Source organism: Corvus moneduloides, chromosome 3 (assembly GCF_009650955.1).
Source record: "Corvus moneduloides isolate bCorMon1 chromosome 3, bCorMon1.pri, whole genome shotgun sequence".
NCBI classification, from domain to species: domain Eukaryota; kingdom Metazoa; phylum Chordata; class Aves; order Passeriformes; family Corvidae; genus Corvus; species Corvus moneduloides.
This window is the reverse complement of record NC_045478.1, coordinates 55223001-55353860: the sequence shown is the minus strand read 5'-3', so window position 1 is coordinate 55353860 and position 130860 is coordinate 55223001. Positions and strand designations below refer to the sequence as shown.

General features: G+C 40.8%; 1 protein-coding gene and 1 long non-coding RNA gene across 2 annotated transcripts in view; one reads left to right on the top strand and one right to left on the bottom strand.

Moving 5' to 3' along the window:
• Positions 1-26712: 26712 nt before the first annotated feature.
• RNF217 (ring finger protein 217) lies at positions 26713-93513 on the bottom strand. Its single transcript, XM_032101602.1, has 6 exons — positions 92778-93513; positions 60478-60711; positions 53642-53806; positions 47442-47643; positions 38284-38355; positions 26713-36188 (listed from the first exon to the last, which is right to left on the bottom strand). Exons 1-6 carry the CDS (start codon positions 93414-93416, stop codon positions 36115-36117), a joined length of 1386 nt encoding a protein of 461 aa, XP_031957493.1. The 5' UTR covers positions 93417-93513; the 3' UTR covers positions 26713-36114.
• Positions 93514-129959: 36446 nt separating this feature from the next.
• LOC116441828 overlaps positions 129960-130860 on the top strand; it is a 3659-nt gene continuing 2758 nt past the window's right edge. Inside the window, exon 1 of the long non-coding RNA XR_004239253.1 lies at positions 129960-130452. This is a non-coding gene — a long non-coding RNA (uncharacterized LOC116441828). The remainder of the gene's footprint in view (positions 130453-130860) is intronic.

Genomic DNA, 130860 nt, shown 5'->3' with positions numbered 1-130860 from the left:
CACGGTTCACACTGCAGCACAGATTTACTCTAGGTTTGCTCATGCCAGCGTAACTTCCACACTTTGTTACCAGTTCACATTAACTTCACTCATGGATGGGTCCAGAATACTTGTTTTAGCAAGGCTGCCTTCTCCATGGCTCATTATCCGTGTATTTATCAGTCGGACACTGTATCTAATTTGAGTATATGATACCACTGAATGATACAGGACACACTGAGGATGCATAGCTTCTCAAGGCCTGTACTACTAAAAATAACAAAGCAAGACAGTAAAGGCAGATGAAATGCGTATTGAGCATTTGTTTGTAAATTATACAAATGGGTATTGATTGAAGCAAAATATCCAAAAGAAAATGATTATGTGGTTTGCGCAAAGAAAAAAGAATATTTATAGCTAGAAAACAAGAGGTTTTTTTTTACTTTAAAATTTTGTAGCAAAGCATCAGAATTACTTATTTCTCAACTTTGCTTTTACAAAAAAATAGAAAACTAAGGCCACAGCAGCTTTAATTTGTATATATATAATGAGGTTTTGCTTTAACACACACGTTTGTGGGTTTGAATTTGAATTACTGTAAGGTGTGAATTATCATTATTTTTTCCTAGGCAAACCTCTCTTCATTGTGATTTGACATCTCCTTGAGCTGGAATTTACCACTGACAAAAGCAGAACAGAGGTTGTCAGAAGCATAAATTCCTGCACTCATGTAATTTCAAATGCAGAGACATCCTACTGTGACAAGATTTGAGCTCAGAAATGCTATCAACTTTTTACATGAAAAAACCACAAAGCTAAGTCCAGCCACAAATGCATGAAACAGCTGAGAAATTTCTCTCACCATGTGAAACTATCAGTATAATTAGAAAATGTACTTTTCTGCAAATATAGGCAGGGCTTTCTAAAGCAGCCTAAGCAATTCCTATGAAGCGTGATGAAAACTCAGCACCTAATCTACTTACAAGAGTATGACAATATTAACAACACTGTCTATATACAAGCCTAATTAAAAATCTTAAAGCAGCACGTGCTGTTCAAATTACTGAACAACAGGAATTTTTACCAGATGTTTACATGCTGAGTTTGATTTATTCTTTATATTTAGATGCATTACTTCTTTTTCCACACCAGGAATGCCCTCTACTGTAAAGAAAATCCAGCCAGTGTTTTACCTAACAAGTACTGGCAAGCAACAAAACTAGTTCTACATTTAAGAGAGCCCTAAATAGGAAAACAAAGATATGAGCCTTGAGTTCCACAGTAACATGTCCATCTCGTGGCATGTTTGACAGGAAAAAGAAACTAGTCACTTACAATATCCTCCTGCAACATGCAACGAGGAAATCAGCATTTTAAAGGTGGATTTTATTAGAAAATTAATATCCCATTGAAATAATGCAATTTAATTGTAAAATAGCTGATTCATTTTCTACCTACAGTACAACAGGATGCATTTTCATATTGTCCCACATATATCACTGATTTAGTGAGATCCCTCATCAAATTTGCCTTGCAAGAGATTTTGTTTCACTTCTATGTCTGAAGAGACTGATATAATTCAGACTTTGTTTTCTGTCTTGGAAGGGCTCAATCAAGTTGTAGGAGCTTAGTTGTTGCTTGAGAAAGGTCATTGTCTCTCCCATCATGCTGAAATTAAAAACAGTTGGGTTTTGTTTGGTTTTTAAGAGGTCAGACAATAAAACAAAAGCCAGATTATTTTGTTTTTGAAACACTTATGCATTATCACACACTTCAGATTACACCATTTTCACAACAAAACAGCAGTAGGCTTCAAATAAATATATTATGTTTATGTCATTGCACTGACTGGTTTTTGTCCTCTAACACAAAAGTGACAAGTGGATGCCACAGAAGTGGATGTCTCTCTGCCTGGAGGGAGTAACTACATGCATTTTGCAGATCGGGATTAAGGCAGAATTCTGCATGATAATGGGTATCCTAAACTCTTACTGATTTTCCATGGAAAATAATGGGAAAAAACTGTACTGAATAATTCAGAGAAGTGCAAACCATCTAAAAACTGTGAAATACCAGTGGAATCTGTTGGTCCTTAAGGCCAAATGATTGTTTTGCAGGATGAACTATGGCATGTGCATACACGCACTTTGGAGGAAAAATGGCAGGCTGCAGTGAGCACAACTTTCCAGTTGTGATACAAAGTTAGATCTCCAGCAGCAGGTTAAATCTGTAGTAATGTGCCATGAATGGAAAAGCCAAGGATATACTCTGTGTCTTCTTGTACAGGTTCAAAAACCACACTGTCATGTGTACTGACAAGACATCACAATTTACTTCCTTCCATTCAGATGTCGTTGAGTTCTTTGCCAAATGCTCTATGCTAAATGTTCAATTCTCAGAATATTGTGGGTTCTGATATTTGAAAAGTATTGAAAATTAAAATAGAATATGCTCAATCTTCTTTCAGAGTTTTTCTTTAACCTTTAGTAAGTTATTTTGATTTTCATCTCTTATTCTTTGTATACTTAATGTCTAGGTCAATGTTGCAATTTAGAGCATGAAGTGTGAAATGTCAGTGTTACTACAGCATACAACAGTGAGAAGATGCTACTTGCATTGTATATTTTACAGACAGGGATTGCAGTTTAGCCTGCAGTTTCATACGGTGGGGTTCTGGCTCCATGGGTCAAAAGGTACTAGAACAATACTAGAGAGATACTAAAAACAGTATAAAAAATAACACTGAGCTAAATGACACAAATACATTATTAGAGAACAATATTACACACACTAGACCTTACCTCTTAACAATAAGTAATACTTTAACTCCATTTTCCACTGGTGCTAGAGTGAAAGGGAATGTGTGACTGCCTAAGCATCCTATAAGCTCATGAAGGTGAACTATGATGGGGACTCTACCACATTCCTCAGGAGACTGTTCCAGTGATTAATTACTCTCATTGTAAAAAATGTCTTTCTTATGTCAAGATGAAACCTCTCTTGAAATCTCTTCTAAAATCTCCTTTACCTTCTTTGGTAAACCTTGCTAAAAAAATAATGTGTAGCAGAGGACAGGGCTGTGTCTGCACACATAATGGAAATTATACTATTTTTATCACATGTATGTATCTACCATGGGACAGTATTTGCCTTTTCACGTGTATCTGATCCATAAGATTGTATTAAGAGATGACAGTTCTGCAAAACAGAATTTTGATATTGGTTTAGGAGATGTTCTTAAATTTTCTTACAGGCTGTAAGGATGCATATATTAGGAGCATGCAGAATTATGTGGAATACAATCTAAGCATGTATTTCTTTTACCTTCGTGTATGTCATAGTAACTCTAACTGGATGTCATGCCAGGCCTGCAGCAGAAGACAACTCTTCAAAAAAAAAGTCCGAAGAGGTTGCTCTTTAGTGATTTAATCTGAATTTGAAATCTTAAATTTACATTTTTATCAGCAGATTTTCGTGATTGTCCTAATGGTTCTGAAACTACTTTCCAAATTATTTAATGGTCTAATGATAAAGTAGTTTCTTTTTTTCTTTTCCTACCATGAAATGTTTTTTTTCTCCAGCTGTAGTTAAGAGAATGTAAGAATGAAGATACAAACCTTGTGTGCTATTTCTGAGTGTGTTTAACTTCGTATGAAACATGCTCTGTGATGGAATCATGAGCAGAATTTTTTTTTTATTATTGATATGAATTAAAAATATCTGCCTGATTCTTCTACATCTCTGTTTTCCTTCAAACATCCTCACTTCTCATAACTGGGATCAGTGGAACTGAACTTCGTATCAGCTATCCAGCATTGATCACTATGCTCCTAATCTCAGAGAATCTGAATTAAGATCCTTTTCTGATGCCAATATCTGTATTATAATAATAAACTTCTGATTACCCACTGCAGTAGTCTTTGATAAATATATAACAGGACTGCCAGAGACACTATTACTCTGTGTTTTTACTACTCACAGAGGTCATTTAGAATATTTTTGAGAAGTGAAATACTTTTTTCCCTCATTACTCAGCAGATTTCTGACTGTCCTATCAATTAAGTATCTCTTCCCCTCTCTCTCAAACGTTTTTTCTGGTTTGCCTGGGATGAAAAGGGATAATGTGAGGTGAACAGTGGAGGATGAGCAAGTGGGAAGGCACATCAAACGGTTCACCACAATCCAGTAAAACAGAGAGAGAGAGATAGACTGAAAAAGAAGGTTGGATCAGACTAGAATTTATACATGAAGTGATTGCAAACTGCTGACACACATTCTGGGGCTTGTGGATACCACAGTGTGAACATGTGTTGTTGTTAAACTTTTAGGACTTTCTAAAAGATATATATACTGCCATAAAAAATTCAGCATTCATTCATATAACTTGTGAAATAAAATACTCTATTTGTTGAAATAAAGGCTCATCTCTCATGTTAAAATAGAAAAGAAACCCAGCATTTCTAGGTGTGGGTTCATGCCACCTTGACACAGAGCTTTCGAGTGATTCAGATGAACTGCAACCGTGAGAGCTTAGAGTTGAGCTCGCTCATGCTATCTTTCAACACCAGATGGCACACAACTAAACTTAGCTGCCTGAATGAAGCAGGCAATTAAATGTCTAAACATACATTCATAGAACCATTTCAGATGTCCCAAAAGACCTGAGATACCCACATGAGCTGGCATGTATCACACAAGGTCTGTGGGAGTTCTGTGAAATGTCATATTGGGACAGGCAGGATACCCTAGGACTTCTAAAATACTAGCAGATATTAATGTTAAGAACATGAAATACTCAGTACAGAAGGCACTCAGTTACCTCCAGACAAACATCCAACACGACTTGGGGGTTCCTGGGGAGTCTGAGATGCCTTGAGAGAGCAGAGAGGTACAGCACAGCCCCAGTGTGAAGCATGCACTGCTCTGGAGCAGAAGCATCTCCAGACCAGGTGAGGCTCCTTGTGATATCTGAAGTGACAAGGTAGACCCTGCTTTTCATAAAACTGAAACTAAACTGCTTTGTGCAACTAGGTGTGGGCTAAATGTCTGTAGATGGAGTCCTTGTTAAGATGTTCTTAATGTCATGTTGTGTTTGCAGAATTGTTGCATGTTCAGCAAGTCTGCCTGACAATGTGCATCCACCACTGCCACCATCACCTCATTCCTTTTAAAGAACATCCTTGTCACTTTATGTCAGCTCTAAATATCCTGGTTTGTAGGTCAGGTTGCCACTAGGCTTTTGTTCAGATCAGCCATTAATGTTTAACAGCTTCAGTGGTGGTGTATGGAGTGTAAAACAGTGGTTTTATACTCCCAAAGCTTTCCACCTCCCCAAGAACATAGCCAATATATTTCCTTCAGAAGTAGGGCATGGGCATTGCTACTACACATGTCAGAAACTAAATGCTGGGCAGTAAGTTTAACTCATGCAGATGAAAACTTTGTGCAAAGCCATTAACCTGAGGACAGGGAAACACACATTGCCCCTGCCTGCACCCTGTACTAGACTCACAGGCAGCTGTAAGTGCCCCTATGGCTGTGGCAGAGAGAGCTCCTTCCCCCAGTCAACCTCTGTGAAACTTAAAAGTGCAATTTTTGATTCAGAGGCCCATCAGCTGATTCTTCTGGTTCATATGGTCTGGTTTTGGAATCCTTTTTGGAATCCTGCACATGTTCTTTGGTGACATTTTGTTCAGGTTTTTCATTTTTGCAGACAGCGCTGCCTCTGTCCCACAGCACAACACAAAGCACAGGGGCTGCCCCAGTGCAAGCATCAAGTATTTATACCCAGTGATGAGAATCCTCCTGAGCCTTCAAGTGGAACAGTCCCAGCTTTCTCAGCCTTTCCTCAAATAACAATCTTGCAATCATCTTCATCGTCCATTGCTGCACTTGTTCCAGTATGTCCATGTTTATCGCTTTCAGGGTCCGGTGCTGGACAACCCGGTGTGTTGCGACCTTCCTAGAGAAAGCGTCCTGCCAGGGAAAGGCTTTTCCAGAGGCTTTAGCAACTTCCCTGAGTGATTTCAGCAAGTGTAGCAACTTCTCAGCTACAAGTGATATCAGCTCTTGTGATTCAGCTCTTTGTGAAATAACCCAAGGCAAACTCGGGGATAGAGAGACAGGAGCCTCGTTTGGCAGCTCCACAGAGGCAGCTTTTACTGTCCAGCAGCCCCGGTGAAGGGAAGGCCAGAGATGAAAACTCCCCCTTATCAGGGGTTGGGGCAGAGGTTATATGGGGAAGGCAGGGGGTGGGGTAGAAACCAATTAGCCAACGGGGTACAGGCTATTACCATAAAGAAGCAAGGCATGGTGTGAGCAGCTCTTTTTGTCACCATGGCTTGATGAAGGTTGATTATCTCTGGGGAGAGTCTTTTGGGCCTCAGGTCTCTCTCTTCCAAGGGAGTGCAGAGGGCTCCTGCCCCAAGGGCTCATAGCCTTCCACACATGTTGGCCCAGAACTGGACCCAGCAGTCACTGCATGACCTCACCATTGCTGAGCAGGGGGAAGGATCAACCCTCTTGGCTTGCTGGCACCACTCTGCCTCTTGTAGACCAAGTAACTGGCTGCCAGCTGGGCTTGGGCTACTGATCACAGCTCTTTGAACTCAGCCATTCAGTCAGTAATTCAATCCACCTCTCTGTCCATTGATTTAGAAATGTGCCAATCCTGCTGTACAATAAACTGTGCAATAAACTTTCAGGTTTGGCAAATACTGCAAAATGATGCTATATTAAGAAAGTTGACTTGGTGAATCTATACTACGACAACTGAATTTTTAATGGGCCTGTAGTGGTTTGGTCCAAAATACTCATTACTTACTTACTTATCTTCTGTGAGATAAGAATTAGGAGAAAGCAAAGCAGGTGCAAAACTTAAAAGAATATAAAGAAGTTTATTAACAGACCTAAAAGAGAAAAAAAATCAGACCACAACTTCAGAACACTTCTTCTCCCCCCACCTTTCTCCCTTCTCCCACTGACAATGTAAAAAGACAACCCTTGAGATGTCCAGTCTGTTTACCACTTCCATAATAACCTTGTTCAGTTCACTTAGGGAGAGGGGTCTCTCTTGCTCATGCTATGGAGACATCTCCACAAGAAGTTCTCTCATGGCTTCAGTATCACAACGAGACAGCCACCCAGGTGGGTTCTCTGCTTGCATGTGAGAGTCCCTTCCCCCAACTTGCAGCTTTCCTCACAACTGCTTTTGAGGGTCCAATCTTGAGCTACTGGGGTACCATTTTAAGGTTGAGCTGTTCAGAAACAAAGGTTCTCTTCACCTATCTCTGGGAGCATCTTCATCTCTAGAAATAGAGGCCCTCCCCCTTCCCTGGGAGAAAAAGGGTCCTCATCATCTTCATCTCTAGGACTATCTCTGGGAGCATCTCTAGGAACAGAGGTCTTCTCCTCCCAATTTGGAGCAAGAGTCCTCATCACTTCCATCTCTCCCTGTTCAAACTTCTCATCAAACTACAGCTACTTCAGCATTTGCTTATTCCAGCACAGGTGCTTTTGCTCACAAGTACAGTTTGAACGCTCCACTCCTCGTGCTTTCATGAAATTACAACGGGTACTCTGATATATCATAGCCCACCATAGCTTTACAACAGAATTTCAGCTTTTAAGCATCTCCTCTTTCTCCTCCCTCAGGGTTTCAGCTCTTCTTTCTTAATGTCTGCAGGCTTCATCTGTTCTGGAGGAAACTTACAGCACTAATAGGATTAATCTCACCGGGGCCCCGCAGCTGGAATTCGCTTATCACTGTTGGTCACATGATCTTTGCTGGACAGCGGGGCAGCTTTGGCTGAATCTTCAGCCGCACTGGACCTGGACGGGGGTGGGGGGGAGCCGGGCTGTGCCGTCTGCACATAACAGGGCTGTGGGGGGGCCGCGGGTGGAACAGGGGCCGGGGGTGGAACAGGGGCCACGGGTGGAACAGGGCCTGGGGGTGGAACAGGGCCCGCGGGTGGAACAGGGCCCGCGGGTGGAACAGGGGCCGCGGGTGGAACAGGGCCCAGGGGTGGAACAGGGGCCGCGGGTGGAACAGGGGCCGGGGGTGGAACAGGGGCCGGGGGTGGAACAGGGCCCGCGGGTGGAACAGGGCCCGGGGGTGGAACAGGGGCCGGGGGTGGAACAGGGGCCGCGGGTGGAACAGGGGCCGGGGGTGGAACAGGGGCCGCGGGTGGAACAGGGGCCGCGGGTGGAACAGGGGCCGCGGGTGGAACAGGGGCCGGGGGTGGAACAGGGGCCTGGGGTGGAACAGGGGCCGCGGGTGGAACAGGGCCTGGGGGTGGAACAGGGGCCACGGGTGGAACAGGGCCCGCGGGTGGAACAGGGGCCACGGGTGGAACAGGGGCCGCGGGTGGAACAGGGGCCGCGGGTGGAACAGGGCCCGCGGGTGGAACAGGGGCCGCGGGTGGAACAGGGCCCGCGGGTGGAACAGGGGCCACGGGTGGAACAGGGGCCACGGGTGGAACAGGGCGTGGGGGTGGAACAGGGGCCTGGGGGTGGAACAGGGGCCACGGGTGGAACAGGGCCTGGGGGTGGAACAGGGGCCACGGGTGGAACAGGGCCCGCGGGTGGAACAGGGCCCGGGGGTGGAACAGGGGCCGGGGGTGGAACAGGGGCCATGGGTAGAACAGGGCCCGTGGGTGGAACAGGGCCTGGGGGTGGAACAGGGGCCGCGGGTGGAACAGGGCCCGGGGGTGGAACAGGGCCCGTGGGTGGAACAGGGCCCGCGGGTGGAACAGGGCCCGCGGGTGGAACAGCGGCCGCGGGTGGAACAGGGGCTGGGGGTGGAACAGGGCCCGCGGGTGGAACAGGGCCGCACGGCTCCAGGATGGATGTGGCCCGGCCCGGGCTGAGCGGGGCCTGGCCTGGGCCCAGTGGGCCCTGCATGGGTCTCCCCCCAGTTACCTGTCCCGAGGCCAGAAGCAAGAGAGAGCTCTCCCGGGGTTTGTCCATTCTTAAATGTGGACCACAGAGGCAGTCAAAATTTTAAGTGGCTTAAAAAATTGTCAATATTCAAACTAGCCAGTTGATAGGTTCTGTTAGGTCATAGAGGAAGCTGTAAGCACCTCTTTGCAAGAAAATCACTTCCGGAACTATGCTAACCCATTACATCAATCAATCTTTGATACAGGTAAAATAATCATGATAGATCCAATGCGATTTAGTTTTAACTGAGCAGAACTGATGTGGTTTCTTCTGTCTTCTAAGAATGTTTCCTTTATACCCAAGAGGTAAGAAGCCATTCTAAAAGCATGGATAGAATTATGTTTCACATGTAGCTCAGAAGTAGCTTTCTTTATAGGTTTAGAAAGCATTTGCCTCCATATATGTGCATTGGGAATCTGGTACAAAAGCTATTGCTGAAAAGCATTTAATTCAACTTCTTAAAGGAGATTCTTCTTTGTAGTGCTATTGATACTGATGAAAGGCCTAGCACATGGAATTATTGCTGCATTGCTGGATGCAATGCCCATTCCTGGGGTTTAAATCCTACATCTCCAGACTAAAGTGGGAGTGCATCCTGCTATGTGACTGGAAGTGACTAAACCAGTCTGGCAACATTCCTGACTATTATCTATATCACCAAGAGAAAAATGTAACTCTTTAACAAACATCTTTCAACAGCAGAAATAAACAGATAAGTGCTCCATAGTAATGTCCTTAGATAGGTATTCATTTAGCACCATGATGCAAAGATATGAATCACACTTCACTGAAAGGTTAGATTTAAAAAAAATTTCCAATTTATGCAAAACTCTTGAGATGGATCCTTCTAAAAAATTGAAAAACTCCTAAGATTTTTTTAAAAGGAGTTCACAGTAGAAAGGATGCCTTTTCAGAATCAGTCACAGAATCAGCAAACATCAGAATAAAGTTTCATTATCTTTTCTCTTAAAAAAAAAGTGAATAAGGAAGAACTGCCAGCAATCCATCACAATGAGCAGAGTGTATTCAGAGAACCGGATGCCCAGTTAGAGTGACTTCAACCTCACTAAGAAGACAACTGATTCCCAAAAATAGAATGCATCTAAAATTAAGTCCCGTGCCTTCAAAATCCCAACTACCATAAGCCAAATCACTTGATATTGCATGTTATGTACTGTTGTGCCATCACTATTTAAAAAAATATTTCCTCCTCCGTGTCAGGTACAGCCATTTGCAATTTCAGAATCTCTCTCCTCTTTTTAGAAACTGGCTGCTTTACAGCTGTTTGTTGTTCTGCACTTTGCTTTAGCTTGGTAAAAACATACATAGAAGAAAGCAGAACAACTCAACACAAGGATTCAAATTTTGGTTAACTTCCAGCTTACCTGTAAGCTATACAACTAATTTGGGATGCCAGTGTTCTGGGATAAGAGGTAGCTTGCTTATTGAAAACCTGCCACACATTCTGATTTCATTTTTTGCTCAGTAATGAGTGGTGAGAAACAGAGCAAATATTGAATAGTTCCTAATTTTTTACTTAACTTATGAATACAAGTAAATCACAGACTGCATATTCTTTTTTGACATGTCTTTGTACTTTTCAGGGATTTTTTTAAAGCACTTGTTAAGGCATGGTTTTATCTGTGTAATAAAGTGGCATCCCTGCATGCTCTTTTGATTTGGCAAATTCTAAATTCAGGGAGAGTCAAGATGACATGAGGATCAAGCTGAAGGACATGTGATCTATAGAACAGATTCCTCTCAAAGGTGTGAAATGAAACACCCTGTTACTCAGACTATGCCTACAAAAGCTTCCCGAGGCTTACATGAAAAGCAGATTTCAGTGCAGCCCGCCAGTGCTCCAGCTCCAAGGGACACGAGCCAGCCCTACACTGAGCCCCAGCCAAAAAGCTGAGCTGGAGGCAAAGTACATCAACTTGGATTCAGGGCTGTGCCAGCGTGGGGATCCATGGCTCCTGTTTGGGAGCTGGCTGGCGTTCGGGTGGAGCTGAGACACCGCTGCCAGCAGAGCAGCACTGCCATTCCCCAGATCATCTTTCCTGCTGACAACAAAGCCTGCAGCAACCCTTCCTCTTCCCCGCCAAGTGCGGGGTTTGGGAGGATGACAGCAGAGTGCTGCTATCAATCACTCTCTTATGAGCAGTGGCTGAGGCTTGTACAGGGGAATTATACCAAATAATTGTTGAAGGCTTTATGAAACTCAGTGCATCTCCCTTGTCTCTCTCCCCACTCTTCCCTCATAAATGTCTTTTTTCTTCTATGATACTTTAACACAGCACTCATATATTTTTGGTCCTGATTAATCATTAAGGAGTAACATTTTATTAACTACGACACATTTCTCTGCATTTGTACTTGGGATTTTAGGATCTAACACTGGGACAAACTATGAGAGGGTTTTGTGCACTTCTGCTTGCTGCTGGAATCACTGGTCCATGTCTTTCTGAGCACATTATTTCCTGACGCTGGACAAGCTACTACAATCAAGTGCATCCAGTACTTAAAAAAAAAAAAAAAAGATGACAAATTGGAAGACTTCTTCTGCACCTAACTTCCTAAAATTTGGTCAAGATCTCACAAAAACCACTTCAAATTTCCCTGCCCAGTTTTTGAAAGTCCATGGCATATATGAAAAGCATAATGTTACAAGCTATGGATGCAGGAAGATGCTGGGCATCCTGATTTTCAAGGAGCCTGCTGCAGTCGGCAAATGCTCTCCCCTTCCCATTATGAGAATCCCAGGCTCAGTTAACACTCATTTCACATGAACAATAGAGAATGAAGTCTTCACCTGTTACTAAAATATTGAGCTTATGTGTCTGAAGAGCAGATTAAAATAATTCAAAATGACATTAATAATTTTCTTTTCTGATAAGCTGAAATCTATCTTCTGTAGCCATAGCAAAATGGAGAAATATCTTCTCCATCAGATATTTCTCCTCAGGATTCAAACCAAATAAATGCTTTGTGTTTTTCAGTGATATCAGGAAAAATACCTTTGACTGTAACACAAGGATTTTCTGTTCACTGTTATTCAGGTTGTTTGCTGCCTGGCACAAATTACCTGTTTTTCCTTCTCAGAGATCAGCCCATCTGCCTGTCTCTTCTTTCTCTTCTGTTGTGTGATCTCATCCATTAGAGTTTGCTTCTCATTAAAATAAATTTTTAAGTAACAAAAAAGTTTATTTTAACAGGAGCAGGTTTGGGTTTTTGGTTGGTTCCTTGGTTCATTGGTTAGGTTTTTTTTGTTTGGTTTGGTTTGATTTGGTTTTTTTTTTTAGAAGAAAGAGGTATTTTTTAATCCTTATTTGATAAGCACACACTGGCAAAATTAAAAACATTTATGTAACAATCAACCAGGATAATTACAGATAATTTTATCCCACAGGTAGGTCTATTATTTCTTTAATCAAGTTATGCATATATTAAGTGTTTTCTGTACCAAAGCTGGTACTAATTGAAATGATGCATGATTACTGCATAATTTAAAATCTCTTCAGATTTCAGAATTGGGTTTGGCCTAGCAAAGGCCTTTGTTGTTGTTATTATTTTAGAACCAAATTAATTGTGCTCTTTTAAATTCTGTATTTAATTTCTACTCATTTTATCTGCCTACAGTTGTCTCTTTTGCAGACTGCCTTCACCACTGGCTGTCCCATTCAAGCCTGTTCAAAGGCCAGCTAGGAAAAGTTAAGCAAGCCCCATAACAATGCAGGTTACTACTTCTGCTCCTGTTCTACAGAACTATTATTTTCTCACCAAGGAGAACAATAGAAGAGTTCATACTAGCTTTTATCCTAAAGCGAACATTATTTCTGTGTTGATCGCATGTAAATACACTCAACTTCAGTACTTTAGACTGAAAAATACCAACACTGATTGCAATGATATATTCAAACCGAAACAATGACTGATCCAAGTTAGATTTGCTGGAAACAAAAACATTTCATCCAGTACTTTTCCTGAGAAAGACTCAGAAACTTTTTCAAACCACTTTGGTAAAATATATTCAGAAGTTTCTTTAGGCTTTTTTCTAATACACAATTAGATCCTTGTTCCCTTTTTTATTATTGAGATGGCTACAAAGGAGCAGTCCACCGTTTTACCACTTGATGGTGCCAAATGTTTTACACAATCAAAGCTAAAAACGGTATAAAACCAGGTCATCTTTTGAAAAAGAGTTTAAGTTGAAGCTTAAATTGTATTTAATTTTCATGGGAAACATACATTTGTCATTTGATATCAGAGATATTTGAAGATTAGGCATTATCATTCACTTACTGTAACTTCAGCACTGAAAAATGTTTTAAATGTGTGTATCTTGTGTGTATCTTTTATATGTGTGTGTGTAGATATCTTAAATATCAGCACAATCTTCCAGTGATTCCTCTGGCCTCCCCCTCTTTGATGCTGAGCTACTTGGTGTTTACACCCTCTAGGTGAGGACAACTAGGCATGTACAGATCTCCAGCATGCTCCTTTTTCCCATACACATCCCTGACAGTGTGTCTGCTCCACAGACATCTCCTTTCCCAAATCAGCATCATGTCCTCACCATTTGCGTCACACTCATTTATATTTGAGTCCAGGATAAAATTAGCTGAGCTGAGCAGGTTGACTCAGCAGTGAAATGCGACTGACTCATAGCCCTTGGCGTAGCATCACCATGAGCAGAATTTGGCAAGAGCAAGCACAAGATTGTTCAGGGGGCTCTTAGCTTCAGTTAACACAGAGAATTTAGGTAGGATTGATTTGATATTTAGGACAGTGAGCTATGCTAGGGCTTAGCATCAGAAGAGGAACAATAATTAGAAAGGATGTGGGTGGAGAGCTGCGCTTGTTCCTTAGGACTTGGGTGTAGTGAAAGACAGTGGGGTGAGAGGAGGCACTTGTATGTACTTGTTAAGGAGGCTAAAGGCAGAATTTACAGGTAAGTTGACATTTTGGTGCAGTGTGGCTGACTTTGGAGAAATTACAGGAAGGAGACTGCCCAGGTGCTGCTACTCCTAACCTTTTGCAAATAGCATTTTTTGGGGCACAGAGGAAAGATCTCAACTGGCTTGCTCTGCTTCAGGATGAACATGAACAACATGCTGTACATTTACAAACTCCTCTTGAATACTCATTTCCCTAAGGGCTCTTATGAAGTTGCAGTAAGCATTCTGTGTAGATCTCTTTTACAGCCCACAGGGAGTTTGTGGGCTGTATACTTAACAAGTCTGTGGGTACCTTCTGAGAGTATAGAAGAGGGAGAAAATTTTGCATCAAGGTAGATTTGCAAAGGGAAACTGAAAATTGCAGTAAGTGCAGAATGAAAAAAATGTAAGGAGGGAAACTGCAGAAGACACCTGTCTCAAGGACGCCTTGAAGATGTTAGGAAGCTGTTTAGTTGCAATGGAGTTACACTGAGGTGCAAGCCAAGGTGCTGAGTGGGCACCATTCCGTGCACTTGGGCAAATAACCACCAGTCCTGTCCTGTGAAAGATGCCTTGTGACTTAGTGCAGTTGGGGAAAGGGATTTAGCTACACTTTCTGACATCTGTGCTATGGTGGAAGTGTCTCAGCCATGTCTCTGCAATCATCTTCACTCCTGCTTAATTTCTTATCTGGTTAGCTTCTGATCAGAGTGGGATGTTGGTGTCAGAAATTATGTTCAAAAATGCCAACAACTTACACAATTTTTAGAGTATTTGCAGAATGTGTTTGCATCATAATCTCATTTCTATTATGCATGGCATCTATCTGCTACTTCTGTATTTTTAAACCAATTCACAAAAGTCTAATTGAATCCTATTAAACAGCACCTGTCCTCAGCCAGTGCTCTAACCCAAGAACTTGAATACACAAGCCTGTTAGAGCACAATTAGAATCAAATTGTGAAATCACACAGCTGCCTCCCCAACTCCAACATGCTCACAAAGCACTTTTCAAGGCAGGTTTTTCCTGGAAAACAGTTCCTGCTTCCAGCTGCTCAGTTCCAGTTTTTCATCAGTTGTGCTGAATAGAGCACGTTGTAATTAAAAGTTCAATTTACACTATTCTATTGAAAGAATGTTTCTGTCTATTCTGTGGCAAGACCTCAACTGTTACTGCTCTTCTATCTAATTCTCACTTTTAGCACCCACCTGTTTAGCTGGGATGGGCTCCTGGTTTCAGCCTAGCGCTTCTGACACGCCCTGACATGTAAACTTGCATTCCCAGCTAATAAACAGAGCTGTCCTAATCTTAGGTCACCTGCGGTGGGAAGGATTTATTAGCATACATTGCCTCACCACAGTTGCACATACAGTTCAATACAGCATTGTTGCCAATGCTGCTGCTTAAAAGTGTGTGAGAGTTAATGTATGAGCCTACTGCAATCAGATGGACATGATTAAAAAATTGCTAGTACTTAACAGGATTCAAATTACACACATACATATATAAAATGTACATAGCAACATATCCTTTAATGGTATAACTAGTACTGCAACTTATAATAATGCATATGTGTGTGTATATATATATATATAAGCTAGAGGGAAAAATAACCTGCGTATAAGAAATACACTATTTGATTATTTTTCTGTTTCACATAACCATCAAAGCAAAACAAATCACTCAGTCTAAAAGTCTGGGTATACATATATGTCTACAATGTCAACATGCAGGCTGAATTTTTTTCTGATGAGTTAACTTACTAGTGTGGGTGGAGAAAATCACAAGCAAGGATTTTTCCTTCTGGAAAAAAGTCTGCCCTTTAGTTCTCAAGGTGCATAAGAAGTCGGTGGATGGGTGAAAGTGGAACATTTTAAGTCATTTAATAAGTGGGGTTTGAAAACTGATTGAATGGAGAATACCAGAACTGTGGAAAAGGCCTGGGAAGAACCCAAGCCCTTTCCCAGCTGGGCATATATCAGCAGTTTACTTATAGGTATTTAGAAGGAAGATTCTTTTTTCTTGTCAGAATATTTAGCTTCTGCCTGGTGCATAGTTTCTTGCAACTGTTTTGGAAGCAATAATCAAGAGGGCTTTTCACTGCTGGAGATGGTAGACTAAAATAAAAAGAGTAACTGCTATAATTAGATCTATTCCTCCAATTATTGTATTGAGGAGACAGGACATATCTATATATAGGCTTATATAAAGTGAAACAAAAATCTATATTTGAGGAAACATGGAGCAAAAAAAAAAAAAAAAAGAAGTGTCAGAAATAATTTTATTTCCAGAAGGAAGAAAAAAGTTAAGCAGGAAGAAATTGAAACAATCTCCTAGATTTGAGAGTCTCTTCACCCTGTCTAGCAACCTACCCAGATCTCACTTCAGTACAGACTAACTAGGGTTCAGGAATGAGACCTCAGTGTTTGAGTGGGACTTTCAAAGAACTTTCACTTCCTTACTCACTAGCAGTCAAAAAAGTCAGTCATGCATGAAAAATGATAAAGCCATTATAAAATTCCATATTTTCCCAGATATTCAGGACTTTGTGTGTGTCTCATCTATGGTCTGTACTGTATCTACAAAAGTAGAACTGGAAAAGGACCAGAGAACAGCAATAAGAACAGTCAAAGTATGGGAAGAATTTCTGCTGTGTGAGCAGCTCACAGGCTAAGGCTCTTTAGCTTGGAAAAGACATGCTGGGTGAAGGAGAACAGGGAGAATTTTACATAATGTTATATAGAGCAGGGACACACAAGTCTCACAACATGGAGGCAAGTGGGCAGGGGCTGACAGTTCACTGTGTCTTCCTATGCAGTGCATATGGATTCTAGTGGCAATTCCAACTTCAAAAAAATACTGACTCAGGAGGTAGTGTGTGCTAACTTTGCACCTCCCTTGCAGTGGGATATTGTGATTAATGAAAATTTGCATTTTTTTGGAAGTTATTGGTAAATTTAATTTAAAAATACCTGTAAGGTGAACAAAACACAAAAATACCCCTTCTTCCCCAGTAGACCCTGCAGAGTCTCCAAGAGTGCTTAACAAGTTCTGACACTGCTCAAGTTGTGTGCTACCAGACTCTGATCCAGCACCCAAGGACCAGGTACTGATTCAGGAACACTGTTGTGAGCTACTAGGAGAACACTACGGTGTCTGGGGGATCAGAAATCTGCCTCAGATTGGCTGTTCCCAGACTGTTCTTTCTGTGCTGTCTGAACATCCAGAATCTGGTGTGAAATATTTGACATTTCCAATCAGAAGGTAGAAAGGGACTGAAAATCTGTTAGAAAAATGACATGTGAGTGACCAAGAATTGGAAGCAAATATGTTGCCCTTTGGTAGCAAAACAGAGGATACTTATGATCAGTTCACTAAAATGTGAGTGGTCTGCCAAATTGTGGGTGTGGGAGGGAGAGATAATGAAAAAATGCATTTGTGAGACTGAAAAAAGTATTTATCATCTACAATCTCAGTCTGGCTATTTTTTTTCTGCTGAATACTTTTTCTGCTGAAAACCACACTCCTTTTACTTTAGTGCCAAATGGAAGTTACCAGCTTGAGATCTTAATTCCTAGAAGAAAATATTTAGTGCTTTATGGTGAAAGTTTCATTCACCTCATTAACTGAATGTTTCCATGCAAGTAGTCAGCCATCTGCCTTATTGTCTCTCAGGTCAATCTAGTAATAATCTTAAAATTGAAATAAAAGTCCATATTAAAAATGCATTCAGATAGAAATTTGCACACTTGGTGTCTGATAGCATTCTACAAAGTCAACATAAAACTGCTGTCACCTTCTTGCTGAAAGCAGTATGTCCAGACATGCTAAAACTTTGAACTATGAATATGTAACATTGGTCTCAGCCTCTGTAATACCTACAGTAATGTTTCAACTAATTTAGTTCTAACAAGTTAGATTGACAAAGCATGACACACAAAGGTTGCTGTTTGTGAGTACTATCATTTACCTAAAAATATAATTTTAGGCATAACATCCGAACATATCAGTCTAAAAAATACTGTCTACCAAGACAATTTGTAGAATAATAATGGAATGCTACGTAATTTTCTTTCTCACCTTTTAAAAATCCTGTGCCATTTTCAGCTGGCCTTGACTCTTATGCTTATTTATTCCTAGTTGGTGCTACACAGTTCCTATCTAAAAACCTTTCCTGGTGCCTACAAGTCCCTCTAGAAAGATCCTGATTATTCAGCATGAATTGGAACTGGAGTAATTTACATTCCAAACTACGACTTTCTTTGTATCAAGGCACATCAATGGATGGATGTCTGAGGCTTCTCAAGGCACAGTATCAAGATGATGCTGTGGATCTCTGGCTTAGACACAGGTTAAGAGGCCAACCAAGAGGAAGCAGGCAAAACCTTCTGTTTGTGATGGACTAGGGCAAATCTGCAGAGACCCAAAACCTCTCTGCTGAGGCAGTGACCTATTGAGGACTGTGTGAGACATGGCATGTTGCCTCTGATAAAAGTTTCTGGTGCATCAGCAGGATCATGTGGTGGGTGAACACATCTTTCTTGTGCAGTTTCATACAAAAAAAAGGAGGTAATGCTAAAGGGAGGTTCAGCTACCTTTGAACTCATGCACAATAAAATGGAGAGTATGCATCAGGCTAAACTCTATTTTGAAAATGTAATTATAGCCCATTATTTTGCAAAAATCTTTCAAAGATGTGTGCTTTTACCACCTGGTTTTCAAGCAGTTCCTTGCCCTTTAATATAGGAGTTTGGGCAGCATTCCTCAAACACATAAGGCTGATACTAGGCTCCCAAGTACATGGCATCTTTTCAAAAATACCTCACATCCATCAAATCCACTGAGGTCAGTCATATAGTGACCCTACCCCATTTCAGTGCCTTTCTGAACAGCACTCTAGTGATTATGTGTAGTCCAGTTTAGTTTTCTGTTAATGAAAAAAGAGCACAATATTCTTATTCAGTGAAATCGCTGCATTTTTTCCTTTTCATTACAGGAAACGTGTCTCATAAAAATGCCTTAATTTGATTTATAATAATAAATATGCCTGGTGTGCTGTTCTTCTCCAAGGTGATTTTTAGCTTTCGTTAACTCCTGCACAAATTCATTAAATTCCTGGTCACAGAAGAGCATGTCCTACAATATTACTTAAACGTGATGTAAACCACTAACACACAATAAATGTAATGCCACGTCTCTTAACCCAGTTGATCATGTCCATTTTCTGGCATGGTGGGCTGTCAATAAAATAAGCAGGTAGGAATGTGAGAGATTTAGCAAAATGAAGTGCTTTGTGTCCTAAGGCTTCATATATTTGCTAATACAACCAGACTGAGTAAGAAAGCTTTTTCCACGTTTGGTTAAATTAAACTATATATGGAATATATAGTAATAATAGATTTATATAGAATATATACAATAATGTACCTATATACAGAAAAAGGGCTTAGAAAGTGAACTCTTACCTTACTGGTTTTAGCATCTATCTAGGATGACAGACTTCAGTGAACTGCGTGGCCTAAACGAAATGATAAATTGAATGATAAAAACACACAGTTAAGCTTAGCAGAAGTGCAGTAACTTGAAACTATTTTAACAAGTTCTTAGAATTTGACATCCTTTTAAAACAGCTTTTTTACTATTAAAAAATACCCCAAACATGACAACTGTGAAATATTTTAGGCTAGACCATTTACAGAATAAATCTAATCAAGTTATTTACAACAAATGAGTAGATCCATGGCTTTTTTATTCTGCACAACTGTGATGATTTAAAGTTAAGTTTGCTAAGTAATTTTTGACTTGTTATATAAATGCCACATTTTTAAAAATATAAAGAAAATGTATTTCATTTAATAAAAAATGAAAGCCAATATTATTTATTTTTATTAGCACTTTTGTGATATCCTTCCCTAGCAATTGTTTGGTTGGTGGCACACACAGCACCAGAAAGGGAATAGAAAATTCAAGTTACAGGAAATTTTTGCTGGAGATTCATGTATATTCAGACTTAAAGCTTGAAGAAATAGTCTCCATAGCTAGGAAATATCTGGTCAAAGCTATCAGTACTTTTTAATTTCTATTCCTAGCTCCAGAATTTGTTCTGTGTTTGTCCATGTACCTCTTCTCATCTTTATACTTTTTCATACATGCTGCAAGTAGCATTATCCAACATAGAGCTGGCTCACTTTCCATGATCTAATTACCATTGCTGTGCTTTAATACAAATGTTCAAAAAATGAAACCTCACAATGAAATTAAAGGGAAAAACTTACATATGTGCATATGAAAATATCCATTTTATCCTGGGATTCTAAAGAAATGAGGTTTAGGACACTACATTGTATGGTGATGGCCTAGAGTAACCATGCTCAAATAGGATTTTTGAAAATCAGTACTTGGACAAAAGCAACTGAAGCAGGAGTGCTTCAGTCGGGAGAAAGAGTGAAGCACCCAATCACCACTTCCTGGTGGGCAGCCAGCCTGCCTGCCAGCTCCTGAAAATTGGTCTGGCAACCATCACAGCCCTAGTAGATGATCAACTGGCACCTATGTGCTTTGGGAAAAGGTAGAGCATGTGATAATTCTTGCTTAGCTAGAGATGGGGAGAAGGCACTTTACGAGAATTTAGGGAACACACGGCAGAACCAGAGACATTTAAGAGGGAGAAGTAAGTTCATATAGGCTGTACCAGATGAAGACAGGTTATAATGGAGGGACACAGAAAACAAATTCACAAGAAAGCAGACTTTTGTTTTTCTGTTCATGGAACAGCTAATTTTAAATATGGTATGCCTAACAAGCTCAGAAACCAGCAACCAGAAACAATTACTGAGTTGTATAAGTTTTTTGGGTACATCAGTCTAATGTGGTCAGTTTCTAACCTACACAATATACATTTCTCATCAGATGTGCCTTTATGACAGCAGTTTTCCTTTATCTGGTAATCCTATTTTGCTACCATCTTTATAACTTAAAAACCTATTTTTAGTTCTCGTTTCACTTTTTAATATACATAAATTCAAACCAACAACCATCTTCCAGGTCCTTGTTCTTATCTTAAAGGAGGTAGACAATCATTATATAAAAAGGCAATTACTAAAGCAAAGAAATACATTTGCACATTGGAATGCAGATAATTCAGTGCCAAAGAATGCCATTGAGATAAGCAAATTAGTGAAGGAGTAATAATAAAAAAGCCCTAGAGGTGTACATGGACAATAAAACAAGCAGCAGTTAAATTATTTCACTGCAGTTCTTTTGTTCTGCAGCATGACAAACCAGCCAGGAATGAATAATGCTATTGGCTTGCTGTTATCTACCTATAGATGAGAAGATATCACAGAATAACAGAATGGGTCAGATTGGAAGGGACCACAACGGATCATCTGGTCCAACCTCCCTGCTCAAGCAGGGTTATCCTAGAGCTCATGGCATAGGATTGTGTCCAGATGGTTCTTGAATATTCCCTGTGGGGGAGATTCTACAACCTCTCTGGGCGACCTGTTCCAGTGCATGGCCACTTGCACAGTGAAGAAATTCTTCCTCATATTCAAGTGGAAGTTCCTACGAGTCTGTTTTTGCTGGTTACCTCCTGTCCCATTGCTTGGCACCACCAAGAACCTGGTTCCATTCTCTTGGTGCCCTCCCTTCAGACACTGACATTGATGAGGTCCCTTTCAGTTGTTGCTTCTCAAGGCTGAACAGGCCCAACTCCCTCAGCCTTTCCTCAAGAGAGATGCTCCAGTACCTTAATCACCTTTGTAGCCCTCCACTGGACCAGCTCCAGGAGCCCTATGTCTCTCTTCTACTGAGGAATCCAGAACTGGACACAGCACTCCAGGTCAGGCCTCACCAGGGCTGAGTAGAGGGGCAGGACCACCTCCCTCAACCTGCTGGCAATGCTCTTCCTGATGCACCCCAGGATACCATTGGCCTTCTTGGCCACAAGGGCACACTGCTGGCTCATGGACAGCTTGTTGTCCACCAGGACATCCAGGTCCTTCTCCACAGAGCTCATTTCCATCAGGTCAACCCCCAGCCTGTACTGGTGTCTGGAGTTATTCCTTCCCAGGTACAGGACCCTGCATTTGCCTTTGTTGAATTTCAGATGATTAAAATATATATATATACACACATATACATATATAATTTTATACATTATTACAACATAAATTGTTACATATTATATATATACTTTAAAAAAAAGAGAGCAAAAGCTTTCACACCATAGTAATATGATCACGCATACATATAATAAACTGAATCATGTAAATGTATTTTTCTAAATTCTGTGTCTTAACTTAGGAAATATTTGTTGGCTGAATTCACTGTAGGCTGAGAAACCCTATGCCAAAGGATGCACTTTTTTCATATCTTGATAGTTCTATGAAAAGATGATAGCCAAAATAATTATACTTAGCAATATGTTACCTTTATGCAGATTGACAGGACTGGGTCCCATAACTTCTTCCAGTAGCAAGACTGGGATGTGCAGAGCTCTGCTATGACTTGGCTGGATCTACGGCTCAGGGGAAGCCAGCACCCTACACACCAAGTTCAAGGTGCTGGGACCTGCTGAAGTGCCCATGCACACACCCCACACTTACCCCAAAAACATCTGGACAAAGTGACAGCTCAGGACAGGCTGCCACCAAAGCAATGACCACAGCTCACATTCAGCCACTTTTTTCTGAGAACTCCTCATCTGACAGGCTGTCAGGTGAATGAACAGATCTGGCAGAGACAGCTGCTCCACTTATCCACCATCAGGCTGACAAGGGGTCCCCACAAAGGTTGATTTTTATGAAGTACAATTCTGACAGCCATTTTTAGTCCTTGAATGCTCCTTTGTGGGAGAGGAAAAGTCAGCCTTTCTCTATCTTGTCTCTTTTTACTGCTAAGAAGAGATAACACGCTACAATCATTTCTAAGGTTCAAAGCCATAAAACAGCTAACTCAAGATTACAATACATAAATAAATGATAGCTAAATGGAGGCTCAATGGTGCCTGAAATCTAAGTAATCTGTTTGTTAAAAATAGCATCAAAAGGAGAGTGGTGACATAGAATGCTTGTTGTAAAGGAATTTGAGAAAAAGGCAACAGCAGACACCAAAGGTCTGAAACATTGAAGGTGTTATTGGAAAGCTCTGCTGAATTAAAGTTTGTTTGATTTGGCAAAGGTTTGTCACTGAGCCATTTATTATTAGCTCTGACTTGTCCATCACCTCATAAAAGTCAGATGAAATTAAAACAAGGCCATGTTTTTGAAAGTATTTTTTAATAAATAATAAACATATGGTCAAACTAAAGGCTAAAATAGACATTGTTTGAAAATAAAAAAGTTAAAATTAAGAAGAGGGGAGAGCTATGGAGAGATGCCTGGAGCAGGCTGGGGCAGAGGGAGACTGGTGCCACACCATACTGCCCCTGCAGACATGAGTCCTTCCCACCACTCCTTCTCCCAGACACCATTTTCCGCTCCGTGAAGTGTTTTGGGGTGATGCACCAATGACTGGAACCTGCCATTACTGTTTTTTGACAAGGTATGAGCTAAAAGAAGAGAATCTACAAGGCAGTTCCTAGGCAGGAAGGGGCTGGACAGCTGGGGAGGAGAACCGGCCATGCTCTTCCCTCAGTGGATGGAGGCAGCAATGCCCTGGGTGCCAGGCCTGAGCACTGGAATGATGCTCTATCCATCAGACCATGCTGTGCTGTTGGGAGCATGACTTGGGAAGCCAGCATCACGAGGGTCATCAAAACCCTCTCTCAGCTGGCTTCAGCCTCAGGCTTCAGCCTCAGGGCCATCCCTCACCAGCCAGCAGGTGCATACTGATCCCTTCACAAAAACCAAACAAAAACCCACCCTAGCCCCATGGTCCCCCCACCCCCAAAACAACCCCATGGAAAAAAACCCCCACACCACAACCCAGCACCCCAAACAGGCTAACAGGTAACTTCTTAGATGTGTCATGCACACGCTAAACAAAACTCAAAATGAGGAGTGTACAAGCATACAATTCTCAGCAGGGGAACCTCTACTGAGTCCTGTTTAATCATACAGTGCTGCTTTTCAGGCTTAACTGGCATTGTAATTTAATTTTGAATTACTGCACTTTTCCTCCTACCTACTGGGAGTTTTAAGAGACTGTCCCACATTTCTTTAGCATAAAAGAGAACAAAAGAGAAACAATAATTTACAAAATAAAATGGGACTGATGAAATAGAAGGCAGACAAAAGTGGGCAAGGGGCCCCTAAAATGGCATTTCATTTAGAAAGAAATGTTTCTAGAGAAGTGTTTTATTTATGTCCAAGTTGATCAAGGAGGCGAGGTCTGGGCCAGCATAGAACATGGATTTGAATGCATACAACACTCTTACAGGATCATGAAAACAAAGCTTAGCTTCAGATTATTACAGTATTCCAGTCAGGAAAGTATTAAGGAAGATGACAACAGCCTGGGAAAGGCTGTGATGATCATGAAAGCATCCAAGAGAGAGTAAGAGGAAAAGCTAGGTGGAAATTAGGTTGAGAACCTTGCTTAGATCAGGTGGAAAAAAATTAGCTGACGGTGAGAACGGTACACTACAAAGGAAACAGTTACACACCACAACTTTGCAACCCTCTATCTTACTTATCAGCATCTCATCCATGGGAGAGTGTTTTGTATGGTCAAGTAGGAAGGAAGAGGCCATATCCCTCCCATCCTCATTGGATCACTGCTGGGATCCACTACGACATTATCCCTACCTAGGGAACTCCAGTGCAAGAATTAAAATGACCTAAAAATACTGGGACAGAGCAATGCTTCAGGGAGACCAAAATCTCCTCTGACAGTAAGTAAAACCAGGTATCTGGGGGAGGATGCAAAACACTGTGAACAAATACTACTATCTACTACTCTTGAGGCTTCCAAACACTTTTGACTCAAAAGGCTGAACCAAACAGGTTATTCTATACATTAAGTGACCTGCCATCACTTTCTTTCCTGTAACTGCTCCAGTACTCATGTCAGCCTTCAGCACTTACAATATCCTTTGGCAGGAGACTTCACTAGTCTTTCATTGTTTTATCAAGATTCACCTTTTGTTTTGGTACATATCCCATCTAGTCACTATTTTGTCTTTCCTGTATCGCTCAGAGACCTTTGGTACAAACACGATAACCAATACCCATCAGTCATATCGTTCCATGCAAAGAACCTACCTCTATTTTGTTGTTGCCCAAAACCCATTTATTTGATCAGTGTAACTAGCTCTCATTTCCACAGTCCTGGGTAAATCAAGATTGTTTATTACCCCACTGCTCACCTTTTTCTTTACATAATTTGCAAATACATTCAAGAGCAAAGCCCAAACACAGATCTCTGCAGAATTCAACCAGCATCCTGCATTCATGGTAAAAGCTATTTACTCCAATTGATCTGTATGTTCTGATACTATGCCCACCTTGTCCACGCAAGATCCTCCTTCTTAGCCCATGTCTAGGTTTAATTTGAGGCTATTGCAAGGAATTACAGAATTACAGAACTTGCTGACCTGCCAACAAGCTTTGTGGTTGATAAGAGTCCTTCATAAAAGCTGTATTGACTTTCTAAAAGCATAAGAGCTTTACACGGTTGATAATTCTATTTCAGTATTTCACATTCCCCACAGAGCTTCATTTCACTGCTCAAGCCAAACTACTAAGCAAATCATGAGAACCCTCAAAAGCACATGCCAATCAGCTGAAGGGGAGCATGTAAAGATTACAATTCTGTATCTGTAATCTCTGTGGAGCACATTAGTCCTATTTACCTGGGGAAATACCATGTTTATAATCAAACTCTGCTGTCTATCTTTTGTCAAACAGTTTGAGATTGCAACTGAGAAGTTAGCCTTTAACTTCAGTCTCAGCTCTAGGGCTATCGATTTCCTTGGCCTGCTGACTATCCCTCCATTGCTGCACACTGCAGGCTAGATTCCTGCAGATAAGGAACTTCTGGTATGATGTCCTTGACATTTTGTTGCAAATCTTGACTGTTTTAGAGGGGGCTGGGGAGAGGGCTGAAAGGTTTGTCCTCCGCCAGATGGACCAAGCACAGGCCTCCAGATTTTGCTGTGTGTTTCTCGGCAGGGAATTTTTCTTCAGCTTTATTTCCCACGGAAATGAAATGTAGGCAATGGTGATACCTTGTCTGCCTGTACATGAATGTGCAAGTGCAACTTCATAATTAGGTATGGTGTTTAAAAACCCCCAACACATCAGACAACACATTCCATCAATATTGACAGCTCACCAAGTAAGGAAACTGAACACAGTTCCTTTCCAGAGAAAAGAGGCACCTGCTTCAATTAATGGATTACCTATTTCAAGTTTACAGCTACAGACTGCTTTATCTAAAACCCTATCAAAGTAATAGAGCTTTAGGAAGTAGTCGTAACAAGGGAATGAGAAATTTGGATTCCAGCAATTTTCTCCTCATTGTGTTTGGTTATTTTAAGCTCACATTTTAACATTTCACGAGAAGGTACAATTCTGTGTTGCATATTAAGATGCTTTTAAAAGTGAAACCAGTAGCCAGAGATAACACCACATGACAGGGAGTATTTTACATTAAAATATTCACCACAGTAAACTTTCTTTTTACCTCTGCTTTCATTTTCAGTGTTAAAGCAGTTAAAGACTGAAGTGACTGTAATACAGCGTTTGAGAACACAAAGATTTTGAAGTTTAAATTATTTGGTGTGATTTTTTTTTAGAGATTATATAAATATCATAAAAAGTATTACAGATTTAAGCAAGACTCCTTGGAGATTGTCAGCTATCCTTCATGCATAGAATTGCTTAAATAAAGAGTTAAACATTCAGGCAATTTCATTTTTCTTTTTCAAAACTTTATTAGGTAGACATTACTAGATGACATTGTCAAACCCCTTGTGTGCTAGTGAACGAACTCTACAATGTATGTCTCCCCACAATTAATCAAATCCACTGCCCCCGCCCCCATTTCTGAATATTGATTCTAAGATGGGTGGAGTCCATTCAAATGCTACTTTACATTCTTCCATTTTGTCATGGGGAAGCACTTTTTCAGTCTGTTGCTACAGGGGCTTGGGATGTCAGTGTAAGTGAAAGGAATGCCTTTAAAGGGAAGAAAGTACCATAAGTTTTGTCTTATGAAATTCAGTCGCATATGAACACCAGATTCATCGCAGAGTCTTTTAAAAATTAAACTGCCTACCGTGATTGTATTTAGCAAAGTGAAGCAATACAGAGACATACCTACTACTGAATACTAGTGAGGTAACATTTTGAAAATAAAATTGTTAAAAAATTCACTTACTTTCGAAAGGTCCTGTCCAGCAGGACAAACATTGGCAGAACGCCTTCCCTTGTATCCATGCATGTACATGTGCATATACAACCTGTGTCTACTATAGCTTTTTAAAGAACAAGATTTTAGTTATACATTCATCAGGACAAGTTTAAAGATCAGACATTATTATGGTAGATTCAACAGAAGACTTCAATGAACCATCTTCTAGACCTCCTAAATGAAAAGGCACTCTGAAGAGGGTAGCAAGAAATAATCCTTACAAAACATTGACATGAACTAAAGCAGCCACATGGGTAGCACACTCAACAGTGATTACTGATATACATTTAAAATACCAACTTGAAAGATGAATTATTTGTAAAATATTGCCTAAGACTACTTAATATTTTCATCAAGTTATTACAGCATGAAGACCATTGTTGCAATACTATGCAACAGAAAATACAGAATCAGCTAAATGCAAGACAAAGACAATGGGGAAATTTTATCACCATTTTGGTTGTGTCTGCTGGTTCTAGGAGAGAAAAAATGCATTTAAAGAAATAACTTGTAAAAATAAACAGTAACTCATAAGGTTGAAGGAGTCTTTTGATGGCATCTTCTATTCAATGGATTATAGAAGGACCAAATGTTTAATGCCTAAAAATTTGAGATAATGCTGAAATAGAAATCATTAAGGTATGTAAGAGTGATAATTCACTTACAATTTTATTGCAGTATGGCTCTAAATCAAATTCCCTACCACCAAAAACCTTCAAATATGCAAGCTGAATCCTGACTAAACAGTCACAGTAGTGTTAACAGTAACACTGTGACAGCTAAATTACTAATTCATAACTCCAGGGTGGGGAAAAAAGCCCCTCCCACAGTTCTGAAAAAATCAAGAATCTCAGGAAAAGGTTCAAAGGAATACTCTTCTTATCTTCATTTCTCCTTCTTTCCTTTACAAATTCTCAGTGGAGGAAATTGAACATAGTAAAAGCATTTTATGATAATGAATCTATAATAAATAGACCTTCTAAGCACCATTTTTCTTCTTATCCCCCATTAACTCAATTTCCTTCTGATAATTACCTTTTATACTTCATTGTTTTTTGACAGATAACTGCTACCATAAGCTCATGAAATTCAAGGTAATTTTAGAAAAGTAGCTTAATCCTGACTTCAATTATAGAGTGACAATAGTCATATCAATGTTAGTAAGAACAAACAGGTCCTTTAGTAAATCTAGAAGATAAAGGGCAAAACTCCACTGTTTTCTGGAAAAGGAAGTAAGGAGAAATAAATCCCACAACACCCATTTTGAAGCTATCAGAAGACGGCAACATGAGTAATACTTTTTCAAATCACACTTCCCACCTTGCAGTGAAGGGCTGGGCAGAGATCCCAGAGCTGCGCCATCGTCTCGATTGATGGTTTAGTCCACCCAGATACCACCCCAGAGGAGTTACCAACTTGTATTAACAGAATATGTTAGTTCCAGCTGGATAACACTGAAACGCTCTCAACCTGTTTTTAGTCCCAGCCTAGTTACAGTGCACCTCCATGTGCCATATTCCTTGGTGCCTCCATCTCCAGGAATTAGTGTGAACAAGGCACGTGTGAGCCCCCGAGTTGGCAGGCACACCCACAACAGGCTATGGTCGAACTGAACTTCGGCTGAATTCTCTTCTCCAAAAGGTTGCATTTCTTTCAGTGGCTGAAAACTCATGACTTCTTATGTTGGAGGAGCCAACTTACTCTTAACAACTTAAGATGCATTTCTGCAGAAGTCTGAAGGAAGACAGGAGTCAGGGGAGGGATGGGGACAAAGAGCAAGTTAAAGAAACCTAAGAAATGAGATCATCAGAATTAAAATAAGCATGCTAGATTACTTTTATAATAGGCTAACCTCTTCACTAACATAACATTTGTCAACTTTCTGAGCAAACCAATACTCATTACTTTGGCTTAATGTGACTGTAGGAGTCCATAGAACAGGAATTCCCATATTGCTCTATTGAGGGATATGAACACCTTCCATTTGTTTCACACAATAAGGCACTTACACATTTAAAATTCCTCATTATACAAAACACATTAAATACTGGAATTCAAGTGTTGATTTCATGGGCATTGCCTTCCTCCAGTTTTTATAGCTTCTTAGTTCATCCCATAAATATACTACAAGAAGTTCCAATCGCTGATGCATCTAGCTTGTCTGTTACCCAAATGCAGAACTAGAAATTGCTTTCTTAATGAATCCACAGTGTTTTGGCCAGCACCCCAGCTGTGCCAGAAGCCTGTACACTAAAAAGGATGTGATCTATTGTCTCACTACCCTCACCCCTTGCCGTTCCAATTAAACCTATTTTAAAGGGAACTCTTCACCCTAAAATACACAAAAGAAGCAATGGGGGCAAGGGAAGACTTCTCATTGAACTGTAATGGAATTAAGCTCAGCTTGGACGTGCTCCTCGGAGATAATTATTTCTTTTTTTCAGCACTATTCTCATTTCTACCATAGTGACAAGAATTAACAAATAGCCTAAAATGTTATTTTGTACTCAGATGGTTAGTTATGTAACAAAGATGACTGTGCTGTTTAAGTACATTTTAAAAAATGCAAAATTAAAAGCCCTGAAGAAAAATAGATTTCAGCACCTTGCTTTTAAGTAATGTAAATACAACAAAATTAATCTTTTGCTTATAGCTCAGCAAAGCATTAATGAAGCAACTTATGAGATCACATTTTACAGGTCCAATTTGATCTTCAGCCATTTTCACAAGTCAGTTTCAAATTATGAAATTTAGAAGGAAAAAGAGAGCATTGCAAACAAAGTGTGTAAGAATGGAAACATGGTTAACATTTTGAGATGGTAAACAGTGAAATGTAAATCTACCCCTGTCCTTGCGATTTCTGGACACAAAGCAGCAGGATGCAAATTGATATGAAAAACTCTTAAGAGTGCATTTTTTTATGCAAAAACATGGTCCATGACTAAAGACTGAATCCATCTGCTCATCCAGAGCTTGCATAAAGCAAGATGTTTTCTGACTGCATCAGAAGTTTTACAGGACAGGTTTAAAATACCTGAACAGCTTCTCTGGATTCTGTAACTATATTTCCTTCTAAAAATGAGGTAAACGTGGCGTTGTGTTAGTAACATCATGCTCAGTAACAGTAAGTTAAAAATTTCAAAAATACTGTTTTCAGTCTGACAAATTTTCAACAAGGTGAACACTGAATGGGGTTGGCATGCAACTGTGTTTAAGATATGTGCAAAATTCATGTTTATGCTAAACAAATATTTTTACACAATAAGCTTCTCTTCTCACTTTGATCCATCCAAAACAGTTCAGATTAATTTTTCATGTTTTGATAAGCCAAATAAGCACCAAAAAAAGTCTTCTTTTGCACAATATGCATATTTTAATAAATGCATCACTACTGTAACTATTGTTTTAAACAGACAGTTTTATAAATAAACAGCTGGAATTGTGTTTCAAAATGTATGTATTTATTATTTTGCTATGGAGTAAATGAATCTTATTACACATTTTTATCTTTGAAATCAGAGCATGCACTCTAGATCAGTTTTCATTTCCCTACCTTATGGCAATTCACTATTAGGCCAAGAGAAGAGAAGCATCAGTGATTAATTGCCTAATGTGTACAGTCTATTCCTTACTGCAGAGAGAACATATGGATCCTGAACTCTTATGCACAGAAAGGTGACGAAGAATCAGCTAGGAAGATTCAGTCTGCAAGCAACTGCATTTGTTAGTTTTATTACAAAAATGTTTTGGGGTACCGCTCAAGCTGTAACACCAGTGAAAACACCGCTTGTGTTCAATCAAATCAAGGCTCAGCTGCTTTTTCATGAAACAGCAGCAAGCTAAACTACCAAACAGATCAGCAACATAACTTTTTAGATGTTGTGTATCCTCAAGTTTATGTGTTAAGTCCTAAGAATACTGAGCAGCTGCAATTCCAATTCTTACAGTGTGCTGCTATTTGTTACACTGAAGAAAGCAGGATTTGAAGAAATGTTATTTAACCCTGTCTTTGGGTGTTGCTTCTAATTTTATTACTGACTTCAAAACATTAAGGTTTCTTTATTATATTAAAAGCTAGTATCCCTTCTCCTGACAATCTGCTCTAATGAGAACACTGTTTGGAAAATCTTCCCAACTCCTTCCCTCTCCTGCACTTACTAAACACATTGGCATCATTGTGTGAATGGGAAGAGCGGCTCCATAGTAGTTTGCACTTCTTAGGAAGTGAACCAGGTTTTCAATGGCTATCAACACGCTTCCAGATGTTTTCATCAAAGTATTTGTGACCAAATTCCACACTGACATAAAAACAGTTTTCTCTGGTTTAATTGGGCTGTGACTGATGTCAGAAATGAAGCTGACTTACTGCAACTATAAGGTTTAAAAATGAAAAGAAAGTAAAAAATTATCCAATATTTTCCTCATGTAGGATTCTTTCCATCAGCAGTGATCTAATATAGATTATAACAGTAACAGCAATCCATGGTTCTTATCCACAACTTGAACCTGCACAATTAGCATACCAAAAATTATGATGTAAGGTTTGCTCAAGAAACAAAATACCACAACTAAATTAAAAGAGCTAGCAAATCAACCAAGAGTCTGCACAGCAAACTATTTGGCCATTGAATATTAAACAGTTTCTCAGATCTAACTGGCATTAGAAACCATTCCATCACCAGTGAATTTGTATCCTCTGGGAGAATTACTGCCCCACCTACATACCATTTAACATCACACAAGCTGTGACAGTCTTTGGAAGAGCAAAAAGCCTCTTGGCTAAAAAGAATACCTGATGGTGATCCAAAATGCTTTCTAGTTAAAATTGGCAATAGACCCTGCAAATTAATATTTTTTAATAAAGTAAAACTTTTATAATGAATAAATAGGTGTAAATTACAAAAACCCCTAACACACCAGGAAGAGTTATGAAGTCAGCATTAGTAACATCAAAACCAAACAAAATCTTCCCTTACACATTTGCACTGCCTCAAAGGAAGATAACAGATCACTTGAAGTGCACTGTACTTTAAAGACACTGAACAGGTATGAATATGCTGTTTATTACAGAGGTGGTGGGAAATGAAGACTCACTGACTTTTTTGTACAGAACTAAACCTGATGGGTCAAGCTCAGCACAAGGCTACTAGGAGAATTGCTTTTCTGCCTCTTGCTTGTATTTCCACTCAGCTTATTACTCTCACTAGCTAATAGACTGACACAAGGAAAAGCACAATTATTTTCCAGTCACAAGCTCCTGGATATATTCTGCACATATACCTAACAGTCCCACAAGACTCAGCATGATCCTGCTGCTGACATGGCTGAGTAGCCCTGGAACTCAACCCCATTAATGAAACACAACTAAATTCTGCATAGTGGAGAAAGGGAGAGTGGCCCTTGCGGGGTGGCGTGTCCAGCCAGCCCTCCCAGCAGGAGCAGGATGGGCGCACAAAGCCATGGTACCACAGGCAGGGCCCCAGCTCTGACTGCACGCCTGCAAGCAGGGCTGAGCTTGGGCAAATCCAACCCAGGCAAGCTTGAAAAAGAAGGCTAGTGTAGAATAGACTCAAAAAATTCCTAGTCTGAACACAGGTACTGATGAGCAACAACTTTGCACAAGGATAAATAATTTTAAATATTAACTGTGGTGAAAGCAAACACAATGACCAGTGATGATCAGCATACAGTAGTGTGAAATCTGCCTTAGCAGGTTTATCTAGCTGCCTGATGAAGTTTTCTGCTAATAAAGATGGAGTAGAACAGCCTGATGGTTTCTTTAGAGTAGTTACAAAAAACAACACACGTAATAAAAACATCCTTGAATTTCCTTATAAAGTTCATTCCATTTCTTTCAAATGAATAAATTAAATGACATGCTTTTAAAACAAATGACATTGCTTTGATATCTATAAGATTTGCTGTGATGAGTTGTTTAAAGGCTAATGTTTAACCAAATGAAGCTTTGTACTGAGCTACTTCTCATGCTTTAGTAGGTTATGTTATATAATATTGATAAAAAATGTATTTATGTACTTTTCAAGTGGGAATATTTTTATACTGATGGAAAAAGACTTCCATATCCCTATTCTGCCTGGCTCTTGAAGGTTTATCCTGTTCTGTAGAAAAGCAAAGATTATTGTAATTCCTTTTTTTTTTGCCTACAGAAAAAGCACAATCAGACTCACTCATCTTTACAAGGTCAAAGATGTCTCTTTTTGCTCTGTATAGAAAATGAAAAACCATTTCCCTTTGATTTCATCTGTTCTGATAAAATCAAAATGGCCTAGCTTAAATGATAATGTATGAGCTGAGCTGTATTTTCCTTTTCTCCATCCACAAGGACATGCTTTCTGAATATTAAGTAAGTGCAGATCTATTATCTTCCTTTTTATGCTCTTTATTCTAGTATCTTAGTTTCAGATCTTACTGAACTCTAGTTAAAAACTGAAAACGGCAAACATGGAAGAGTGAAAACAGCTACAAAGACTGTAAGAATATCTCACACATTTATACAGAACCAGGAAAAGAAAGGAAATTAATCTACTGTGTAGTTAATTACAGATAATCTCAAGTACTAAAATATTCTCAAGTGGAATAATTTGACACCATGTTATAGACTGCGTTGCAAACCCAAATCTATCTATATATATATCTTGCTCTCTGAGGTCTGAAGGTTTTTCTAAATAATACAAAAATATCTTCATTATTTGACATTTAAAGAGAGGAATAAAAATCCCTGAGTAAGCCAAAGACAACTGATATGTATAGCCTCAGAAAACACACTCAAAACCAAGACCAATTTTAAGGCAGCTTCCAACTTCAGACAGAACACAAATAGAAAACTGGTGTCTCAGAAGAAAGTAAGTCTAATTAACAGGCAGATTTGCATTGACAATAGGCTTTGAATTTTATTTCTAAATGTCATTGCTTCCCTTCTTAATTTGCAAATCTTTGAAAAGTACTATTTTTACTGTTAGGATAACAGGGCCAACCTGCCCTTAAATTCAAATGGAAATTATTAAATAGTTATTGACTACTATGGTGTGGTTGTACACACTTTCAAAAAGAAAAATGCAAGAAAACAAAACCAGAAGCTGACAGAAAACAAGCATACTAGCCAGCTATGGTAAGCTGATATTTGTGTTTCCAGGTAAATAGAAGTCATCAGCTTCTTCCACTGAGGCTTCGAAGTCAAAGTGAGTATCTTATAACAGTATTATGTTGGTGGGGCAGAATACTATTTGCTTAAAAATTACAACTAGATTCAGATTTAACAACAATTTTCAAAGAAAGTGGTACAAAGTACATCCTCTTAATGATACATTATTTGCAAGCCTAAATTTTGAAGCCTGTAGACTTTAAGGACGTTTCCCATCTTCCTGCTTCCCCCTTTCCCCATACATACACAAACATATATATAAATATGTCTTCAAACACACACACACTGAAAAAGAGTACCTTCACAGTACAAATCCAATCTTTTTTAAGATTAGCTTGTATTTTTACAGTATAAAGTAGATATTTTTCTTATTCAGTTCCTTTCTTTATTGTTTCAGTGTTCTGCCTAAACAAAATTTATTCTAGTTTTTAGAGTTATATTTGTATGATAAATTTGGATTAAAATTAAAGGTGTAAAAATTCTCAGTAGCTGATTCCTTTTGCTGAATTACATTGCTGTTGTGGTGATGCACTGAGAAAGAGGTTTGGTAGCAAACAGTGGAACTTAAGAAAAAAAGAGCAAAGAGAGCTATTCTCTTCAGAACTGTCATGCGCCAGGAAGAGCAACACTGGAAGCAGAAAGTAAGAATGAAGTGGTCTCCTAAGAATTTATGATTACTCCCCTTACCCTGGATTCACAGATTTTCCTCATGAGACATCAGTGGCTACTCCAAGACTTACATAGTAGTAGCCTACTCAAAGGAACAAACAAACAAAATGTGCTATTTAGGTTATAAAATTTCATCAAGTCAATCTTCACACAGGTAGTGTGTAGCATGTGTATCATATTCCAAGTCAGAATAAAAGAGCAGGCTTCCATCTTCCCTGCAAACACACTTCAGGGACATCTTGGGACAGATTAGGCCACTGACACATCTCGTTATCTAAACCCCTCAAATCTTTTCTGTACTGCGAGAATTTAAAAATGAAGTCCTGTTGTAACAAATCTTGTCACACCCCCTGCCATTAATATTAATAGACTGCCATAAATAATTTACTGAAGTGAAACCAATCACTACATTCTTAAATATCACGGCGCTTCAGTACTAAGGGTATTTCCCTCTGAGGCACTGCAGTCTGGCGGTGGCAATGTGCGCTCCACTAGCAGGAGGACTCAGAAGATAACCAGCTGTCGTGCTCTGGCATGTGATGGGGTTTTGGTATGCTGAACAGAATGCTGTGTGATGGAAGTTATTTACAGAAGTAGTTTTTAATACCAAAAGTAGTATGCTCAGTATACAGTAAAGAGTCCAAACACTTCTAAGCATTTCCCCCTTAAAGGCTGACACTGAAGTTAAATGAGCACATGTTAGCAGTTAAATTCTTTCTTCACAGGCCAAATCGGTAGTAGAATTGTGGCTACAATACAGACTTGGATTGTCTGGTTCAGAAACTTAGACTCAAAAAAACCCCTCCAAAGTAATAACTAAAAAAAAACAAAACCAAAAACATTTAAAAAGCAGCAGTCAGGGGGCCCATCTTGTTGAGAGTGCACCAGAGCAAAGAGGCTTTCTGGTCTGCAGTAGTGTTTTCAGCTGAGGGAAGATGGCAGGAGAGCCCCCATTCTTCTTCCAGGGCGGTGGCTTTGATGCTGTAACCAGCAAGGTATTGCTCTGTTGCACAAAACACGGATAGCCCTTGCAGGACCAGCTCAGTTCAGGCGAGTAATGTCCATCCTCACCAGGGCATACCTGTCCGTGACCTTTTCCTCTGCTTTTTACAAAGGCAATAGATAGGAAACACAAATAAACCTGCCAAAAGAAGGAAACATGAAAAGAAACATAATTAAATGCAATCCTTTGTGCATGTATTGTGTTCTTTCGATATACCTATCCAGATGGAGCTTTTCACATCTCAGGAGACTTTAGACCAGGCATTTGGACAAGCAGAAAAAAATACTAGCCTGCAACAAACAGTGTCTTTGATAATGAGTTAAGCTACACTTACTCTTCCCTTTACAACAAATTCCTGCTAACCCTACACTCATCTCTGACAAATTAATTTCTGAACCATGCTGTCTGGTGTAAGCACTCTGGAAATTCTTAGATCTAAATTCAAAGCTGTTGTAACTAAACTAGTTTTCAATTAGATTCACATGCAATAGAGACAGCACATTATAGTTTTACATTTTATTTATTTTTACAAACGTCCTCATCTACTGTGAAGGAATACCAAATGTTTATACTTGAATAATACCAAGTGTTTATCCTTGCTTGGACAGGGAACTATTTATTCTTACAACTCTTGAGAGAAAGAAAGCTGTAAAAACAAAAATAAATATATCACATTTATTCAGGTGAAAAATAGTTTGTAGTCTCTCAAACCCAAATGAGAAGCATCTTCCCCTTTCTCTTGCCACCAGCTGACTGAAATGGCCAAAGATTTTTCTTTTCAGACACCACTACAGTAACAACATAGAACAAAAGACTACTACAATCACAGGGTTCTTGCTTTGCTCAATAGCCTTGTCAATGGTGCAGTATAGTTTTCAGCTATGTAACTGAGATAACTTGAATAGTGGTTGGCAGCAAATATTGCTGTAATTACCTCAAAACCAAAACTTTTCTATCAATAATCAATGTTTTTGGAACTGCTCATACTGCTGCCATTGATTGTATCTTATCCAGCCAAGCCTAGGACGGGATTTCAATGGCATTCTGATTATTACTGTAAATATTGTTACTGTATTACTGCAAAACCCTCTTAATTTTTAGCATATAAAAAAAAAAGTGTTTTTTTCCCCACCATAGATTATACCAGACTGCAGACCAAAATAAGCTTTACTGGCATTAAGGAGTCTTTATTGTTTATAATTTTGGCATAAAAATGCTATTGAATAAATATTTAAGATAGACATCACTCACTCTCTTCAGCGAAGATAGTTGGTCTAAATACAGAAATTAACAGTAATATTCCTTATTTGGCCAGATGTAGTCTAGAAAAGCTGTAATAGTATTTTAGGTATAGGTTGATTGGTTATTTGCAACCTTATTAACATAACTATCCTAGTGTATTTTGGCTTTATTACATGAAAATAAAGGAGCCACATCCCAATATACCTCAGGGCTGGGCACACACTGCAAATTTTCAGTGGAGTGAGCAGTTTGATGAAGAGCTGTGAAGCAGCATGATCCCTGAATGACATATTGCTGCCAACATGAAGAATGGATATGCACTCACATGAGCAAAATTATACCTTATTGTCACAACTAATCTCCTTTCTGCGGGGAAAACTCAACTAAGGCAGGCAAAGAGCAGCTTTGCTAAAATATCCGTCCCCACGTTAATACAACCACATTAACAGGGCTTTGATACTGTAATCAAATGAGTTCACAGTACCAGTTTTTGGGATGGAATACCATTTGGCAGCCTTTGCACTGGATCATATTTTGAGACTGACTCATCTCAATTTGCTGCTTTGTTGATGTTGCATCTTCAAGCTGGTGAGCTCTTGAGACTAGGCCTTAGTTCCCCAAAAATCTTGTCATACACATGGCCAAGATCTTAAAATTGTGATTCAAGGGGGTGATTAAAGGCTGGGTCCAAGTTAGTCAGCCCCCAGGATTACATTTAAGTTACTCTAGAGGTTTTACTAGTTTATTTACACCAGTTAAAGATGCTGGTTTGGAAAAAAAAAAAATGGAAACAAAAATAAAGTTAATAAGCATAAAAAGAAAAAAAGAAGATCCCAGAGACAAGTTTTTTAGAAAAAAGTCATGTATAAAATACTAAAAATGTATCTGTGAAATCTGTACTCTGTCTCTACGTCTGAAATGAAAATATTGAGATGTCAGAGAAAGTCACTGCATAATCAGGATTAGATTCATTCACATATGTAACTCTTACCTATTACAACAGCTACAGCTCCCAGTGCCAGTCCCAGAACCAATATTAGGGGTGTAATGAGTAGTTTTCCAGCTGAAATGCAAAATTCATGAAACAGTTCAAAGAAGGAATTTTTATTTTTTCCTTTCCAACAATATCAGACAAATATTTTTATCCATTATTTTTAAAATCATTTACCGCTACAAATAGGATTCCTATTTGTAATTTCATCCTACATATTCAGCCAGGAGCTATCACCACAGAGTCAGCTCCCTGCACACAGTTCTCTCTGCCCTCTTCACCCACCACAACTCTCTGAGCACAGCTTATTTCATACATTAACAGCTTGCATTTATTTCTGTTTCCATTCTGAAATCTCTCAAGCATCGACAGGAACGTGAGAGCTATAAAGCTACTGTAATTTGGCTTCTCTGGAATCCTACTGCGCAGCAACCAGCCTGGAAAGATGCCAAGCAAACTAGCATCTTGGAAAGTTTAGGTTAGCTCAAGGCAATGAGACCATCGCCTCTAAATATGCTTCTGCTCGCTTTAAAAGGCTACAGGGAAGTGCTCATGTACAGCTGTGATTAAGGTCTAAGTCAAACCACAGCCAAGTCTATTTTGGATCTACGTTTATAAGGATATGTTGTGGCTCTTACATGAGTAGGACAGCGATGTTGAGCAGCATACTGGCTAGAGTATAAGACCAAGAACAAATAAAGCATGCTCATAATTCTTTATTTCTGGTGAGTTCATCTGTAAAAATTTGCACAGTGAAGGCAGGGGTCTTGCTGAAACAGTGAATTTGAAACTGAACCAGAACCCAACTTATCTTCCTTGCATTGTGCACTTTCAACGGAAGAATCTCCCTGGCTCTGCAGGCTGAGCAGTGGGTCAAAGACATCACTTATCTGAGCTGTTTGAAAAATGCAGGAGGGCAAGCATTTTTACTGATATACCAGCAGTCTTATCAGGGACTTGAAATTTTGCAATTCTCTAAGTTGAAAGTTCTCTATGTGTTTGAAAGATCACCTGAAGAATGGGAGAAAAACTGAGTTTGTTACCTCTCTCTTCCCTGCTCTTCTGTTGGGGTCCCTCCCCCGCCGTGTAGCCCTGGGAGAGGGGCCCTGAGGGCACAGACACGGGGTTTCCCTGCCCCTGCTCAGCCTCGTTCCCATGGGTTGGTTTGTGTTCCCTGCGCGGGCAGAAGGACCCTTGGTCCCGTGACTGGAACAGTTCCTCAGCAGAGCCCCGGCCATGCGGCTGGAGAAATAAACATCTCTGAAACAGCTAGCAAGAATCTGTCTGTCCATATATATTTCCTTTCCACGGGACTCCTGGTTTGATATATGCGTGTTGCAGGATCCCCACTGCAACAAATGGTGGAGAATTGAGAGCAGAACGATCCCCGATCCCTAAGCGACTGATTTGTGTGAGTAAACCCTGGAAACTTTGGATTCCTCTTCTTGGTTTTGCTTTGCTATTCCGTATCTAAACTATGGAGGAACAGTGGGAAGACTCTTGGCTCTCCGAGCCGCATATGGACATTTATCTTAAACTTAAAACGATTATTGAACAACGATTTGTAAATTTTAGCTTGATTCAAGCTCAGAAAGAACTGAAACACTTCCTGGCATGGTTGTTTAAGAACTTTTTCTATGTTTCTTGGGATTTAATTCTTACCAAGGGCTTTTGGAAAACCGTTTGGACACAGTTAATATTTGAGTCAAAATATATGCCGATGGAAGAATATTTTCGTGAATATTATTTAGTTACCGAGACTGCTGAGCAATGTCAGCTGTGTCCTGGCGAAGGGAAGCCTGGCACAGGGACCGTGCGGCCCAGGCCACGTGCACCGAGCGCTCTGCGAGCAGCAGCGAGGCAGTTCCCGCGTGCGGGCGGAGCCACGCGAGCCGCAGTGTCGGTGGCGGAGCGAGGAGCGGCGGGACCCGGCGGTGCCCGCCCGGTCCTGTGCAGCGCGTGGTGGAGCGAGCCCCGGGAACGCCCGACCGAGAGGGGCGGCGCGCGGGCGGCGGCTGGCGGCGGTGGAACGGAGCCGCGCCCAGCCGAGACGCGCGCTGGAGCAGGGCGCGGGGGAGTCGTCGCTCGGGGGCCCGGCCGAGACGTGGGTGCAGCGCCCGGCAGCGGCAGCGAAGCTGCGACCAGAGGAGGCGACGCACGGAGAACTGAGCGGCGCGGCCCGGCCCGGCCCGCGCAGCCCCGAACGCGACCCCGGGAAGAGCGCGCAGGCACCAGCAGCCCCGACAATTCCAACACGGGAGCGACCGAAGGAGAGAGCAAAGACGCAGCGAGACAGAAAACAGCAGCCACTCGGAAAAAGGAAAAGATCATAGAAACTAAGATCTTAGGGATAGTAAAATGGTATAATGTTAAGCGAAATTATGGTTTTATAACAAGGTGTGACAACCAGCAAGACATATTCGTGCATAGAACTGCTATTAAAAAGAATAACCCTGAAAAATGCATCCCAAGCTTGGGAGATGGAGAGGTGGTGGAATTTAATATTGTACTAGGGAGAAAAGGGTTACAAGCATCGCAGGTCACTGGGCCTGATGGTGTTCCTGTAAAAGGCAGTATATATGCAAAAAATCGTAGTCATGTTAGACAGTATCTCTATTGTAAGTCCCCCCTACAGTCTCCCTTTCCTAATCCCACCTTTCCCTTTTACCCTATGTCCTATTACCCCCAGTGTATTCCCAATCCGTTTTTTCACCCATGGTTTCCCTCACAAAACCATGCTTTTGCCAATTGTTTCCCCAAAAATCCCTTTCCAATGCCGAGTGGGGGATGAAAAGGGGGAGGGAAGAAGTTAAACCCTCTCCTGCCTCAGTTTCCCCACAAAGCATGCTCAGAGAGTCCTGTCTCCCTTCTGTCAGCCCTAAGATGTTCCAGAGAATCTGTTTGGACATTTAAAGACTCAGGAGGGTGGCTTGTTTTGTTTTGAAACTGTTCTTGTTATGTTTATCCAGTTGTTTTCATTCTCCTTTTATTAAAATAAAACGGGTGAGGTGTTGGGGTCCCTCCCCCGCCGTGTAGCCCTGGGAGAGGGGCCCTGAGGGCACAGACACGGGGCTTCCCTGCCCCAGCTCAGCCTCGTTCCCATGGGTTGGTTTGTGTTCCCTGCGCGGGCAGAAGGACCCTTGGTCCCGTGACTGGAACAGTTCCTCCGCTGAGCCCCGGCCATGCGGCTGGAGAAATAAACATCTCTGAAACAGCTAGCAAGAATCTGTCTGTCCATATATATTTCCTTTCCACGGGACTCCTGGTTTGATATATGCGTGTTGCAGGATCCCCACTGCAACACTCTTCCCTCTCTCAAGTCACTCATATCAGATGGCAGTAAATGGATTACTTCATTCAATAATGATGTAAACTTTTCCATAACCTGAAACACTAATTTGAGCACTGAAGGAAAAATGAGATATTTTGGAAATATTTACAGCAGTTAAATGAACTGGCCCTTTTCTTGCTCTATTTTGATAGCTTTTAAATTTCATAGGAGTGTTGTGGGTGGAAAACACTAATTCCTAGAAGAAAAAAACCTGGCTAATATTTGTATTACTCTAGTTGCTAGGCATCCTAATGGCATACCTTCTTGGGACTCCACTGCACTGTGTTCTACACACACAGAACTTGTCAAATACATTATTCAAGTGTAGACAGAAGAATGAATGTAAAGTGATGGAAAACCTCAAGAAAGGTCCAAAAATAAGAAATGAAAACCATTTTAAAACATTACCAGAGCCTTCAACAATTTCAAGTAAAGCTCATAAAAGATTTAAGGTTTAAGGTATGAACTCCTTACTTCATTAATAGCCATGTAATTAGAATGCTAGAAAATTATGATGTTTGGTACCAAAATCATTAAGAACTTGAATCACTGAGCTAGTGACTGAATATGCAGAAACAGAGTCTATGGAAAGGGCTAAGCTAGCCTTTGATTGGAATAACTTCTTTTGAGACACAAAGAACAGTCCCTAAGCTAATTCGAAAACTCGTTCACTTACATTTGACAAACTCAGAGCTGAAATAAAGCATGAGTAGTGTCTTTCCTTCTGCCTGTGAATATGAGTTATGAGTATTGTGTAGTTCCAAGATTTTATAGAATAAAATGACTTTTCATCACCATAAGACCGTATCTTCTTTTGGTTATCAATGCATTATTTCTAAAGACTAAATTTCAAAACAAAATACTTTTTCTCCTTACATATCTATTACATTTAAATCCTTAATATTTCTTTACCTTTGTAAACTACAATTAAACAACACAAGGTGAACAAGGCTTGCAAATGTTGCCATCAGGAAGAGTACAAACAGCAGCAATCACTAGCAAAGCAGCAGGTATGCTGATATTTGCTCCAATAATTTTTATCAGCATTGTATGAAACAATTACAAAATGCTCAATTTTACATCTCAGAATTACAAACTACTTTATATCCAATTCCAGTTTGACAAACATCGTTTGTCATAGTGCGAAGGATCATGAAGCTCTTAATCATAGAGGAAATCATGACGCACCAAGAAATGTCACTGAGACTAAGGATGTTTGCTGCAGGCACTAGCTCTGAGACTGACAGCACAGAGAGCAAATGTAACACCTGCCTCAGAGCTGAATAAAATTTTGGGTCATTAGCCCATGTGGTGATCTCAGCAGTAGGTTATGACAGCCAGTTTGCTGTTGTCCAAAGCTAGTTTTTAAGAGTAACTTAACAAGAAGGGATTGAAACAGAACCTTTTTACAATTGCACTCAAATAAATGGTAAACAGTTTCTCTACCGAGTGGCACAGCATGAAGATGTAGACATTTGTGATAGTATAATAACTCTATTTGCAGGTGTCTCCGAGGGGTTGCCTTATTTGTGGAACAGAGAATCATGTTTTTCTGCAAAATAACGAAGTATTTCAGGAAACATGAGGGAGTACTTTTCCCTTGCATAACTTTGGGCTTAGTTACAGGTTTTAGGGTAATATATACAAACCCTGATATACCCTTAGAGAATTCTTTGCCACGTAAAAAATTAATAAACTAGTTTTATAAAACAAATTTAATCACTAGCATATGAGAAATATTAAATTTTGTCTTTTAAGTCTAAATATCATTATTGTTTAAGCAGAGACAATAAAAGCATCTACTTACAAATCAAAACAGCAGTATCTATGTAGACATTAAGTTCTAATAAAAGTCTGCATTTGTTTTTAAAGACTCTTATCAAGGGTATAGAGACAACTTCTTACAAGTCAGACCAACTAAAATATGAAGTTGCTAACGAAGGTTGGATCACAAAATTGCATGCTGCCTTCTGCGAGGCTCAAAGCCATGCTTACATGAAGTGAACCTTGTGCTCTGTTTGGGACAGGAGTACATGTCAGTCAGATCTGACAACATCCTGCTTTCAGAATCCTATCTGAAATGGTGGTTACCATGCAAAAAAAATTCATTTGCTTTAATAGTTTCATTACATGTAGTATCTTGTTACAGATCTATGAAGTACCTAGCAACTGATTTTGAATACAATTCATCAACTGAATCCAGGTGGTATTCCAGTGGCATCTTAAGTACACTTCAGACAGCTGAACACCCTTTTCCTTCATGTATAACTCATCACTGACTCCAGATATAACGAAACATTCTGCCTTCAACAATTTAGCCAATTATAATGAGAATGACATCTCTAAGTCTGCTGGGATGGAAGAATAAAAACAATTTCACTTGACTGTACTGGTCCCAGGACAATTTCTCTAAGAACCATGCTGGCTAAAGAAGGGAGAGAAATGTCAGAGATCACTTCTGCTCTCAGATTTTCTTCTTCCCATGATTACTATCACCTTTACATAACAGTTGGTTTATGAAGAAAAGTACATTTAAATTTATGCTGCCATAAATACTTTTCCCTTATTTTTACTGCAGAGCAGTTTGTGACTGTATGCACTTGCTTCTCAACAGAAACCATGCCAGCATGCCAGCCTGCCACACTGTGTTCTTTCTACACACTCCACCTAGCCAGATTTTAGAAACAACCCAAAAAACCCTCAACTGCACATAGTTACAGAATCATATTTACTTAAGTATTCCTTCTCCATAGCAATAAAGTAGAAGAAGTCATAGAAAACCTGCACATATCTAGCAACACCTCACCAGTCTCCCACAGATAGCCAAGATAACATTTCTTTAATTTCCACTACTTAGCTAACTAGCAGAGGCACTTTTCTACAGGAAATCCAACCTTTGCTTCTTACTACATGTTACTAAAATGCAGAGGCTATGCTTTTAATGGCCTCTCTGCTACCATCTCTTCTTCTGCTGACTTTCAGAACTGAATCAAAACCCAGGCTTGTACAGTAACACCTACTGATGATAGTGCTCCTCTCTTGCCTGATGAAGTATTTACAGATTTACATTTACAGTTCTAGCTACTGGGACCTCCCTGAGCCTGGCTGTGATCCCTAACTGGAATTCAACTTTTCTGGGTTTTAAATTTGATCTTAAATGATTAAGACTAGTAAGCTTTGGCTTAACACATAAAACACAAAATAATATCAAATATGACAAAGTAGAATCTGATGGAGGGTCCATAAAAGAAAGATATGAAAAGGTCAGCAAGCTATTATTATTTACTCAATTTCATGATAACAGAAGTAGCCAATGAAATTATCAGGAATCAATAAAAAAACACCAGGATTTTCTCCACATGACACACAGTGAAATCCTAGAGCCTCTACCAGAAATGTTGTGCAAGCTGAAATTTAAAAACTGTTAAAACTAGTGAAGGGTCCATCCACTGATAGTTATAAAGCAAAGGTTCAGATCCGAACCTTAACTAAGGAAGCGTCTAAAGCAATGATTACTGGAAACAAACAGGGAGTCAATTATTTCTAACTGACCATTGCTGGGGACAGACTCTCTAGGCTGATCTTTATACAAGCCCAATTAACAGCCACAGATCAATTCTGTTGAATTCTGTTTTACAAAGACAGATGATCCTAGCAAATTTCCAGCACTGAAAACGGCAAAATCCAAAAACTTAAACTGTGTCAGTTTAGGATTATATCATCTTCAAAAGGTCAGGAAAAAAGTCAGGAGGTACAATCTTACAGCAGTATGATGCCTTTTTAAAAACAGATGTGAAAACCCACAGGTATACTTGTGTGGAAAAAAGTACAAAAACCTAGACTGGCTCACACATGCAAGTCATAGCCAAAATCTACTGTAATGGAAGAAGAGCTGTGAGCTCAATTCCCAAATTCAAATCTGATGCAAATTTTTGAAGATTTAAATTTTTTATTTTCACACGTGAGTTCTGTTAGGTCTCTGGAGTATTTTGGTAGTTATTCATAAAGTGTATCAGGATCAATAACAGAAAACCCTATGAGAACTGCAATCTGAGGCTTTGAGCTTTGCTAATCCTTCTTGGTTTATTAATCAATGCAAACCACAAGTACACTTGCAAATAGGAGATGAAAATAAAAATATCTTATACCTTCTCCATGTGTGATCTTGTAAATATGAGCATAAACATATTTACCATGAAGCTTTAATATCCAAGGCCAGGCTGAACAGAGCTCAGAGTAACCTGATTTAGTTGAAGATGTCCCTGCTCATTGCAGGTGGCTTTTAAAGGTCCCTATTCTATGATTCTAATAAGGTTACCCATGATTCTGCATCTGAGCAGCAATGACTTGGTAATGTCTCAGAGTACAATCTGGTGCTACAGCAGAGACTAACTACACCAAATATAACAAGATCTATTTAAACACAGCTTACATTATTTGCCATTATGGCTATTACTAAAAACTCTTCTGAAATCTTACTTAGTACTTTGAAACAGTTCTTGAAGTTTAAGCCTAAATTTATTAATGAACGCTTATATTCATGTGCCCTAATAACATCATTGTCTTTAATCTAGACTAGATCTTCTCGTGTGTTGGAATTTCTCTCTACAAAATGTATCAGAGTATGTATCATTTTCAATCTTCATCCCCTTTCTAGTTATTTCTGTATCTTTAAATCACCTCTCTCAAAGTTTGTTAACAAAGCCTTGCAAACTCCTGAGGTCAAACTAATGGGCTTGGATGACACATTGTCGCTTGCTGAACAAGCAGTCCAGGTTTGCGTATCTCCCACATCTTTGCAGCACAGCAAGGTTGGCATTTTTATTACCAAGTTTTGAGTTTGTGTGTCAATTCTTATGTTACTCTGGAAACCACCTAGTTTCCTTACTGGAACGTGTCTGGCTCAGGAATAATTTTTCACCTCAGGTCTGCTTTTTCCCACATGTTCCATCTCTTGCCTTTACCTCTATGATCAAGCTCAGAGCATTTCCTCATCCTAGGTGAGCTACAAGTCATTTCCAATTTTTATGCCTTAATTCAAAGTACAAAAAGTTCTATTTTCCTTAATAGGTTCCCAGTTTTTGGCAGTTAATACATCCATTTCCTGTAACATTATAGGCCACCTTACATGCTGTAAACTCGCTACAATGACTGAGCTTGACATATATGTAAGACACCACACAATGTAATAGTCTACTTTAATATCTTGTGCTTCTATAGGTTGAGACATCTATGTATCTGGCTCAAAAGCAAATTATGAGTGCCTTTTTGTTTAATAAAAATACATTTTTGGCATCATACTTTCGTGAGCAAAATTAATGTATATAAGTTGTATTTTGTTTCAAGCTGGATTTTATCTGAACTAAAGCTAACAGTTACAACAGTGTCCTCCTATTTATATGGGAAAACCTGAGTTTTTCCACTCAGATCAGGTTCAAATCCAAAGAGCACTTTATTCAGACAGTCTTACACCGAGGTTAATTTAAGTAAGGTTCCTCCTCTGATCCATTTCTCCAATATACCTTAAGAATAATGAACACAGCCAGCAACATGCATATTGACAGCACTTCTCCAGTTTGCTTATGTATTACTAAAAAAATTAAGAAACAAGCTATCTGCAGAGGACATAATACTTAGTTGTACACAGTCCATCTAAAAAGGGAGGGCAAATGCCATATATTTAAATACACTTAATAAGCCACCTATTGAATAACTGAAAAACAAGGTGCCCATCCAATATTTTAAACCACTAGTTTTAACTCTAATTGTCCTATCCCCCTAATCACTTCATTATGCAGCTCTCCACAAGGTGCATTAATCCACTCACCACAGACAGAGCCTCGCACTAATCTCCTTAAATGTGGTCTCTCGGGGAGGTAGCGGTATTTGCATCCAAAGATACTGAGGTTTGACGTGTGATCTCCAAAGAAGCGGAGCTGGCGGTATCTCTCCCCACAACGGTAACAGAAATTAGTGTTACACTGTGAACAGGTCATGTGGTCACACCCTTCAGTTCTCTGGATGTGGATCTGTATGAGCAGAAGGAAAAAAGAAATATTATTTTGCCCCCCTTCCTAAGCACAGGAAAGTGGGCACCACCTGGGGCAGTTCATGTGCCAGATGAAAAGAAGCTGCAAGCAACCCCCTGCTAAGTCAGTATTTGAATTAATTAATACTGCAGCTGGCTTAAGACAATAATGTTTTTCTGAGGCATGTTTCAGAGCATTAAATATGAGTTCTATTGCTTCCAGATTCCCATTTCTTACATAATCCTACTTTTTTGTTTAAACACTCTTCATATCAGATGAGAATTCTTGCCCTTACTGACATTTTGTTTTTATTACTGAAGTAGATATATTAGCACCAAACTTTATTAAAAATAAAAGCAACACAGTTATGATATATAATAAATATAATTATGAACTCTGTTTGACCCCTCCACACATGGGTTTCCCTTCTTAGGCCACCTGTGGCTCCACTCCCTTTTCCATCACAAATTGATTTGGCATTTTGTAATGAACACCAGAAAGACACTGCTGTCACAGTGCATGATTTGAGAAATAGAGATTTTTTTTCTTCTTTTAAAAAAAAAAAAGATTCCACAAACTATATGTGGAATAAAAAATTACAAAAAATTACAATTTCCTGATTCCCACACCACAGCATGAAGCAGGGCTGCCCCGGTTCTACAGCCATCTTTCTACTGATTGCCTGCATAAATAGTTCCCCATCCTGCATTCCTAGACTACACTCTTCAGTGGAATGGTAGATAGCCTAATAACTGAGGTTGAAAGTGATGCTCGAGGGTCATCTATTTTAACCCCTAACTCCAAGCTGAGCTAACTGCAGCCAGATCAAATTGCTCCAGGTCTCATCCCACTCGATTTAAAAAATTTCCAAGCATGGGTATGTCACAGCCTCTTCAAGCAATCTGTACCATGCTTCACCATTCTCCCCAGGAATACTTTTTTCCATTACATCCAGTTTGAATTTCCTCTGTTGAAACCTGCAACAGATAAACTGATGCCTCCTGAAACTCCTATACTTACCTACATGTATTTATTTTGCAGGAAGGTACAGGCAAAGACATGGCAGAACCACTCAGTGGCCCTGCAAGCACCAGAGACACTGAAAGCTCAGTGAGCTCAAGAGAACCTCGTGACTCCTGGGTTATCTGACATTCCTGAGAGGGTCAAATGCATTTGTTCTTTGGTGCTGATCAGGGGTGATCTGGGATCTTACCTTGCTCGCCCAAACATCTACTGAAACTGGCACTTTATACACGTAACAAAGTGATGCCTTCCACCAGCAACACTGGTGGTAAAAGAGTTACAAAGGTAACAGTAGTTCCAGCTACACCTGCCAGCATCCTTGTGCCACAGTAATGATGTCAGAATTTGCAATTCTATGCTTTCAAATGTTGTTTTTATACAAAAGAGGGGAAAAACATTCACAAAAGAGAGAACTGGGCTATTAAAAAAAATGCTTTCTAGTAAGTATTCTATTTGTCTGACCAAGCGAACATCCCCCTCTACCCCAAGGAATTCTCCTGTATCATAGGTGTCCTGTTTTCCAGAAGCACCTGAAAAAACACCATTGCTGATGAGCTTCATAAGCCACTTGACCTCAAAACTTTCAGCACTGACAGCAGGCAAAGTGGAAAGAGAGGTCTACCCAGTGGCTGTGTAGGGCCCAGTGCCCTGTGTGACTGCAGGCTCTCCTGCAGCACAGCCAGGGTAGAGGGGCCACTGTGACAGCACGGCCACTGCAAGCCCAGTTTTTGCCCCCATGCATTCAGCCAAAGCAGACTTCATCCTGCACCTAGGGCCTGTTCAAAATCAAAGATGTATGCTCACCTTACAGGCGAAGGTTTAGCCATTCAGAAACCCAAGCATGGCTCCCAGAACAACAGGGGTGAAAACTACACACCAAGGGCAAACACCCAGTTCAGAGTCTTAAGTAACAACTGAAGTAGCACAGTGGCTATTTCAGACCCTCACTCCGCCCCCTCTGCATGTTACATGTGCTCTCATAGAAATCTTCTACAGGAATCATTGCCAAGAGCTCTGAGGATGAGTGGCCACATCTCCTCCACCATTGAAGAAAATCTGCACACCTTTATCCCTCTGTATATAAATAAGGACTCTCCTCCCTCCAGAAGATGAGAATTAATTTGCAGACCACCTCCAAAAACTATGCCCTGCATTATCAAATAACGCTTCTATGAATCAGATAAGTGCACACTCCTTTATTTGCATTGACATGCTTGTTTACTTAAACTTCTGTTGCTGTTCAAAGCTTTCTAAGATAGAGCTGCTATATGGTGTTTCTTCAGATAGTGTTGCTCTTGAAATCTGTGGTAAGATAACACCAACATGGAGTATTTCCTTGGTTTGCTGTACTGTAAAAACACTTGTGGAAACAAAAGCATTTTGTTGCAAAAATACCAATAAATTGTAAAAAATAACCCCCTAAAACAGTAGTGGGGAAAGACAAATAACGCTATAGATTCTGGCAAATAACATCCAGTAACAGGTAGCAAATTTGCAGTTATTAGCCAACTTACTCTAGAACAAGACCAGCACTTCTTGGACACTTTTTTTTTTTCCTTGTTGAGAAAAAAGGTCTATATTGACTCTCAAAACAGTGTATAGTAAATTTGGAAAAGGGTCTATTAAAAAAAAATAGGTTGAAATTAATTTAAGATACAGTTTAAAAAAGTAGCATTTTTCCATATTTCCATACTGACACACAGTCACAACATGAATCTACAATTAAGTATTTGGACAGTGTGTAACATTTTTATTATCTTATGTAAACACATCTTAGGGAGGCCAGGTAAATATAAGCTATTCCTATTAGATGTGCTAAAGCTGTATCCGACTACATGAAAAAGTAATCAAGTTTAAGCTTATCGAACAGTCCCTGCTATATTCATATTACAAAGGATTATGTTCTTTCAAATCACTTACCCAAACCACTGAAATACTCATGAATATTTACCTGAGGATCTGCCTCTGTGTACACATACCCCATAAGTGTGGTCTGATTTTCTCACCTGCATGCCCAGACAAGATAATGTATTCGACTTCTCCGTGGTACAGCTAAAAAGAGTCTGTGTGTGTATGTATCTGTGTGTATAAATAATTATCTCCAGAAGGTATCTGTAAAATATGGTCACAGTTTACGCTGTAATCAGTATCACACTTTGGAAATTAACAGTAATTTTACAAACTACTTCAGTAAAGAAATTGTACCTCTACTTAAGTTTCTACCTTTAATTTCCATTCATTTCAGTTTTAGTGTAAAGATTAAACCTTTAGACACAATTTAGTCTTGACTTTCCCTCAATCTGTTTGTAAATTTTGGCTGCTGCAAATCTTCAGCCAAAATATGAAAGAGGTTAAAAATAAAGTATGTTTTCACCTGAAACATTGCTTCTGTGGACAGAGAACATGGATAAATCAAGTAGTACATTACAAATTATTTTCTCTGACACTCTTTATTTTATTTGGAAATATGACTATCATCTGATTCAGTGTTATTTTATATACAGGTTTTGGAGGGAGGGATGGATGGGAGAGAGAGGCAGAGAACTATTAGATCTAATCCTCCTGACTTCAAATTTTTAAATGTCAGAATGCTTATCCCCACATGCCCAAACACCTACCAAAAATTTGATGAAGAATACCGCTTAAGATGTATTTTTTTGAACGACTCAAAGATGTATTTTTTAAACTAACTGCTGGCTAAGTGGTACTTTTGATTACCTGCAGATGATAGATCTGATCTAAAAATAAACTGTGTGTTGAGAGAAACATTTTGGAGATTGTAGGCAGGAAGAACTTTTTTCATCTCTGAAGAAAAAAGTATCAAGAGTTGGGGTAGCAACAGCTTATAAAAAGGTAGAATCCCCTCTTCAATATTGACTTACAATGCCGCATTACCAGGAAGGACTTAACAGAGGTTCTTTTTCTGTTCTAGTTTCATAAGTTTCCATACTGCCTCCCACCAAGTAGGTTTTATTTTCCTTTGATTAAGAAAAGAAACCTAAAGTATTTTTTAAATTAGCAGCCGAATTCATGCAACTTCATGCTTCAGAATTAGTAACAAGCTATGTAAGTTTCAGGCATCCAGCCTTTTCTTTTGAAGATGGTGAAAAGAGTTGAATATTTAAATGTGGCATTTTAAATTTTAACTTATTCAGGCTAAATGTTAGACTTAGCAGTTTTTGTTCCTTTCTCTTTCCAGCTACCAGCCTTCTTAGCACCCCTGTTTTTCTACATTCATATTTTTTTGCTTGGTCCACTTTCTTAATTTTTTTGAAATTTATTTTAAGTAACATCATTCACACTGTCATAAAATCTGAATCTGGACACAAGTCAAACAATTAAAATCAAAACACATACTTCTTCCCACTCTAGAAGGAACAAAGTATTTTACTTTAAGACTTCCCAGAAAGTGAACTTTTTTAGAACTGGCTCAAACCTATCAACTTTTACCAAAAAACAAGCTGTAAAAAACTCTGTTATAAAAGGTCACATGTGTTCAGCAGGATGGGTAAACAACCAGCTGCTGATTTCAGAGCTTTCCAGTTTTGCTCAGTGTTCTGAAATCTTTCAATTTCAAGCTATGGCATCACAGGCATTTCTTTCTCAAAGACCAAAATACAGTACTTAGTAAACTGAACATTTTCTTATTTGCTCAAAGTGTAACGTACACTTTCTATGTTTATAAGTAAATCTTCCCATTCAATATTCATTTTCTATAAAACATTCCAGCTTTGAATTACTACTCTGTTGGTAGCTGTGAAAAAAACAGTGAACAAATTTAACAGCAGCCTTCATTAAGGACAACTGGGGCAGGGGTGTGCAGGGCTGTTGCATCTCATTTGAATAGTGCAAAATACTTCTCATCTCAGAAGGGACTGATGACATTTTTAGGGTGTGGAACTGCATTTCAGCATTGAAAATGAATAATGAGAAAGACTTCAGAGAATCATCTAGGTTGGAAAAGACCTCTGAGATCATCAACTCCAACCTTTGGTCACCACCTTGTCACCTGACCATGGCACTGTCACATCCAGGCATTTCTTTAACACCTCCAGGGCTGGTGACTCCATCACCTCCCTGGCAGTCCATTTCAATGTTTAATAACCCTTTCTGCAAGGAAATTCCTCCTGATGTCCAGCCTGAACCTCCTCAGGTGCAGCTTGAGGCTATGCCCTCTTGTCCTGTCACTGGCTGCCTGGGAGAAGAGGCCAACCCCCACCTGGCTACGCCCTTTCAGGCAGTTGTAGAGAATGAAAAGGTTCCCCCCGAGCCTCCTTTTCTCCAGGCTAAAAAGGAGGCTCAGGGGGGGTCTCAGCCCCCTCAGCCACTCCTCATAGGATTTGTGCTCCAGACCCTTCAGCAGCTCTGTTGTTCTTCTCTGGACTCACTCCAACACCTCAATGTCGTCCTTGAAGTGAAGGGCCCAGAACTGGACACAGCACTCGAAGTGTGGCCTGTGAAGTGCCACCTTGAGACGCAACTTGTGAAGAACTAACATTCAATCCTACAAAATTTACAGTTTTGCCAAGTCTTAATTTCCCTTAGTTAACTTGTTGACAGAGTATTTCCAGCCTTACTCAGACATTGAATACACTCAAACTCTCTGGAAAACCTGACAAAGGGCACTGTATTTCCCTAAAGCTTTCCATTTCTTTAAAACTTTATTTTAGGATTAATTTATTCTGCAATTAATTAACCCAAATATTTCTATTATTCTATGATTCTAAGCATACATCAAAGCCCCCTCTTATGATTTCCATAATGTTTCTTTTACATGCAGACATTCTGCAGAATCAGTGCAGGAACCAGCAAGAAAAGCATCTGACCTGTTTTTCTCAATGGGTCATTGACAAGAAACTGCACAGCAAGTGTGAATTTCATTTCCAATGCTGAGCAGAAGCTACAAATATTTATTTTAAATGTGTATTTGAATAGTTTGAAGCCACTACCTGCAAGCCAAGGGAGAGCAGCTCACCTTGCATTTTGGACACTTCTGGGCATTCCTCTGCCCGTGTTCGATTTCGTTGGCCCAGTGACGTAACAGCTTGTCTCCCTTCTTGTATTCTTTGCAGTTAACGCCTTCATGCCAGGGAGAGTGGCACTTGAAACACCAGACAAATTGGCAAGATGGACACTGGATCTGTACAAATGAGAAAACACCACATATTTGCAAGCTGGGTGCTGATACAACTAGAAAGCCTGTTTTAAAACCACTGCTCTTCAATTAAGAGGGCAGCTGCCCAGCAAAGATCTAACATCTTTTGAAGGATCTGTTTTAAAAACACAAGAAGTTGTGGGAGCTAGCTTGTTCTTTTCCTTTTTAAATGAGAGAAAATACAGAAGTAATTGCTAAGCCGGGAAAGGCCTCAATCAAATGAAGCACAAGTAGCTTGGTTTAATCACAGGTACTACTTCAAAATTGATTGTGTGGCTCACCTGACAAAAGGCAGAATCCAGAAAGCTTATTCAGTTGCCTTCAATACATTTGTGAGAACACCTAAAAATTAGCTTACAGTTTTCAGTATAGTGGATCTATCTTTTTCTAGGAATAATAACCTTCACTGCCAAAGCTATTACAGAAAGTACTTGGTTTTCTGAAGGAGCTCTACAGAACTCAGCATGGGTTATGAAGCTTATATTAGGAATGGTCCTGGGAAAAAGGGCCATGAGCAAGGATCTCATCCAAGAACTACAAGTACCATCGGGAAGTCAGGCACCTCCTTTTGCTCTTGATTGCGTCAAGGCAAGCTGAGGCTCTGCCAAGCAGCCCACTTGCTACAGACCACACCTAATGGCAAAACCCACAAGCCATATTCAAATTGAGAAAGGATCTATTCTTTCCACTCCCTAGGTTTTAAATCATTGTGTCAAACAGGTACCATCATCATCACATCATCTTCCACAGCCTGCTTATTTTTTTAATGAAAAGCTAAGGCAGCTGCTGTGTTTGTAGGAGTAATAAATAGAGGCACATTGCAGCTGCTTATCTGACAAAAGACAGGCCTCCAACCTGGATCATGACTAAGGAAAGCAAGAACTAGAAGCCACACTAGACTCAGGCACATCCAGGCTCCTGCAGAATGTTCACTTCTGCTGTGTTTGGCCACAAAACATCTCAGCCTGAAAGATGACAACATCTCAGCCTCTCAAGTGACTGCTGAGCACTGTTCACCATCTCCAGGTACAGTCCATGTCTGGCACTGCCCTGGCTTTGTACCCAGCTGATGGATGGGACTGAGGAATTCAACCAGCCAAACCAAGGGTTTTTGGTTATATCTCTGTCCAGACATGGCTCACCATCAAACCATGGACACATCTGTGCTGACCATGCATAGTGCGGGGGTGCTTCTCAGGAAACTAAATCTAGAGGGCAGTCATGTGTGAAGCCCTCAAAACATTTCTCAAGTTCTCACTCCCACAAGCTGCTGTACCCTCCTGCTGAGTCATGACAACTGGTGTTATGCTTCCTTGACTACAATTAAGAGTCCAAAGTAGGTGCTCTGATCTTATATTTTGCTAGGGGTAGCCAAAATTATTTATATATGCAATGACTACATCTTGTTTAAAGGAAAACAACACATTAGGACTGAAACATGTGGATTACAAACTTACTATTTTTTACCTGAAAACTTGTCCAAGGCCATGATAAAGTACAAAACAAAAGTAATACAAAATATAACTGGTACCCTTTCTCAAATTTAATGAGCCGGTGGCCAAGAAGCTGAAACAATGGAAACATACTACCTTGCATCACTGCTTCACAGATGAATTCTCCTAATAAAACCAGTATAACAGAAAGGAAATTTCCTGCTCTGAGGAACCTAAAGAATGATATATATATACTGCTACTAACCAAATTAACACAGAGCACTGATCAATGTTTCCACAACACTTTAAAAACCAATATGCACAAGAGTCATCTAACCTAGCCAACCCCATATCTCCATATCTTTCTTTTTTCCTTTTTCTACCGCCCTCTCTCCCAGCATTGAATTTGTCTTTCAACAACATGTCACAGTGTCCTACTGCTGGGATGACAGATTATAGCAAGCATCATGTTGTAGTGCTCAGTACTTGTTATGCCTCTGCCAAAGATGGAGCTCGTAGCCACAAGTAAGCATTCTACAACCTGAAGACTTTTATCCGTTGCAGTATTCAGACATTTGAGATAGAAGATGGATGTTAAAAAATACAAACCCAAATCAACAGGTCAGGAAGCTGCAAATTAAAGCTTCTTTTTTTTAAAAAAAAGGGCAACCTAATTTAAAACACAGTTCTGTGGGTTTGTTTTTTGTTGGGTTTGTTTTTTGGTGAATATCTGAAATTAATTGCAGACTATCTTTCTATTATAGCATGTACACAAATGAAAACAATGCAGCAGCTACCAGGATATATATTTAAACTTAGTGTGTAAGTTTAAGTCTCAAACCAAGACACACACACACAGACATCAGAGGTTTCCAAACACATTAATCAGAAAGTACTGAAATACAGGATGAGGCTATAACCACAGGAACTCAAAATAACATTTCCTACCACAAATGGCCCTAACTGAACTAGTGAGAACTCTATGTTTCATTACCAGTTTCCTTTTCCACCTGTCACCCTGACAGCACCTTCCTCAAAACTGAACTAGTAAATAGTTTTTATATTTTGAATGGGCCACTTCACTTCTCTGTGGTTCAATGCTGCCTGAGCATAACTTACAGAAGCAAAGAAAACTATGTCCTTTAAGTAGTTATTTTTCTTGGAACTAGTGGCTGCAAAACAAACTCCTAAAACCATTCAGACTTGGATGCAGTGTGATGCCTCTGTGCTTAAGAAACAGAAGCAGAACAGGGCAATTCTGTTCTTTCACATTCTTATTCCACTTTTTCTTTGCTTTTCTGAAAGAAAAGTCAAATATGATTTGATTCATGGTTCAGTAGTTGTGCATGAAACCACCACAGCAAGGACACAAATGCGATCAACATACGATTTAAACCAGTAAAATATATTATAGTCCAGCAAAGCAGACAAACTATATCTGCAAAACCCAAAACATTAACCTTGTGTTTTGTCAAATACGTTATTCCTCACACAAACATTTTCCCACTTATTTTATGATTTCTATTTCTGTTGATTGGAATTGAAAGGATGGATATATACACAAACTTCTATGTCATCTGGACATCAGCCTCCATTGAAATAGAAAAGATTACACAACTTTGTGTTCTAACTCTCTTGCTCTCTTGGTTCTCAGCTTTCTGAAACACTGACCTTTGAGGCTAGTATTTTCCATTTTCTTAGCAAGCCTCTTTACTGCAAGCTACTTTATCTATCAGTTTCCTCACCTCACAGGAAAAGACTTTTCAAAACTGATAGATAATTTCAACACAAAACACCACTCAGTGTGACCTGATGATAGCAAAACTGACAGCACATGAAAAAATATTCCTAGAACCTGAAGGTACAAAAAGCTTAGTGAAATTTTCTGCAGCTTGGTGGAACAGTAGCTATATAACAGGATGGCCAAATTAATTATGCAATTAACTGATTACATGAATTACAGTCTCTAGCTGCAGATATTGTCACTTTATTTGAAAATAAATATGGGCTGCAGCCAAAACAGCTTCCTTCTCCTCATCATCAACGCATCCCCTCTCTTGAAACAGCTGAAAATAAGCAACAACAAAACAAACAAATTTTGTATCCCATTAGGGCTGATCTTTGATCCAGTTCCCAGTGTGACACCAAAACATCAACATAAGCAAAAGCAGGCTGGCAGGAATGAATAGCTGAGAGCAAGGAGGGAGAGCATGGCAAAATCACCACATCTGCAGCAGCTGAAGCTCAAGGTAGATTGAAGCGATGTAGAGCCATGAAGCTATCTGCCACTAAAGGTTAAAATCTGATCCAAAAGTGGGGAGCTAATTGATATAGTTGAATTGCACAGATCAACTCTATCACAGCATCTCTGCTGGTACAAATTCCTGCTAGTTCCAGAACAACAACTTCCAGAAACTCTTTAGTAGTTCAAACAAAAGATAGTTTGTATAGCAACTGCATTGAAAAAATACTTATATTTGCAAAGCCAAGCACTCAAGTCCTCCTTTTATGTGACATGCATCTCTTGATAGAAGTGAACAAGAAAACTTCATTATCAATCTCACAGAGCAGAGTATTGCTTCTCCATGGCAAGTGGCAGTTCAAAAACTAACAGGCAAAATCCAGAGCTTCCTCACGGAACAAGTCTTCTTTCTTACTCTTGTGGAACCTTCACCTGTTCCATGCACAGGAACTCAACCAGCAATTTTTCAATTTTTGCCTATTTCCACTGCACTTTTGCATAACAGCTCTGACCAAAGGTTTGTTAGGGTCTTGTCTGCAACCACATTACACTCTCAATTCAGGACATATGAGAGGGGACAAGGAGATATTCTTAGTTAATGCTGGATCCATTTGTGATAAAAACTTTTATATAGAAAATTAAATAGTTCCCTTGCTGCTCTGTGTGGCCATAAGTGGCACTAATGGTAGAAGAAAGGTTTGGATAGCAAGTTCTCCTTTTCTTCCCCTCCTTCTTCCTCAACATACATGTTAACTTTCTAGGCTTACTACACCAGGACTTGAATCTCAGCCAATTGAACTGCTGGACCTAGACCAGCTTAGCTGACACAATCCAGCTATAGTAAGAAAAATTAATTTATACCTTTGCTGCCTCTTTAAATTTCCATGTTATTTGTAATTTTAAATACTGTACCAAATTTTAGAAATGACATTAACATTTTTAAAGTATCTGTTCAAATGAAGTCTTGGATTTTGGAGTGCTTTCCTGTTGCAGTGTATAAAAGAGTAAGTGTACTGGCTGTGCAGGCTTGTGCATACATGTTCCCACACATGACTCAGTTCTCTTGAAGGCAATACTTGCAATTGCTGGTGCACAATTTATGTGGTGCAACTGCTGTTTGTATGGCTTGCACGTGAATAGGGCAGCCTCAAAAGCCTCCGGTCAGGTGTCTCCTATGCAATACACAAAAGAAAAAAGAGTCTTCACTTCCAAAGAGCCTGCAATTCAAGACACAATCTGTACAAACCTAAGAAAACAGATAATATTGGTCCACAGATATGTGTATGTAAATTACTCACATATACTCTATGTCATATTAGTCATCTTTTTAAACCTTCTCCCTGCAACAAAACTTCTCCTTGTGCTAAGCTTAAAATAAATCACTAAAACTGTACCTACACCAGAAAACAGTTGAGGTTCAGGGAGTATGCTGAAGCCCTGTGGACTATGATCATCCATACTGCTTGCTAGCGTCTTCCCAATTCTATTTCTGACTAGCATGAACTAGACATTCTTGCACACAACACATGGGTTCAGCTCAAAGAATACATTTTGCCAGTCTGTTCCCCCGAGATTTAAGCTCTGTAGATCACAGCTACACACACTGCATCACCACATAACCAGTGAACTGCTTCTGGCTTGCACTATGCATCACAGTCTCCCATTCCTTCTGATTGTGGTTTGTAGGGAAGTTGTTTGGAACATTTTAACTGTACCATTTTAACTCATAAAAGAGCACTGGTTATGCCCTGAGGAATGTTCTCAGATCTGGCAGGCCCATGATACAACAGCTGCACCACCTGTGACCCACACTTGTGGCACACTAACAGCCTCTGACACCTTAAGAGAGGCGGCTGCCAAAGCATTACAATATCTGATCTACCCTGGATTACAACTGATGAGTGGTGATGATGAAGCAGATGCATGAAGGAGAATAGCTGTGGGCAGAAGGAATTTTACTTGCAGTTTCAAATTTTTTCCACCTCAATGTAAAATGACAAAAATCTGAAAACACTGAGACAGTGTAGCATGTAATTCATGCCCTACATAAATATGCACAAATAGCTCATAACTCAGAATTAGCATTACCAACTTTTCAACTCCAATGAATACACAACCTTCCACCTTTTTTAATCTTCATACTGGGCTGAATCTTATGCTGTGTAATTAGGGCTATCTGAACAGTCATCTAAACTCCTACTGAGGAGAACTGGTTTGTCCAGGAAAGGCTAGCTCGATCATGAAATTAACCACAACAAATCTAATAACCGGATGGAAAACTAACACAGAACATGGTGCTGCAGACAACTGTTGTCTTCTGGAATTTAGATGGACTTTTAGCAGCTCAATGCTTCTTCTAAGTTCTTGCTTTTTATCTTTGATTAAAATCACAGTGTAAGTAACTCTTCTACGAAAAGAAATACTGTAGAAGTGGTTTTTTTCCCCTCTATTTCTCCAAGTTTTGCATTGTGAATGATGAGACTACAGTAATGCATAACCTCTGCTAAGGGAGTGAAGAAATAAAAGTCAACAAGCAGGACAGACAGCAGCTCTATCACTAAGGAAGAAGCAAAGACAACAGCCTAACATCACAAATGCCAAGAACTCACTTACCCAGAGTTTCAGGGGAAAGTTAAAAAGTTGTAAGTCTAAAATTACCGGTTATAGTGGTAACTCCCCTTTCCCAGTCTCCTCTGACTGTGACCATATTGTTTGCATGTCGGAAAGAAAACACTGTTTAAATTAAAATGTGTCAGGACAAAATTATGCCACCTATCGAAAAAAATACAGACTGAAGAGTTCAACTGCTTGAACTCTCAGAAGTCAACTAAGTACTTAATCAATGATGTACTACAGGTTCATATTCCTAATCACAGCTTGCATACAGCTCCAGTGAAACAAGAAAGTTCATTTAATGCTCACCAAATGCTGTCCTACTTTTGCAGTGCCATCTAACCCACAGCCCCGGCAAGCATGCTCACTTTGTATTTGTTCTCCAATTTGGCAGGGGTAGGAATGTGGCCTCTCCTCCGGAAGGTTGTAAAGTGCTTGCACTGAGGGCATGGCTTGGTGCTGGAGTCAATACGGCTGAGTTCCAGGAAGTATTTATACTTGATGATGTCGTCATGGGGCAGGTTATAGATGACAGTTGTTTCATCCAGGTGTTCGCTGCACTCTGTGATGGGGCATTTTATATCCACTTGTCCCAGCTGCACCTGCATATGAATGAAAAAAGAGATGTATGACCTTTTGCTTGGAAAAGTTAAGCAAGCATTGGTAAATTTTACGGGGAAAATTAATTTCAAATACTCTAACAATCCAGAGACTATCTAGCATACCATCTTTAAATTATTTGAGTTACACCAAGCTCACTGTAATTTTTCCAGAGAGCATTTTCAAATCCAAACAGAAAAGCTAATTACCCTGACAAGTGAAGTTATTAAACATATTCTCTCAGTGTATGTACGACGGCTACATACGCCACAAAACCAAATACAAGCCCTAACTAACAATGTCCACCCAGTACCCCATACTTCAGGTGTAATGGTCAGTGCACCACTACCATGGCTCATAAAGGCTGTGAGAATGCAGACAATCAAATATTTACATACGGTTTCACTGCAAAACGACCTGGGAATAAGAGCACAGAGAAATTAAAAGTCAGTTTAGGATCAGCAGCTCTGACTCAGGAACCCTGAGCTGGTTCCTGCTCAGCACACTCAGTGCCTCTGCAGCCTGCTTCCAAGAAGCTCCTTACATGCCATACTGCACATGCAGAGTTTTAGCTGAGCTTGGGGATGATCAAGCTAATTAATTTCCCCAGAACTGAAGACTTAAAAGTTTTAAAAAACACACATCCCAACAACAACAACATTAAAAAAACCTTAATAAAAACCAAACTAAAACCAGACAAACAAACAAGCTTGAGGTTAACAGGGCAGAAACTGTTGCTGATCTAATGAGTCCTGATGGTCCCAAGCTAATCCATACGTTCAGATACTGGCAGCGTCTTTCCAGAGCTCCTGGATCCAAGAACTGTGCTGGACCCAGATCTGCAACCTTCACACTTGGCAGGCTTTAACTGCTCGGACTCCACGCCAAAACAGCAGATCCTACTTGGTCTGGGAGCACCAGAGTTGCATTTGCTTGGCAGTGAGCCCAAGTTAATAAAACCCTGCTGACTTGAGAGTCTGCTAGAACCCAGCTAGAGTATGTTTGTGTCTGCCCCACATAATCTTGAATGACTGAGTTTTGACTGCACAAGTGCAGCTGACCACCAGTTCAACTCCTTCCTTATTGAGTATCACCATGAAGAGAGAAAGGGTGCAACCAGCATCTCTTTCCAGGAATTACTGGTTGAAGGGTGGCAAGTTTGATTTCCCTAGACTGCTTATTCTTTAACATGCTCAATTAGAGAAACCTGCCAAACAATACACTAAATAAGAAAGAAACACCGTGGATTTGAATGCAGATCTGGTTGCTGCATAGTGGTACCAGAAGACAGACTCCACTAATGCAGTATTTAAGCATTTAAGTATTAAAAAACAGAGGGCAAAACCCTAAAAAGCAACACAACACAATCCTGTCATTGTTGCTTCAGCAAGTGAGCTACATGGACTCTAACTGAATGATAATTCAGTCAGAAGCCAGAGGATTAGAAGAGTTATAACAACATGGTATCAAACCCAAGGTTTATACTGATTTCAAAAAAACCCTACTGCAGTACCTCTGTTTTCTCAGCAATGTAGCTAAAACTCAGGAGAGCAAAGAGTTTAGGTATATGTTAGAGATTGAAATGCAGGGTATGGATGGTGGCAGAGAGTCTCAGACCAGAGCATGGTGAAGAACACCTCAGCAAGCCATCACTGCTGTGGTGCCCTGAGCAGCCTTGGCTGAAGGCACAGGCGGGTCAGGATGGAGGCAAATCTGTCTGCAGTATGGAGGAGAGGCAGCTCCCCAGCAATACACTCTCTCTGAGGAGGGAAATTCCCCACATTTCATTTCCAGATCTAAAAGGTGGGCAGAGCTCTGCCACATGCAAACAACGCCAGGTTCAGTTTGGCTTTTATATGGACGAGTGCAAGTACAGGAGTATGTACTCAAAGGCATTAATAGAAACAACAAAAAAATCCCCCAAACCCCACATACTACATGCTGGGGAGTGCCAACATTTTATACCTGTAGAACACTGATTCACATGTAGCAGCATGTAAAATTGAAACCAAGCATGTGGACCACTGGACTGCTCTGAGAAGAATCACCCAGTGCATCAAGGAGCTGTACTTAAAAAGCAGATGGCAATCAGTACAGCACTACAGAACACAAGCACAACGAACTAGAGAACAATTTGCTACAGAAACACAAAATGCTACTGCACTAGGATTACCATCAGCTTTTGTTTAGAGAAGTATAGGTATACTTTAAAACTAAATAGTCAAATCAATCCCACCTATGACTACTTCATTTTTAAAAATTCTTTTTAAGCATTAGGGAGGTATTAAAAGAGCCATATCTTTTTGCTAGGAGTAAACTAAGCTACAATGCAATAGCATTACATAATGAGAAGGTGCATTGTATCTGACAGTACTTAAGCATTGCTTATATTAAATGCTAGTTAGAACAGACCTGCATTTATAAAACCAAGGAATACAAAGCTCAACATTTTCTGTACTTCATGCCCACGCAGATTATGATTAATATATGTGGTAAGAGTCAGGTGTGGTTTCAGTGTTTATTTTGAAAATATATTTTACACCCACTTGAAATAAATAATTTTTAACCTCTGTAATAGTTTCAGCTCTTCAAGTTTGGCAAAGACTGAGCCTTTTCCTGTGTTTTGAATGGGACTGAAGTGAACAGAGCTGGCTTGCTTATTAGCAGTAACTTCAATGGAGCCTTGTCCTACCAAAACAGTCCATCTTTGTGCACTAGCATCAGGAATTGATGGAAGTATAGGTTTAGAGGTAGCCTGTCAGGCTACCTGCTGCCACAGACCCAGGACATGCTACAGAATGAGAAAGGAAAAACAAAATAAAACAATCTCTTATGACATTGGTACAAACAACTAGTTTTATTATCTCCCTTCATTTTCTTTTTGTTTTGAAGAGCCTTATCCCTTCAATATCAGCTTCTCACAATGTCAACCCCCCAGGTTTTAAGACCACCACTGTGTATTAAGAACTTCAGAATCCTCAGTATACAGAACAGCATGGTGTACTTTCACAGCATGAGGAAAGACTCATATGTCTAAGAGCAGCTGAGCACAGTAGTGTTAAATGTCAGGCAGCATCCAGCACTTAACACTCAGTTGTGCTTCACTTCTGTAAAGCATCTCAGGAGGGGCTACTCTGCTTACAATTTGGAAGGAGAAAGCAGGCTCTAGCTCCTTTCATACTACAGAAAGGTAACATTTAAATTACTGGGAGAGCAGTATGTACCTCCCCCTGACATTTTATTTTAAAAGCGCTTTTTTTTGGTGGAGGGGAGGGAAGAGAAAGCGCAGGGGTGAACAGAGACAGAACACACACACAGACTCTACACTAATTTACTTACTGCCCAAGAAAGCAATGATACCACCAACAGAAAACAGAAACAGATGGCATGATACTTTAAATCAGAAAATCATTTCCACACTCTAAGCCTTCTTTTAAAGGAAATCATTGTTAACTACACAGAAAGCAAAGTTCAAACTAGACCAGAAAAGCACTGATTTATACCTGTCATTTGGCCTGCCCCAGGCTGGATGTAATGTAACGTTTGCAGGCTGTATGTGAATTGCTGTATTGCTCCTTACAGAAGGGGCCATTCTACTTTATAACATATATCTACAAACAAGCATTTTCTAACTGAAACTTTACTCTTAGTTCAGAGATGCACATGCTTAATTGCTCTTACTTCTTAATGCTGAAAGTGAAAATGGCCATGCCAAATATATACTTCTGTGGAGAAATTTAATTTCTACCAGTGAACCACATTATCCCCTGTAAATTACCAAGGAAGTTATGCATTTTAAAAAAATATTCTGGAAATGCACAGATGCCAAGTGGAGGGACAGTCTAGTGTAGAGGACTTTCATACTCTACAGGTAAAGAAACAGTTGGATTAAAATTCCCTTTATTTATAAGCAAAATCCTATTCCTTTCTAGTTCACTGGAAACAGTTCTTTCATTTTCATTGGCAAGTTACAAACCAGTGACAAATTACTTTTCTTGTTCATTTGGAAAGTGTGTAATTTTGAACTTATTTTCTTCGAAAAACCAGTAATAATTTGTGGAAAATACTTGAAGGACTCACCATGGCTCAGAACTCCACAGTGGTAGGTGCTAACCAAATGAAATCCAAGTAGACATGATTCAAGAAGTGCCAACCAAAGACAGTTCGAACTTTTACTAAGCATTCTGCACCTGTCTTTAAGGCATTTCTGTGTTTTGAGTCAGTCTGGATTCCTGATTTGTGCCAGTGATATCCTGGCATTCGCCACCAAAGTTCTTTTAAAAAAACCCCAAAAACCTGTGAAATACATTCTCTTTTTCAGTTCATTCATCCTCCCTCCTTGCTGTCAAATGGTACAAATCCCCAGTGCTGCTGTAAGACAAGCAAGAATCAACAGCTAGAACTTAGAGTAATTAGATTAGGAGTTACTTAAGTTGTATCACTACCAAATAGCGAAAACATCCTCTGTTTTGTGTGCGCCATCTCCTCCACAGAACATTTTCACACAACTTTTTGCCTGCTGTTCATTACTTCACAAACCATACTGATGGGGTGTTTCACTTCTACTCCCTCTTTAATTCATTTCTCAAAAGACTTGCAATAAATTACTTCCTGAATGCCTGTCTCATTCAGTTGCTCCACCATCTTCTCTGACAACCATCTGTAACATCACTCCTCAGGAGGGAAGGGCTTCACTAGTCTTTATCAGGGCACATATCACTGTCTTCAAAAGGATCCAGAAGGTGCTCAAAACTGTCTATTTGAGCTGTCATTAAGATCATCTAAAGGCCATTTATTATTAATAAAAGTTGAACCAGAGTCTCTTCTATTGTGTCACCAGCTCACAGAGACCAACCCTGAAAGGGCTCATGAGGAGGTTCCCCTTCACATGTCCTCTAAGTAGAGTCTTTGTTCTCCTTTCACAAGTACCACACTTGTGGATGAAGCCATGACAATGGCATGGTGGTTCCTGCTCCACATGACACTCAGAGAGAGAGTCACTAAGGCGCGAACACTGAAGGCTTGAGCAGACACCATCTCTTCTAGTTTTGACAACAATTTCTTGTCAATTACTTTTGCATTAATTACCACACTGTCAACACTAAAAAAGACACAAAAGGAAGCAAAGTCTCATGGCCTTTGACATACTTGCTAGTCCCTCATCCTTCAGGTGAAAGGCAATCAAAAGCAAGAAGCTGGGAGGGAATCTAAGTGTACATAACTGCAATCCAACCATCACTAGCACATCAAAGGTTTAACCTTTCTGCTCCAGAAGCAAGTCTTCTGAATGCTTTACAAAGCATATTTAAACACAGCATCAACTTAAATTCTCAAAGATCATCTCGTTTTTACAACTTCAGCCAGAGGCTGAGACTCCAGCTTCATTCATAACTCTGAGGACCACTGTCAGGAGCACACTTACACACATCCATGTCCCCAGGAGCACTGTGGAATGGTGCAGCTACACACCAGCGAGGGTCACAGCCAACACCACCTGTGTGGGAAGAGACCAGAGTGGCTTTAGCCCCAGAAACAACCCAAAACCTTAACTGGCAAAAATGGCCTTGGCTGCCTGGAGCAAAACCTCACACCATTTTGTTTGTTTCCCGGACAAACTTTTCACTCCACAGTCACATCTAAGACTCTCCTAAAAAAGCTGAGGATAAACTAGAAAGATATTCTTCAGAATGCACCTGAGCTCAACCAAACCTTTTTCTTAAAGGCCTCTTAACTTGCTTTCTCATTTGATGACATGGTGACATGAAGTTCTACTCCTTTTCTTTTTTCTTCCACAGAACTGCTCACATGGATCTGATATCAATAGAAACATTCAGATTTTACTTGTCCTGACCACATAGGGATAGGACTTATAGAAAATAACTTGTAGAAAAAAAAAATGAATACTGAAATTCTCCTTTGCAAGAAGTGAACAATTATCAACATGGAAAGCTCTCCCTTTTTGCCTTTTCATCTCCTGTTACTTCAGTGAGTGAATTGAAAAAGGAAACAATTTTATCTCAGTAATGCATTTAGAAAAACTGCACCGCATTAAATCATGCCTCTGCCTGCTACTACTCATCAAACCTAGTGCACATCACCAGCAAGCATGGAGGTTATGTGCTTTATGTTCTGGAATCCACAGTGAGTTGAAACCCACAGCAGAGGTAAAGCTTAGACCCATTCATGGACAAAACCAGGGCTGGGATGCCCGGACAGCTGCCCATTGAGCTGGGTCACTCTCTGGCAAAGAGGCATGCCAGAGTTAGACCATGAGACTGACCAGCAGAATGCTTTATCTTGCACTGTCCAGGGCTCCCAGAGGTTGCAAAAGCTATCTTTCATCTCTCCTCCCCATACGTGTGTGGGGGCAGAGGGAGGGGGAAATTCCAGTGGAGGAAGTTAACCTGGGAAGAATAATGGCAGAAACTGCAAACCTTGGAGGAATCTGACCCAAACCCACAGCCCTCTAAGCATTCATTAAGGGGAAGAAGGAAAAGTACAAGAGGTTTCTGATTTTGTCCAGGTGTGCATATTAACAATGCTTATGCTGATTTTTCTATTTCTTAGAAGACACATTCACTTTAGTAAAAGATCCAAAGATGCTCATGAAAGAAGAGCTTTGAGGACAGCAGAACAAGCCAGATACCTGCCCTTTCTCAGCTGGAAAATAGAGGCAGTTGCTCCTGCCTAGGAGTGAGACCAAAAGACCCCATATCAAAACTGAGCAGGTACAAGAAGGGATTTCAGAAAAGAAGCAAGGGCCAGGAGACTCACATCCCATGATACATTTAAATAACCTGGGAATCTCAGGAGCGAACCCTGCTTGAAGGGTTTCAGTAGCATTAGGACACAAAAGTAGCAAAGAAGCAACACCTTCTTTGTAATGGTAATGTTTGTTAGGCTTTCAGCATGGGTATAAAAACATCACAGCCAAGTAACAGAACCAGAACAAGCCAACTCTCCCAGCTGATTCTTGTAAAGTAAGATAAAAAGCTATCAGTTACCTCTTTAATTAACAGTCAAATTCAGAGGGGGACAGCCTGTTCTCCTACAGCCAGCGTAAGACTTGTAGAAATTGTCATTTGTGTTTGAATTTGCTACCAGCCAAACCTAACCCAGGTATATCCTGCTCATCTGAGTTCTGTGTTAAGGCACAAACTGCAAGAGCCCATGCTTATACAATGGGAAGGTGAGGAGGGAACAGGTTGAACACGATGCGATACAGACACAGCAGCAGCCACTGACCACTCACTTTCCCCCTGCCACTGGGCAGCAACCCTCACTTTCAGCATGCCTGACCTCCCAAAAGCATAGAAGTCATGATGTGTTCACTGTAATTCATTTAAATACTTACCTCAGAAGACAACTAAGAAAGAAAACAAAAAACCCTAACTCCCCAAAAATCAAAATCCTATTCTCCCAATTAAGGAGATTAAACCAAAGTGTGCTCAGTTACTTCAACAGGTAATTTTTATGTATATGACGCTCTCCCACAGGAACAATGCTTAAAAAGCGGTTTCCTTGTCCTGCTTACAACAGGAAATCATCTACAGTCAAACTCCAACCTCCACCAGGTTCAGGCTGGACTAACCCAGGTTCAAATCTATTCCAATGGAATAATACTGTTAACTATTAACAATAATTAGTATCACAATCAAAACCTTTCCCATGCCTTTCTTAAAGATGGACATTAAGTTAACATCCGTATGATGATCAGAAGGCTGGAGCACCTCTCTGATAAAGACAGGCTGAGGAAGTTGGAGCTGTTCAGCCTGGAGAAAAGAAGGCTCCAGGGAGACCTTAGGGCAGCCTTCTGATACCTAAAAAGGGCCTATAAGAGAGCTGGAGATTACTTACAACTGCATGGGGTTACAGGACAAGAGGTAATGGCCTTAAAACAGAAAGAAAGTAGGTTTAGAATAGATGTTAGGAGGAAATTCTAGATGATGGGGAAACACTAGCACAGGTTGCCCAGAGAAGTTGTTGATGCTCCATCCCAGGAAGTGTTCAAGGCCAAGTTGGATCAGGTCCTGGGCCAGCTGGTCTAGTGGGTGGCATCCCTGCTCACAGCAGGGGGGTTGGAACTGGATGATCTTTAGTGTCCCTTTCAATCCAAACCATTCCATGATAAACTGTTACAGAACTGTGAAAAAACATGGTCCCAATCTTCACTTGGAATCACCACTTTGGTCTTCAGGTGGAGTCAAGAAAAATCCATAAACAGTGAAAATTTATCCTACAATTATTTATGTGGAAGAAGACAAGATCAAGAGTTCATTCTTCTACTATTCTACTATGTAGTAGTCAGGTTCCCCACCAGACATGAAACCTGGAATAGGCTCCTGAGCTCCCATTAGCCAAGCAGCATTTTATTTATTTCAAATAAAATAAGGCAAATCACTGTATATTTGCACAACCTATTCACTAATCTGTATTACTGAACCTCTAATACAGATAAGCCCAACTGATACTATCAGCAATAGTTAATCAACCCTTGGTTTCTCCGGCAACAGCTGCTATGTTTTACTGCTGTACCTACAGAAATACTTCATGATGCTTCATAGTCTTCCAGCAGAAAGTGGTACTTAGCATAAAATAAAACTCTCATAATCAAGCAAAGGAGGTAGGAGAAGAGAAGTACACTCTTCCTTATCTCACTATTACATCCCAGAAGATGGCTACAAAACCTAACAGAGTTGGCATGGATGTGGGTGAATACTTAAAAATAGCGAGAACTTTTAACACAAACGTCTCAACTATTCTCTTCACCAACCTGATCATCTACATTCCCCAGCCCACAGAAAAAAGGACAGGCATTTTATAGCTGTTCCTAAATTGTCCTGCTTTCCTTCAGAAGGATACCTACAACTATTTTCCATGCCTTTGCTAGTTTTGAGGTTGTGAGTTTTCTCATGCATGTATTAATAATCAGTATTTTCATGCTTGACTATCAGACATGAAACCAAATTGTGTCCTCTCTACTTGATGAATTTAATAAAGAAAGAGCAGAGTTGCATAGGTACAAGCAAAACCAGAAGAAAGCCTGAAAAGTATTTTCTAACAGGCAGGTCATTGTCAGGAGTAACAGTAGACATTTCTTAGATTCAAGGTATAATGTATGAGGTTAAAATACTATCACTTGTCTTCCCCTACAAACAAAGTCACTTGAAGAAACTTCTTTATGTGATCAAGTTGTTACAAAATAGCTAAGATTTGATTTATAAATAATTATTTTGCTCTGCCTTTTTTCAAAGAAGCCCATCTCATTGGACCAGTACCAACCCACAACACAGCTCGTTTTGGTGAAAATATATGCTAATAAAAAATACCATGAAGTGACTGAAATTGGTAACTTTTACACGGCTTCAGTGATGGATGTGCATGCTGACCTGTATTCAGGAATAAACCTTGGAAAGGCTACTGCAGAACAAACTTTCAAGCTTCTCCCCACATGCCATCACTTGGACAAACCCTAGATGCTGTGCTATAGCTCAAATTTCACATTACTTCATCAAGTTATTTCTCACAGTGCATTGAAAGTTGCAACCACATTTCGATTCACATTTAATGCAATGACGGATACAGCCACAACAGGGAGCAAACACACAAGATAAACAAGTGTAAACAGCACAGCATTCTCCAGGGAGCTGAGGCAAAAGCTTAAACAGTGATTCCGATCCATACTTGGAGAAGCAGAACTGAAGTGTCACCCAAGATGGGACCAAATAACCCACCACCAAAGAGTTAAACTGTTACCTAAGATACCTCAGTAGAAACCCGCAGCACAGAAGAAAAAAATCATCTCATGAAAGTTGAAAGTACAATTCTGTCCCATAATTGATCTAATCCTGTAGAGTGCTGCACTCATCTAGTGCACAGTCATTTCTAAACGGCTTATTAAACAGCCAAGCTATCAGAGTTAATTGTCCTGAAGATCAAACTCTGTCTGTAATTCTGGGGTTGTTACTGTGTCAGGTCAGTCTACCCAAGAATCTGCCAAATAGGGTTCTCACTGAAGCTTGATTGTCCCCTTGATTAAGGGACAGTTTGTGTATTGATTGCTGCAGACCTTGTTTGTCAAAAGCAGCTAGAATCTTTATATCATGAAACCATTAGAAACAGCAAAACAAGGGGGAAAGCAGACAACACAGGTGGTGTATACCAGGACAATCAAACTGTAACTGTTTAGAAAAATATATTCCACTTTCCCCTAAAGCAGAGAAAACATGAAACGAGTTCATTTAAATTCCTAGAGGCAGTTCTATCAGCTGACTAGGCTATTAATATACTCATTTTCACATCAGGTTTACAACAAGAGAAGAAATTACAACTTCCCATTTTTTACAAATTCTCTTTATAAAGATGAAACAAAGCAAACCCACTACTAGTTATCTCATTTGCTGTTTATATATGTAAATCTATGTCTATCAAAAGTATAACATAACAAGACCTTTACAACGAACCTTTTTTATTACTTCAAAACATTGATATGGATATGACAAAGCTGTTGCAAGGTAGCATTGTGCTCCAACAGCCTGCTTTTGTGATGAGGCAAAAATGAACAACAAAGGTAGAATAAGTCAAGTGTCCCAGGTTAGACTCCTGGCTAAAATCTCAGTGTTAACAGTGAGGAAGAGATCTGATTTGTGCAAAAGTACCATTGTGATAAGGCTGTGGAAATACTTGTGTGTAGGAGAAAAAAAACCAACAAAAACAAAACAACTAAAACACCACAAGATAAAATAAGGTTTCCTTTCCCTGCCTTAGGGGTCTTTAATCACTTTGAAAATAACAGCAGTCCCAGACAGCGTATGAATATGGAAAGGTGGGAATAACTGTTGTCATCACTGAATTCAGATCCCTGCCATCATCCTTTTTGGCTGGTTATAGAGACTGGCCTGGAATAGAAAGGAAAAAGGTAACTCCTACCTACACAGACTTCTCTTTCTGGACGGTATGCCAGGTTTACCCCATATCACCAGTTTAACCCAGCGTCTCCAGTTAAGTGATCAAACATCTACACAGACCTGAAAGGTTTGGGGTGCAGGTCCAGCCAGACCTCTCACATACCAGCTGTTCCCAGTATCCCTCCCCTGGTCTCAGACCCCTTCAGCCACTCCATCAGGTCAGCCAAGACTGACATTATCTCAGACTGCACCCTGACTAATAGCTAAAAATTTATGGAAGTCAATGCAGCTCTCTCTTCTTCCTTTCTCCTTTAGAGAGCAACTGCAAGGCTGCAAGGAGAGAAGTTTCAGTTAGCTAACGCAGGAGACTGAAGTGTTTTTAAATTAGTTTTCCAATTGATGAAGCAGCTGAATTAATTCCCCCTGTGACACATGATCACTAGTTCACAACCCAAGAGATAACTGGGAAGCGCACAGACACAGAGACTCTTGCAGAGGTAGCAGGCCGCCAGTTGTCTTACTTGTCATGTCAACCTACACCTTCAGATCAAGTACCAAGCACACCTCATGTTAACTGTGTTTACTTTTAGGAAGCTACAAGCCCAAAATATGCTCAGCAGCTCCTCTCAGTAAAAAAAAAAAAAAAAAAAAAAAAACAACTTAATGGCAACTACAGCACCAGGGTTGTAGGGGTGCACTTGATCACTGCCTCCATGTGAGAGTCTAAGCAGCAGTGTTTCCTGCACAGGTGGCAGAATTTCTGTTCTTCAGAAAGCAGCCTGTATTTTAGCATAGCTACGTGATTATTAGGTTTATGAGTACTAATGTATATTTCCCCATTTTGCACAAGTACTTAAAATGCTCAGTAACATGCACAAAAATCCTTCACTGAGCTTCGGGTCTCAGCCCAGCATTTGCCCTAACACCCACCTCACAGCCCTTCAGATGGTCTTCACGCTTACCACTTCTGTTGGCACAATTCCTGCCCTCCTCTCAGCTATCTCCCTGAAGGATACAAGAGTCTTATCTGTAAAGCTAGAGCAAGAGGAATAGTTATGAAGTAAGTTTTTTAAGATGAAGAAATAAATTACTTGTAATGAAACAACTAAGTTAATACGTAACCTCAGCAACTTTGGACCAAGAAGCAGAGAGGAACTCTACCAACAACTGTCAAATATGCTACAAAACATTCTGAAGCAGCTGACCAAAAGAATAAAACAATGATTATTAAAAGATATACTGTGAACAGGACACCTCATTAACTTGACATACACTGCAAGAAGTTTCTACTAAGTATGTTTCATGTTTCTATTCTAAGAGTAAAGATATTACCTCTGGAGACACCAAGTTAAAAATGGTTGTAGTAGGAAAAGCTGCTTACAATCAGAAGAAAACCACTGCTTTTTCATTTCTGTAGGCACTGCCTACCTCTTTACAAAAAATAACTCAAACTTGTCTCAACATCATCCCCTGCAATACACAAAAAACCCCAAAAACAGAAAAATCAAGGATTATTGACAACAAGGGTTTGAAAAATGATGAACAGGTTGTTAGACACCTAGATAGTTCACTTCTGCCAGTACTAAACTTTTGTAGGGCTCCAGAAACTGGTTTGTCACACTGAATTTTTATAGAAGCATTTTTGCAGTACCAGTAGGTATCAGAGTTTTCAAACCACCACCAGAAAGGACTGCAGCCTGGGGACCAGGAGGTGGGCAGGTGAAGTGGGGCAAAGGAGGTATCAAGTCAGCTATATCCATCTCCACTTCTGAAGCCATGGACTCTAGTAGTAATTGAATTCAATACCAGTTGAGGAAATCCTAGTTTCATTAATTATTTCCAAAGAATGTATAAAGTCCTCAGTGGGAGGACTTACCAAGTAGGAACGGAAGCAGCGCAGGAGTAGAAAGGAATTGTTACAAAGCACGACAACAGAGAACACAAGAGGGTTTGTACACAAGGACATACGTCTCTTCAACTCCAGATTCTGACAGACCAAAAACCAAAGGGTCAACAGATTTTGTGACAAAGAGACAAACAGATAAACAGAATGATTGTTAGCAAGGAGGAGAAAACTTTTTGAAAGTATTTGATTTAGCATTTTGTTAGTATTTTCATTGAAATGGAAACACCCTACATGATATCAAACACTGACCTGTCTAGTCAAATATGGCCCCTCTTGAAATACTAGTTTTGTTTCAGATTTTTAATGGTATAAGAACTATTGTTCTTTAGAAAAATAACCCAACAGTTCTTCCAGATCTGCACACTGTGATTATTCCCTATGTTTAAGTAATCATTGACCACCATTTTCCACCAAAACAAGCCTCTATAGAGGCCTGGGTAGCTGCAGTCATTCATCTCACAAAGGGGAAAGACGTCACAGCTGTGTTAGCATGTTTGGGGACAGGAAGAAGACAAGAACAGAAAATTCAGGAAAAAGAAAGAAGAGACACCCATATCAGCCTTTCCTAGGAAGTCCTGCCTTTCCCATAATTCGCGTCTTTTCTCTCCTGCAGTTTTGCCCCAGAAAAGAACATCCTCTTGCCTGACATATACGTGGAAAAAAGTCTAGTCTTCAAAATTTTCTGAATCCACCTAATTTTCCTGACTTACTTGTAAAGCCTTTTTTTAACCTGCACAAACAGCAGGAGCTGCCACTAAAAGCTGCTGTCGTTGCTATGCAGGAAACTGCTGCCCCAAAGCACACTGACCTTCTGTGCAAGAGAAAGGCAGGAATATTTGTATTTGTGACTTTTGTGGCTTTGAGAGAATGCTCAAAAACCAAGATAAGTTTTATATACTTTTCACAATGCTCCCTGCAACAAGGAAAATGGGTGGCATCCTGCTGCAGAACTAAGTTTTGAGTTGTACTCACATTTCTAAGAATCAAAACATCGCTGCCTGAGAACAAACATGGCTGAGTTAGTTTCCTAATAAACTCATGTTAGCTTCCTAATAAACTCGGCAATTTTAGAATTTCTGCTCATGTGTGTCTACTTCTGACTCTTCCCCACCACCCCAATACACTATAGGTTTTTGAACCTATAGAAGAAGAATCATAAAAGCTGAGAACTTCTGGCAACACAGTAGGACAGAAAACCAGCTTGATGGTTCCCAAAAATGGACTTTCCCCAACCACTAGGATTTCTAGTACTTGTTAAAACAAGTCTCAGAACTTTCCTTCGTGGCAAGAGACCGGGTTCAGTGACCTCCCCACCCCCATATTCACAACTGGATAGGGAGGGATGGTAGAAGCATCCCTCCAGAGCTAGTCCCTGGCACTCCCCCACGCCCTTTATGTTCACACCTGCTGTCCCACTGTGTGCCTGTGCGGCTCCATAACTTCCTACAAATACAGAGGCTTACTACACTTTTAGTACCAAGTAACTTACAATATTAACATTAGGATGGCACATCTGAAATTCAGTGGGTTAACTGAATGAAAGCCACTCTGACTTTCTTTCCTCACACACTCCATGTATTTCCTACATAAACTGAAGGTGACCTAGTTGAAACAGCATGAAGAGCATAAAAAAGACTAATTTTTTTTTTGGTCAAACTTCATTTGAGAACAGGCTAATTCACTCAAACAGCAAGAAAAGAAAAGTAACTAAATAAATCTGTTAGAATTTATATGAAAATATCAATGGTGTGGTGAGGCACTGCAACAAGTTGCTAGAGAAGCTGTGGATGCCCCATCCCTAGAAGTGTTCAAGGTCAGACTAGATGGGGCCCTAGGCAACCTGATGCAGAGGGTGGCATCCCTGCCTATGGCAGGGAGGCTGGAACTAGATTATATTTAATGTCTTTTCCAATCCAAACCATTCTATGAGTCTGTAAAAATATAACCTTTCAAAACTGCATCACTCAGGTAAAAATGACAAATATGAAAAAGCTAAAGGATGTTTATAGTTAAATCCACAAGTCATTTGCTGTTAAGCAATGGTAAGGCATTATCAAGAGAAAGTTTAAGAATATTTTATTAAATAATTTATATTTAATGAAATATTTTTTATTAAAGGTGAAAGTAATAATTAGCTGTATTCCTACGCATAGGCTAACCTAATTATAAAGCCATTTTTAACAATGAGGTCTTTGGAGTCTACTTTCAACCTCTACTGAGATACCTGTCTAGTAAAATATTTTAATGTAATTATGGAAAGAATTATAGAAGACCGAAGAAAAGACTCACATATAGTTCAAGTGGAATAGAAAAGTGCCTGAGTCTCTCAACTGATCAATGATTCCCCCAAATGATCACTTACATCTCATGTTTTCATATGCAGAATAATTATGCAAGTTTTGCACAATGAACAACTTAATACATATGAGAAAGTCTGACAAAACTATATAAATCAAGAAAGCAATAAACATTATTAAAATTAGGAAAAAATACGAAACCCCATACTAGTGCTAATGTTCATACACTCGCACATTTTGTGTCTCTAAAGTACAAACGGTTATGCTTAAAGTGCAAATTACAGTTCAATTCGATTTCTCATTTGCAAAACTGTAATCAGTAAGAAAGAACAGACTAGCAGACTACAGACTACACAGAAAGAATGATGAAACCGATCACGAAAGCATTTTTTAATGTGCCCCTCCAGCAATTTCTGCACACCAAATCTCTAAAGAAAATTATTAATTTCTCATTATAGAATATAAATGTCTTGCAAGTAAGAATGTCTTTTTCCTAATACCAGCTTAATTTACCTCAAAGCACAGCTCTTAGTGATTTTGAGTACCAAAGGTGAGTTAACAAACTGAGTCGCTGCAGTAAGTGGTCATCTGCAAGAAGTCCCCAGGGACTTGGCTGGGATCACCCTGGAGGGGGCTCTAATAGTACCAGGAAGGGGAAAAACTGACAACACAGTCTTCTACTTTCACTATTACGTTATTCTCTCTCATCTCATGGCTCCTGGACTCATGAAAATTGTAATAATCCTCTACTCCTCAAAAACATTTCTGTGGGAGAGTATCAGCTTCTACACACTTTTGTCAGCAAGGTGGAAATCGATCCATCACACACAGAGGGGAAAAAAGGTAACTCTAGATCAAAGGAAATAGCTACTAGCAGTAGCAGACAGTTACCTTATGCTGATCAGCTGCTAGGGAGATATGTGCCAGGAGAAATCACAGCCCAGGCAGAGCATATGAAGGGAGCAAGCAGAGCCCTGCAGCCTGCAAGCACCCAGCCTCTCTTATGCCCTGCTGCCTCTGCTCCCTGGAATTCTTCTGGTCTCTCTGCACCAGGATTTCCCACACACAACTCTGGCCTTATTCCTTACCAAGCAGGACAGTCAGCCTTCCATCTCCGCATCAGAAGCCTTACTGGATGTCCCCTGGAAAGCAGGCTGCCTTCAGAGACCATGCTGCGGCACAGCATCCAGAAACAAGGTGCCCTGTCCCATGCAATTTAATCCACCACAGCATATTACAGGGGTCTAAAATTGCCAACATGGACAAAATGTGCACCTAGTTTAAGTCCCACAGGACTGGAACACCTCAATGCTATAAGAATTAATGAGTTAAGCCACCTAATGAAAAAATCTGCAGATAATACATGATGAAAAACTGCAGTTAAATACTTCATTTCCTGTGTACAGCATTTGTAAACATGAACACAGAAATCCTGAATTACTGAGTTCCTCACTGAAACACTAAATATTTTTAGTGAAATAATCTAAATGTGATTTGTTGGGGTGGGGTTTTTTTTTGTTTTTTAAACTGCAGGAACAACCAAGTAAGTGGGTTTCTCCAAAGTTTACTCTCGGAGTTCTTCAAACTAACCATACACTGGAATTTCCCCCATAGATTCAAGGAAGATGGAACACTTGCGTTTGGAAGAAACCAAGAAAATCTACAAGTCTGGGTTAGGATTCTTCAATCCTAACAGCAGACAATAATTTTCACCTGTGATAAAAAAAAAAAAAATTAGTATATTAAAAATACACTTGCTGAACTCACAAGGGACTTCACATGGTTTTCCTCTCATTAGTGCAGCCCTACCTGCCCAGCTGTATCAGTCACTTCCTGCACAAGCATTTGAACACCTACATGGCATAAAAACACCTCTTATTCCATCCAACACAGTACACAGGTTTAACTGAAACATTAAAGCTGCAGTTGGAGTAAACCTGTCCCCTGTGCCATCACACACAGGAACTCCACTGCTTCAGAAAGATTAGATCTTATTCCCAATGCCCTCCTACCACAAACCAAATTCTGCTCAAAGAGAAAGAGAGGAGGAGGAAAAAAAGAAAGGAAAAGCAGATAAATGAAGTCTTAATCTCATGGTTATTCCATTTTCTTCTTACTTATAGAGCTTGACAGGTAAGAAAAGGGAGAATAAAATCTATCTCTTCTGCTACTTCAAGGAGATGGGAGGGTGTCTTCCAAAATCTTTTGTAAAAACCAATGCAACAGTAAGATAACTACTACATGCTTTTGTACTTCCAATTTTCACAACCGTTCTACTTTGCAACCAAAACTATCCATACAATAGAAGCACACGGCTATCGAGCTCTATCTTCAAAACCAGTGTGCTGGAATCACAGTTGAGTACCAGAGTAACATAGGCTAGCCCAGAACTTCTGCAAGCCACAAGCAACAACGCTTCCCATGACCATTCACTGCTTTGAACATAGGTCAGTCCCCTCTCTAGCAGTGTACAGATCAGCAAGGAGCAGAGAAGCCAGCTGTAAATGATGTGTCATGGAAGTTCGGCCTTGGCTTAAGTGTCTTCACTGAATACAACAGAGTGACACCACCAGTGCAAAGCATGGACAGCTCTCAGGGAAATTTACTACTTGCTCTAAAGCACTTCATCAAACAAAAGGTGGTGACATCTAATTACAAAGATCCTCCTGCAAGGAACCTCTCTCCTGGCCAATTAAACATTGCCAGGAAGAAAAACAAGACAAACACTTCAAGACAACAGAAATAAGCACAAAGTCCACAACTGAGTAATTTTCACTTGAATTCCACTGATGAACAATCTACAGTGTGACCAAGTTTGCCTTCAATTCTATAAACCTTTTCTGAGTGCCACTACAAACACCCTATGCAAAAGGATCACTGTGAAAAGGAAACTGCATTTTAAAAAGCTCCTGACAGCGGAAAGGAAACTTACCCAGGAAAGGGAAGAAGAAAGAGAGCACAATTTGGAAGCTGGTGAGAACAGAGGTCACTCTCCAGGAACTTTACAGCACTCACTAGATAAGCAATGTACCTTTTGAAGAAGCTCAACTTCCTGCCATAAATAAAGGTTTTATAACCCACTCAAAATATGTATCAGCCAGCCATTTACTTCATTTAATCCATCTTATTACTTGGACAGAACCATTGCATTTTTCAGGTGTTTCAATAGACCAGTACACAAGACATACCATTATCTGATATATTCCAGATACAGATCTCATCAGTTTTTCCACCATGGCTTATATATGAAGAAATCCATTAAAACCATACAACTTTTAGAAATATTTTCAATGTTTCAATGCCTATTGGTGTCAGCATATATCAGTTCTCATGTTTGTGCAAGGTTTGTTTAAACCCAGAAGTAGGCTTGTTGTGATTCAACTTGTGCCTCATATTGATTTCAGAACCAAAATTTGCATCTATCAGTGCTTCCATTAAATTTGTCTTTCCAGACTGACTTCACTAGTGAACTCAGAGACACAAAGTGATATAACCTTACAGGAGACCAGTTTAATCTGGTATAAATCTAATTTAACAAGAACTGAATTAAAAAAAAATTCTTTCATGCTGCAGTTTTCAAAGGTGCAAACATATACAGAAAATTAAAAACATACAGCATGTGTGCATGGCTACCGAGCCTCTACCTCTATGCAAGATTTATTGATTTTCCCTGTGGATCTAGCTTCTACAAAAAGCAGCTATAAAGAGCACAACAGCTTCAACAGGTTCATCTAGACAGTTTGCAGATGTATTTCGTACAGAAATTGAGTACAGAAACTCAACGTTTATTGCATCTCATCAGCAAAGCCCTCCCTATGTACACCAAGCCAGGCACAGAGCCAGGATGGATTTCACCATAATCCCCAATAAACCACCTTGCAACCACCCTGAGCTTCCGAAGCACTACCTGGCAGCCAACGTTAAGTACTCTAAGAATGCTAAAATCCTTCTACAAAACTTGTCAGATATTGGTATTAAAAACTGGAAGGAAACAAAAAACTTAGAATGAGATATCAGGAGATAAAGCCAAAATGACAATGCTGCAGCCTGTCAACTGAAACACACAGCTAAACTACAGACTAACAGAAAGACAAGGACATTCAACAACCAGCTACTTCCTTCCAGAAATTTACAGCAAACTTGCCCAGGTGGTAACAGTTAGTTTCACAAAAAAAAAAAAAAAAAAAAAAAATCTATTTTCAAAACAGACCCCACACCCAAACCACATGATTTCAGAGATTGTTTTTCAACGTTACATAGCTCTTCCACCTTAACCATCTGTTCTGTTCATTGTTTTAATGTAAAAGCAATCAGTGGAAACGAAAACAATCACTGGTCTTTGCTAAATGTTCCCTCTCCTAACTTTCTTTATAAAACAGCCTGCATGAATTCCCTTGGAGAGTTTTTTCACAAAGGCATCCTCTATAGCCTAGGTCAACTCAGGTAACAGCAATGCAGTCTCTCCTCTGCCAGTAGAGGGAAGGAATCGCTTGGAAATTGCTCTGATCCAGCCAGATCAGTCTAACCAGAAATTCTCAAAAATTCAGTTTTAGAATTTATTTGAGAGCTATTTCTCCTAAAACCAGAGTGAGACACTTGACTTTACCTCCCATACGGTCAAAACAATGCCAGCTACAGAGCACTGCTTGAAGTGTGCTGCTTGTAGGTACACATTGGGCATTAAAAAGTATTTTACAGTTTTCAGTGGCCAAGAAAAAAGTAATGCCAGAAAATAAAACTCTTCTACCGTTTCCTCATTGGACTGCAGCTTATCAACAGAGTACACTGAGACGCACAGGCAGCCTTACCATCCAGATGGGCCAAATTCAGCACACACTGGTGCCACATGGAAAGCCTTCTTTGGGAGTACTGAAGGTGCTGGCTTTGAGAACTGCTCTGATACTGCACTTTTGTTCCCAATTTCAGATACTGGAAAGACTCTCCCAAATCCCTCCCTCTGACAGAGGCTCATACTGGTTTCTAGCCTAACTTAATTCCTTTCAATTTTTAGAGTCTGTGTTGTGCCAAAAATTCTTTACAAGTGCCTACCCAAATTACCCCCTCCTGCATTTAGACAGAACAGTCATTTCTTCTCCCAGTTCTCCTTGCGCTCAAGTAAGCAGTTCTGCATCTGCGTAGCAGCTCTTTTCTCCTTGCAGTCCTTCTGGCTCATGCCATTTTTCTTAAACCTGATTTAATGGGTTTGCATGGCCTGGTTTTGGGGAACTAGTGGGGGGAGAGGGATTACAGGGGTGGCCTCTGTGAGAAGCTGCCAGAAGCTTCCTCCATGTCTGGCAGAGCCAATCCCTGGCGGCTCCAAAGATGGATGTGCCACTGGCCAAGGCTGGGCCAATTAGAAATGATGGTAACACTTCTGAGATAACAGAGTTAACAAGAGAAAAAAAAGTTACTGCGCAGTGGTAATTGTGGCCAGAGAAGAGCAGGGTGAGAGTATGTGAGAGGAACAGCCCTGCAAACCAAGGTCAGTGCAAAAGGAGGGGCAGGAGGTGCTCCAGGCACCAGAGCTGGGATTTTTCTGCAGCCTGCGGTGCTCATGCCCCTGCAGCCCATGGAGTTCCACAGGGATGCAGAGATCCACCTGCAGCCCCTGGGGGAGACCCATGTTGGAGCAGGTGGATGCCTGAGAGCCTCCTAAGAGGCTGTGACCCTGTGGGAGACTCGTGGAGAGAAGGGCCCATGCTGCAGCAGCCTGTCCTTGGGGGACGGCACCCTGGGGAAGTGTGACCCATGCTGCAGCAGTTTGGGGAGGACTGTTGACCGTGAGATGGACTCACACTGGAGATGTTCCTGGAGAACTGTCTCCTGCGGGAGGGACCCCACCGTGCAGCAGGGGAAGGACTCTTCTCCCTGAGCAGTGGGAGAAACTCCTGATGTGATGAACTGACCATAACCCCTTCCCTGTCTCCTAGTACCCTGGGGTAGGACGTGGAGCTGGGAAGGGGGGGGAGGGGTGGGGAGATGTGTTTTTAAGGGTTTATTTTACTTCTCATTATCCTGCTCTGATTTTGTTAGCAATAAATTCAATTAGTATCTCTAACCTGATTCTGTTTTGCCCATGATGGTATATGGTGAGTGATCTCTCTCTGTCCTTATCTCAACCCATAAACCCCTCATTGTATCTTCTCTCTCCTGTTCAGCTGCAGAGGGGAGTGAGAGAGAGGCTTTGGTGGGTGTCTGGCATCTGGCCAGTATCAGACAACTACACCCGGGATTCCAAACAAAGCCTCACCAGATGCAAGTGTCTCATTCCTCTCCTCTCTGTACTAGAGCCTCAAATTGCATTCAGGTTTTTTAGTGGTTTCATCATTATCAGCATCATCTGCTATCATTCACCCAGATCTGCTGTCTCCTACTAACATTCCAACAGTTGGACAAGTTCATACTTGAAAAATAAAAATAATGAAAAACCTCTTCCTTGCTCCTTCTTTTCACCATAAAGATAGATAAAATTCTCCTACATGGAAACTTGATAGAGAAGCAAAATGATAAGCTAGTATCAGAAAACTTATCATCTGGTGACAGTTTATTACTGAGGCAATGAAATGGGACCCTTCTCCTGCTCTCTTCTCCTTTCCCCAAACATCTCACAGCTTCTCACGAGAAAACATGCTTCTAGCCTGTGAAAACTGTAGTTATAGCCCAATGCACATCCTAGAACTTTTCTTAAAATCTAGGTTAATTTTAAGAACAGGCTTAAAATTTTTATGGGTCAAAAGCAGTACACCTATGGAAACATAAAAAATCAATTAGACTGGCAAAAAATATGCTGAAATAGTCATTATTTTAGTTGTCTTCTTCAGTAGAAATTTTTCAGTTTTTACTTATACCAAGAGAATGTATGACCAAGGTCAAAAGAACCTTCACTATCAAAATCTAATTATGCATACCAGCTCTTCCATGACAGTGCTGTACCTTGCTCTGTTGTACGTTTTTGAATGTCATATTCAATACCGATGTGCATTTTGTGTCTTTGCAGAAGAAAAAACCCAAACAGAACACCAAAAAACCTAACACGCCTATCACCCACCCACCAAAAAAACCCTAACAAAACACAACATAACCCACACAGTAAAACCCCAAAACTCTTCTATAATTTTAAGTTCTGCATCTTTTCACTTGTTATTCAAACAGATTAGGAACAACAAGAAACTTCCTTTAGAGCTCTGTGGTGCAGAAAAAAATTTCTCCCGAGAAAATAATGATCATACTTGGCATTGCCTGGCTGCAGCAAACTAAATCTGTTGAAACAAGCAAGATCAAAAGAGAGGTTCCTCACCTGCAACAATACTCACATGAAAAACTTCATTTGTAAGACTATCTTAGGAATAATCTATGTTACAAAACACATGAGGATGCTTTAGAATTCAGCTAGTTGAAAGCTCCTATTTAATGATGCCACATGTGGCAGAGACAGGAGCAGTGGGTACCAGCCTGGGCTTGACTGGGCACCTCAGTGCTGTGAGCAGCTCAGAGTAACTCCCAGGACCCTGCCTGTCCAAGAGCTGTGGGTGCAGATGCACCTTCAGGCGCTGGATAAACTGTGACTTCCATCTGGCTTGTGAAAGAGGAAATGATGCAGCAACAGGACCGAATTGCAGTTCTGATTTCATCATGCTCCAATGAAAACCCCCACCTGTCACCTTCATGAATACGCCATTTTCAAACGTTTTGGTCTGACAGGCTGCCACAGCTGCCAAAATAAATGGCTTGGCTTAGCACTTTATCCAGTACCACCTTGTGGTGAAATAAACATTTGCATATTGTGCATAACAATTAGAAACTGGGTAAGAATAAAAGAAGCAAAAAATTACTGTAAGAGGTTAGTTTTTAAACCAGATCTTTTTTTCTGATGATGGATCAAGTGATGCACAAATAGTAGGGAACAAGTAGCAGACTGGGGTGAGCAGCATTGCTAGCTAAAATCACTGTATACCATCAGCTTTAGACAAGTCACCTTTTCTTGACATGGATAAAAAACAGAACGAGATTCAGAACTCATTTTAGAACCTTAATTTACCAGAAGTGATAACCTGGCCTTGTCTGACTACCTGTCATGGCCTGGGTGAGGTTCTCATGAAGCATTACACTCTGCAATAATTCAGGTAGGATTTGATGAGTTACTTTCACTGAAAGAACAACAAATCAAGCCTTGACATGAAATACCTACTTTGCTGTGACAAAAGCACTCAGCGATGTCCATCAGTAACAGCTGCAACTCACTGCAAGGAAGATTTATATCTTACTGACTGGGAAGATGCTAGTAATTTAAAATCAAGTTAGAACTCCAAATAATGTCTTGAAAGAATGGACATCTTCAGAAGTTTGAAAATTACTCTTTAAGTGTTACTGAGAAATACAACACAAATAAGGCTGAATTTACTTTCCATTACACAAATGAGTGAAAATTTCTGAGTCTGCTTGATTTCCACTGCCCTTATGTAGGCCAAATGGGCACTACCAAATACGTGCATACTTTGAAATATCCAGATTTTAATACTGTATTTCACTTTGGCCGCTTTGAGGTCTAGGTGGACCTGTATATGTCAATATGCACAAGTGTCTAACAGCAACAACACTTAGACTGAACTTCAGTGTTTCACAACTCATTTTCTGCCTTAACCTCCATATGAATTCGTTCATCACAATAAAACATATTATCACTATAATTCTGTCTGGAGCCCTAACATGTACGTTTTGCAGTTGGTATGCAACACTAGGCATCTTAATACTATGGGCCATGTTTGCTCTTTTGCAGATCCATCCATTCTGAAAAACTCTGAAGTTGCACATTCTTTCCCACTTTTAAGCTGCATGCTAATGCCATAAAGTTAACTAAACAGAGTTTCCAAGCTATTGCACAACTGAACTGCACATGCATGTGAAAAAGCACTGAGCAATTTCTATACTTCCTCCTGTGAGGCTTCTAAGCAGACAAATTTTACCTGACACTGCACAGGTGCACTGGAATGGAAAGGCATAAGGTGTCCTCTCCCCAGTTAACACTCTCATAGCGAGCAACATTAAAACAGCTGAAAGGTTAAGAAGCCCTTGCCCATCATTTCTTTGCCCCCATACAGCAGCATTAGTACTGACTATAGTGAAGGACTTCCTTTTGCTTCTGCAGGTAATTGGCACCTCTCACAGGCACTCTGTAATCGTGTCACAGATGGGATGCTTCACCTACCTACTCCACCCACCCTGCCGCCAGTGGGATATAAAAGTCTTCCAGCAGCTCAGTAAAACACTAACCCATTATTTTCCTGGAAGTTCTATACTTTAAAGTGTGTTTAGAATCCTTACTATTTTTTTTTTCTTTTTAAGGCTAGATTTATTTCCTGCCTGCCTCCATCCAATAGGAAACCAGAAAAAGAGCTAGTCCCATCTCACTTTCTGGCCACAATTTACAAGAATAACTGGCCAGTAATCAGCTGCAGCTTTAAATAGAGGCCAAAGATCCAGCCTACATGGAGGCCACCAGTCTTCACAATTCCCTTTTGTTTTATGAACACTTACCCTCAGCAAGTCCACCTTCTGGAGCAAACCAATTCCTACATGACCATTGTGCCCTTCCCATCCCAGCAATCTTCTTCTCCCTTTTCTTCCTTCCTTGTATTGTGTGAGCAACCCCCACAGAGCCACGTCACAGCTGAAACAGTTTGGATAGGACTTCCCTTTCCCACAAGCTAAAGGGACAGAGTCATTCAGATCCCCGTTCTACACCACCCAAGCTGATACACAACCATTCCTACGAGATCAGGATGCCAAACAAAGTAAACTAGAGAGGTGCTTGCCCCTGCTGCCATTCGTATCATGTTAGTGGTAGAAAACAATACACAGTGGCATCAGGATGACTAAGCTTGAAAAAATGAAACTTTGCCCCTTCTGTTTTCCAGTACAAAATCTTATATAGTTTCTGCTGTACTTAATAAAAACATCACTGGGGAAAATGAGTGCTCTACAGTCTACTAGCAAGCTCGAAAGGAAATGGAAATGTGATAACTTAGAAATTTCTTTACCTTTTCATGGAATTCTAATCCAGAAAGTGCACAGCCTTTCTCACAAGGAAGTAAACGAGAGCAACAGCGCATCCCAATAAGGCTGTCAATGAAAATATACATAAATCTCAAACTGAAGCAGCGAGGTAGCATCTAAGGTAAATGTGGACTTAAATGTAGAATCTAAGCCATTTCAAATTTAATTCCAAATCTGGCCTAAACTACTGTTAAACTTCTGACCTTCAGCACTGAAATCCACACATTGTTTTCTCTCTTAGTAAGGTCTTGAATTTGTTTTTCATCCTAATTTTTAACTTCCAAGTAAAATTCATTTCTTTGCCCTACAAAAAATTTTTCAAGTACTTAAAAATGGACTTAAAAATTAAATAGGTTCTTCACCACTAGGCAGATTTGTCACTTTTTCTAGTGTAGAAAAAGTAGTAAGTATTTGGCTAATAATATCCTATAGACAATGACTTTTTTACTTTTAAAAGACAATTCACCAAGAAAGTACTTAAAATAAAAAAGAGCAAGAGAAACATAAGCACAAGCAGATAAAGCATACAGAAAGATAGATAAACCTGGGTGGGTAAGTAATGCCCTTCTTCAAGGGGATGCCTCCAGTTAGAATTCTTTTAAAGAAATTACATCCCTTACAACCCTTAATCATTTTGACAACGTACTGACATCCTGGCCATTTAAAATACATACTTTCCTCGAGCCTGGCTGGTTAAGACAGCAGGAAGCAAGATATTTGTACAAGAAGAAAAGAGGAATGAAGGGCCAAGAGGCCCCAGAGCAGTTGGAAGAACAGTTGTTCTGGGTGGAGAAGCAGGAATGGGGCAGAGGTGAGCTGAAGTTCTTCCCAACCCTCATTTAACTCCTTCATTTCTTTTTGTTTGGGCAATTAAACCCAAACAACTCAGTTTTCAACTCATTTAATTTTACATTCCCTGGACTGATTCCATACCTGTGCCTGGTAGCTCCTGTGAACAGCTGGTGGGAGCAGTGGGAGGGAAGGCATGCAGCAGATGATCTCCTGATGGCTCAGCTTGTCTGTGGTCCCCAATGCCAACACCACCCACAGACCAGTGAGGTGCAACACACTGCCTGTGAGAGACAGCTGACAAGGAGGGCTTCTGCTTCACAGAAATTACACACTTTCAAATTAGGTTTCAACCCCAGCTAAAACAAAACTGGTTCCCTATCTCCCACTGCAATTTGCCATTCACAGGAAGACTTTACACTTCAAAATCAACTTTACTATAAACACCAGTGAACTCATGGTATTGCCGTAGCACCCACCATTTACCCCCATCCCTCACTATCAACATCAACAATTTCATAATATCCTCCCCGCAGGAACTTGGGCATTTCTCCATTAGCAAAGCCCTTCCTTCAACTGTTCAAAGGTGACATCACCTTTTCTACTCTCAGTATATTGGATCCCAGCGTTTTACCGAAAATGTTCTTAGCTGTAAGAACAGCCACTCTCTTATCCTTCACTTCATAACAGCATGGCTAAGAAAGGACAGCCACAATTCCAGCTCTACATCTGGCAAAGACTTATCCAAACAAGAGGAAGTCATAGCTAGCCATGCAGAATAAGCTCAAAGCTAGTTCTGCACAGGGAATGAACATACCACATGCAGTGCTCACATGCTGACAGAGCACCTAGGCCTACACACACTAGGATAACTAGGCAGTATTATCATTCAAGAACATTGCTCAAAACTAGTTTTCTTTAAAATTAATTTCAAAGCATTTTCATGAATGCTGGATTTTGTAAACTGTTCCAAACTTAAGTTTTGGCACAAACTGGATTCACCAAGAAGCATTCAAGATGGACTAAAAGTCTGCCATATATCTTGTCAACTTGAAAGACTAACTCTTACAATCTTAGAGGTACTTGGGTATCATCCTGAACTGTGACATCTGGCTATGCAACAACATTTTGGCACTGGCACTGCATACAACACATCAGGAGAACACAACAGACTTTCAGAAGCTGTTTGCTGAGTATGACAGAGAAGTTTAGGTGCCCCTGCAGCTTACAGGCTGCTCATATCTGATGGACCAAGTCTGTCTGCCTTCTCCTCCTCCTCCTCCTCAAGGGACACAGCCAGCTTACAGTGACTGAGGTTGCTGATTTGGTTTAGAAAGCCTGTAAACCAGCAGGCTCTTTTCTCCTCCTGCACCTCTCTTCCTCCTTTGGAAACTTCTGTGTTCTTGCAATGTCAGCTGGAGGGGTGGTTGCTCACCCTGCCATCACCTCCTGGTAGGCAGTTTGCAGCCATCCCAGCAACTCGGTAGCTGGTGTTAGAGCATGGTTTTAGATTAATTACCCTTGCAAACACAGAGCTGCTTCTGCACTGAATGACAGTGGCCCTTCTGAGCTCTGGTTTGACTCAGGGCAAAAGCAGCTCATTAACCATCAGATGATTCAGCACTTGGTGCCTACATTTCTGCTGGCTGGTTTTCATCAGCAGACTACAGCTTTGAAGATGTATCATTTTTATGATACCATCAGGCACCTGACGAGACACAGGTGTCAAGACCCTCCAGCTCTAAGCCAGTACTAGCTTTATGTGATACAGATTGCTCCTAAATTTTCCTCTTTGCTATGCAGCTTTATAATCACATTCCCCACAAAAATCCTGACTGTAACAGTCAGAAGCTTTTTTTCTCCAGCTCTTTCAGAAAGAAATCATGCACAGAAAAGAAAGGGGTCAAAAACAAGATCTCTGGTCACAGACAGAGAAAGACTGGTAAGAGGTCCTGAGCAGAGGGAGGATGATCTCCACATTTCATGCCCGGAAGAGAGCAGGATTCTTGTCCCACCAAAGCTAACCATGCACAAAACGTCAGATGCAGTCCCTCCCCACCCCCAACAATCCCTTTTGATTTACTCATGGCTACTAATCTCATTACAGTTCCTATAATTAAAGTACTACAAAATCTGATGAAGAATACAGTATCCTGTTTAAATTAACTCACCCGAAGTCTTTTAATATAAAAATGACTACTTCAACAGAGTTACAAGATTTACAAAATAAAGTATCACTAATGAGCACAGGATCAAAACTGGATTATCAAGTTTCCCGATTTGCATGTAGAAAGAGCAAGCACCAAGGTTTCTATAAAACTTTTGCAGCCGTTTTATAGGAAAAGTGAAATGCTCCCTGTGACTTAAATATACAAGCAGCTCAGAGAGGTTAGGAAGTGAATCACTCTTTTAGCAAACCTCTGTATGCACAGTTTCTGAAATAACCTAGGTTTGGTGCCATGTTTAATGGAGAGAAAGATGGGAAAGGAAGGAGGTGAAGGAGATATGGACGTAATACTATACCTGTGAGATTAAGTGTTCTGGCTGTTCCTTCCCTGTCCCAAGTTTGTATGCTGGATGAAAGAGTGCAAAAACCCACAGCTCCCAGCTGAATGGGAAATGGCTCTTCCACACTTTTGACCCCAACCTCACTCCACACATACCTGAGAGTCCATGGAGGGAGAACACTGGCCTTTCAGAAAATTACACTCTTCAACCTCATCCATTAAGCATAACAAACAACAGCTCTGGGCTGCCTCAACTCCTGGAGGCAGAGTTTGCTGGGACCTGACTCAGGCTCTGTGGGATCCACACCAGATCCTGAGCTGTGAAAGCCACCACACCACATCCTGAGGGGTAAAAGCCACAACCTCTTCCATGATAACCCATCACCCATACCTATCAATTACCACATCATCCATGTCTTTGAGTCCAAACAAATAGCCACAAAATTTTTTTGTGAATGGTAGATCAACTGGTCACAGTCAGACCCTGAAGAGCCCCGAGGGCTCTGTGACTATCAGGATGTGAGACAGAATAGCTAAATTGAGGCAGAGGTAAAGTTACGAAATTTTCCAAAGTCAGGCTCCAGATCAGCCTGGGCATTCCAGGCTCGCCTGCTAAGCTTCTGCTCCAGCCACTAAATCTTTGAAGGAGATTATGCAGCAAGGTGCCAGTGACAAGAAAGACTGGACTTGACCTCTAAGGACCTTCAGATGTTACCCTCATTTTCCAGCATGCTGGTAACATGATGAACAAACTCTGCAGTTGGAGTATTTTCATCTGGCATTCCTTTTAAGAATGCCTAAAACTTCAGTTGATTTTCTGATCTATAAAAGGCTCCAAGGCAGAAGTTCTGATGTTCTTACGTATTTGCATAGAAGAAAGCAGAGTGCATTAACAGAGTTTTTCCTTTGCTACTTCATTAAACATCATTTCAGGAATCACAATGAAGCCATCATGAAGAATACAGCTTTCTTCAGTGAGAGAACACACACAGACATCAAAGGCAACACAAATTATTTTAAGTGCTATACTTCTGCCAACATATTCCACATCTTCAGCATGAAGAGACCACTCCTCCAGAGATATAGAGTCAGCCAGTGCACAGATTACTATTTCTCTGACAAGGAAACCAAATCTAAACTATGCACAATGCTGCTTGGAGTTTTGTTTTTCAGTTGTTTTTTGTTTGTTTTCAATTTCAGGTACATTCTTAAATCAGGCTGATCATATCCAAAAGTACAATCTTTTAAAATTTTCAAACAAAACAGCTTTTCAGCATTTATTTCTTTTGATTTTCTAATAAATTTTCTTTTTAATTTGCTACAAAAAGTGCAAAGTCTCGAAAGGTAACGATTTCTAACCTATACTGGCTTTTCACTCATCCTTCCCAGAAACTCTTCTAATATAACTGACATGGAGAAGCCTTTCTGTCTCCCCAGGATGACTCACAGGGTCCTTTCACAGCACAAAGGAAAAACAGATCACTTCTTGTTCTTCCTGAAGAAATATCACTTTCTCGTCCTTTTCAAAAAGGAAGATAAGGGAAGAACACGTTGAACTGTTTCTTGTAATATTTTGTTTCATTTTTCCCTAACAAATTTATCAAGCAACTAAAATTCTGCCTGGTCATGAAAGCATCTGTAACAACATGTCCACAGAAGTGCTCTGTGAATCTCAATCCTCAAGATCAGCATCCCTTGCCCCACCTTTAATGCACAGGAGTAAGCACCCATATGGCTGTGTGCCATACGGGTACCTTCCAACAGCTCCTGGGATCAGCTTTGCGGGTGCTTAGCAATAGTAGTGGCTTCCCTGAAGGGGGCATCCCTGCATACACATCCAACACCTGGACAATGCTAAACCCACTTCATAGCACATATACCTGGCTCCTAGGCCAGTCAGCTATTCCAGCCACCAAGCTACTGCTTCATTCTCCAAGAGTCCAGCCTAAACCAGGCATAAGAGTTCTTCAGCATGGCTTTAAATACCAGATCATGTAACTTCCATTACATCACTGTAAACTACAGGCACCTGCAGAAGATAGGGAAGACCATCCTGACATCACAACACTCGGCAATTTCCAGCTTCAATGAAAGTCAATATTCTGACACGTGATCTCAGTGGCAGATATCAAAGTGGCACAAATATGCACTGACAATATAATCTAAAAACCTAATGAGAATTTCCAGTCTACCACTTATCTACAAATCAAATCATTCTGGTCTCTGTGCACGAAGACTCAAAAAGGCTTATTAAGTGTTCCCGAGTTTCAGTGTTAAAGGAAACACACAAAACATAACTCTGACCAGCCAATCCATCAGTTCCCAAGTTAAGCTCTTTGCTGTTATCTAAACATATCCAAACTGGATCATAAAAATCCTAGTGAGTTTACTGTTAGCCAGAACAAATACTACCAGCACCAGCAAATGCTACACAGGCTACCAGGGCCCAGAGAGGAGTAAGTACTTGACTTCTGCCAGCACGTGCAATTTCCAAGCAGTGAAATGTACTCTGGTCAGAAGAGGCCTGTCAACTACTTATACAGTGCAGGGGTAGGTGTAACCAACCATCCATCCCTTCCCTACACGCACAGCCCAGCAGGAGCACAAACTGCCCCAGTACAGCACCAAGCCCCAACAGGTGTAAAATTCATTCCAACACCAAACTAGAACATCTCCACCAAGCACGGCCTAAAAATTTCTGCTAAATAAAAGCATAAAGGTGGTAAACAAAGGGTTTAGTTGGTTTTGTTTTTCCCCCACACACCATACTTCTCCCATTGTTCTTCGTGTTTAGGGTATAACTACATCAACAGCAGAAACACACAAGTATCTGCGGTGCTAAACTAGCTACTGAAAACATTAGTGAAGATAGAGCTTAGTTATCAAGCGCTGATTTTGATTTGAAACAGCAGTTCTGACTGACAGAACAGTGATGAACATGTAAGCACCCTATCTGCCAGCTATCTGCCCAGGATGGAAAAGTTGTGTTTTCAAATTTTTTCCTCAAATAAGTTATTGTTTACTCTTGTTAACGGCAATTGTTCACCAGCAGTCACACACACACTATTTGAACCTCGCACAATTGGCCTAACACCAAACGCGATGTGTCCTGTGAGGACCAGGCCGAGCGGCTGCGCCAAGAGCCCGAACATCAGCAAGCCCGAGCGGCGGCGGGCAAAACCCCCGGCTCCAGGAGCCACTTCGGAGGCGGCTGCCAACGCTACCAAACTCCACTCCTTATCACTCCTTGGCCTCCTCTTAAAAGAAAGCTGGTGCTTCCAGCCAGGTAACAGCAAGACTTTCAGATTTCAAAGCGAAAATCCTTGTAAAGATGGGAAGAGCCTGAAAACACAGAAGTGACCAGCCCGACCAGCTGCGTACGAACGCACGGACCAGCACTTCAGGAACGGGAAGTCGCTGAATCCGCAGGTCGTACGCAGGTGGCGGCCGACCGCGTTCAACACGGGACGGGAAAAGCTCCCTCCCGCTCCGCACCCCACGGCCCGGGCTGGCTCGCCGGGCCCGGCGCAGCGCTCAGCCCCGCCGGGCTGCCCGAGCACGCGGCCACAGCCCCCCCAACACACCCCGGCAGCGACCGCTGGGAAGTACCTGGGAGCTGAGGTACCGCCGGAGGCACTCCTCGCACACCGCCTTCTTGCAGCAGGACAGGGGCTTGATGGGCTTCTCCTCCAGGCACACGCGGCAGCTCAGCACCAGCAGCGGCCCGAACTCGCCCGCGATCAGCCCGGAGAAGGGCTCGGGCAGCAGGTACAAGTCCACCACCTCGATGCTGCCGCCCGACGACAGCGGGTCGTCGCCCGACACCACCTCGCGCCGCGCCGGGGGCTGCCCCACGCCCGGGCCGCCGCGGGGGGAGCCGGCGGCCGCCGGCGGCCGGTCGTTCTCCACGCAGTAGACGGTGCAGTACACGTGCCGCCGGGGGGGGCGGCGGCGGCCGCTGCCTCCCTCCAGCCCCTCCTCCGCCGGGGCCGCCGGCTCCCCCGAGCCCGGCGGCTGTTCCGGCCCGGCCGCCGCCTCCGCCTCCTCTTCGGCCCCTCGCCGCTCGGGGCCGGCGGCGGCCGGCAGCAGCTGCTCCCCGCCTCGCCCCGGCCCAGCCGCCCCGCCGCCCGGGACCGCCTCTCGCGGCAAAGGCGTCTCGTCCGGGCCGGGCTCCCGCGGGCCCCCGGCCGGGCTCGGTGGAGCGGCGGCCGCCCGCGGGGCGCTCAGCGAGCTCTGCTGCTCCCCCATCGCCGCTCGCCGCCGCTCCTTCCCATCCAGCCGCCTCCCGGCCCCGCTTCTGCTTCCGGGTCCCGAGCCCCGCTGCGCCGAAACCCGCGCCGCCTGCCCGCCCGCCCGCCCGCGGGCGCCGGCCGCCGCCGCCCGGCCTCCCCGCCGAGGGGTTGCGGGCGCGGGGGAGGGAGCGGCGGCAGCGGCGGGTGTCGTTCCGGTCAGCGCCGCCCGCGGGGTACCGGCCCGAGCCCGACCCCCATGTCGGGGAGGACGCGGGCAGCCTCCCCTGGTGCCGCGGGGCAGCGCGCCCGGCCGCGCCCCGCAGCCGCCCCGGCCCGCCCCGCGCGTCACCGCCCCCCGCCCGCGGCGGCCGCCCCGCCGGGCGCACCCGCCTTCCCCGCCCCGTCCCGCCCCCGTCCTCACTGACGCAGCTCCTCCGCTGCACCCTTCATTCAGCCGTAAACACGCCGTGGCTGCGCGCTAGCGTCCGGCACCGGCACCTCGAGGTGTTGTCCCGGGACCCAGGTTTCCTCCGCCGTGTGCCGGTACCTGCGGCCCGGCCGCAGAGTAATGTCCTCTGAGCAAATTGTGAGCGTCCGATTAAAAATCATCCCTGAAGAAAAAATAATTGTAGTGAGCATCATCAGTGCCATTGTGAGACCCGCACACTAACATCGAGGCAGTAGAGTGACATTCACAATAATAATTGAAACTATTAATAACAGGAGTATCCATACAGGTCCTAAACAGTATTTGCTTGTTCAGGTACTCAAAATTAAGGGGATTCGGGGGATATATGCACATTCTGCTCCAAGAGTTGGCCACTATGCCAATGCCTCTGCTTGAAGATGGTACCTCCAGGCCTTGACATCATCATTTACATCATAACGTAGGGCAGATGTCATGGAACTGATGCTGCAGCAACTGAGAACCTTTACGTGGACTGTGCAGTTTCCATCCTGAACTTGGTGTCACTCAGAAGTTAATTAGTTGCTCTGCTTGAGAGGACATGGTGTTGGGCTTAACTAGAGTGAGAAGAGGAGGTTTGCAAGTAGGGAGATGACAGTCGGGGACATCATGGCTGTCTGCATGTTGTACCCTCAACCCCAGTGAGCTCATGATCTCAGGATCATGCAGGGAGCAGCTGCATGTGTTTGCCTGGCTCCATGTTTGAGCTTAGCAGCCCAGCTGCTCAGCTGCAGTATCCCAGAGCACAGGGCATTGAGGACACTGTATGCGACCTGTCCAGCTTTCGAGGTTCCTGTGTGGCACTGAAGTATATGTGCACTCTGGGAAGGAGCTGCACTTCCCAGAAAGCCGCACGGGGAGCCTGCCCTGTCCTGCTGAAGGCTGGCAGCGGAGGCACCGCAGGCTCTGTGTAGCAATTGGCAGCATCTGCTGGCCTGGGGGGCTCTTCGCCTTGAAAATGCTGTATTTCTTCCAGACCCAATTAGATGTGAAAGTCAGTGTGTATGAATTTGTGCAATGTCAGATTCTAGTTACCCCTCCAGGAAAACAATGTAGGGGAATTATTTCTTTTAAACAATATGTTTTACCTTTTCTTATTTGAGCCTTTAGGGATTATGATCCCGAAGCTTACTTTGAAAATATGAAGTGTAAAACTTCTAATGATTGAATAAACATCAGATTTTCCTACAGCCCTACCACTTAAGAGCTTGGAGCTTAAAGAAAAAACTAGAAAGCGTCATTGCAAGAATAAGAATGTTGCTCCACTGTTAATTCAGAAATTTGTGTGCTAAAGCACAGCAGGGGAATATGGTCCTTCAGGAATTCAGGATGGCAATGATAATAATACTTAGCTGACAGAAAGCATGAAACAAATAGGAGCTACAGAATTGCCTGTGCCCTACCAGCCTATGGACTAAGGACAGGTAGTTCAGTGGCCTGTGCCCAGCCATGGGCCCTGCTGGTCCTGGATGTGAAGAGTGAGCAGATGTGCCAGCCCAGCTGCCCCCAGTGCCCCTCATTCTGTCTGGAATGGTGTGATTGGCCCTGGCTGGTGAGGTCTTGCCTAGCAGCCCCCAAGGGGACTCTTTCACTCTTTTGACAAACATATCAGCCAAGTCTTTGCAACAAGTCTTTGCCATATTCTGTACATATTGTCTCAGGCATATTGAAAAAGTATGAAATGATATTGTAGTAGACAGAAAGGCTTGTGGTAAACATAACATTACCTACTAATAGGTACTGATGGTCTTTCCCACTCTGCCTTTACCCAGACCCATATCTGAATGACCTTAAGGGAGGATTTTCACAAAAAAACCACCCTAGCCCCCTACCAGCCCCCAACAATCTGACAAAATAAGATTCTGTTGCATGGCCCTTGCTTATTCTGCAAGAGGGCTGGTGAGAGAAGGAGCGGTCAGTGAGGGATGCTGGTTCAGTTGATCCATGCACTGCTGATGAGTGCCTGGGTGCACGAAGCAGGAGTCCATACAGGGATGAACACATGGATCCCAGAGGCTGCACTGCTGCTGACTGACAGGCTGCATGATGTGTCTTAGGCTGGCTGTTGCCCCAGGTTTTAAGAAACCATGAGTCAGTTTTTCATCCAGAATGAGTCTGTTGCTAAAACCTTCTTGGTTTAAAATGTGATTTTAGATCCACACATTTTACACTCTCTCCAGAGCATGTCTAGCCTTATGGAAGATATTAAAAAGATAGCAGCACTGCTGGATTTGCATAAGATAACAGATTAAAATAAATTATCCTACAGAGATAAACCTTTTTATCACCAAACTGTTTGGTTTACAAGAACTTCATTGTGTTTGAGCACAATTGTGTAGAATGGAGCCTAGTTGCTTGAAAAGTCGCTTTTCTCCCTGTGATGTACTGCCAAGTCAAACTCCACAGAGATTCACACATTTGAACTCTGCAAATGAAGTATGAAGAAGCAGCTGCCAGGGCATTAATTATCTGTGAGAGATCTCCAGTTTTGGAAAGCTCTATCCAATGTTGTCCACCAGGACCTGGATTTGCTTATCTTTGGGAATGCAGCAAATTCAATAATTCATTTCTTCTCTGTTAAAATTATTGCAGGGTTTGGTTTGAATGGGTATGTTTATGGCTGGTCCTTTTACTCATGACTGATTTGAAAGTTCCACAGGTTAGAAACAGGGTAGACACTTGTATTTTCAAACAATGGGTGTAATTGACTGTCACAGTTCTGGTGATGCCCAAATTTGGGATTTTTTTTTTTTTTAATTGTTGTTATTAATTATTCACACTGAACAAAGAAGTTGTGATGGCTATTGCGTCAATTAAGTACATTTGTCCAAATCTGTAAAATTTTCCAAAGTATTGCCTGAGAATTTCCATCCTTGTTTCCTCTCAGTTCCTTCTTTCCTACCTTCCTTTCTTTCCTTTAATCAAAGAGTACTAGCTTACATAAAACTTCAGCAATAGAAAGTACTGGGCTATGCAGCATATAGGCAAACTGCAGAACTCATTGCTACACACAGTCACTGAAGCAGTTCTATAATGAATTACAAAACTGATTAGATGCTTTCAGAAATTCAGCAGAGCTAAAGCAGTCTGTGCTGTTTGTGTCATATATCTATGTGTATACTTACATATGAAAGGAAGACTTAATTTCCCAAGGCTGTAATTCCTGAGACTTCTTGAAAATTACTTCTACTAAAAATAATTAATATTTTTAGGATAATTAATTAACATTCATTCTTCTGGGTTTATGCTGATAACCTCTGAGGAAATTTGAAGACTTCTTTTTCTATTTACTAAGTAAGTAACTGGCAGCATGGTACTGGGTCATTGGGTGCAGAACTTACTTTTTGAGGGGGATTCTTGGGCTTCTGTTCATCTTGTGAGGTGAAAGATTCATGTATGTTTTGCAGAAAGTGTAGGTTAGAAAAAGTCATGGACTAGAATAATTTCATATGAACATCCTAATTAGATCAGGAAGAATGACTGTGTGCCTAGTTTAATTGTTACTGTATTTATTTTGAAAACAGTCTGTGCCATTATTTTTATCTAGCACTATGGAAACAACCTTCAAAACATAACTGTGTATCTTACACGTTGCCTAAACAGATCAAACCCTTTGTACTACCTATGTACTTACTGTCCATGTCTGGGCTAAGGAGAGAAAATGCTTTTCTAGGATTTATGGATCTTTCCAAACAGATCTTATCAATGTCTCAAGTCATATTTTAAAGGGCATTTAGAACCTTGATGCATCCTCCTTATTTGCTTCTCTTGTTTTGCAATTATTTATTCTACACACTTCTTCAAAGTCCTTCTTTACACCTGCAGCACTGTTTTTATTTTCTTGTTTTTCTGCCTGCATCACTAATTTTTTAGTAAGTTTATCTTTTTTTTTCTATCGCATCTTCTCTTCCTAAAATTGTCACAAAAATCTGTACTTGCCTACAGCTTTGTAGAGAGACTCATGCCTGTCTTTGTGTTCTGGATATTGCTGAATCCAGTTTCCCACTGAGAGCTAGACCAACCAGCAGCTTAAGCTGATGGAAATTACTTCCTCTCCTCATCACTCAAATCTTTTATTCTTCCTAGACTTTCTTACCACGTTATTGTCCCTTATGTCGCCTGGATTCATAAATCAAGGATCGCTTTCATCTTCAGCAAATGCAAAGAACCACTTGAGTGAAGCAGGAAACTTACTTTTCATAGAACATGAGTATATATTTTTAAGTTCTTGAGGTTAAAACTGAGAAACTGAACTAGGAATCTCATGACCATGGCTTGCTTCCCCAGGTGAATTTATTCACTGTTAGTCCCAGAACCACAGCTGACACAAGCTACACTCCATGTATCCCACAATCACCGTTTTTCTCCTTAGCAACGGGCAACACCCAAATCATTTATCAGTGTTAATCTGGATGAAATGCCTCGATGCACAGCCTGGGTGCAATGCAGTCATTGTGGGGAAGCTGGAGTTATTTACCGCCATCAGCAGCAGTACAGCCATGAGAGCATTCCAAATTACATCAGCATTTTTAGACTCTCCCAAAGAAAGAATCCTTCATTTTACTCCATTATTTTTATTAATATTTCTTTGAATTTAATTTTGTAGTAATAGTTGGCCACAGGATTACCTGACAACACCACAGGGAGAATAAATTCTGCTGAAGGGCAAGTATATTTTACAGCTATTGTTGCTTTAATTAACTATGCAGAATGACACACAAATAGACTGTTTTGTAAAATAAAGACTTAGCAGCTACGTTTTTGAAAATATTGTGAGTCATTCTCTGATGTGCAAATTGCTATCTTTTCCTTCTTAGCTTTAGGCCTGAAAAGCAGTTGAACATTTGTTAAAACAATTGTCTACCCTTATTACTGGATTATCAAATTATGCTTTTCTCATTTTGTACTAGAGGGTTTTTTTGCAATGCTAATAATTTAAAAGGATTTCAGAAAAAAATGAAATTAAGTAATTAACCTGGTCAGACATTGGGGATACATAGAACTATTCAAATTAGCTATTTTTTAATTATGCTGCTTTGCTTCTTAAAGCCAAGTTTCAGAATGCTTTTGAAGACTTCCTTAAGTTCATCTCTGTAATTCAACAACCCCCGCTGTTATCAGCAGAGACACCCATTGCACGCTTTGTGACTCCATAGAGACTTACCACATCTGCACAGGAAGCTGCTGTAACAAGCGGAGCTGCTTTCACCAGCCAAGCAGGGATGGGCAGTGTGGTCTTGTGGTGAGGGCACTGGAGTGGGGATCTGGGGGGCCCTTTTTCTAATCTCAGCTCTGTTACTGACCAGTGGTGTGACTTTGGATGAGATACTCCTGTATCTCTGTTTCCCCTTTTACCCTTTGCCTGTCTCCGTTGTTTAGACTGTAAGCCTTGTGTGACAAGGAGTGTTGGCAGCTGCAGCACTGTGACCCAGTGAATCCCCTAGTCTTGGCTGATGCTCGAGGTACTACCATATCACGGACAAAACACAGTCATTTCCTCAACCAGAGTGCCACGTGAAATTAGCTCAGTAACAGTACATTTTATAGTTAAAAGTAAAATGACATATGTTCAGATTCTTCTCCCTGTTTTTAATTCGTTTGACTGGGGAACACCACATTCACAAGAATTTTTCTGCTGGGCTGTAGTCCTTACTGAATAGCACTGTGTGCTGTGAGGGTTTTACTTGCATAAGCTAACACCAGGAGCTTAACTCACCTTCAAACTCATGCTTTCTTTGTGTAAGAGCACAAGGATCTAAACGTTTTCCCTTGCTCATATCATGCGTCCAGGTTCCCAGTGGGATTTTACCTAGTATACCAAAGCAGGTATTTAGTAGGGCATGCATGACAATTACACCAAGGAAAGAAATGCCAGAATAAAATATAATTCACTGGCAGGATGAAAATACTGTAATTTCTCTCCACAGTTTTATTTTTATTACTGCCACAAGAAGTAATGCCTGACTACAGTCAGTAAGTCATTCTGCAGAGTGAGATGATGCTGGTTCCATACCATCACAGGTCAAAATACGGGTTCATTTTATGGCTTTGTCCCTAATTTGCAAGCGTCTGTGCTTTCCAGCTTGTAAAGCTGGCTTCACTGTGGAGGCGCCATGATAAAATCTTCTCAGCTGGATGGAACAAAGAAGTCTGAATTATGACTCTGCAAAATTAAAGTGGTGATATATCGATTATACACTGAATTGATTACTCTATAGATAGCTTGACTGCAGTGGGGATTGAGAAGCATCAAAAATGGAAACAGGCAAGACAGCAAATTGCCTTAACCAAACTTAATACTGAACTTGCTGCTACACAGATCCAGTATGTGACACAAAACAGTGTCAGGAGCCCCGTCTTTTCTGAAGGGCTGCTAAAACACAGAAATTAACAGGGAATCAGTTAAACTATTTCCTTGAAAGGTAATTTCAATATTTTTGCTATGGACTGTTTGTTTTCGTGGAGCATTCTTTGCTTCTCCATACTTAATCTAAAGGTTGATTCTTAAAGACTTCATTGCATACATTGAAAAAGAAGTTGTTGGTAAATGGCATGTATTTTACCTTAGGAATTGCTGTGTACAGCTGAAAACTACACTCTTGTACATACACAAGTAATCAGTCTACATAAACATCACGAGTCTTTTTGCACGTAGTGCTCAGCAACCTTGAAAAAACTGTTCCTAAAAGTGTTTTCCTATCTTCTCTTATCTTGTTTTATGTCTTGTTTTAAAACAGGCCCAAATGATACTATTAGAAAGTGCAGGCCAGCTAGGACAGTCCACAGACTGCAATGGAAAGCTGTTTTGAAAGAAAAGTTCAGCTAGAACCTGAAAAATATAGGTGAAAAGTTATTTGCACTCTCCCTTCAGAAGTTGTTTCTTAGTAGCCATTTTAGACACATGTTAGTACATCGTGCTGTAACAACAAGGTTAGCTGCGTGGTTTGCAGATTAAGTCCTGGATGGAAAAGTCAGAACATTCCCTGGTGTAATAAAAGGGCATCAGTAAACTTCTTATCCTAGATAAGCATGACTTTGGGGAAAAATTTAACATTTGAAGATACTGTCTGGGCAGAAAAAAAATCCTTAGGCTGTCAGAGTGGAATCTGAGACTGCCAGCAAGCCAAAGCTGCGGCGAAAGCCTTGCACTTTGTTTTGTGATTCTGGTATGCTTATCAGCAACATTAAAAAAAAAAATGTCAGAAATGCCAAGCTATCACAGGAGCCTTCCCAAGGAGCCACTCACGTGGCTGTCTGGTGGGAAATCAGCTGTTGTGATGGGTCCTTGTTCCATGAATCTCTGTTCATGAGGGCAAGAACCAAGCCTAACTCATTCGATGCAGCAGCAGAGCACCTAGATAAAAAGCTCTGGTTTCACTTTAAATCTCAGACAAACTTGAAATAGATTAGTGGAGGAAATTCTCACCATCGTGTTCTTCAGTACCAGTCATAAGTTTCGCTTTTACATGAACAGTGGCAGATTTTAGAAAGAAATAGTAAATATAAGTGCAACAGTGTTCTTTCTATTAATTAGATCAGGAGGTATCTGGCTACATATGATTGCTTGACTTAGGGTGATCTCACCTGCTACTTGGAGCGATTTGATCTGCTTATAAGAGAGAGTATAAAAATAAAGAGGAAGGCAACTGTGTAGGTGCAATCAGATTTGTCTTTTAAGTTTTTGTTGCCTATAAATATTTTGGCATGTGAGCAAGTCTAATGCTAGAAGACTACCGGTTAAGTAATTAATATGTGAAACAGCTGTAGGCTTGCTTTATTCTGAGGATACTAATGAATTGCATTTATTGAGTACTTCTTATTTTCCAGTGAAATAATTTATCTGTGGTTCCTTCGGGACACAACTATAAAGTAAATGGAATATTTTTTTCGACTAAGAATTGATCTGAACACAGCACTAACAGCATGATTTTGGATCAGTGAAATTAAATTGATGCAATTCAGAGCTAGTGAGGGTAAAGTGGTATAGCTTGCACAAATGCCAATGAAAAAATGTCCAAAACAAGATTTTGTTTATTTAAATAAATCAGTTAACATAATATACTTCTAGATAGCACCTTCTCAGCTTCTTTAGTCACATCAACAGTACAAGAAATTGGTCTAAAATGTCTAAAATTGACTAACTATGCACATATTGAAAAATGGGTAAAGCATTTATCTTAATGTTGCATGCCATTATTGTTTAAAACACATTACATTGCAACAGAAGTAGTATACATGTAAAATAGGTGAAAACCTGGTAAATGAATTCAAGAGGTAACTATCAGTAGGGAAGGATCATCAGGTGGGGCTGTTTCCAGTAGAGTTCAATGGCGATTCATGCGAGTCCTGGCATTGCTTAATAATTTCATGAGCAGGGTGAAAATATACAGGGTGACTAAAAGCTAGTGAGTAACAGTAAATAAAAATCCAGCAGAGTTTTACAGAGGAGTTTAACTTGACTGTGTTAGTCTTGTTTCAATAGAATATCTTAATATATTAAAAAATAAATTAGTATATTTCAACATACGAATCTAGTTTGTAACAGATTTTGTAGTGCCTAAAGTCTTCAAGAATAGATGCTTTTCTAGAAAATATCTTTCCATCAAAGATATAGTAAGTGTACTTTGTATATAATGAATAAGTAGAAAATGAGATTAAAATCTACTAGAAAAGTCATTTTTGCTTGGTGTTTGTGAGTCTGTTTGTTAACAGCAAAACTCCAGTACATTGATCAGAGCTGATAAAAGCAGTTGTTCATTGTCACCTGAGTGTTTAGGCATAGTGCTGCTGCAGGAGTCTGGGCTTTTTCTGTGCTAAGCATGAGTTCGGGTCCCAGCTCTGCTGGAGCACTGGAACACACAGAAGTCTTATTCGGAAGAATCACAGCAATTCCTGCAAACAGACCATTAAGGAAGCTTTTTCCTGGTTAATAACTTTGCTTGCAGTGCAATTTTTTCCCTGGGAGTTTTACTGAAAAATTTTTACTTTCACATTTGTGGATGCTCGCAAAATTTCAGCTTGTGAGTTTCTTCTAGGACATTTTGAAATCTTTATACCTTCATTAAGTTCCAGTGAGAAATTGAAAGTGAAGAATAGTAAAGCTTAATTTTTTCCACATAGTTTTTATTGTTAATGTATAAAGTATGTGTGACAGAAAAGGATTACAGATGAATAGCACCACTTCCCCTGTAATCTTTATCCTTTTCCTGACTAAGTGCTATCTGCTAATACAAATTCCCAAGATCCTGACCTTTCTTTTTTGCTTTCCTTCCCTGCAAGCAGGGTGGAGGAAATGATTCCTGTCACGTAGCCAAAGGGGGCATATTTACATAGCTCTGCATGATGTGATGAGGAAATCCTGTTGCAGAGAATTCAGGAGGAGAAACAAGTAGGTTGCCAGTTCTGCTTTTTTTTTTTTTTTTGGAAGTCCTGCCTCCACTCCTCTACAGGTTTGCTTCCTGAAAAGCCACTTCGGTGACTTTATCAGTACAAATCTCTTTGTTTCTCAGTTAGTTTGCTTTCTCCGTTTTTGTACATGGAAGTTTCCAGGACATTGTTCTCCTGCCTGATATCTTGCCATATATTAAGTGATTGTGGTGTTATCTGCTGTGGATTTTTGCTTTGCAGATTTTGTTTTTAGTATTTGTATTTTTATTGTTCCTCCACTGATTATCTCTTAAACTCTGCACAAAGTAAGGAACCACTGTAAATGCTTTAATTCTGGTCTCTTCTGGTCTACAGGGAAAAAGCCTTCACTACACACAGGAGAGTATTGTAATTTCAAATCCTAAAGCATTCAAATAGCTTTGGCGGTATCCTAGAGAAAACCAAACATTAAGGGTTTTTGTTTTAAAATGCACTGAGTACATATGGAGTTCTATAGTTAATATTTTCTAGATTGTATTATAAATAGTATATGAAAACTCGGTGTGAGAGCTTTCCTTCACCTAGGCTTAATTCACCAAGGCTAAATTCCCTTTCCTACTGACACTGAGATCCGTAATCAAAATAACCAGTGAAATGCATCAGTTGACTGGAAAAGAAACCTTTCATGAATGTAGAACCTGGTGTAAAATCAACATGGAGCTTATGCAAAAAAGCAATTTTATTAAATGCAAGAGGCTCTAAAAGCTAAAGAGTGATTGTTAAGAGAGCACCATGGATGTGAGTGTCATTCTGCCATTTCAGACCAGGAACATGCTCCTTCAAGGGCTAACTGTGCCTTCAGCTGGCAGCCAGGTCATATGTGTGTGCTGGACCTGATCAGAGATTAAGAACAAAAACACTTTCCCATGGTAGCATTACTTTTGATCCACAGTGCTGTCCATTAAAAGCTTTAAGCTTTGGGAACATTTGGGTCCAGATCCTGCTTCATGCCTCAAAACCACTGCTACTTTTGTACAACAGACCACAGACTATTTAAAAAAAAATCTGATTTCAGAGGGGAGTTTTTCTGAACAGAAAGATTTTTATGTTTTAGTCCAACCCCATAATTCTGCATACGTATTTTGGTCTGTCTCCCATCTGTCAGAAGGACATAGAAGAGATACAGTAGGCCTTCAGTGATCAAATAAAATTTAGAGATCGATGATCAATCAAGATCAAATGATGGTGCTATGTTTTGCCTTTTGCCAGTCTGAGGATATGGAGTATGAGGTCCAATTTCCTAGTCTGGCATCTCCAGCATGGCAGTAATTTAGAAACACAATGAACTAATGGTCAAAGTCTTGTCATACCAGTCAAAGAGACTGTGCAACCATTGCTTATTTTTTTAGTGATTTTCTCTTTCCAGAAATACTGGAATTTATCCAATGCCAAGAACATTTTTTACTTGCTTAGAGATGTTTGGGCTGAAAACCTGACATCTTGTGTTTAAGGGAAGAACTACTAGAACAGTACTGTTGGGCAACAACCAAGTCAGACTTCCACAGTATAGAAGTGTACAACTCTTGGAATAAAAAGCTGTAGAATATAATAAATATTTTAGGAAAAAAAGCAATATTTTCCATAAAAATAATAAAACCAATGCACTTTTCAGATTAGGAAAAGCAAAAATATAAAGACCTCACATTCTGAAGTCCAGGTCTTTCCCCTCTCTTCTTCAGAGTGCAATGTAAAAACAATGTAGAAGTGGAGTACAAGGAAAAAGACAAGAAATAATAAATGTATAAATATTCTTTAGGCATTCCCTACTTTATTGGAAAAAACCCTAACAAAGCACTCAATAAATTGAAATTCCTTTTGCAATTTCTTATTAACAGATCTCTATAGCTCAGAAGGTGGAGGTCTCTGGGAGATGAGGAGATAATTAAAAAAGACAAGAGATACAGTTCTAGTGCATAAATTCTTAGAACTTTTAAGGGGGAAAAAATCCTGTGTAATTATGGAATATCAAGTTCCGATGTTTATAGGATCAGGTTTTTCCCTCTTGCAATTTATTTTCAACAAGTGTGTAAGGAATGGTGACCACCCGTAAAAGGCCTGAGCTGAATGAGAAGGTGGTACTATGGAAAAGTTCACCACGGCTCTCATAAAGACGGGACCTTGGCTATTGGGTCTGTGACTTGGGAAGGTTTTCCACATGCCTCTGGGACATGGGACCAGGGCTCTGCAGCTGCAATGTCTGTGTGGCACCTGCCCCACGTGTGGCCCTCAGCTTGCTCAGCAGTGCTGTGGGACAGCAGTGTCTGCGCTGGCCCTGCTCTGGGGATGGGACACTGCAGGATACAACACTTACATGTAGTGGGATAAAAGCTGGCAGTGTGTGCTGCTGATGTTTTGAAGTGACATAGGTTTTCTTGTACAGATTTGCTCAGTTAAGCTATGAAAAATGCAACTTCAGCATGTTTGACTGCCACTTTATGAGGCCATCAATTTTTAAGAGGGTTTTATGAAGTCTTGATCTGGGCAAACATAGTTTTTAGGTAGCTTCTGTCTAGTTTTAAGAAGAAAATAAAAATGACAAATAAAACAATAAAGATGGGCAATAATAAAAACCCGTAAGGATTTTGTGTATGCAAGGTGAAGATTTAGGTTTGAATTTAACTGACAGGAAGAAAGGGAACTGGAGATTTCTAAGATTAATCATTGTCCTTTGTTCACCATAAAGTTCAATTTTCAAGTGGTTTAGCAATAATAAAAACCCTTAAGGATTTTGTGTGTGAGGTGAAGATTTAAACTTAGTTTTGACTGACAGAAAGAGAGGGAACTTAGATTTCTAACATGAATCGTTGTTCCTTGCTCATCATAAAATTTAATTTTCAAGTAGTTTAGCCTCAGATTACTGGAAGCAATTTCTGGTTCCACTCTAGGTAATGTTGATGAGACAGCTGTAGATTTAAGGGTCATTAAAGAATTCTTATTCATAAAAGTATGCACTTACCTTTAATCACATATTTAACTCTTATTGAAGCTAATGGGGTTTAAAAATGTTCTTCATTCCTTTCCTTTTGCTTTCGATGGAACTTCAACATTTTCTTCAACTCTAAATTTCCTTTAATATTTTTCTTAATTGGGGACTTTCCCATCTTCCTACTTTGCAGAGTCAGCTTCTAGGTCATTCCTCTGTGGCAGGCACCAGCCTCCCAGGTACAGGGAGGGGCAGGGAGAGACAGGACATAAATGGGAAGCAGGATAAGGCTCTCCCAGCTCCCTTTATTCTATAGTGGGAGATACACTATGGGCACCACAGGCTCTCCTGTGTGCCTGTATAGTGGACAGTCTGAAGCCTCCCTGGTAAATTCACTTCTGAATTCCTGCTCATGTGACACAGGCAACAAGTACTGCACCTTGTTTTTCCTGCTGCAGATACAATTAAAGAGGGTTTTCCCTGAGTTTCTACAGGTTTGGAAAGAGGGGTTTCCATTTTTATTTTTCTGGTATAAGTGCATTTATGCTGAAGTATCAGTTAGGATAGATGATTTTCAGTCATTTGTCCTCAGGAACCCTTTAGCCCTGATGTATTTTCTGCTCTGTAGGGGATTTTCCACTTCATACATCAAGCAAAACATTCCCAAAAGTACACAAGGGAGTAAAATCTTAATATTTCATTTCAGAAGATTTTATAAAGAACCATAATGATGATTATTGTTTACTATTTTTTTCAAAAGAGAAACTCCATTCAGGGACAAAGAAAACAACCAATTTAACAGAGCTAGTCAAATGACTTTCCAGGAACATTAACATCACTGGAGGCCCCTAGTGACTGAAACTTCAAAACATTTGGCTTCTGTATGTTTGTTTGGTGACAGAAATGTTGAACACTTTTGCAAAATTATTTGGAAGAGACTTAGCAGTGAATAATCTGAGTTTTCTGTCAGTTTTTCCATTCCCTTTGAAATTCAGTAGAGCCGTTAAACTCAAGCATGGTGTATTTCCACCCACATAATAAGAAAAATAAGTAGGTTAATAGTAAATATGCCTGACTGTATTTCAAATGTAAGGCCAAGATGGAGACCCATGGGGTAGTCAAGGAGAAACACGGGTAAATGGGTTTTGTCTGCTTCTCGGTAGAACAATGAAGAAAGGATTTCTTTCTTGAGACCCATCAAACAGGCATGTTTGCCTAAGTTTTATTTGCCAAATAACTGGTGTACCTTTTAAATTAAAAATTAATTTATCACTACATCACTGGAAGGAAAGAATATAGTTTAATTTCATTTTTCCTTTGCTAGACAGTAGATATGTCTGGATTTGTTATCTTAAAACCTGGAAAGGAAGAGATATAATAGTGCAGCTCTTAATTGTTATATTACTTAAGCATTTGAAAGAGCTTAACTTACTAACTGAGTCCAAGAGTCAGAGTTATGCCATACTTCAGTTTGTACCAGTAGTACAGATATCTGAAGGACACTAGCTCCAATGGCCCGAGTAATTTTGCTAAGATGTGCTGTTATTTTGTTTAGAAATTAGTAGCAAATGGCTTTGTAATTCAAAGTTTTGCCAAGACTTTGAATGTAATAGCTCTCAATAAATCCCAAATTGTTTTATGAACTGAGGTAAATGTAGTCATCCGTGTCCCATGTCTACCTGGGCACAAGCATCCATGTCTGTCCTACAATCTTTGTGCTGCATTAAAATGTCCGGTTGGTATCACAGGGCTGCCGTGGCTACCAGATGTTCCTCTCAACCTGGTTCAAAATATTCCTGTTGGCACAGAGAGACACTTGTCTGCACTGTCAACAGCACATACTTGAATGTGCCACTTACAGAACTGGCTCTGCTTGTCGTCTGTCGGTACCAGCCTTTCTTGGCACTGGTAGTAGAAACCTGGGGTCTCAGGAGTTTTTCTCAGGACTTCTTTGTGCTCCCACATGGTGAGTGCTTGCTTTGCACACCTAGGTGCCCCTATCAAAGTCCAGGGACCAGAGAACTGTGGTGTCCCTCTCTTGTTTCCCAGGGACCCCATCTTGTACCACACTTAAAAGTATACCCAATCCTGGACCAGCAGAGCTGACCAGAGCCAGGAACATGGCTGTGAACACCTCCCTTGGGTTTATGGGCAGGGTAAGCATAGGATGGCTGCGACTCTGAGCACGAGTCCTCTCCTCAAGAAGCCAGGGGACAAATGCTGCACACTATTTCTGGCAAGAGACTGTTGCGGTTTAACCCCAGCCAGCAACTAAGCACTACACAGCCACTCACTAGCTCCCTGTTGTTGTTATTCAGTTCCCAAAATAAATTTGTTCTTTTCTCCCACAGAGGCTGAGGTGAAGAAGATGTCCCCGATGCAGCAGAGAGGAGCCTCCCTGCAGGCTCTGTGCCCCAAGGCAGTGCAGAAGTCACAGCACCTGCTTTTGACAAAAGAGTTCCTGAGTAACTAGAATAGCCTGAAGCAGGTCATTTCATAAGAAAATAGAGCAGGCCATAGGCTTAGCACTGCTTCCAGGTTTGGGCCCCCGAAGAAGCCTCATTCAGCTGCAGGGACAGTGTGATCCTCTGCTCCAACTCACCCAGCCAGACCCCAGGAGCTGTGGCTGAGCTCCGCCCTGGCATCCACCCCCCCCAGCTGCCTCCAACAGCACCACAGGGTCTCCTAAGAAAACCAGCACCTGTTACCCCTCCTTAAAGACCTCCTCAACCCACTGTGTCTTTTGTTCTGGTGCAGTAGTTTTAAACCTTCAGTTGCACAAAATGTTTAGAGGGATACCAAGGCAAGGGTTCTGCTCTCTGTTTCAGCAGTGTTCATAGAAGCAAAAAAAAAAAATTCTAAGTAAGTTTGCTGATGAAACAATTTGAAATTGGAACTGTTGACCCTCTCAAGGGCAGAGAGGCCCTGCAGAGAGATCTCAACATATTAGAGAGACAGACGGTCACCAACCATACGAAGTTTAACAAGGGCGAGTGCTGGATTCTGCACTTGGGATGGGGCAACCCTGGTTGTGTGTACAGACTGTGGAATGAGAAGCTGGAGAACAGCCCCATGGAAAGCAACCTGGGGGTCCTGGTCAATAGAAAGTTGAACCTGAGTCAGCAGTGCCCTGGCAGCCAGGAGGGCCAAGTGTGTCCCAGGGAGCATCAGGCACAGCATCACCAGCCGGGTAAGGGAGGGGATTGTCCCGCTCTGCTCTGCACTGGGGTGGCCTCACCTTGGGTGCTGGGGACAGTTTTGGGTGCCACAATATAAAAAAAGAGATTAAATAATTAGAGAGTGTCCAAAGGAGGGCAACAAAGATGGCGAACAGCCTTGAGGGGAAATCTTATGAGGAGCAGCTGAGGTCACTTGGTCTGTTCAGCCTGAAGAAGAGGAGACTGAGGGGAGACCTCATTGCAGTTACAACTTCCTTGTGAGGGGAAGAGGAGGGGTAGGTGCCAATCTCTTCACTCTTGTGACCCGTGACAGGACTTGAGGTAACGGCATGAAGCGGAGTTAGGGGAGGCTTAGGCTGGCTATCAGGAAAAGATTCTTCACCCTGGGGGTGGTTGGGCACTGGAACAGACTCCCCAGGGAAGTGGTGGTATCATCAAGCCTGCAGAGCTCAAGCAGCATTTGGACAATGCTCTCAGGCACATGGTGTGATTCTTGGGACTGTCATGTGTAGGGCCAGGAGTTGGACTTGGTGATCCTGATAGGCCCCCTCCAACTGAGCATATTCCAAATGCTCCCCTGCAACCCCTGTATTCTCTACATATCTTTTTTATGTCCTTGCACTCCAGAAGATTTCCTGAGAGGACTCCCTTCTCCATTCTAATAGTTGGCCCAGAAGAAGAGGACTTTACCATGACTAGGATCCATGCCAAAGGCTGGTGGAGGAAGAGGAAGGTGGTGAGGATGAAGAGAGAGCATTTGATAGTAGGTGGCACTTAACCCTGGTTGCAGTAGAGTGGGGCAGATACCAACAGCATTTTCTATCCAGATAAAATACAAGGATGTTAGGCTTGTCCCTGTGTAAGTATTCATGCATCTGGGCTATGAGCAGAGCTGGTGTCTGTTTACAGTGACCAGCTGGACTAGCATAAGCTTCAATGTCTTTTGTTTTCTTTCAGACTGGGGGTGGGAAGGAAAGGAAAACAAGGAGCTGCCTGGGAACAAAATTAGAGTCAGTCACACACTTGTGGGATGCCAGCCAGTGAGGCACAATGTTATTATCTAGAGCTTTTCCAGTTCTGCTGAAACTGGCTGCGCGAGGGATTTTGTCAGCTGATAATCACCAGAAACAGAGAAGAGCTCTGGATGGAGAATGGAGGGGAGATGCTGTACTTATGATGCAAGAAGCCATGGGAGAGTCCAGCCATTGCAACTACACTACCCAGGAAGGTCTCTGCCAGGGTGGTGTGGGAGAGGCACCTTTTGATTCTGGCCATAGCCCATCCCTGGTGAGAAGAGCATGTTGGCTCAGCAGGACATCTCTGCACAGCTGCTCTCTTGCAGCTGCCTGTGGCAGGGAACTGGGACTCTGTTGGGTGCACTAAGAGTGTCAGCAGCTCAGCACAAGTGTGAGCAGTGTGAGTGCTGGCCAGGCTGTGCTGCTTTGTGGATCCTGCAACAGACCTGGGCTTCTATGTCTCCTTAAGCCTAGAGAGTGTGTAGACCACCTCAGTAGGTAGAGATCTAGGTGCCCCATGGGTTTTTTCCCGCCCAATAATCAAGGCAGAATGTTCGTTCTCTGACTCTAGTTAGATGCACTCAGAAGTTGCAGAAGTTACTCTTGAAAGCAGTGGGAGAGACAGCCTAGGAAATCATATTAACCTTGACATCTCACCTTGCTCCCATGCTTCCAAACTTGGTTGTATACTGTTTGCTTTTACTTTGACAACCATATATATTCTGGTTTAGCAGCAGACCAAACATCTGAAGTGCAGTAATTAGGCAGCTAGCATAGAACTGAAAATGTAAAAACCTTATTTAGGAATAGGAAACATAATTTGAAGAAACCGTCAGTCTTTGAAGGCAAGAAGATTTTACCAATGTAGTTCAGATCCATCTGTTCTGTTTCAGATATCTGTTCTGTTTAACATATTCATAAACAACCATAATTAAGACAATGTCAAAGATTGAAGATGACCTTAATTTGTTTAAGGAAGTAAGGCTAATTGTGGGTTGCAGGAAGAATTCATAAGACTGACTGAGCAGGCAGCAAAAAGGCAGATGAAATTCAATGTAGGTATGCCTACATGGCCCCCAATAAGAAGGTGATTCTTTCCACTGTGAGACATGAATCCAACTTTTCAACCAAAGGTGGTAAATGTTAAAAGAGGAACTGGAACAAGTTGATAGAAGATGTACTACTTGCAAAGAAGCTATATCTATCCCTGAAAGTCCCCAAGCAGGAAATAATTGATGTCTGGAAGAGCTTAAAATGTATGCATTGCATATACTTGTCCTGGTCTTACTCTTCCTTGAGCAATTTTTTATGGCTACTTTCGGCAAGAGCACAATGGGCTAGATGGACTCATATGCATTATACAAAATAAACCATGAGCATAGTGCTTAGTGTTCCTTCCTGTCTTCCTACCTCCCTACTATCCTCCTCTCCCTAATGCAGGAATTATGTAAAAATGCTGATGGTTGAACAGACCTCTAAAATTTTCAGCAGCTGCTGTTGGCAGGAGGGGGGAAAACGAACCCAGGTGTTTCCAAAAGGAACCTTTCTAATTTCTCATGATGCTCCCTTAGCATCCACTGGATGCAGACACAGGCAAGGGACAGAGTTACCTTCATTGAAAGACAAAAGATTACCAAAAGAGAGAACAAATTGCTCCCTGTTAGTGGAATGATTTAAGGTTTTATTGTATACAAATGGAAACACTGATGTAATTGTAATAGTCTAAGGACGTAGATGCAGCAATATTTGAAGAAGAAATAATAGCTTTTGTTAGGCTAGCTGACACATCAGCAAAAGCCATCAGGCAGTGCTGGTGCACGGGCGCTGTGGCCTTGGGCACAGCACCCTTCCCCCGGGCTCGGACGGATGCCTCTGCCTGGGACACACAGGCCTTTCTTTACGCTGAATCAGGAGCTTTCCTCTGAGATGGGAAGAAAGGCTTCTGTGCTGGCTTGTTTTCTGTAACACTACCAGCTGGCCAAATACAGGAGCTCATGCCTCACTTAACTTGCTGGTGTCTGTTAGGCATCTCACAAATAAGGTGCCAGAGATTTCTGCACCATTTTGGATACTGCAAGGCGATTTAGGTTTTTTTGCAAACATCTTCTGTACACAGTTTACATTGGGACTTTATGATAGGGACTTCATTAAAATAAAGAGTAGGGAACTCAAGATGAGTAATTGGCAACAAAACCACCAGCATTTATATACAGTAGACAGTCATAGATTATGAAGGCTTCCCTTCAGACAGAGACCTGTCCAGCTCAGGTTCAGGACAGCTAGCACATGCCTTTAGGAGCCCCCTGGGATGAGCAATATTGCTGGATGTCTTGGGAAGTGGGGACATGGTATGAGACGTGGGCAAGAGCCACAGCTTGTCATATCTTCAGATGTCTGAAGTTTGCTCTTTCAAGTGGTGTATATGTAGCCAGGATGGTGCCATATTTGCAAAACCACTTTGCACACTGAAGAATGCAGGCAGGGAAGAATTAAGGGATTTGCTTACCCTGATGTAGAAAGGCAAGTCACAGCTCACAATGGCACCAAAGTCCTCAGTTATGTCCAAGACCAAATAATTATAAAAGATCTGTATCTTTGTGTGTGTATCCTGTTGTTGTGGTGTGGTCAATTGTCTCAACCATGCTCTGTGATCACTGGGCCTCATTCAAACTGCAGCATAAGAGAGCTGTACTCATAGTCATCACACTGTCAGGGGTGGCAGCTTTGGCTGTCTGCTTTTCTACTGAATTGCTTTGATGTGGATCTCCCACATCTTGAGTGAGCTATCTAATAAGTCACCTGCTGTGTAAAACCTGGATATAGTTCCTCCTCCTACTGTATTTTTTAATGAAAATAACCATGGCATCTGCTTTAGTCAAGCTTTCAGGGACATAGCTTGTCTCATCTCATAATAGGGCCTGGAAAGAAAATAAGAGCCAAAATGTACCGAGGTTACTGAAACAATATGTACAGAATTTTTCAATCCAAACAAGGATTGATTTAGCCTTAACCAGGAGTTTAATTTCATCTGGCATTGGTCAGCTAAAAGGGAGGCATCTGCTCTGGTTCTGACCTTCTTTCAAGCAATGGAGAAAGTACCTTACAATAGGAAGGCAAGTCATTCCTCTCATCTAAGTCCATTTTTAGGGATGGAGTAGGAGGTGGCCACTTTTCTTCTTCACTTCTGTGGGTCTCTACAGTAAGTTCAGGTTTACCTTGCTGTGCACAGAATTTCACTTGTGCTAAATATCCATTATTCACATGGTCTCACAATTAAGCATTGTGTGATATAAGTATGCACAGGCTGAAAAATGGAATGATCCTCTAAAAAGCAACCATAAGTCATTACTGTTCTCTAAGAAAAAAGGTAACAGCCATCAAGTGTTCCCTCTGAGGTAGAACAAAAATCTAATACACTTCCATGGATTAGTTGTTCGCCAGCTGCTTCAATCTAAAGCACCAGTTTCTCATTACCATATAAGATAAAGGGATAAAACCTGCAAAAAAAATTACAATTCCGTGGGATTGGTTTTCTGCAGAAAGAGACGTATATGATTCTGTCTTCTAATTCAAAAGACAGAGTGTCTTTGCTTGGAGTGTGCTGGTCCAACTGCATCATAAATATTGACAAAAGAGATCTGTAGTATGTGTTTTAACTCTGATAATGGCATCAGAGACATCTGAAATGCTCTGCCATAGCTGCATTAGTCTCTAAGTTGTGCACTGCAGAAGGCATAGGCTCCCAAAGTTTAGTTTAAGAAAACAAACTGTCTGAGCTAGATGAAGTACCCAGCATGTGGGAAGCAAAACATCAGCACTTATATTACAGTTTTGGACAACAGCTCAGATGATTTGTATAGACATGGTAAGTACTCCTGGTAAATGTTGTTGGGAGCTTTTTTTATACTTGAGGAAGCCTTTATAGTGGATTCCTGTGTTTAAATCTACTGAATTAATATTTGTGGTTGAGTTTTTAGAATACCTTTCAGAAAGTTATCTCATGGTGCAGTGCTTGAGTCACTGTAATCAGACAGGGGATAATATTAAAAAAGTGATAACTTCTAGGGGACGCAACCATTACTGCTACACCATTTGCAAATAAAGTTGTAAAAAGTCTAAGGAGAAGCAACCTGGAACAGACCTTGTGCACACAATAAAGGGACAAGGACGTATTAAGGCAGGAAATTTACTTTTCTTTTTTATCTCTAAACTCCATGCCTCTACTGAACAAATGTAGAATTATCCTGATTGCTCTCCTATTCCCATATTTCAAGCTGACCTATCTCAGCAGTTCCAGGAGCCTGTTTTCCACCTGGCTTCCTCTTCTGCATGAACTAACACTTATGCCACGCTGATCTCATAATCCTAGAAGGTGTGTAAGTCACACAAAGCAGTCAAGAATCTTTGTAAGACATATTTCTGCAGTTGGAATATACAGGTAAGATTAAGAGCATCCATTAATGTTAGAGGTCTGTAGGGCTAGCTATAACACAAAACTATCTAAAAAATTAAAAAAAAAAATCGCTGACATTAAAGTTCAAGCAATTTTCTCATTATTCCTATAATCCTTTAACCATCGTTCTGCGTTCAGCTTTGCAAGGCTCCTTTAGTGAAAATCAGTCTAGTCCTACAGCCCCCTCTCCTGTGCATTTATCATCAGTGCAAGAAATTCAGCAATTTGGTCAGCTCTGTAGCATTTGTTTCTTGCCTACTTATGTAGGGACTTAAAAGTTTCCTCAGTACTTCAGGTTTGAACAGTTCATAGTAAGGAGTGAATTTATAGTCATCACACTTCAGTGTGCTTGGGGAGTACTATTAAGGAGAGCATCTAAAATGGCGACAGAAGTGGCTATATTTATTGAAATACTTATATAGATCATCACCTGCTGGGTTATTCAGAAATGCCTGAGCAAGCTAAGTATTTAATTTTCAAAGGGAGTTTATTAGAACCTGTTTATGCTTATTTGTCTGTCTACCAAATGCCAGCCTTCACCCTGGGGCTATTAAACACCTTTGAAAGTCTGCTGGAGAAGAGCTGAATGTCTAGGCTGTGCTGGCAATGTTAAAATAGTTGAGATCAGGATTTAATTTCTCAGTGTCACTCCAAGGTCAATCAGAACTTTCCTAGTAGAACTAGAGATTAAACCAGGGATTTAATCATAAAGCTATATGTAAAAACTAAAGCTAATTTTATGGTTGCATTTACTTTACTGATGACTCTTCCTCAAAAGCCACCTCTTCCAGGAACTCTGCCCTCTCTGTCACATACTGTGAAGGTCACTGTGGCTTCCTTCACCCAGGCAGTGCAACAGGCAGCACAACCATGGCAAACTCCTGGCCAGCCAATAACCAGTGGAGCCTTCTGTTCCCTGGATGAAGCTTTTCTTATGTGCACATTTCATCCCAAAGTACTACATTACTGATTCTCCCATTGTTTTTATGAGATATTTGTGTGACATACAGATACATGCAACAGAGCTGGTGCCATGTGCCTTCTCAGGTCTGGAGCTGTCTCAGCTTGCAGACAGCTATTAGAACTAACAATATATGCTACTACTACAACACTACCTTTGGCTTGGTAGCACCAGCATTGCTTAGCACTGTTCAGTACTATTCAGCCCAGAACAAACTGATAGACTTCTAACCTATTGTTACATATGCTCCTTATAGTAAGGATGCCACTACCCTTCACAGCACTGTCCCTTACACTGAACTCTGAGGAAACCAAAGATTGGAAGAAGAACAAATGTAGAAGAAAATATATGGAAAACAGAGGTGAAATAACATCTTTTATCTTTTCTTACACATCACAAAATCTTTGCAGAGGGACTGCAAAGATACTGCAGAGAAAATATAATTCAGTTGACATAGCCCAAAATGAAAAAAAAAAGGTTTTCCATTCTGAGGACATGGCATATCAAGTCTGGTAAGTAGGGAAAAGCCACAAGAAGATGTAACATACCTGCTGCAGGTAGAATATGCAAATTATTTGGCTGGAGACAGTCTTTGCTGTGCTTGTGGGTTTGTGATGGTCTTATAGTTTGACCAAGTTTGGAGGACTTTTTCACACAAATTATTAAAGATACTATGTTAGGACCTGTCTTCACCTGAGCTGTAAGCATCATTATACTGTCTCAATAATTATAAAGACATTTTTAATACCCATAAACAAATTGTCACTACCAACTGCTTGTCTGGCTTCACAAACCAACAAACTATATCAACAGAGCTTCACCCATGTACTCCCCTATTGGTAAGGAGGGTACATTTTGTACCTATTGATCAAGCAGACTGGAGTGTCTTACTGTCATTTTCTGCAGAATAACATACTTTATTAGGTATATCTATTCTAGTCTAAAACAAGATTATATCTAAGAAATCATGTTGTACATTTTGCAATTCAAATAATCTTGCCTTTCTAAACTATTCTTGTGCAAAACACTATATCTGTGGGACACAGTTTTTGAAAAAGAAGTCACCTTTGAAGAATAGTCAACCTGATGGGAACAAAAGGAAACATAGCATTTATGCACCATTAGTGGTAGAAGCACTGTTGAAGATTAGAGTTTCAGCACTTGCCCATAAGGAATTTGGATTCTGACTGTACCACAGATTAAAATAGACGGGAACATCTGCACTCCTAAATATGGTTTTTCCTTGTAATATACCATTTAAGCTGTCATGGCTTAACACCAGCTGGCACCTAAGCACCACACTGACTTAACAACTAAGGCTTTGGTTGGAGTGTGTGAGGAAGACCTATCCTTCTCGACTTGGTCAGACATTTATTGTGTCAGTCTGTCCACAGCCGAGACAGAGGCCCACTTGGAGGAAGCCAGGTTGTCTTTGTATTCTTGGAGTTGCCTGGCCTGTTGATCTTTAGCTGGTGCCTCTGTGTCAGCCCAGCTCATGGTCTCCAGGGTGTGAATGTATGACATCAGTGCATTTAGTACAAGCTTTTGCCACACGGACTGCGTGTGGATTCCATCTGTGGCTTTCAATGTCTGGATGTTATCCAGTTTGCTACAGATCACCTCCAACATAACTAATTTCCTCAGATACTGGACACCTCCCTCAACGTTGGTCCATTTCCTTTGAGAATCTGCGAGATTGTTCTTGAAGAGATACCTGTCCTTCACAGATTACAAGAGCTGCCACCAAAGACTCCTGCCTTTTTTTAATTCCTTTGTCAATGGCCTTATCCTTAGCAAAGGATCCCAGCTGCTGGACTCCCTTACCCTCAAATTTCTGACTACTGGCTCCAGTATACCAGCATTAGAGTAACTAGGTGAGAATTAACTCACCTGGTTGATGGATAAAATTTTGTGTATATCTTGCAGCTCATTTAGGGATAGGGACCAGGTGGCTTTTGTCTCATTTATTATTTCAATCTCTTCCTCCTCCTGTTCTTTTGTCTGCTTTGCTGCAGAACAGGCTGCCTCTTCTGATTCTTTCTCCTGCTCCCTCTTAGAAGATGCTTCATCATCCCTTAATAAATGAGATTATTTCTGTTTTCACTGTTTCTTTTTAATTATAGGAGGGACTTATATAGTTTAGCTATAGTGTTTTGTTTGTTTGTTTGTTTTCCCTTTCTTCTTCCTGAGAATGCTGCATAATATCAAGCAGAGTTTGGCAGATCCTGGCCAGGGCCCAGCACAATGTGGTCAATTGTGCCACTATGGAATAGCTGCAACATTTGTTTTTCAAAATTCTATCACTTCATCATCATCCTGTAGTTGTCTAGGGGTGAAGTTCCAGACCATTGGAGGGGAGAAGTTCTCTAGATACCTGCCCATATTCTTCCACATGCTATGCACCCCATGACCATACTCGCATGGAGACTGAGTCATACTCCTAAATTGCCCATTAATCTCGGGCAAAACCAAAGTAATATTTCCAAGAAATACCAATAGAACTATTTTAACTACCTAGTGATGTTCAAGACATTGGCGATTCGTTGTAATGAAGGAGAAAACGTCACAAAGTAGGGAAAGTGCCACTCTGTATTTTCTTCACAAAAGCCTGTCAGAGGAAAAATATAGTTGTTAACTGTCTCCAGGAGATGGTACCCAAAGTATAGTAATGAGTTCAGTACAGGGCCCAAATACCAGATTAAGTTCAAGGTCAGTATTTTAATAAAAAAATCTCCCAGTCAAAACATCACTACTCACTACAGAGCACAGCAAACTGAAAAAGCCAACACCAACCTTTAACATCTGCAGAAAAAGATTGCATGGCACAGATCTGATAAACTAATACTGAAAGCATATGAATCAGTGTTGTGACCTGCAATTGTCAATAGATAAAAATCCTTTTAATACACTCTGGTAATCTGCTATTATCTCAAACTCTTTGAGCCTCACATTGGGCACCAAAAAGAACTGTTGTGGTTTAATCTCAGCCACCAACTAAACACCACACAGCTGCTCATTCACTTCCCTGCCCCAGCCCGCAGCAAGATGGAGGGAAAAGAAACAGGTAAAAGGGAGAAAATCCATAAATCGAGATAGAAGAACTATAATAATGGGAAAATAATAATAATAATAATAATAATAATAATAATGAAAAGGAAAGTAAAATAAAACCCAAGAAAGTCAAGTGGTGCAAACAAAAAGAATTTCTCACCACCAACCAACCAATGCCCAGCGAGTCCCAAGGGAGAGACCCCCTACCCAACCTTCCCAATAGCTTTTTGCTGAGCAAGATTCCAGATGGTCTGGAATATCCCTTTGGTCATCTGGGGCCAGCTGTCCTGGCTGTGTCTCTTCCCAGCTTGTTCCCCTCCTTCTTGCTGGTGGGGTGGGGTGAGAAGCAGAAAAGGCCTAGACTCTGTGAAAGTACTGCTCAGCAGTAGCTAGAACATCACGTGTTATGAACACTGCTTCCAGCACAAGTCCAAATCATAGCCCCATAGTAGCTACTATGAAGAAAATTAACTCCAGCCAGAACCAGAAGAAACCCCCTTGTTTGCCCCTGCTGTCATGGTTTCCCTTCTTGTTTTCTGTTGCTGGAGTAGAGCAGTGCCATTCTGCTGAGGCTGCAGCATCACATGCAACTGCAAAGAAGAAAATGTCATTCTTTGAATGAGGGAAGTCTTGACCTACGTCAAGCCTGAGCGCAGGACACCCCAGCAGTGACTCCACCATTAGTACATGTGGATCTATATGGAAAGCTGCAAAAGGACATTTCAGGAAGCACCAATGTAGAGGTCATGAAAAAGCTGTGATTTACTGGCTGTTGTTGGTAACTGGCTTATCACTGCTGCTGACCCACACATTGTCCCAAACGCCAATGGGGACACTCAAATCACGTGGTTGATTTGAAATGAAAGATGATTTGATCCAAACAGCCAGTGCTGGCAGCCAGGAGCAAGCTGCTGTGACTGGAAGCTGTTGCTGTGATAGGTGACCTGATACTTCTGCTGCCCACTTGCCACAGTGGAAGGATCCGCAAACAAACTTTTGCTTAATAACTGGCCAGACTGCCAGCCTCAAGGCTCCCAGACAGGGGATCATCCTGCTGCTCCCCCCCAGGACCCAGCCCTCTTCTGTACCGTGCACCCTGAGAATCCTGTCTGGAGCTCAGAGATGTTCTGGTTAGTATTGGAGAAAAAACTGTTTTGGAGAATGTGATTTAAATCAATAGGTTTTGAGCAAAATCTTGGCATGAACTCTTGAGTTTCCTGGAATGGAGTTTTTCATTTCCCATCTCATCTATCAACATCTGGCCCAGGTTGTGGAGTGGCAGTGTACCAGTGATAACAATCTAAATACCTCCTGCGGAAGTTACTCTGTTTCCCATGAAATAAAAAGTGCTTCACAAGAATCAGAAGACAAAGAAAGCACTGTTGTAGCTGAATAGCTGGGATAACCCTATGTTTTCCCTTCTTGGCTCCAAGGGCTGCTCACTGACTTCATACTCTGTAACATACAGGCATGGATGACATGAATAGAGATGGCTCAGAGGAAGGATAGGAAGTCAGGGATTCCTCTGTCAATATCAATCCCTATCATATTTCTTCTGGTTTTCCTTCCCCTCTCTCCCCAGTGCCTTCTTCTTGTTTTCTATGCTGTAACTGAAGAAAAAGTAGATAGGAGACAAATTTCAGTTTTAGCAAAGGCACAGCATTTTGGGAGGCTGGAATTGTTCAAATACTGCTTCTAAAAATCACTGCTTGGGAGAAAAAACGTTGTAAACTCAAAAATTGCGGTATCATTTAAATGTTTCTAACCAGTTTAACTAGTAATTCAGGTATATAAAGAAACCGATATTTCTATACATTACACATTATGTATTTAACGGAATTCATTAAAAATCATCATATTAAAAAAGTGTATGGCAATGAAATGTAGCATTAGGAACATCTTAAAGACTATTTCATTTGCCAAATAAGTACTGCAGGGTTTTTGTGGAGGGCAAAAATTTTAGTACCTCCTCCTGATATTTATGAGGTTGGGGATGAGGGGGCAGGGTAGAGCAAATATGGATTTTTATCCTTCTTGTTTTTTATTTTCTTATGAGTCATTACTCTCTTTTTCTTAGTGCTCCTTATGAGACTCTACATGACTCTACATATTCTTTTAGCTTATTTATGGATGCATTAAGTATTTTTCAAAGTTCAATGCATTCTCTTCCCTCCAAGCTACTCAAGCCCTTTGTTCTTCTGAATCACTAACAGTATTTTACCCTACTCTGATCATTACATGGAAGTAGCTATTATATGGAAAGAGGGATATGAGGAATAATTTTCACTTATTTTCCTGGAATGAAAGCCTCATTAACAAGAATAATTCTGCTTTGGTAACTGCTCATTTTGACCCTGGTCTGAAAATATATAATGTTGTGTGCAGCACATCACTATACCTTGGAGACAGAATTTTGTTATGTATGGTCCCAGTGGGGTGTCTAGCTCAACGGGACTCTCATACCTGCTGAGAGTCTCTAATGTGATTCAAAGACAGGAGCAGGGTTAAAAGCTCAGAATAGAAACATCAGTTGTATTTTATCACTGCACACAATCAGATTGTGTGGGAAGAATAGCCATGAATAGATTACGGTTTTCAGTTAGCAGAAAGGGTCTAACTATGTGAGAGAAAAGGTTCAGAGACAGCATGTTTTGGCAGCAACACAATCTGACCAGGCTTTTTTTTATTGCTTGGGTTACTGAAGTACGAGGAGAGCTCATCTGCTACACTCTTCCTGCTCTGAGAATGCTTGGTGTAGCTATTGCAGAGTTTTAGCTGACTGTGCCCTTGACTTGTTTCCCCTGCCTCCATGCTGATTTTCTACATGGATTTAGATACTGCAGTGGGAAGGTTAAGCTGTTCTTCTGATCTTTCTTGGTCTCTCAGACTGCATTCCCAGTTCAATGTCTGTCACTATCCTTCTCTCACAGGAGACTTGCACTGCTCTTTCAGATCCTGCCCCGGGCTGCTGCCTCCTGTGCCTCTGTGGTTACCTGAGAGGTCTAACTTATTTGACATGCCTCCACCACTCTGGGAGCAATAGCTTTGCTTCAGAAAGAAAAGTTACTGCACAAAAGCACAGACCTTAAAGCAACAGAATCATGCATATTCACTCCTAGTTTAAAACTTACACTTCCCAAAGCCTTGAGTTCCTGAATGCTGCCTTCTGTCATGGCAAAACTGTCTCTTTGCTCTGGAATTTATAATTTAAAATCCAGATCAGTTCCTTGATCTCTTCATTTAGATAAAAGCATGACTGCTTACCTGTCTATAGCCTTCTGATGCCAATGACTACCTCCAGCAACAGTAAACTGGTCCTGTAATGCCAGGACAATGGAGACAGAATGGAAGAGCTGTGAATTGAATAGCTCCTGACACTGTTTTACAAATGTAAACCAGAAATCCCACATCCTTTATTTTTATTTTTCAAACCTTTTATTTTCCCTCTTGTTAGTAGGTAAATAAAACATTTCAGATGGGAAGCTTTAACAATTTCATGAAGGTATTCATTGTTTCTGATCAGAGACAGGGCAGCAATCACATCGAGGTGTCAAGGAAAGAATTAAATGGAGGTGTTGAACAAGTGGCATTGTATTGAGTATGGTATTCTGGATGGTATTCAGACACAAGCTCAGGCTCAGCTCCCAACAGAGGCATCTAAATTCAGTGTCACATAGCTTGGTGACAAGACTTTCATTGCTATCAGAATTATTTTGGATGTCATTGAACAGAACAAACACAGGTGTCTTGTTTGGGGAAAAAGTCAGCCAAAAACTCCATGCATGATATTGTCTAGTGCCTTGATTCAGCTGTTCTGGAAGAACAACTGGAGGCCAGTGGGATACTTCTGGGTGTATTCCTTGACTCTCGTGCTTGAGTGTTTCAGCAAAAGTACTGAACCCTTAAATTCCACAGAAAGCCAGCTCACATGCCAAGGTTTAAATAGGCTTCCTGTTTTCAGGAACAGATTCATATCTGTAAGTGGCTTTCCTGGCTATGAGAATACTTGGTGAGAAATTAGGCACAGCTAGATGGTTACAGGTCTTTCCAGTGTGTGGTGGGGAAAGGCTCCTACCATCTGAAGTGGATCCTGGGGGAGTACTGTGCCCTCCATTCCCTATTGGCACTGAGTACAAGGGAGAACTGCTACCCAGAATCGAGTGGATAATGAGCCTAAACAAAGGCATACGGTGAGCACAAGGACAGCTCCTGCCTCTTGCAGCTCCTGAGAAATCTTCAGAGTCTGGGAAGAGGAACAGGCATAAAGCCCAGGCTCAGCAGAAGTACCACAGAGGCTCTGCAGTGGTTCCCCTCTCCTGTGCTGGCTAGCTGAGGGTCGTTGCAAGTGTACATTTTGCAAGAAATGCCTTCAGCTTCTACTCTCTCAGCAGTAGATGGCACTCGGCAGTCAGCAAGAACCACGGCTATTTGTGGCATTTTTGCTCAGTAAGTAGACTGTTTCTGTACTCAGTGCTATGCACTTTTCATGTCTTAAGATCACATTTTCACAGATTCTACCACTCTTTCAAAATTTTCTTAGTTATAAAGAATGAATGATATAACAAGAAGCTGGCAGATCTGACAAAAAGCCTCAGTAATAGCAGGCATTAAGATTCTTTAATTAAACTCATAAATATGGCCTGCAATGTCAGTTTTCTCTGTGAAAACTCTGATCCAATCTTGATTTACCTTAGTTTTGTTTATAGCCACAGTTTCAGATCAAGCTCTTTAGCACTATTCTGAGCTGAAAAGGACATCTTGACACTATTGACAGGATAAATTTTCTAGTTTAATAGTGTATGTGGGAAAATACCTCATGAAGAATGAGATGGGGAAAGGAAAAGTGGCAGTGGGAGAATCCCAGGATTTACTGATCCCATGAATAATGTGAATCTATCACATGCAATCAGGAGGGTGAGCAGACATGATATCTCTTTTGAGAAGAGACAGGTATTACAATCTCACTTGTAATGCTACAGCTTTTTCCCTCAGGTCAAAGCAGCTAATCCCTCTGCTGCATGTCTCGTTCCCTTTGTGATTGTTAGAGAAAAGCAAGGGGAGAGCTGATAAGGTACTTTTAGCTCTTGTAAAAAAAAAAGAAAAAAAAATTATGGACCAGGATTAAGAGTTTTTGATGGAATCAAGATAAAGTATATCAAACCCCCAAAAGAAGGTACAAGAAGACCAAAGGGAGCAGATCCTTCTATTTGTGTCCAGTACACAGGGTACAAAGGGCTGATTAGACTGTTTTGCAGGGCACTCTTAATGTCTTCTTTTGCTTATACTCGCTGGGTCTGGCTCCTCCCTTCTTCTTGTATAGAAGAGAGAGGAGCAACAAGCAACCTTAGCTTGGAAGGAATACACTCTGCCACAATCATTAACTGCTTTTAAAAATAGAATTGCAACATTCATGAGAAAAGGAAAATCTGTAGATGTCTGTGTTTGGATTGCACTCACACCTTTAATTACGGTGTCGCACAAAATTGTAATCTCAAAATTAATTCAAATTGAGTTGGAAAGGGAAAGTTTTCATGCAGATTGAAAGCTGACTGCAATGCCATAATCAAAAGGTGATAGTAAATATGGATGTATCTCATTCAGACCCAAAGGCTCATGGTGATTCTGTGGACTGATACAGTTTAACAACTTAGTGAATAATCTACAGTGAGAAGCAAAGGTTGTCATCGTCTCTTGGCTGAAACTCAGGACTGGAACAGAGTCTCTAAAACATGAGGTTGATACAAGCCTGAAATGTTGATTTGGGCTGGAAAACAACTTATGTGCTCTGAAAATTGAAGTACCAGGGGAGTTTTTTATTTTCCATGCAGCAACAGGTAACATCGATAGTATAAATACTATTGAGAAATGTAGGTACCAGGAATAAATGGAAACACCCAGGAAGATAAAGGGAAAAAGGCAAACATTAGTAAGAACCTGACCTCAAATGTCAGAAAAATAAAGGAGATACTCATGGGGAATATGTGCGTTTGTTTAGGTTTTTTCTTTTTCTTTTTTTGTTATATCCTTTGATTGGATCAGGTTAGGAAAACCACAAAATACAGTTCAGAGTAAGACAAGTGGGTGGGTGCAATTTAAAAAGAACGTTCAGTAGGACAACGATATGTAGAAGCACTACAGCTGAAAGGGAGCAATGGATGATGGCAAACAGCAAACCTGTGCTTATCTGAGGGCTTCTATAAGCATCTTGTCATGCTACTGCTGTGAAGAATCAAATCATCACTGGGAAACAATGTCCTCAATTATATTTTATTGAAATAAATATGCAAACGAAAACTTTGGAAGAATAAAAGAACTTACATAATATGCTTTGCAACATGTGCTCACCACTCTTGTGCTTATCAAAATACAGTCTCCAGATACAGAGGTCTGCCACAGATACAGTCTCCAGCTGTATCTTTCAGGCACCACATAATGTCTTGTGTCTCAGAGTCCCAAGGAGTTGCTCTCTGAGCAATGATGAAACCTGGTTTTAGTGTCCGTCTTCACTGCACATGCCACACTGAAGGGTGATATTAGCCACTCCCTCAATTTCTTTTCAAGCCTACTCATCTGTCTATCTAGAAATGCCTCCCACCCAAACCTCACCCTTATAGGAATTGAGAAGAACTGTGATCTCCTCCCCTCTGGCCAGTTGATTTCAAACAAATTCAGAAGTTTTAACTTAAACGTAGAATTGTGTAAACCCTTTTTTCTGAGGTGAGAAGGCAGAACTACAAGTAGATCACATCTATGTAGACTTTGTTTGGTTTGCAGCATGGACAGAGTTTGTTTACAAATGCCTTCAAAATGCACTGAAAATTCAGAACTCATGCAGAGCCAAGCAGTATGACAGATATCTGTTTGGTCAGAGACCTGACTGGTGTTACTTAACCTGAGCTGCAACAAAACATGGCAGCTCTTTCCTACTGATATATGCCTAAGCCCTTTAAAAATTGAGTTCTCCAAAGGCTCTATGAACTGTAGAATAATCTTGTATAAAATAGTGGAGGAGCCATTGCTTGAAAATGTGTTAAAGGACAGAATATTAGGAGATACTAATTTCAGAATGTCTGAACATGATGCATTTGTAAGCAGGCTCTTAGATTAGTCCTAAAAGAACAATTATTTTTGAACAATTATTTTGCAACTTGCAGATACACAGGCCAAAGCAAATGTAGCATTGCACTGTAAACCCAGCAGACTAAGTCTGAACTTCCCTCTGTAGTCTTGCCCAAAGTATATTCCCTTTAGCCAAGAGCAGAGGGGAGACTGGTGATTAAGGATGGTTGTGAGGTGACACTGGGCACAGTGGAGGCTGTAGCTCCAGGCCATGGGCTGCTGCCACCAGTGCAGAGATTATGGGAGCTGCTCCTCAGAGGCTGGTGGTGTGGTGGCACTGAGCCAACATGTCCCACATTCACCTGTGCTTGCTGTACAGATGGATGATTCAGAAAAGCCCAAGAAAGCCCTCTTCTCCCTGCCACAATATCCCAAGTGGTTAAATAAATCTGATATCAAACAGTTGAACAAGTCTTGAAATGGTGGCCTGCCTTCTCCCGCTAAATAGATTTACAGATAAGTATCAACTGTTTCCTTTGCAAATCAAACTCCTTGACACTAAGCAAAGTAATTGTAGTAGGTCTTCTGGGCATTAAATGTATTTACTGCTGATGTTGTTTCTAGAATAATTGTTTACTGGGCATCAGATAGTAAGGCTGTGTATGATTCATAGGAAATGGCAGCATGCCAGAATTTTAAACTCTCCTTGCATGGTCACTTGCCTACTAGCTTGGTTGGATGGAAGGAGAATATTTAGCTTTCTGCTGTACATGTATTTTATGATTAGCACTCCTAAAACAGAAAATGGGAAATGCAGCATAGCAAGCTCTGTTAACATTTATATAAACACCATTAATCAAGAGCCTTCTGTACTGTATTCTCCTTGCACTTATGTTCCAAACTGACCATTTTTTTCATCTTAGAAAACATTTTCTGTTACAACATCTTCCCTATTTTTTTTAAATGGTTATGGTTTGAATTCCATTTTGATGACGTTGATAGGCATCTGGGACACTTTGAAATCTATACAACCATTATTCATGGCACTGTAACTGCCTAGAAATGAACAGAGGATTCTGCTCTACTGGCCATTATACAGTTGATGTAGAACCTGATTAAACCTGCTAATGTGATGCATATGTGGCTGGACAGCTGCTCTGAGGTTTTTTGTGTCCTTATAGAAACTGCTTATGCACAGGGTGGCAGCTCTTTTGAGTAGTTTAGACAAAAAAGGCAAAAGTAATTTTTCATTGGCCATTTATTTCACCTATCGGAATAAAAGATGTCTTCTGCACATGGAAAATAATGCCACATATTCTTTGTAGAACTACTTAGCTATTTCCAAGAACGCTTTCTATCCTCAAATCAGGTCAGCAATGGTAGAAGTGGTCTAGGAAGGTCCAAGAGAAGGTATCTGTCCCTGCTTCCTGGTCAGTGGCATCACCAAGGGACCAGGAAAGCAGGGGTGGAGAAACTGGGTGAGGTATCCTAAGCTTTCCTATAGACAAAATCTACTTTACTTAGTAACCCAGGAGCTAGAAGAGAGACATTGGATCTATGTCCTGTTCCATGCTCAGGATAAGTTTTTTCATTTTGCCAACCTTTCAAAATATGTGTACACTTGAGTGGGTATTGGACAGCACTGGAATGAGAGATGAATTGTACTCTTGATAGATGGGTCATCTACAATCCTTTATGAATTACCTCTTTCTCCTACAACATGCATACACATGCACAAACAGACACATATTCACTCAGTTTCTGCTGCTATTTCCAAAATCTTTTTGTCTAGATGCTGTTCTTTGTATCCTGCACAGAACTTCCTTATTCAGCCTTCTGAGATGAAAATACCTCCATGAAACCAGAAATAGATTTAACTAAATTTTGCTTTAAAATTTCTACTGCAAATCAGAGCTGTGGTTTGTGCTTGGATGATGATAATTTCTGACCTCAAGACAGACTTGTACATCTCCAAAGCATACATCTCTCTGACAAAATTAGCCTACTATGGGCTACAGTGGAACTCAGAATAATGACAACCCTTAACCAAAAAGCATTCAGTGAAATGTTTGGTATGTCATTCTGTTCAACAGTTACAATCAGCAGAACTTCATTTGTTTGCTTCTTTTTTTTTCCTAATGAAAAAAATGCAGAAAGACAGCTTTAAAGCTGGTACATAAAACACTAAGGGGAATACTTCATGGGCTAGTTTTTCTGCTATTGTACTTATAAATCTCAGAGTAATGAAAATTACTTTTTCATTAAATTAATTTATTTCCATGTTTTTTTCTCTTTTCATCTCTCATCCCAATTATTATTTTCTTTTTGTAATGCTCTCATTAAGTACTTACAATCCTGCTGTAATCTGTTGCTACAGCATTTGCACAGCTGAAAAGAAAACATTACTGAATTGTCAGCATGTTTTCAACTTCATTAAAGTTGACAACCTGGAAATCATCTGTACAGACTGTATGGCTACAGCTACGGGAAATCTGAGCTGTTTTCCTGCCATTAAATCATCTTAACAGCAAGCAGCATACTCCAGAGTCAAGTTGCTCAGCTCACACTTTCATGTTTCCTGAAAAAGTTGCTTTGAGAGAATTTAGAATTTGTCTCATCCATCTCTCTGGAAAAAAAGCTGCTCCTTAATCACTGTTTGAACTAGTGATAGATTGTCAGTGTAGCTGTGATAAGTTTACTGAGGACAACTGGTTCTGAGATTAAGTTTGAGCTGCTCTTACACTGATTTTAAGAACTGAAATTTTTAAGGAAGCAAGAGTCCTGTTCAAAGACAACCGACTTTGCTTAATGCTGCTTAAACTAAATCTTCATTTCACTAAATTGTGTTCTTTTGTAAATGTCATGGGCACACAAACAGGTTGTTCTGATTTTTTCATAATTCGCCAATTCAAACCATACTGCTTCCTTATAGGAATGTTTTGAAAGAGCGCAGACGCTAAACTTGGCACAAATGATAGGCAGTACAGTCAAGGAGAATTCTTTTCCTTAAAAAAGGAAGAAGAAACTAATTAGTAATGCATGACTAGACCTTCAGGATTAGGACAAAAGTATTTCAGGATTTGGTAGAAGAAAATAAATTACTTGATGCTAAGTTTGCAGCTGTCCATGCAAAGCTTGGAGGTTAGTATGGAAGAAAGTAGAAAGTTGCTACTGGGAGAAAAGTCTAATTAGAGTTCACCAAGACGAGCGGAATTGAACCATGGGAAAAGAGACAAATTGTTTCTCAGGCACAGGCAAGGTGATATTTTCTATAGGAAATAGGAAACAATCTGAAAGTGATGCAAAGGGACTTCACGGAATAATTTTAGAGACAGAGACAAAGATATGCAAAATAAATGGTTCTTGGACATCAGATGAAATTAAATCGAGAAATATGTATAGAAGGAACAAAATGACAGCAGCAGCAGTAGTCAGATGAAACCTCTCTAAGAGAAAAATGAGCAATTTCAGACAGCGGAGGACACAATAAGGCTGAACAAAGACAGGAAAGGAGCCAAAAATTGCTTCCTGGGTCAGAAGAATCATTTATGATATATATGTGATGGAAAGCCATATAGCCAGAAATAAATGAAAAAAAAAAAAAGGAAAAAAAAAAAGGAAACTATGGAGGCAACACCAAGGTACAAAAAGCAGTTGAAGGAAAGCATGTGGCAGAGCACAGTCACAGGAAGCATGCAGTGTCTGCTAGACCACATTATTCAAAGGAAAATGCCCCAAGCAGGACTTCTTGCCAAACAGTTCATGTTCTAAGACCAGATAAATTTGCTCTTGGCTAGAAGCCTCACATTTTTTTCATGCCCAGGTAAAAGGCATGTCAATGCATAGATCAACAGCAAGTGTCTGACACATTGTGTATGTGTTGTGCTGTGGCTGTGCCTGCACTGGTTGCCCAGATTCGCAGTGCACGTGCAGGTTGGTTGGACAGCACGTGCCCAGTGGGTTTAATGCACTTCTGTTATCTTGGACTTGCTTGAAGGGAGAGAAAGCTACTCAGTGGGTGTTGCGGCGGCTGAGGCAGCGGTGGTGGAGGCTGAGGGGCCAAAGAGCTCTGGAGCAGGAGAGGCCTGTTGGTGGGCCAGCTCCAAAGTTTAAGATCACCCCCTGACTCAGGGTGAGAAAGAAAGCCTCTTTCAGGGCATCACGCTTTGGTGGTTCTATGCAGATTTGGTCTATCTGGTTGGCCTGTTGGCCATACGCCCCTTTTATCCCTTAAAAGGTTGTAATCCAGTAAGTTTTCCCTTCCCCTTTGCCTCATTGGTTCCTGGTTCCCCACTCTGCCCCTGCCTCCTCCCCACTGGTTGTTGTTATATTATCCTGCCTTCTCTTTGCCCCTGTACCCTCAGATCATTGGTCTCTGATGCGCGCTCTCTGCTCCTCTATATAACCCTGGACCCTGCATTGTTCTCTGTTCTTTGTTCATGGACCCCTTCATTTTGGATTTACAATAAACCCTCCGGAAGTCTATAACGAAGAACCCCTCCTGACTCATTGCCTCCGGTAACGCATGATCTATCCAGCTTGAGTGTGAGTGTGTGCTTTCGTGCCTCCATCAGCATGGGTGTGAAAGTCAGCCTGCTAGCGTGGTAGGTGGCACTGCTGGAGCAATCCCTTGCCAGGGATACTTTTAGGAAGAAGCAGCAACCTCTCCACTGACCACTGCACCGCGTTAAGTGGGAGGGCAGTGACCATTTTTCTATGATTTCAAGATATCTGCTAGCCTGAACTCATCTTTTTCTGGAAGGTGAAAAAGTCAATAGAGGAGGAAATCTGTGCCAGTGTTGTTGGATAAGGATATTAATGAAATGTGTAAGGGCAAAGGGTTCTGCACAGAATAGGCAGAGAGAAAAATGCAGTTCAGGTCCTTGTGGGAAGGAGGGAAGATTTAGCAACAGTGCAGCCACTTTC

Excerpts from the sequence above, each read along its gene's own strand:
- RNF217 (XM_032101602.1), bottom strand. The coding sequence starts at position 93,416 with ATGGGGGAGCAGCAGAGCTCGCTGAGCGCCCCGCGGGCGGCCGCCGCT. Across the intron at positions 38,356-47,441 it reads AGTGCGAGGCTCTGTCTGTG|CTGGAAAACTACTCATTACA; the intron begins GTGAGTGGATTA and ends TTTGCATTTCAG. Across the intron at positions 36,189-38,283 it reads AGCTGTAGCTGTTGTAATAG|GTTTATTTGTGTTTCCTATC; the intron begins GTAAGAGTTACA and ends TTCTTTTGGCAG.